Below are 142,067 nucleotides of genomic sequence, written 5' to 3'. Positions count from 1 at the left end.
CGCTAACCCTAATCCTAGACCCTAAATTTAGGCCCTAACCCTTACCCTAACCCTAATTGCACCCTAAACCTAACCCTAAAACTAAACCTACCCCTAAACCTTGGCCTAACCTTAACCCTAATCCTAACTCTAACATTTATTTCATCATAACCCTAACGCTAACCCTAATCCTAACTCTAACACTAATTTCACCATAACCCTAAACCTTACCCTAACCCTAATTGTACCCTAACTCTAAATCTAAACCTAGGCCCTAAACCTAAACCTAACCCTAACACTAATTTCACCCTAAACCTAAACCTTAGCCTAAACCTAACCCTAAGACCAGACCCTAACCCTAATTGTACCCTAACCCTAACACTAAATCTAACCCTAAAGCTAGGCACTAAGCCTAACCATAATCCTAACCCTAACACTAATTTCACCCTAACCCTAAACCTTAGCCTAACCCTAACCCTAACATAAATTTCACCCTAACCCTAAACCTTAGCCAAACCCTAACCCTAGGCCCTAACCCTAATTGCACCCTAACCCTAAACCTAACCCTAACGACGTTCTAACCCTAATCCTAGGCCCAAACCCTAATTGCGCCCTAACCCTAATTCTAAACCTAACCCTAACTGCACCCTAACCCTAACACTAATTGCACTTTAAGCCTAAACCTAACCCTAACTATTATCCTAATGGCACCCTAACCCTAACTCTAGACCTAATTGCGCCAAACCCTAACCCTAATTGCTGCCTAACCCTAACCATAGGCCCTAACTCTAACCCTAAGTGCACCCTAACCTTAACGGCGCCCTAACCCTAATTGCACCCTAACCATAAACCTAACCCTCACCCTAAACCTAGGCCCTTAACCTAACTCTAATCCTAACCCTGATTGCGCCCAAACCCTAACCCTGATTGCGCCCAAACCCTAACCCTGATTGCGCCCAAACCCTAACCCTGATTGCGCCCAAACCCTAACCCTGATTGCGCCCAAACCCTAACCCTAAACCTATACCCTAATTGCATCTTAACCCTAACCCTTACCCTAACCCTAGGCCCTAACCCTAATACTAAACCTACCCCTAACCCTGGGCCCTAACCCTAACCCTAATTGCACTGGTACCCTAAGCCTCACCCTAAACATAATGCTAAACCTAACCGTAACCCTAAACCTAACCCTAACTGCGCCCAAACCCTAACCCTTTCCCTAACCATAATGGCGCCCTAACCCTAACGGCACCCTAACCCTTAACCTAGGCCCTAACCCTAACCGTGCCCTAATCGTAACTGCGCCCAAACCCTAACTGCACCGTAAACCTAACCATAACCCTAACCCTAATTGCGCCCTAATCCTAACCCTAGGACCTAACCCTAACGGAACCCTAACCCTAATTGTGCCCTAACCTTAACCCTAATGGTGACCTAAGCCTGGCCCTAACCCTAAACCTAACTCTAACCCCAACTCTAACCATGGCCCTAACCCTAATCCTAAACCCCTAACCCAACCCTAACAGCCCTAACCCTTACACCCTAACCCTAACCCCAACCCTAACCTAACCCTAACTCTAACTAACCCCTTTTAAGAGTCGGTCAGAAGATCAGCATTGTCTCAACATTGTCATCAGGGATATGGACAGTGAGGTACCTGACAACGGCCTGCTTGGCCTTGCCGATCCCTGGAGAGGAATGTGGTGCCAAGGCTCCCAAATGCAGAGCTGTGTGGCACAGCGAGTGCTGTGCTGTTCTCCTGAGCACTGGCCCGTGCGGTGCAGGCAGTGCCGGGCTGTTCTGCAGTGCCGGAGCCATGCAGTACAGAGAGTGCTGCGCTATTGTTTGGTACCTGGGCCTCGCCAGAGCTGTTAGAGATAATCGCATAGCCACTGTCAAAAAAGATGGATCACAACTGTTGCCATAACATCGATGAAGAAATCCTGAACCTTAGACGAACTTTGCTTCATTATAATACCAAAACACCCCTCCTGCTGGAAGGCTGCCCGCTTCTACCCGGCTGACCACGCCTCGGACACCCCTCCCTGTGCATGTGCGATGGCCTCACTCAAGAAGGGCGGAGACCCCCGAGGCGGAGGTGGAGCAAGGTGTGTTACTGAGCATAAAAGGATGACTTCTGGACAATGAAAATTGGAAGCTTCCCTACCAAGGACCACGACGATAGACGATGCAGCATCAGCTGGACCCGGGACCGTTAGGGCATCGTGAGATCAGGGGTGGTAGCTATAACCTCTCTCTCCCCTCTCTCTCTAAAACTTTACTTTACTTTTCTCCTTTCTTTCACCCATATCTCTATCTCGTGCCACTTCACAGGCAACACAATAAAGTTTCACTGTTTTATTACTGCTATCCCCTTTGGTGTTGGTCACCTTCATTTTGCACTTTCGAGATCATAGCAAATGAACCATCATGAGTTCACCAAGTGGACCATGACACCCCTAACCCTAACGGCCCTAACCCTTAGGGGGACATGCCAAGAGCGTGGGGGGCGTGCCGAGAGCATTTCGGGGGAAGGAGTGGTGTGGAGAAAGAGCGCCAAGGCAGCCATGGGGAGCAGGGCGGGGGGATCAGGAAGGAGAGGAGGCAGCACAGAGGCATCTAGAAGAGAGGTGAGCAACAGGGGGCCAGACAGCAGGAGACGACTGCGGAAGAGAGAGAGACAGGCAGTAGGATGCTGGCCTGGAACCAACAAGAGTAACACAGAGAAGGACAGAGGTGGAGCATGAGAGAAGGCAGGAAGAGAGAACAAAAGAGATGAAGCCATCAACAGTGGAGACAGGGAGCAGCACAGAGGGTCTGAGAGAGGGCGAGGTGAACAGGGTGGAGGACGGGGACAGGGAGATACAGGAGCAGGGGAGGCATGAGCGAGATTACAGGATAGAGGCAGGAAGACAAGAAGGGAGGGAAATAGGAAAGCAGGGATATGGAGCAGCAGACAGGCATGGAGAGGATAAGAATGCCAGGGTCCAGGCCAGAGAAGTTGTGGGCAAAAGGAGACCCTGAAGCCGATCTGGACCAAGAATTGTAAAAGGAAGAAAACAGTGCTAGGCTACAGGAGAGAAACAGAGGATGACAAAAAGGAAGGAGAGGGAGCAGGACCAAGGCATCTAGAAAAAAAGAAAAAGGGAGAGCCTTGAAGAAGACACAAGAGGGAGTGGGAGCAGGAAAGAAAGAGAGCAGAGGTAAAGGGAAGAAAAAAAAAAAAAAAAAAAAAAATCACAGCAGCATGGGATAGAGAGGGGGCCAGGGGAGAGCCCAAAACATGCAAGAGGGGTCATGGACCCTCAGGGCCCTGTTGCCCACCGCAGCTGTCACTCTCAGCGCTGCCAGGAAAAATTTGCCAATTCAGACCCTTCTTTCTCCTTCTCTCCTCCCTCCCTCTTCTGGAGCTGCAGTCGCTCGGCTGTCCTCCACCTCAAAGAACACACGGGTGTCTCTCAGCTCTTACAAGACACGGCTTCTGCACACGCAGCCTCGCTCGCTCGTGCACTGCGCGGCCATACCACACTCTGGGTGACGCGTGCAGACCCTGGGCGCACGCTGGCGGTCTGGCCCTGCGAACCGTGCAGAGGGCTCCTTCCTCACCCAGAGAGGCAGGCTCTCTCTTCCTGCAGTGGAAAGCAGCTGCTGCCCACATGCCCTTGATTTTCTTCTTTCCCTTTCTCAGGCCTCTCCAGCTTCAGCTGTGGCAGCTCCTGTCCGCAGCCAGAAAACGTCCCAGGGGCCTGTCCCTTCTCACCTCTCTGCTGCGAGGAGCACAAGGGCAGGCAGAGACACCCCACACAGTTCTGAAGTGGGTCCAGTCAACAGCATCCCCAGGGAAGGAACAGGCAAGCACGGCCCCAGTGAGGCCTCTGGGAGAAGATGAAGCAACTGCTGTTATTACCACAGATTGCCCCTGGCCGGAGCCCTCCTTCCACAGGGGCTCCTGCAGAGGCACCAAGGGCCAGCTTGCCGCCATCCCCGCGGGGCTTGGGGGTGACCTGGGGCTACGGGACAGGCTTCAGGGTGAGGTGCTAGAGCTGGGGCCAGGACACGGTGCAGGCGAGGCCAGTACCAGCTCAAGGGGAGCTCTGGCAAGCTGGGGAGGCACCCAGCACCAACCCCCCGGGGACACCCATCTTCTTCCCCTCTGCCTTTGTCCCAGCTCTCGGGTAACTCCCTGCGGCTCCCCCAGCCCGGATCACCTCCAGCAGAGCGGAGGCCTGACACAGCAGGCGGTGTGAAGCTTCCTGCCCCACCACTGCTGTGTGGCCAGCGGGCAGGAGGGGCCCCCACACCTGCCAAAGGGGCTGGCTGGCCTCACTGGCGGCCTCGGCCCTCACCCACCACCAGGAATCACGCCCAGCAAGCCTCACGCTGCGGCAGCAGGAAGGCAGCTCTGGCGGTGCCGCACACCTGTGCGGGGCTGGCGCTGCAGTCCTGCCCTTTGCGCACCGAGCGCCCGCCGGCAGCGTGACGTGGGGTGGCGGCAGCATTTCCTTACCAGGAGGGGGCACCGAGCATGGCTTCACCCTCCACGGGCATCGGAGCATCGCACTGACGTTACTGGCGGGTGGCAGCGTGGGGCACGGGGGCACCTCTGTGTCACTTACCGGCAGCACCGTGTGGCATTTGCCAGGCAGCAGCAGTGAGCGCGGGTGGCTGAGCGGCAGTGCTGTTCCGCGGCTGCTGGGCGGCGCAGCGCTGCGCACACGCTCTTGAGGAACGGGCACGACGCTTGGTGGGGAGCAGCCGGAAGCCCCCAGGAAACCCCGTGAAAGTGGCAACAAAACTATCCCTTGCGCTGCGTCACAGGGGCCACAGCGGCAGCGAGGCCTGTGCTGTGCTACGGGCGCCCATGAGTAGTGCAGCTGCCTGGCAGCCATGTCTGCAGAACCTACAGCTCCTGGCATGCACTGGCCAACACAGCACGGCCACCTGCATGCCAAGTGCTGTAAGACAAGGCATCCCAGCGTGACTCAGGGAACCAACGTGGCTGGCCAGAAACTCCACACACCAGGACTACAGCTCCCACTGTGTCGTGAGAGGCATCTCTCCCTGCTTTCTGACCCTGCACAGACACCATTGCTCATCCCTCCCAACACACCCAGCAGCCCCACCAGGCACAGCCCTGGACAGCCTGACCCACAGTGTCCCCACCACCGGCTCCGGGCAGCCCCAGCCACCAGCTCCAACACTGAGCAGTAACGCCGAGCAGTGCCACCCTGCAGGGACCGCCATCCTCCCCACAAGCTCCTTCCCCAGGAGCTGCCAGTTGATTGCACAGCTCCACTCACCATCTCCCTCGGTGCAGCCACAGCCCAGCAATGCTCAGTAACTGCTCTGCTCCTCCCTTGGTTGACACCAACCCCTCTGATGGCTGCCCTGCTTTCAACAGCAGCACCCACCTCTCTTCACCCGGAGCAACCCCTTTACAGGGAGGGGCCGCTGCCATCAGCCTCACTGCCCACACCTGGGGCCCCTCCAGCCCCAGCCCACAGCTGGAGGCCATCACCCACCCCCACAGAGCATCATCACCCCTCCCAGCCCCTCACCTGGGGCAAAGGAAGCACAAAAGGCAGCCGGCAGCCAGCAAGTGTTTATTCAGTCACACACAGAACAAGTCCCAGAAGGGAGTGAGTCTGCTCCGGGGCTCGGGGCCCCTAATGCCACCCCTCAGGCAGCTCTGGTCGTCCCTGTCCCGTTTTCCCCCCTCCCCAGGCAGCGCCGACTCCCGCTGCCCTTTCCCCGGGCGGGCCCCGTTCCCTCAGGCGGCCGCTCCGCCCCTCCCAGCGGCGCGCGACTTTCCCACCCTTGGCGCGCGGCGGCTGCTCCCGCGCGCCCGCGAGACGCCCGCGGCAGGAGCCACGCGTCTCACCTCCTCCCCCTGCGGGGCTCGCACCCGTCGGCACCGAGTGCGGAAGAGAGAAACCGGTCCCTCCCGTAAAGCGAAACGGTGAAGGGACTCGGCTCCTCAGCCCTAACACCAAGCTCAGGGCCCGTCCCCATCCATGGGCTCGGGTGTCCTCATTGTCCCTCACCATCTCGCACTCGGGCTGCAGGGATTCATTGCTCGTGGCTCTTCTGCACGCTCATCTCCTGCTTTCCTATTTCTATGAGCAGACTGTGCTGGCGCTCGCACACGCTGCAGCTGGAGCTGTGCTCTCCCCGGTCACTGGAGCACCACTACAATTCCTTGTTGACTCTGCAGTTTGTGGACTCGCTCATGCAGCAGGAACAAAAGGAAAGACGCACTTAAAGCAGAGGGCCGATCGTCCTGTCCCCCCCCCCCGATAAAGAATCCCTCCCCCCTTTCCTGCAGCCCCTTTCAGCCCTGGGGGGCCGCTCTAAGGTCTCCCCGGAGCCTTCTCCAGCTGAACCCCGTAACTCTCAGCCTGTCCTCGCAGGGGGGGTGCTCCACTGTAGCGCACCTCTTCGCTGCAGTGGCCCGCGACCGACGACACACGCCCGCGGAAGGCTGCGGGCCGCTTTCCCCGCCCGCAGACCCCTCGCGGTATGGCGCTGTTACCGTAAACAGCGCAGCCGTCTGGGACGGCGCGGGCGGGCCCGGTCCGTGGGCCCGGTCGGGCGGCGCGATGCGATGGGGCAGCGGCCGGTGCCGCCGCGAACGGCTCTTCCCGCCCAGGGCCGCGCGGCCGGCAGCGGCGTCTCCACACGGCGCGGGGGAGGCGCGAGCGCACTCGCGCGCCTCGGCCGGTCCCGGCAGGCGCCGCGCCCCGCCCCGCTGCCAGGGAAGTGAGGTCACGCAGTATGGCGGCGCGGCGGCCGAGCGCCTGAGCGGCAGCTCCTGCGGGCAATCCGCGTCCATCCTTCCCGGGAGCTACGGCGACGGTGCTGCCGGTCTCGCTAGTATCGAGCGGCGGGACCAAAGCCGCGATGGCGTCAGGAAGCGCAGGACTGTGAGGCGGCAGACCGCGAGCTGACAGGGTGGGGTAGAGCGGCGGAACCGGGTCGCGGACGAACCGAGCTGCCGCCATGGAGCTGAGAGTTGGGAACCGGTACCGGCTGGGCCGGAAGATCGGGAGCGGCTCCTTCGGGGACATCTACCTGGGTAAGGAGGGTGGGTCGCTGGGTACGTTCCTGGCGGGTCTGGGGCCCTGTGGGGAACATCCCGGTCGGGCTGGGGTGGGCGCTGCTCGGTGCCGTGCCCGCTCCCAGCCCCTGGCGCCGTTGGGCTGGCGTAACCCCCGGGACCTCGTTTTACCCCGGCGGGAGCTCAGGCAGCGCTCCTGTCCAAAAAATGCCCTTTGGAATAAAGCACCTTGCTCGGGGTACAGCAGCAGCAATTTAGTATTTCGCTGGCATCATGTCCTAATTTCTACAGTGTAGAAATCGGGAATTCTGGCTTGTTTAGCTCCTTCTTCCCATTGTTGTCTTGTGACCTTGGGCATCGTTAATCTTCTCATCTGTAAAATGGGGATAAGGATGTAAATCCCCTTATTTTTGGGGAGGGAACCACCCAACAGAACCCACCACGTTCAGAAAAATGTTTTTTCAAAGAGAGGTGTCTCAGGGTTAGATGGCACTGCAGTGGACTAGAAAAAATTGCTGTCACAAGGATGTTTGTTTCTCCTGCGAGGCCTAAAGAAATTACACAACTAAGAATGACTAGTTTGCGGTTAAAAAAAAAAACTCAAATCTTTCAAAAAATCATCATAGTTTGGCCGTCCTGTTGCTTGAATGTTGCCCTAACATCTTAATGCATATATCTTATTCTGCTACTGTGATTTCTACGCAATTGTAAAATTTGCAGGATTAGCATTATCTTTGCCTGTCCGTTTATGTAGCTCTATCATAATGGCTCAGTGCTTCTAATTATGACAAGCAGTGGTGGGTACAAGTTTTGAAAGCAAGTATTTTTAAAATGTCACTACATTCTCCAAACTCTCAAACCATAAGAAGTGGGTTAAATCGAGAGAAATATAAATTTTGTATCCTGCCGTATAGAAACGGGTATCTTGGATTTCAAAAGTGTGGTAACTTAGAAAAGGAAGTCAAAAAGCAGGGGGAGGTGGAACTTGCAGGAGCTAAGGTATGTTAACTGCATATGCCTGGATGGTAAAAACAGCGTCACTGGGTAACGTACGTGATATGTTCTGCAGCGTACGCAGTGTGAGTGGTGTTTTTTCATCCTAGGCAGCAGTGCTTCATGTTGCAGCGCACAGCTGGCATTCCAAAATAATTTGTTAGCTAAAGCTGCTTGTTCACAGATAATGAAATACGGGTTATCCGTAATAGAGATCATATGCTTTATGAAAAATCCTGTTTTCTAGCTGAAGGCATGTGGTTGTCGAAAAGCAGAGAACATTATTCTTTCCCTGTAATGCTTGCATAAAAGATTGAAGACTATTGTGAGAAAGATGGTGGTAACGCCAGTGCCAAAGTCCTCATTAGCTACTACCGTTGGGATTTTGGTGTGGAGATTAAGACAGCAGTTAAAATCTGAAAAATCTTAGATGAATTGAGAAACACCTACTTTAGCATTTGACTACTGCTCAGGTAAATCGGTTCATATTGTATATATAGTATAAATTTAAAGTGAAAGTAAAATAAACATTTTTTTGTCACTTTTATCTTTATCTGTACAGCTCACACCTGTAAAGTTGCACAGAAATTGTTCTTTGTACTGCTGCCGTGCTGCATTTTGCACAAGAATTACTCATCCTCAGTTTTGACCTCTTCTTTTTATGTCTAAGAGGCCATCATGGATTTCCTTTTAGGGGTTGCTGCGAATGTCTTGCCCGAGCCAGTAACTAGCAGAGAATTATATGCCTGGAAGATCCAGCTAATGTCATGGGTTCCCTCTTTCCGGGGGAAATTACTGTCTTTCACGCACTGAAGCCTTTTGTAGACCTCCAGTTGGTTTACCTATCACATAAAACAGAGATCTGTGCTTTTTGTGATCATGATATGTGGTGGTTTGGGCTTTTTAAAAACAAGTTTCTACTTGGTTGTTCAAACTGCACAGTAGGATAAAAGTGCCTTAAAATAGCTTCTGAAATTCTTTTGGAAGCCATGAATATTATTTTTTTTTAAGTACACATGCCTTTTGATAGCTGTTAGTGAGTTTGTAGATTATCTCAATGTAGATTTCCAGCTTGGTTTTACACTTTGAAAAGGAAGATTTGGTCATTTTTGCCCATTTCCAGTCCCCCTATATTTTTTTTAATGTGGCTATAAGGGTGTTGAAGACATTCCAAGAGTAAAGGGGAGGGACCTTCTTTCTTTTAATCAGTTCTTTGGAATATGGAGCCAATGACTCTGTTTTTATTATCATAGTTCTTTCATATTCTTTCCTGTTCTTCCTCATACATCAAAATATGTCTTCTGGAATTTGGAATGGCCCCAGCTTTGTTTGCTTAGAATGGCATGGTCTGTCGGACAGGATTTTGAAGCGTAAGGCACTCGTAAATGAAGGAGTGCAGACAAAATAAAATGTAGGAATTTAGTGAAGCTGCATCTTTTAAAGTTACCCTCCAGAGGAAGATATGAAAGGAATGGATTCCCAGATATGCTGAATAGTATAAAATACAGACAATGGACCAGGAGGGGTGGGGAGGAGTCAGAGCAAGCACTTGTTTTGTTGTTCCATCCATGAGGTCAAATAAATAAGAGTCATGAAGGCATTGCAGTCACTATGTTTTCATGATTTTTGCATTAATGTATATATATATTTCTTAAGAATGAGTCTTGGGTTGTAAACTAGTTAAAATAATTTCCAAGGCTTTCCTTATGGTAGAGGATTTTGCAATTCCAAGTAATTGGGAATTTTGCCATTTAGAAGAAAATACTTTCACATCTCTAGACTCTTTTTTCACTTACAAATGGTGATTTCTCCTTATACTGCTTGTTAGTACTTTTTAATTGTTGGTTCTTCTCATAATACTGCTTCTCGCTACTTCTCAAATATGTTTTCCTTTAAAGGAAGCTAAGCTTATGGGTTGCAGAGTTATTTTAGAAATTTTGTCCCAGAGTTTAAGTGGGAACAAAAGCCCCTACTTGGGGACGAGCACTGAATTGCTTGGAAGAATTATTTCTGTTTTTCACCACTGGTTTTGCTGAACTCAGATATTTTAATTTCATTGTTTAAATATGAAATCACCTGTCTTGAAGGAGAGAGTTTATGCAGAAGCAGAGTTCAGCTAAGGATCTTGGCTATCTTAGGTGATAAAGACTTCTTGGGAGGAGCAACTATCCTAAGAAATTACCTACTAGGTCGAGACCATGATCAAGTAGTGGTTTAATACTGTATTGAGCAGAGTCTGATACCAGTAATACAAATCTTAGTCCTCCTGTGCAGTTTTTGCCCTAATGAAACAGAGAAATCTGCAGCTGTCTGTAAAGAGATGTGTTTTTTATCATACTCAAACAGCAATTTGTGTCTGTTTTGGATAGGAAAAGCTGAAGAACAAAACCCAAACCCAAGCAAATTAAAACCCCAAAACAACTGCATCTGTTGCTGATGAGATGCTGTCTTCAATCCACACTTTCCTGATCTTGACTGCTGCAGGATTGGGGAGAGCAGGTAGTGAATTTAGGAATAAGCAAGAAAGGTCCCAAGTTCTGTAGTTTAAAATCAAGTTTTTTTATTTGGGGTGGGAAGGTCAGTATTAGATCAGAAGATAATGCCTTCCTTGTATTATTGATCTGTCACATTTCTGGATTGATGTGCACTGTAACTCATTTAAAGTCCACCAAAACAATATATTCATAAATGGTGAAAACCTTAGATTACCGATTGAAGTTTCCCATTGCTGCTACTGCATGATGGCCAAAGTAGCCATCGGAGATCTTGCTACCTATTATGCCAGTTAAAAAGGAGTCATATGAGCCTTATTTTTCTTTGTGTCTTCCAGTTGTTAATGTTGAGGTATGCTTATTGTACCTAGAGTGAGCTTCAAGTGATTTGGTTTCTTAAAGTGCATTGTGAAATGCCTAATAAATATCAGCATTGGTGTTCACTTAGAACAACTCACTGTCCCAGCAACACTGCCTTAATATTCATGTGCATGCACACAAAAAGAGATTTTATTAACTTAATAAAAATTAAAACAGTCTTGTGTGAACTCAGATAATTCCATGCACCATTGCTTTCTTGTGAAGAGTTATGACCATTTTGAGGTGTGGGGTGTTAGCCTGTCTTTGTAGCCTTGGTTAGTCTGACTTTATAGACAAAAGGCTGTGAAGCACTGAAGTAGCTCCTTAATCTCAGGAACAAGGTTTTGCAGTTATAATAGGTGAATACATTAGCTCAGTACTGTGTAGTGGTAGAAGAAAAACAAATGGAAAAAACAGGTAAGCAGAAAAAATTATAATTGTGCATGTCTGTCTTAATTGCTTTGCGTGACTCTCAAAAGGCATTGTGGAACTGGAAAAGGTACAGATAAGTGAAATGGGGAATGATTAGGAGTTACTGAAAATACCTTCTATACAAATAATGACAAGAGGTTTTGAACTCTAGAAAGAGTTAAGGGAAAGCAAGGTAGGGTAGAAGTCTATGAAATCCTGAATATCATGGAGAAAGGGAGTAGCAGCTCCCTTTCTGTTTACTGTTTCTTTCCAAACAAAAACGCAGCTCTCAGTTTAAATGAGTGGGGGATCAGAGCAAACACTAGGTGATGTACTTCACGTGATCCTAAACCGGGAGGTAATGCAGAAAAGGGAAAGCCAAATTCTGCAAGTAGAGAGACTCAGTGATATGTCTAAAAAGTGTCACCTTTTGCCAATCCCTGTTTCCCTGTAGTTCCTAAGTTGCTTGGCTGTGAGAGTGCATATTTTCTTGACTCTTTCTTTTTAAGAATGACAGTTTTTCCCTATATACGTTGAAAGTTTGGAAGTGAACAGGTAAGCCAGTTTTCCAGTCATTTGATTCCTGAAACAAGAATTTAATGAGATTTTTTTTTAAAAGTTTTTGAGAGAACAGATTATTGATTCTAGATAACCTGCCTCCCAGTCGGATAAAATCATAAGGTGTCAGAATACATCTGGAGTATGTTGAGGCTTAGGGAGGTTGTAGTCTCTGTTTCCAAGGCATAATAGGAGGTGATCTGAATTCCTAGCATTTCTTAGGTTGGTAGGGATACATGCCACACCTGTAAACATCCATTCTGAGCACTTTCTCCACAAACTGGAAGTGGAAAGGTACCCCTTAGAAGATGCAGTTGTTAGGTTTTTTTGGAATGGAATAGCAGCAGTTTTGACTTCCTGTGCTACAGTGTCTAATAGTTGTCTCTTAAACTGCTAGTCTGTTGTAGAGAATTGGTAAGGCTTCAGAAGAGTTTCTAGGTAGTTGTGGATGAAAGTACTCAATAATCTCTGTATATTTACCATTGAGTAGTTTGTCGATATTTGTTTTGTTTCAGTCTTGGCAAAGAAAATGCATCTTAAAAAATATTTTGACCAGTGTTTTAAATTCTTCTGGTTTTAGGAACTGATATTGCTGCTGGAGAGGAGGTTGCAATTAAGTTGGAATGTGTGAAAACCAAACATCCTCAGCTCCACATCGAGAGTAAAATCTACAAAATGATGCAGGGTGGAGGCAAGCAAATTATTTTCCTTCTTCAGCGATTTAACTGGTTTTATGTCTTTGATGTATCTGCCACCTGAAAGTATTTAATGGTTAAGATCTCTTTTGACATAAAAGGAGAAGGTGAGAAAGATGACAGGGTAGGTAAAGAGGTACCTCAGCTCTTTTGTGAGCGATGTAGAGTAGCAGTTCCAAGTGCATGACTACTGAACTTCATGGTAACCATTAAGATCCTCCAGTGTTGCTCATGGTTCCATGATATTAAAATGTGAAAACCTTGAGCAATGTGGAACAAAGTTTGGTCCCATCTGGCAGTACACTGATTGACTTTTGTTTCTCATGGGTCAATGAAAGATGGTGACCACTGTTTAACCTGACTTGCTTATTATAGTAGCACAATTCTGAACTTAGTAAACTCAGGTTAATTTTTGTTGAATATGTTAGTATTCTTTCTTCTAAGTTAAAATTATTTCCTTGTGCTGGGAATTCTAAGACAAAATGGTGTTAGTAGTAGAGAACATGAGTGAAGCAAGTACTCTGCTACAGTAACTCATATATTTTGGAATTCTGCATATGTAAGATTCCCGTGCAGTTCTGGGATATAAACTCAGTGTGGTTAAGTTTTGCTTTTGTTTCACAGTACCTTTAATTCTTCCTCAGTTAGGCTGTACTTTTCATAAAGACTACATTCCACACTGTACCTCTAATGCAAAATACAGTAATCATACATCTGGAAACAGGTGATAATGTGTATTTGCATTTAGTTACTTTTAAATTCTTGCCTCATTCAGTTGCTGTTTGTGTGTAACCAGAGTAGCTTTCATAGAGGAAAATGCTTCCCTTATGGGCTTACTAAGGCTGTGATGGTGGGTTCTTTCTGAGGATGATTGCTGTGGAAGCAGGTGGTAGAAGGTTAAGTTTCCATCTGAATAAAGGTTTCTCTTTGAAGGGAATTCAGGAAAAAATAATGCATATCAAGTGAAGGCAAAAGTTTGAAATAGGTGAACTATATCATTTCACTTCCAAAATGCACAAAATTAGCTCAAAGTAATGGCATTTGGCATTCTGAATAAGGCTACCTATGTGCAGGTTTAATTCCAAACATTTGAGCAATTCTGCAGTTCAGTGTGAAATAACTTTCCTGAGTTTCTCAAGAAAGCAGGGCTGATTTGGGCTCTCTCAAGCTGAATGTATAACACTTCTCATAAACAATGCTGCTTTGGTAGAGATTCATCCAACAGCAAATGCAGTGAAACTAGAGGAAAGATGAGTATGAAGCAAGGGTGAAAGTTCATTGCAAATTGAAATGGAAGAGATATGTATTTTATAGTGATCTTGTAGGCTTTGAAACTAAGAAGTTAATTTCTAAGGCCTTCGGCAGTAATATTAGTGGTTTGTCAGTGTGTTTTCAGATTTCCATTTTGCTCCTTATTGCCATCTTGGAGACTATATGAGTATTAATACTTGTAAGATACTTAAGGTTCAAATCCAGCAAAAAGGTTAAAATACTTTTGAAGTTACAAGCAAAGCACAAAGACTAGGGTGTTTCTGGGGAAGAGGGAAAAAAAGGCTATTTTCAGACCTCTGTTGCCATAATTTTATATTGGTTCTGCTGTGAAATTACCAAACTTCTAACTTTGGAATGGCTGAAGCTAGCATAAAATACTAAGCTTCACTGTGAATACAAACATTCACAATAATGACCCTCCTAGAATTAATCTTAAGAGCCTTGATGATTTGTGTGTATGAACTGTATAAATCAAATTGTTATACTGAATAAACTCGTTTCCTCCTTTCTAGTGGGTATTCCCACAATAAAGTGGTGTGGAGCTGAAGGAGACTACAATGTAATGGTGATGGAGCTGTTGGGACCGAGTCTTGAAGATCTCTTCAATTTTTGTTCAAGGAAATTTAGTCTCAAGACAGTCCTATTACTTGCTGACCAAATGGTAGGAAACTGCTTTGTTGATCTTGATAGTGCAGTGTGTTGGGATATTGAAATTTCTTCAGAGATTATCACTATTTTATTTCTGTAATTTAGAGGTGAGTAGGCTGTATCATTAGAGAAAAGACTCAAAATAAGTCTGTTTCTGTAAATACCAAGTGTCCCATCAAAAGTAATTAGAGTCTTAATTTGATTTTTAAAAATTGAACCTGTGCTATTTGCAAACCAGGTGTTGCACTGCTCAAAGATGAAGAAATTCCCCCTAGGAAGTTTTTGGAAACAAATATAAAATAGACACAGAGAAAGAGCTGGACAGAAGGTTTTTATCTATTGTCATCTAAATTATGTTCTCTTTATGCCCTTATATTTTTAGAATTTAAAGTTTCTTTACCTCTTTTATCATTAAGACAGGGTTGCTAGTGTTTTTATACGGAAAAAAAGTGTATGCCCAGTTTCTTGACGATGGACTGTTTGGGTTTTTTTCTCTCTCTTTATTTAGATTAGTCGAATTGAGTATATTCACTCTAAGAACTTCATCCACCGAGATGTGAAGCCGGATAATTTCTTAATGGGTCTGGGGAAGAAAGGCAATCTTGTCTACATAATAGACTTTGGATTAGCGAAGAAGTATCGAGATGCTCGCACTCACCAACATATTCCATATCGTGAAAATAAAAACTTAACAGGAACTGCTCGTTATGCATCCATCAACACTCATCTTGGAATTGGTGAGCTGGGGAAAGCAATAAATAGAAATTGTAAAAGTGTCAATGCATATAATTTTAGTGCAAGTAGATGTTGCCTTAGGGAGGCATGGAAGACAGTCCCTATTTCTGGCAGCGTGCTTGGCCTTGTATCTCTTGTTTGGGTGGGATTTGGTTAGTTTGTAATTCTCAGGAATTAGCACATTTATTTTAATAACTGCAAGGGTGATAGACTTTTTATTGTACTGGATTAGTTTATCATAGGCACAGTAAGTCTCAGCTATCTCTTGTTTTTCTAAGGGTTTTTATGTCAGTCTTGTTGCACAGTCTTTTGTTTTCCCAGTACAAAATGAAACCTAATGAGTCCACTTTTTTATGCTGTTGTAGAGCAATCTCGCAGAGATGACTTGGAGTCCTTGGGCTATGTTCTGATGTATTTTAACCTGAGCTCCCTCCCCTGGCAGGGACTGAAAGCAGCAACAAAGAGGCAGAAATATGAACGTATCAGTGAAAAGAAAATGTCTACACCCATTGAGGTTTTGTGTAAAGGATATCCTTGTAAGTTACTCTTTTGTGGCACTAGGCCTGTGTGTTCACGTTTCAGTGGTATTTCTTTTTTCTTTACACTGAGTTCTACCAGTCTTTTTTCTTTCTTTTTTTTTTTTCCCTTTTCCCCCCACCCCCCACCATGATTGGGCACATCTGTGATAAAGGTACTGTGCTTTCAAGACTGCAATCTTTGTGTTTGTAGACCATTTCTAATTATCCCTTGTCTTAACTATTAGTAAACAATTGTTGGCGTGCCCTCAAGTCTAAGGGTAGCTTGGTACGTCTGATTTATTTGTGCTGTATTTTGTGTGTATGTGTCTGTGCTGGCTGGATAATTCTAACAGACAAATAGCTTTTTGAGAAACTACCCATTTCTTCATGTGTGTGGGTACTATTTCTTGGATGAATCCAGATTGTATAGTCAGATGCACCTCTTACTCACTGCAATTCACTTGAGAATTATCATTCTAGGTTCGTCAGTTTGGCCCGTTGATGGTCAGCATTTGTGAGAGGCATAGGAAACCCTCCTATACCCTAGCATTATGTCTCAAAGCTGTTCTCATTCTCAATTTGGTATTTATACCACAGCAATAACTAGGCATTTTTGAGCCCTGCAGAATGATACCTAAATCTGTTTTAAAACTTGCTGACGTTAGCTGCCACCACAGAATACTGTTGATCTTTCATGAAGAATTCTGTCTCTGTTTTTTCCACACTCTTGGCTTCAGCAGCTAGGTATGGTAATGAGAACTATAGTTTTTGTTAGAGTTGTATCAAAGTTTATTGGCTTCGATCTGTTTCAAATGCTGCTTCCCATATGTTCCTTTACATTCACTAACTAATTTTTTTTTTTTTCTCTGGGGTTAAGGCAGGGAAGGCTAATCAACTTTTCTTGTGGTGTTTGTTAGAATTTCTTTCTTAATGTAAATTATTAATACATTATCTCAGCCAGAAAGATTTGAACTCAAAAGTTGGTATTTGGGACACTGCTGTTATCTCTGGCACATTGAATTTAAAACAATGTTCTTTTTTTTTTCTGTTTAACTAATATTTCATGTGCCATATAAAAACAGGTGTTCAGACTATTGCAAATCTAAAATTGTAGCATGACTTGCATAGGAAATTAATATGGATCTCCTCATTTTTGCATGTTTTTTGTGGTAGCAGATGTGAATCTTTATGTGACTTAACAACGAATAGATGCTATTCCATGTACTGCAAGAAATTGCGTTTAAATATATTCAAAACAAAGAAAGGCCAAAAGAAATCTCTTTTCTTTGCTCAACTGTAGTTTTAAACCTGTCCTCCCCTCCCTCCTCCCCCAGCTGTTCAGTAAAGCACACTAATATTGGGTTCTCTCTGCTGTTGACAGATGAGATCTTTGCCTTCCCTATGATAGACAAATAATTTCCTTTTCAGGGTTGACTTGATAGATGGCTGTAGTGTTGTCTTCAGTAGATTTCTAGTATTAGGTCATTATTCTTTTTCTTAGGTTTAGGAGATGCCCTGTTGAGCTTGGGGTGGTTGGTTATTTTCTTTGTGATTCAGAATTAAGAAAAGCAAATGTGAAGCTGAAGGAAAAAACGGGCTTTCTTTTATTACAGCTGAATTTGCCACATACTTGAATTTCTGCCGTTCTTTGCGTTTTGATGACAAACCGGACTATTCCTATCTAAGACAATTATTTAGGAACCTCTTCCACCGACAAGGGTTCTCCTATGACTATGTGTTTGACTGGAACATGCTGAAATTTGTGAGTAGCTGACATAACTTTCTAAAACTTTTTTTTTTATACTCCATTGTCAGTTTTGAGTATCTTAACTGATCCTGTAAGATTGTCTTACCTTTTTCCTCCTGGAAGCTTTATTGTCTAGAAAGAAGGATCAGGAAATTAGGAGAGGCAGGAGATCCAGGAGCCATGAGATGAGGGTTGAAAGACAACTAAGTTGAAATTACAGGGTTTTAAATGTGTAAGCCTTCTGAGATACTTCCTTCAGGGCAGTCACCAGGCTAGGTTGTGAAATTATTATCTTCTCCCACCTTGATCTTCAGCACAGGTCATTTGCAACTGTTGAGAAGGTGTCCAGCTGCCGTAACAGTATGTGTATACATTTAACATCTTGAAGACTATCCCAGCAGCTGTATGAATGAAATTTATGGCAGTTCTCCAGAAATTTTACCAAAATAATTAATGCTCTATTAAGCTTCAGTTCACAGGTTATCCAGTTCTTTATTTTCAGTATTTTTATCTGAATCTGTAGTTGTAAGCTCAATAATCCCCCAGGTTGTTCACTAGTCTTGACCTATAGGGCGCAAGCAGAGCGGCTGAAGATGCTGAACGTGAAAGGCGAGAACGAGAGGAAAGATTGCGACATACACGAAATCCAGCTGTGCGTGGATTACCCTCCACTGCTTCTGGCAGGCTGAGAGGGACGCAAGATGTAGCTTCTCCTACTCCTCTTACCCCAACTTCACATGCTGGTAAGTTAGAAAATACCTGGATAGATGCATATTGTAGACTAATTTGGAGTTTGTTCCTGGTCATTGGAAATTCGAAATTAGAATTAGGATGCCTGAGTGATATAGGTCTCTGGACAGGGTCTGGGGGTTTTTCTTTGTGTTTTTTTCCCCCCGGCTTGCTTTTCGGTAGATTATGGGTAATTGTATACACTTACTACCTGCCACCTGCTACTTAAATTTCTGTGAATGTAAAACACAGACTTTGATTTCTCTTGTTGACTCTGTGGAAGTTTTATATGCAAACAGTGAGGGTCTGATTTTTCCAATGACCATGTTGTAATCCCGTTTCTCATTATGAGACTCTAATGTGTTTTTTCTTATAGCCAACACCTCTCCTCGGCCAGTGTCTGGTATGGAACGAGAAAGGAAAGTGAGTATGAGATTGCATCGTGGTGCCCCAGTCAATATCTCATCATCTGACTTAACAGGCCGACAAGATACCTCTCGCATGTCAACTTCTCAGGTAAAAGAAGATATCTTGTAATGGAAAAATGAGGGTAATTTGACAAAGTTAATTTGCTGAAAGAGCATACCAGCTAGTTGATGATTTTTACAGATGATAACACATAAATACTTGACATTTTAACTGAATGTTTGTGATGAAGCTGTAGACTACTGTAAAGAAAAAAAGACTTTTTTTTTTTACCTTGGCAGCAATAAGCATAAAATGCTCAAAGTGATACACAGTCATTTGTGTATGAGATGATGCAAAATCATCTGTTTTCAATGAGGAAGCAGAGTAAGTTAGAGGCAGTTGCGAGTTATGTTTCCAGATCAGTGGAGCAGAGATTATTGGTGCAGAATAAACAAGAAGTAGTTGGTGAAGAACAGAAAAGTGCAAAAGTGAGGACATGTTGTAGTGCAGTACTGTAATTCAGAGCAGATAAGAAGCCACATGTGTGGATAATGGATAGGTTGCAGAAGGCTCATCTGAAGAGGATGGCAGGAGGTTGAATGATAGAGTGATTCATAGCCATAGTCAACACTGAAATCATCCTCGTTGGTCACAGTGACTTAGCAAAGAGATTTTAGGAATGCGTCTTTTTAAGACTGACAAACAATGTTTAAATATATTTTTAACTGTTTATGCTATAGCTGAAACATTCCTTTTTCAGGGTATTCACACAGACTTGTTCCGAGTAGTGTGTGGCCTGGCTTTGTACAGCTTAACTTGAGTCTCACCCAGAGAATGGGGAATCACCTGTACTGCAGGCATAATGCAACACAACACGGAGAGTAGCCTGTTAGGACTGGTGCAGATGCCTAGGGGTTTTTCCATCACGCCTCAACACTGTCTTGGAGTTCTAACTGCATGATTTTTGCCATGGACTCATTTTATTCCTCGCTGACAGAGCATATTATTGATAAAAATTAGCTCCGTTCCTTTTGGCTTCATCATTTAATTGGCAGAATGAATTATTTTGGGTAGTAAGTGGTTTTATATTTAGAATCTAAAAGAGAACGCTCTTTTAGGTGGAGGCCAGGTAGGTATTTTTAATGAAGGCTGAGGGTGAACTGGTTTGGAGAAATAATTCTGCTGTAACAAAAGTGAAGTGGGATTTTCTGGGTTGGTTTTCAGTTTGAAGCAATTATTTCACCATGTAGCTGCAAATGTTTATGCTTGTGCAAGGAATGAACAGTTCGGGAGCAGGAAATGACTGGAGAAGAATAGGAGATGGGTAAGGTTTTCTCTGTTGGTGGCAGTTTTTAGCAGCTTAAATTGTTCACTGAACTACAATTATTGCCACCAGAATTTCTCACATTGAAATATTTTATGGCTAAAGATTGTAAGCAGCATGAAACCAAAGAGGGTAGAACTGTGCATTGTTACAGATCTTGTAAGTATGCATAAATGCCTGATAGAAGGGTATAAAGAAGGTGCAGCCAGACTCTTCTCAGCAGTATCCAGTGAATGGACGACAGACAGTGGGCACAAACTGAAATTTAAGAAATTCCATTTAGACATAAGAAAAAACTTTTTTACTGCAAGGGTGGGCAAGGACTGGAACAGGTTGCCCTAAGAGGATGTGGAGTCTCCCTCTTTCACATTATTCAGAACCCAGTTGGACATTGTATGGAGTGGTCTGCTCTAGTTCACTGCACTTTAGGTAGTGGGATTGGACTAGATGATCTCCAGGGGTTACTTCTGACCTTGGCTGTTCTTTGAGGCTGTGATGCTGAGTTCCCCCTGAACATGTACTCAAATGTAAAGATGTTTTCCAGGTACAGTGTGTATGCCCAGGGTTTATCTCTGGGATTCCAAGCAAATCTCAGATGTCTTGTCTCACTTACCAGTCAGATAAACAATTTATGGGAGTAATAGAAATAAGTGCAGTTATGTTACTTGACTATGCTAGAATAGAGTGTATCTGTCATTTTTTTGTCATGTTACTGCTATGTAGCTCAGTGTGCACGTGACACTCGTAAACATTTTAAGGTATGAGTAATCCAGTTGGGTTTGCAGATGCATTTTAGTTCTCATTGTAAAATGGGAATACCCTGAGATTGTGTAGGACTGTGGGTTTTTTTGAGTAGTCTTTGAATATCCAGATATATTAATTTGTGGTGTGGGCCAAGAGTAGAGTCTGACTTAATGACACATTTTAATACCTGCCCTTTTCAACACTGCTCCAAGTGTGGGATCACTCGGGTGACTTCTTTATAATCCCAGTAGCAGCCTAGTTGGGATCTTCTCTGTGTTTGTTAGAATTAATAATTCATCATCTGTTGTCTTCATTTAGTTCTTATCAAGGCAGTGAACCACTGCTGTTCTCCTCTCACGGTGGCTGAGTAACAGTGTGTGACTGTAGTATAATTTAAACAGCTTCCCATGGGCCTTTCAGGTTTGGAAGGCAAGAGAGATTGACTTAGACTTTACCTTGTAACTCTTCCCCTTGAGCTTGGTAGAGGAAATCCGCTTTTCATTTTTCCCAACTCTCTTACTCGGTAGCAGGCAAGGCGGCTCAAGTTGCAAGCTTTCATAGCTTATGCTCTTAACTGTCCTCATAACTTTAAAGTAGTTCTTCCATGATCAAAGTATATCCTTAGATGTTAACCAGATTAATAAAGCCATGTGTTTCCCATTATCTTTACATGTTGTTCTTAGTCAGGAAAACCTAAAGTATCCAACTTGCATGGCAAGGTTATTAAGGAGAATTTTGATGGGCTAGGTATAAGAATAGAGAAAATAGTCCATACCACTTCTTATCAGGAGAACAGTAAAGAACAGCAGTGATTTGTCCATGTTCATTCCAAGTGTGTTAATTTCCTTTGTTAAGACTTAAGTAAATATGCTATCGGTATTCCTTTTTCGGGAAACGTTTAGACCATACTCCTGGTAGAAAGCGGCTTTTAAAGTTTGCTATGCAGATCTACAGATGTCTTATGTTAAGAACTACATTTGTTAGATTTGTTATAAATAACAAATTTGGTTTGTTATTTTAATTTTTTTGGATGCTTTGGTTTGGCAAGGCAACCCTGCATCTGTAATCTCCACCTCTCATCATCTAGAGGAAGGACTACTGCTTGTTAAACTCTGGGCAGCGGAAATGTGCAGGGGTTACTCAAAGAACTAATGAAAGCTACTTACCTCTAAGTAGAGTTCTTAAAAGATGACTCCATGTTTTTAATCTTTCTTTTTTCCAAAATGAGTTCTAATCAGTTCAGTCTGAAACTGAAAACTAAGGCTGGGGATGTAGGTAATATGAACCAAAACTCTTTTATGGAAAATAGGTCTTAGAAAAATTTAACACTCATGGAAAAATGGTAATTGGTAAGGATAGCAGGATAGACGTCATGTGTATTCCGCACCTATTGTCTGCATAGTACCTAAATCATTCTCATTAGAAGGACTAACACTTTGTAACACTTAAAACAACTAGCGTGTATACAAAATGGTTTGTGAAGCTTAAGTGTTTCTAATGAAATTATATGAATTCTGTGACACATTATTCAGTACTTTTCTCGATTATTTGGAAGTGAATGCAACAACTAAAAACCTGAAAGTTGTGAGATGTTTGACAGCAGTAAACATTAGTGAGAGTTGAGCAGTCAGGTAAAGCCTGTTCAACTAAAATGTGTATTACTGCAGTACTCCTAAAACCTGATTAGGATGAAGGAGTGAATCCCATTGTCTTATATGTGGGAACTGTATCTGTGGTAAGCAACAACTGAGGAGGCTTTGAGCGTAATGTTGGAGAGGTTAGTGTGATGTTATAATTTCATCCTTGAATCTATGTATGATACAGTAACGAACAGAAATTGAGAGGTTATTTCATGTCATTAGTGAGACGGATGCTGGAATATTATGCTCAGTTCATTTCTCAGTATCTTCAATTGTTGGAAAACAGAGAAGAGCCATAAAAATTGAGCCTAGGGAAACATTGTGCAATGCAAGTGTTTCAGATTAGCATCATTCAGTTTGTCTGAAAGGTAAGAGATCATCTTGAATTAGTTGCTATAGCATTTTAGAGACAATGGCTTTAACAGGAACTGACATTTATGTGAAAAACATGAAGAACCTATTGCTTAAAATTAAAACCACACACATTTAAAGAAAAGCGAAAGAGAGATCTAAGTGAAGGCAGTTAGCCACTGACACAGCTTCTAAAAGAAGTAGATCATTTGCCCCCTTTGCATCAAAACTGAATTCATTTCTAGGTGGCGTATTTGGGTCTAAAGCAAGCCTAAATTACAGGTCTCTGCAGTGAAGAGCTGTGATCTGTGCTGAACAGAAAATCATACCAGCTGTTAACAAAGTCCTTCTGCTGTTAAGCTCTATGAGTGAATTTTTCACTAAGTCTCCTTTACATAGTCAGTCTTTTAAGAAACATAGTAGAAAAGTTAGTAAAGAAGGTCATGAGCATTCCAGTAAACACTGCTTTGAATCAGTTCTGTTGATCCACGTTGCACAGACTGCATCCCAAAAGCAGTGATCATCTCAACGAGTCTAGTTATGGGTGAGTAGCCTTCATTTCCTTTCACAGAAGGTTCGATCCAACTGCTCATGGTATACAGTAAGTTGTTTAATTTTTTTTCTTCCCGAATGTAGCATGTTCAGCACCCAGCAGTCAAAACTGCGTAATTCCTACTAGTAATAGAGGTTCTCTCCATAGTTGGACGAAAAGATTGGAATGCTGCACAAATAAATATTTGATAAAATCTCTTTGACAGGAGAAGTTCTTAGAAGACTGTAGCCAACACTGCCAATGACCAACTTAAGTGTTGTGCTGCTTCCCTGGGGGGAAAAGTGATATACTTCCAATGCCTGTGCATTTTCCATCTCCTCATGAGCAAATCTTTCTCCATATATCCATCTTAATAGGCATCATACTCTGCATTGTTCTTCTGACCCTGTCAGCTTTCTTTGAGGAATAATGCTTTGTTCCTTTTACGTATCTCTTAATAGATAGAAATGTCTTATAGAAGTCTGAAGTCAGAGCTCCTCAAAAGATACATTTGCTACTACAAGTTTAGGTTGAATATTTGTTAGACATCTTTATATATTGGGGCAGTGGAACTGTTACAAATTGCTGTCTTTTCCCCTACCTCAGAATAGCATTCCTTTCGAACACCATGGCAAGTAGCTGCTCGTCTCCTTTCGTTGGAAGGCAGCACTGGGTGAGTGCTTCTCATTAGACACCAAAACTTTGTATGGGATGGGGAAAAAAATCTTTGGAAACATCCAACTTTGCTTCTCCTCCTCACATTATCTCATAGTTGTACCTGTGCCTTCCGGTCAGATGCTTGATGGAGCATTGTTTTTTTCTCTAAGTTAAAAGTAAACATCCTCCCAAAAGTTGAATTATTGCTGCTGTTCCACTTGGACTCTCAAGCAGAATTGACAAAAATAATTAAAAGTTCCTAAAATTGTTCAAGCCTCAACAATAAAATAAAATAACCAAGTCTAAATTTTAGCTGTTTGAGAATTACATGTCTTTCCAGGGATGTTCATGCATCAGTGTGTCATCTGTTCAAAACCAGATCTGCTTCAGAATTGTAAAACCAAAATACTAGTATGAAGACTTAATTGACTGTATTACTCAAATGAGGCTCTGTCTTGTGAATGGAATGTCCTTATACAGCCATGCCCATTTTTCACTGTTTTATATTCTTTATTCCTTGTGAGCTGTCATTTAAAAAATATTCAGATCTATATTGAAAAAATGTTCACAGACTAATGAGAACAGTTTGAACATGAGCATCTTGGAGGTAGACAGACTTGGATTTGGGTTTTTAGAACTTCTTCCCACTGTTCAGTACAGTAGAAGTTTCTGCCTTTCTGTGTGCAGCTTTTGGCTTTTTAGTCTGTTCTGCTTTTGGCAATAACAGGTTTCATCAGGGAAATAACAAGTTTCAGTTGGAATCTGAACCTTGATGGCTGAAGGATGCTTTCTTAAGTATTTCAGGAGCTTCTTTGCTTTGCTTCTTATTAAAAAAAGGCTGTGAGATTTTTCTGTTCCTGAATAAATTCTGTTGTATAACTCCGTCTGCTGCCTCACTTTCTCTATAAAGCCTAAGCTTGCACTAATCCTGTATCTCTAGCTGGTGAAGAATCCTGTTATTCCTCTTCTGTTTTCTCCTCCCGCTTTGTGTGCTTGGCTGACTGTGCACAAGCTGCTTTGTAAACAGTTTGTAACGTTAAAGACTTTCAACTGTAAGTGGCAGCTTAACACTTTAAAGTCCAATTATCAGACCTTGATCAAAAATTTTTAAAATTGTAAAAAAAATTTTGAAAAGGCAAACCTAAAGCTTTGCATTGGAAAGCTTGTGCGTGTGAGGTATGTAGATTCTGGTCTGCCCGGGGTTTCATTGGTTGGCCTTTACCGTATGCCTTACTATTCGTAGCTGTTTACAACAAATTAATACAGAATAGTGATTCAGCTACTTAGACATTTCTCGCTTATTAAATTGCAGCGATGTGTGGTGGTTTTTCACTTTCACAGTGAAAGTGTTATTGAAATAATGTTACACTGTTACGTAAATAGGTCAAGCTATGGAAATTAATGAAGTGTCTTTTAACACAGTGTCCCATGAAAAGCCATTGAAAATAATTACATTTTTTCTAAACTTCTTAATGGGATTTCCCACCCACCCACCCCCAAACCTAATTATCCATTGAATCTATTTCTGCACATTGGTAGTGTTTTCATCTGGTTTGTTCTTTCTTCTGTGCATGTTTATGCTCTGTTTACTTTTCTTCAAAACATCCCCTCTGGCTGGAAAGGTGAATTTTCCATGTTAACTTCTAATAAAGGAGGAAAATACAGGGAACTTCGTGTAGCTACAGGTGGGTGCAAAACATTGTATAGTTCATTGGATTTTAAATTCACACACTTTTGGCAATGATTTATTTAGAAGTACATTGAGAGCCACTTGTATGTTAACTAGAAGGATATGTGCTGATGTTGTCTTGTTTTTTGGCTTTGGTAGATTCCTGCTCGGGTAACTACCAGTGTTCTCCAGTCTGCTGTGCACCGATGAAAATTATTTTGCCATGGAGGGCAGATAATGCATGGCTGATCTCCTATGTTACCAATGGCTTTACTAGCAAAAATACCCTAAACTAGAGCGGAAGCATTACAATTGGAGTTCTCCATGTGACTTAAAAGGCACTTGGAGGAACATGGACAGACTCCAGCAGCTGCCATTACAGGACGCTTTTGCCAGAAACCCAGTGACCTTAAGAGAACCCTGTGGTAACAGGGCTGGAAAAGAAAGATGGTTTACAGAGTTGACCGCCTGTTAATCAGATGGCCATTTCAGTTTTCCCTCCACAGGCGGCAGACTTTACCCCCTTTTTATTATTCTACTGTAACTATAAATCTTTTACTTGGTTTAAGAAAGTTTTTTGTATCATTTTGCTAAAATTATTGGCTTAATTCTCTGTAAAGAACTCTTTGCTTTTGTCTGATTTAAAAATGTAGTATATAAACAAACCTAAACTACAGACAATGACTCGCAATTTCTTGTTTAAAAAAATTAGTCTGGCAGGGAACATGTAAGTGAATCAAACCCATCTGACTTTATTTAAAATGTTTACTTATCTGTATGGTCCCATTCTGACTGAGACAGTTTTCTCATGAAATTTTTAAAACTGTTAGAATTTTACATTGCTGTTTGCTGTCTTCATTCACACTTAACATCTAACTTTCCATGTAACAAAAAGGAATTTTTAATTCTAGTTCTTTTTCATAAAGGAGGAAAGCTAAATACCATGCAGGAGAGTCTAAGTATAGTAGAGACGGTGATAATGGATTTCTTTCTTTGTAAAGAATATGAGGGTCAAAGTGGAAGACAGGCATTTGAGAGATTTAGAATTTGAAAGATTGTCCTATCTTTCTGCTTAGTTTGGGTAAATGGATAGTTTAAAACATTGGTTTTATTGGTAAAATTCTGTTGCCTTCACTCTGAGGCTGGTTAGCTTGGAGGGTATTGCAAGTGGAAAATACACATCGCTTCTGAATCTTCAGTGAATTTGAATGTTTCAGCATCTACATGTTTAAAAATAAATAAATAGATTCAGGCCTTCTGTTTCCTGCCAAGACTCAAAAAAGGAATTCTTCTTAAAAAACAAATAACAAACCAACCTATTCTTGCTGTGAGAATTTTTACAATTCGGGGGCATACCATATTTAATTCTCAACTGTATTGAACCTGAGTATGCTCAGAATCATTAGCTAGGAACAAACGACTCAACATGCTTAGGTTGTCCAAAAAACTGTTGCAGGTGCTGCTAACACCTGTTGGTTGTAGAATATGGGAGAGTCTTCATATTGTCTGTTACTCTCATAAAAGTAGGTATGCTGTCCTCTTAGTACTTGGAACATTATCAGAAGTACTGTTTATACTAGTATGACAGAAATAATGGGAAGTTCCATGTTGGAAATGAAAAGTATATACAGAGATTTTGTTTGAACAGTTAGCTGTTTTGAGAAATTCTTGCCTGCTTGAAAACAGATTTTTAAAAAAAAAAAAAAAAAAAGGCCTATTGGTCTTCAGAGTTTTATGAAGAGAAATTTTTATTGTTTTGGTGCTTACAAATTCGGATTTGCCCCTCTCAGAAGTCCACGTATTAAGTATTAGTCGCTCTTCTTTGGATGCTTTCAGAACATTAGCTACTTGCTTGTGTGTACTCTGGATCTTGACTGGGGAAAACCTGTGTTTGGGGAGAGTATAGTGGAAAAGCTTAAGAGTTTGATCCATGGATAAGTTTGCATAAGAGAATTATTTCCTCAGTTACTATAAACTTCAGTATTTTAGGCTTGTGCACTACCATTTGAACAGTTTTACACTTCACTGTGCTTTCCTTGTAAATATCTGTGGTTAATAATGTACTGTTAGAGGGACTCACAGAGGCAGCCTCTTATTCTCTCTGTATCTGGCACATTAGATTGCTGTACTATACTTAAAAGTTGACTGCAGACTTCTAGAATTGTACTCACTTGTGGGCAATTTTGTCCTTCATAATAGCTAAATGCCATCATGCAGAAAATAGACTGTCTGTATCTGTGTATTGGAAACCAGTATTTCAGAGCACTTCATTTGTACGATCACTGTATTTGTGTACTTTAACAATTGTGTAAATACATTCATAATAACTTCTATTCTTCTTTGGTGTAACTTACTTGCAATGAATCCCTACTCTTGGTGTAACTTCTTTCTTTCCTCCTTTTTTTAAAATTATTTTTTTAAAAAGGGGTTTCTGTACCTACAAAGAGTGCTGTCAGTTGCAAACATTTGTCGTGGTACTAAAACTTTCACTTGAAGCATTTTGGTAGTCCTGGTCAGAATGCAGCAGTTAGAGTATACAGGAAGAAAGGCTCTCGTTGCGTTGCTCACAGAAAGCATGTCCTTTTGTCTGTTTAAAGGTAAATGTTTTTTGTTTGCTATTGCTTCTTTTCCAGTAGTCTTTTTTACAAATGCTTTCTCTTACTAAGTAATACATTGTACTGATAGGAAGTATGGGAAGAGAATTGTTACTGAGACTTGATCAGTTACAGGAGCTAGGATAAAAGCAAGAAAAATATTGAGCTCTGCCCACAAGGCCTTGTATAATAAAAGTCCTGACTTTTGGTACATGATTGTCAAAAGTCTATTCATAACCTGAGGGCAAATAAACTTTCAAGAATCCTCTGTGTTTCTTATTAGCAGGCCTTTAAAAGTTGAAAGGATATTTAATTTGTCCTCACAGTTTTCATTTAGAAGTCGCTCTGTGCTTTTATGTGAAAAATACCAGCTGTGCTGCTGTTTTACATCATTGTGCTGGCTACAGAGTCCCCGAGTTCTTTGTGGTACAAGTACCTTGAAAATAATTGACAATAAATCCTAATCTTTAAGAGAAGATACTAAGTAAAAGCATTTAAGTAGTCCATATATTCCATGTCAACTTCATGAAAATACTCAAAATCTCCCTTGGAGGAAGTCATGTGGAACTTGAAGACCTCTCATCCTTCGTTCTCCAGTAGGGAAAAAAAACATAAGCACAACCATTTATTGTCATCATTTTCCCACATTCCAGGCCTCTGAGTGGCAGCTCCTCCATAAAATCTGTCAAAAGGCAACAGTTTCAGAAATCGAATTTCCCAACAAGAATCTTTACAAGGAATTTACAGATTTGTAAGCAGATCGTTGGCTAGAGTGTACATGTTCATTTCAAGAATATTTATTTTGTCTTTAGAAAAGAATAAAATAAAAAGGTATGTATTTTGTTCTTTAAATTTTGCTTTACAAAAGCAGCATTTCATGTGTACAAAATACTAAGTGAAAACAAACAATGCTGCTGTTTTTTAACAGTGCTGAGCCACCTGATCAGAAATCTAGATTTAATCCAGCTGTGAGGAAGTGTAATCAACCATTAACTTAATCCTACAGCAAAGTAGCTTCTAAAATTCACTGGGTAAGACAGGTTAATATTAAAAAGGTTTTGCTGTTAAAGAATGCAGTACTTCATTATTAAAAACAGTACTTCCCTCTGGTTCATTCAGGTGACAGTTATTGGCATTACATATATATGTCTGGATTTGAGTATGGACTATTTGTATTGTTCATTGGTTTTGTATCAGGAGAGTGCTCAGAGGCCTGATCTTCAGTAAGAATCTGTTTCACAACAAAATCCTACTAACTTTTATCAGCAAATACTTTCACAGGAGTAACACTGTAACTTTTCCTCAGATACTGGTGGTTTTTTTTCCTCCTTAATGTTATTAAGACTAGTATGCTTCAGTTCTTTTGATGAAACCATTGCATGCTGCAGGCAGAGGGACAACAGAAAATTAGATGAGATCTGTATGTACACAATCTACAAAAATATGCAGTCTACAAAAAAACCCCCATCTTTTTTTAAGATAGTGCTCTTTGTTAATCTCATTTTGGGAAAATTCTTGACTCAAAATGCATAGGTAAGATCTTGGTCTAAGAAATATAAGCATAATGGACAAATAGGAATGTGGAAAAAGAGGAAATTGTGTGTATCATTCTAAAGTGTTAAGCCCTAGTCTACTGTTTGCTGTGACCAGTCCAGGATACTTGGGGTGGGATGTGGAATGGGATAGGAATTCATTTGGTACATAGGAAGAAACTGTCTAGTCCTGATCTCACAAGTAGACAGAACATTTAGTTTAATTACAGTCCTCATCTTTGTTCAAAGCTGCAAGTGTTACAGGCACAAAGGCAATGTAGAGCTGCTTGTATTCCCCATAATCCTTAAGGAAAGGATAAGTCAGTTATTCACAGTATTTTGAGGTCATGTGCAGATTTTTTTCTTAGCAGACCCCAAACAGCAAATGTTTCTCTGCTCATGGCTGAGAAATTTTAAGTTTGTCCGATGTTGTCAGCCACCGGATCTTATGCCACATTTTTCAGCAAAACTGAATCATCTTTTGCTACTTAAAAAGTGTAAATACTAAAATCTAGATACGCTTCTTCATTGGAATCAGTTTTCTGGTGAAAGGCTTTAAACTGCTGAAACAGTAGTAGATGAAGAGTCAGAAGAGCAAGAGCTATCCTCCTTTCTTACTGCTCCGAAGCATTCATCTAGGGATAGTGGGGAAAGTTGCCCGCTGGAATGTTGCTGAGATGATGAAGCAAGTATTGAGATCATTCAAGGAACAAAGAACATATAATTAGAGGTAAGTAGCTTTTTACTCTGCCTCTGACTTTGCCTACTTTCTCAGACAAATGCAGGTCTGCTGATCTCGCAGGCTGTATCACTAACAAGAAAACTTTCAAGAGCCCTGACTTTTGTAGTAGATGCGCCTTTTTCCTACCTGCGCAAAGATGAGCTCTATTCCAGAAGCATTGATAAGCATGCTAAAAGAATGTATTCCAAAGCCATTACTTCTCATATGCAGTGCCTCTGCTGTGGTCAAAGTTGTTTACTCTTCAAATATTGGTGGGTCACCTTCCTTCAACAGGTCCAGCAGAAGGGGACGCCAGCTCTGCAACTCGGGTCATGCCTCTTTTCCCCCACGGCGAATGGCCCAACTCCTGTCTTTGAGACTCAGAGTACCAGAGGCAATCATAAACTCTTTGTTTTTCTATCACAAGGATGTGCTGACCGCACACTAATAAATTCTGTCGTTCATTCCTGTAGCAGCATATTGCTTAATCTGGCCAACAGGGTAGCAAAGTATTTGATTGCGCCTTAAGTCTTACCAATTTCACCCAAAAAATGGTGATCACATGTTTATTCACACAGGGGTTTTTATGTAAACTAGACCTATGATCTTTCCATTGTAAGTATACGGAGAACTTTGGAAGCTGAGCTTAGTGATATTTCTCCAAAATTCCTCAGCAGAGATACATAGAATTGGGTACAAATAGATGTGAGCCTTCTAGAGGCATGTATACAAAACGTAACTCATGTTACACTGAAGAGACTGTAATTTTGATTCACTTGCATATAGCCTTGAGATTATACCTTGAGGAGCCAGTCTTCGCTGGGGTACCATAGGATCCAAAAAACCTCACCACGTATGCATTTTTATACTATGTTTTCTTAGGAGCTTTCAAGTTCTAAAGAGCATCGCTTGATGATAGCTTGCTGGCAGGCCAGTACTCAGAATGCTTAGGACTACATACGTCATAGCAATTCATAAAACTTTACCTGCAAACAAAACCTGGAGCACTCTTCAGAGGACAAGAACAATAATTTCTACAGGGAATATCACAAAATTAATAGCTATTATTTTAAAATAGCTCATGCTTTAAAATAGTATTTACAGCAGGAGTCCATTTCCATTCTGAAACTGGCCAAACTATGAGTCATGGCAAAAGCAGTCCCCTTGCCCACATTAAAATCTGTCTGCCTGTCAGCTCGGTGTCACCACTTGCTGCCTTCTCTGTAAGCACTCTGCTTCTGTACAGCTATCTGAGCATGTGCAAATGAAGCTAAATTTCAAAATCTGGTTGTTAAAAGCTGTTTTTTCTATGCTTATTTTTTCACACCCACAGTTTTTGACAACCAAATAAATATTTATTCACTACATTTGCAACAGTTTACTAGAAAAGCAAAAAAAAAAAAAATCTAACTGTACACATAACATTAAAGTGCAGAACAGGAAACAAAAAGTCACCCCACTTGCACAAAACAGAATTGTACTCCCATAATCTTGAAGACAAGTGTGGTAGAGATGATGTCGGTCTACAGGCACATACAGAATTCAGTACTTAAGCTGCAACATGTAAGAGTTTGTGTTCTGAAAGCCCTCTAGCTATGATTGCCTACCAAACTGAAGCTTTTCTTTGGGGCATAATGAAGATTCATGCATGAGTGTATTTTGAAGTTTGCTTGGTTAGGGGAATGTTTGAATTTATTTTTTAGAGAATGATTTTACATTGTTTAACATGTTTGTTTGGATGGGATTTAATATTAACAAGCACAAGATCTGTCCAGTCCTTCACACCTTACCTCCATTACTGTCTCAAGTCTCACCTTAAGGGAACTAGCTACTTTAGCAGCAAGTACTGCTGAAGGCTTGCTGGAGAAAAATAAAATCTAGAGATTGTGACTTTAAACAGATCGCTGCATCACTTTAAGATTTTTAGTTCTGCTGAGAGCTAGGCTCCAAACAGCTACAAGATATTTTATTCAGAAATTTTAAAATTACATTTAAATTTAAAAACCAAACTGATCTTTGTATAAGAGGAGGAAAAAAATAGTTTTAACTCTGCGTTGCTCATTGTCTAGTAAACAGGCAAACCATCTGTTCTACTCTACTGGGTATTTTGCATGTTTGGTATAGATTGATACATACATATACAAATATATATATGTACACACATATACACCTCTATATATTCTCTGTGTGTTAGAGGCATTTATACACACACTGTCTCCTTGCATTAAGAAATTAAGGGCCTAAGATCCATTACATGATCAAACATACAATATATTAACCATAAGTCCTATAGTACACAATTTATAGAATGTACAAAGATCTAAAAAGCTTTTAATTATGCTACCCTGTACACTAAAACACCGTTTGTTATTTGCAGAGACATAATCTATGAACACTATCTTTCAACTGTTTTATAGTGCTATACTTGGAATTTTTGGACTTGTTTTTTTCTTTCCCTCATGGACTTCACAGATTCATGAACTATGTGTCTAAAGAAGTTACATTTGTTCCAATAGTGTGTGATGTAAGAGCAAATTATAATGTTGTCTTTGGGATGCTTGGCAATTCAGTTGTACAATTACCTGCCTTCCCTTTCCTCTTTTCTTTTTTTCAAATCACAAAATTTTAACCAGATGAAGGTTGAGCAAAGGTTCATCCAGATAATGTTGCACTGAACTGCTCTACTTGTGTCCCTGGGCACTTAGCATCTCTTTAGCAGTGGTCCATGACTCCCAACGGTGCACATCCTCAAAATACATGAAAGAGCACATCTCACAAACTGCTCTTAAGGAGATCGCAGTGGTGTTGAGCCTGAAGAAATACTTCACCAAAATACCTGGAGTTTAAAAGCAATTATTTGTGAATTTACAAAGGCAGAGTTAAATACAAAGCCAGGCTAGTCTTGCCAAGAGAAAGGGTTCCAATACAATCCTCCTCCCATATGTAACAGCTCAGCTGGTGTTCTAAGACCATGCGGGGAACCTAAGGACTTGCTGCTTGCTTGCTTTTTTTTTTTTTTTTTTTTTTTTTTTTAAAACATCTTGGGGTAGGGAAGAGGGAGGCCTATAAAATAGGAGCTCGGTTTAAAGGCCTTTGTTTTGTGGCCATGTCCATAGGAGCAGCTGGGTACATGCCTCAGCACAGCCTACCATACTGGCCCACAGTTGTCCAGGCTAGGGATCTGGCATGCGTGGAGATTTCCTTCCTATCAGTATAATCAAGCTCTTTCCAAGGAAATAAAGGCAGCCAAATGAAAAAAGGACTGGAGGGCTAGCACACACCCGGATATCATCCCTGAATGGGACAGAATGGAAGCAGGGAGCTTAACTGGCTCCAGAACTCAGAAGTATTCTCAAGCCTGCCAGTTTTGATGTTGCTGAGATCTGAATTAGGAGCTTCTCATCTCCGTTGGTGCATCTTGTAAATAATTAAAACAGTGGAAGATTTTATAGCCTGTGTGAAACTGCTTAGCTCATTAAATTCCAACCCTTATTTCTCACGCTGATAAAAGAGTCCTGTGATTTGACTTCTCTCATGCAATAAGCATCTCTCACAAATACAGCAATCCATTGGTAGGTCTGTGCTGAAAAGAGCACAAGAGCACTGGCAGTCATACTCGGACTAGTTCATCTTTGAGTCAAGTAAAAGAACTTGTACAGGCCAATGAGGCACTTCCTGTGAACACCAGATTTACTTTAGAAGGTGCCTTGTTGAAATGTGTTTTCCTTATCTTAGTAACACCCTCTTCTACCCCAATCACATAAAAATTGTAACATAACACTTCTTGTTTCCAGCTTAACCATAAAGGTATTATGTATGGAAAATGAAACATAGTCTGGAAAGTCAATAAGATAAGCCCAAATTTTTGAGATAATTTGCAGAATGTACAGAAACGTAAAATTGTGACAAAACCTGAGGTCAAAGGAATAACCGTTTAGTTTTGTGATAACAGTATAGCATTATCTAGCAAAGAAATCTGGTGATCAAAACCAGCAGTAAGACAAAAATGGCTATTTGAGAATCCCAGTTCACCTTCGGGAAGGTTTCTGGTTTTTCCTTTTTGAAACAGAACAGGGAACTCCAATCTGAAAGCTCTATCAGGCTTTCATGTATCTTCTGAAGCAGCTTCTGGGGACACCATAAACTGATCTGTGGATTCCATTTTCCTCTTGCCCTTTCCTGAGGTGACCTTCTGGAGCTAGCAGTGTTGTGTTCCAAGTACTGATTTAGACTTTAGCAAACCGGAGCTAAGTTCAGTTACTAAGCTCTTATAACTAGGTCATGCCAGTGCAATTCCTGCTACTAAATTAATAAAAAGTTATTAAACAGTTTATTCAGTGCAGCATCTCTTTTTAAAATCACTCAAAAAAACCCCCCATCACGATCCTACCTTTTAAATTTCTGTTCAAGGTTGTCGTAACAGTGCAAAACCATTTTGACGAAACTACCTGAATGGAAGCTGGTATCAGAAATAGTTCTGTTAGAGAATGGTTCATGGGTTTGGCACTTTGTTGGATTTACTGTACGTTCCTGTTAAAATGGTCGAGTATAAATAGCTAATGATTTTATTTTTTAAAGGGATACAGGGTTTTAATGGATATGGGTCTTTTAGTTTTCAGTTATTAAGTGGAATAATTTTGGCACCTGAAAGCCGGTATTCCTTTGTTGCCAACAAAACTGAATCTGTTACAATTAGTCTGTTTTGAAGACTGTTATGGCAGTCACAAAGCTCAGCTTTTTATACATGTATTGGAAAGGTGGGTTGCAGAACCATCATTTTATATAAAAGATTACATTTCTTGAGTGTGTTTGGGTGGGGAAAAAAATAAGCCTTTCTTTTACTTTACCTTCCTTTTCTATTCAGCATCCTCACAATGAATCTTTTCCCTTTCCACGTTTCTTCAAATTTTCTGTCACTGCCTTGTCTGAGGTGTTTCTGTTTCTTCTCCTACCCCCATAACAATGTCAGAGGACATTGAAAAGACTGGCCAGAGACTCCCTGTTGTTTGTGCAATGAGTAGCAAATCCAACCCCATTCTTGATGGGTCTTTATGCATTGCTGCCATAAATATGATCATCAATTCTATCATGTTTCCTCAATCAGCAAAAATGGCACCTTGAACTTCCATAGATTAAGTAGAAGGGTAGGGGAGTGGGTTAAATGAAGAAAACCAAAACAAATCAAAAACCAAACACAAAAACAAAATAAAAAAAGACCTTCCTGTGTTGCTAACATCGCATTTTAAAGATGACTAACATGATTGAAAATAGTCCAGTCCCTTCACAGGTCATCTGAAACTTACACTGTTTCTCTTATATACAAAATGGACACTCTTTCACAAGGTTCTGCTAAACTAGTATATGTCTTCTCCATGTTACTTGTAATATTTTTCAGTGCTGCAGGGAAACTACTGGAAACCTTGTATGTAAATGTAGTCTAACTTTGTTTACGGCCTGTCAGGATCAGTTCTGCTCATTTCCTCTTCTTTTAGTACCTCCTCGGACTACCACTTGTGTGATCTGCCGAGGACAATATCTGTAATGTGCCTTCTTTCCACATACAGTATTTTCAGAGGGTAATTACAAAGATTACAGGTTTAGACAAAACTCAGAAATAACATTTACATAAAACAAAGTAACAAATAATATCAAAATTAAATTAGGGCTGAGCCAATTAATCTAGAAAAAAAGGTAAGAAGTTCAAAAACCTAATGGAGACCTTTAAGTTCCTGAGTTTTTTCTCCATCTCAAACTCTTTTCCCCTTCACAAAGATCACAGAAAGGGAAATAAATTATATTTAGCTGCACAACACAGTGATTTCACCAATATTGTCTGAAAACATACAAATAATTCCACTTTTCTTAAAATATAGTCTTCCTATATCTCTTCCAACAGAGCAGCTTCTGGTGATGCATAACAAGACTCGTGTTTATAAAAGCTTTTTAGTTTACATAAAAAGTATAACCACAACGCTCCGCCTTTTACTGATAAAGCTAATTTTCCGATAAAAGGTTTTCTAGCTAATCAGCTTCCAGAGAGACCTGATGAGCTGACTGGCCTCCAGTTAATAAAGCAGATGGCCCAGCCCTAAACTAACTCTATTTCTAAAATAAATAGTGTTGAAAATCTTTCTTTTCTAAACACTGTGTTGGTTTTCTGTCATGCTCACACACACGTTTCTGGGTTAGTTACAACTTCGCCATTTTTTTCAGGCTCATCTTTCAGAAACTGCTCCACTTCAATAGAGTCCACCTTGGCATCCTCAGGAGTTTTGTCTTCAGATTTGTTTAATTCCTCTCTTTCTGCTGCTTCTTCTTTTGTATGTGGTTCTTCTGATTTTTTCTTAATGCAGAAGAAATTTCCCAAGGCCAATACAAGTGCTGAGGTGGTAACTTCAATTCCAGCAATAATAAAAACAAACATGTACCTCCCTGTTGCATCCAAGAGTTTTCCTGAAAAAGACAATATTTCAGGTAATTAACAAAAGTGATTATCTTGCAATGAATTTTTTTCAGCTTTTTTAAACATTTAAATGACTCCTGCTAGAAGCACCGTGACTATCTAAGCAAGTTTTTTGAAATAGCATTTTAACAAGTTTATAACAAAATACTTCTTAATTATTTCAATTCAGTTTAACATTCACTGACATCACATCCCAAAACACATACTCCCCTGCACACACAGAGTCATGCAATTCAACTGGAATAAAACCAGCCTAGCCTTCACGTGCAAGAGATGAGACAAGTGCCATGCCTTTCAGATCAAAACAGGTGCATCATGGCCAGGATCGGCATCATCAGCTTCCTCTCACTCCCAATCTCATTTCCTTTCCTACACAGGGTGTGCACTGTCTGCTTAAAATGCAAATCTTACTTAACAGTCAGTCTGTAGTAACTGACTGATTCTGATGCTTTAGTCAAGTTAAAATTTTTACAGGACTTAATGGAGGTGAAAGAAGTGCCTCTCCAAACCTGAAGGTCAGAGTAAGTCGTGCATAGTAGTCTTTTCTACACGAGGGGTTCTGTCACAGTAAAGATTCAGGATGCTTTTTCGTGTCTGATATAAACAGTACACATTTTATGGCAGTAAACTGTTGGGGGGGCAGGGGGGTGTTCAGTTCAGGGTCTGTAAAAGGTATGTTCTTTGATTAGTAATTAATTTACAATTTTGAATTCAAATTAATGAATCTGAATATACTGGCCCTTATTCTTGGTTGTGAGACATGCAACAGAATCAGTCTACCTTTCTTAAAACAGTCCAGTTCTGTAGTTCTTGTGAGATTTTTTTTTTTCTCCTTATGATGTTTCTTTCCTCCTCCAAATCTACCATGGGTATAGAGAATCTATCCTAGTACTTTCCAAAGAAAATTGACAGGTTTCTCCTGTCTCCAAATACTCCAAAGACGTCTGAACTTCACAGAAGTTATTCACTGTGTGTAAGGCTCATCTCATACAACATTAGCCATCTACTGATAAGAGGTGAAATGTAGGCTTTCAGTGGAGAAAGAGCAGCATCTCCATGTGGCAATTCAACCAGTCCTGAAATAGATCCAAGAAGGGAAACATTCATCCCACCCTGTCTTGGACTATTTCAGATTGTAACTGCAGAAAGTCGGTGAAGCATGTGCAACACTAGCACAACATGCACTTCTCGAGTGACTCATTTTGTCTTTTTCTCTGCTCCCTCACAAAATTTGTGTAAATGGATGCAATGCAAATGAGCTTGAATTCTGAACTACATGGAATACTTACCTGCTGATGGTGGACCAATTAGAACAGCCATAGCTTCTGCCAGGAGCACTAAACCGATAGCACTGGAAAACTTCTGAGTACCAACAATCGCCATGAGAACTTCAAACTGAAGAGCACCTACCATTCCATAAGAAATGCCAAAGAAAATGCAAAAGACCACCAGGCCACCATAATCAACAGACATAGAACCCATAAGATCTGTAAAGCCATTGAAAATCATAGCAAAACTGAAGAGGTAGACACAGCGTGGTCTAACCCACTTGAGACCAGCTACCATTCCACAAATAGGCCGAGCAAAGATATCAATGAATCCCAGAATAGTTAGAAGGAAAGCTGCTTTGGTGTCATGATACTTTAAATCCTTGGCATAACTCACAACAAAAACCGGGGGAACAAAGAGCCCAAGCACCATGATGGATGCTGCTAGCGTGTAGATTACAAAACCACCATCTTTAAACACACTGAAATCCAGAAGTTTTTTCTTCACTTTCTTCTCAGCTGGTTCTTTGGTAGCTTCAGACTTGTTGGATGGCTCCAAAGGTCTCATTAATGCCCCACATACACAGCAGTTCAGCAGCATCCCACCCAGTATAAGGAATCCTCCTCTCCAACCATACTCGTGTTGTAGTATCTGCCCCAACGGTGAGAGAGCGCAAAGAAACACTGGACTCCCAGCAGCAGATAGTCCATTGGCCAGGGGCCGGCGTTTGTCAAAGTAACGATTTAACATGATGAGTGAAGGCTGAAAGTTTAGTGCCAGACCCAAACCTGTAACAGAAGGTACATAAAAATTAATACTGGCCTACAATAACACTATTAAAAAGATTTCTAATTAGTTTTTCTGATTCATGACCTAAGAGAAAAGAATTATATTCCAAATAGATGAATTCTAAGATAACATTTTTAAAAGCATTTCACCTCCATCATATTCTTGTCCTCTGTGGTTACACTTCTCTGATTACATCAGTGGCTATTAAATGTACCAGGAAAAAAAAAAAAAAAAAAAAAAGACGACAAATTTAATTCCACATTTGTATGCCATCTTTATAAGAGCTCATCTGGATGATCCTGATGATTTAGATATTTATTAGTTACACAAAACTTCCACCTGAAGCTAAGACATTAGCTAACTCATTTTCAACAATGCGCACTACTTACCAGTAATCACACCTGCAGTTAGATAGATCTGAACGATGCTCGTGCAGAAGGAGGCTATCACCATCCCCATTGAGGCAAAAAGGCCACCCACCAGCATGACAGGGCGACAGCCAAAGCGATTGACACATACACTACAGAGTGGACCTAGGCAAGAAGAGCAAGTTACATTTGCTGAGATAAACCATTTTTTCAATTGATTTTATGTTAGTTTGCATTTCTTATTTGGTGGACTTGGCAGTGCTAGGTTTATGGTTGGGAGTCGATCTTAAAGGTCTCTTCCAACCTAAATGATCCTGTGATTCTTTCAGTACTTTGTCAGGCCAATCTCTAAGAGTGTTCTTCCCTCTATAGTCAAACATTTAGTCTTTTTCATCTTCAGAGTGCCATACAATTTTTCATCATCTTTAGTACCTAATGAGTTACAGAGATTTGATTTTGTATGCAAGCTGGATGTGCTTAAGTAATTTCTGGCTTTATGTGACTAATAGTCATTCTTTGGAATGCCTTACTTGCACCCAAGTAATGATATACAGTCACAATTCATGCTGTAAATGGCTGTATGATTTACAAACATCATCGTATGATGCAATACTGTTTCAGAAACAGAGAACTACCTACCTGTTCCATAAAGCATGGCCAACAGAATGGAGGAAATCCATGCAGTGTCACTATATCCAATGCCAAATTCACGGATAAGTTCTTTAAAGAAGACACTAACTGCCTTTGGAAAGGCATAGGAGAATCCTGTGATGATAAAACAGCCAAAAAGGACGGCCCAGCCCCAACCTCCATCAGGGGCTTTAACACCAGATGGACCATCATCAGCTACTACAGCTCCCATGATGAAGCTCAAGAGTATTCCCTAAGAAACAAAAAACAATTACAGTCTATAGACATTGAGATAGTTACCTAACCAAGATCATCTAACCAAAAAAGGCAGAAATTATACTACAGTTAAACTTACAAATAAGATATGGGACTATTTTAAATAGAAATCTTGAAGATGCAGTGCAATTTTAACTATTCCTTGTTTGGGTTTAGTCCTTACAAAGCTTGCAAAAAGTACATTAAAATGAGATGCACACAGCTCATCCCCTCACAGCTCTCTCAAAGTCAAAACTGGATTTCACCAAATCCCTGTTTCATAGAAAAACTGAAGCCATTACCACAGTTCAGGGATGTATTTGACTTTCATAAATATGTAAGTGCTGCATTAAAGTCTGCAGGATTTTTTTTTTTTTTTTTACAAGACCTTGTTCCGTGAAGCTCCTGGACTATTCACTTTAGGAGACCTGGATGCAAAGTCATGGTGCATCACAAGTATTCTGTGCAACAGTGGACACCCAGGCTTTTTGTTCCCTACTGGGGACAGCAGTACAGCCCTGATGCACTGATATCTTGAAATGATAGATCCCTTTGAGCTTCTGATGAGCTATCAGATTTTACGCATCAAGTAAGTACCTAAGCTAAACTGCAGTGAAAATCTGCATGGGCAGTTTTTGTGCGCGATGGGAGTTAGTAACTGCTGCAATGCTCAGTATCACTGTCTGCCTGAAGCAAACGCTTTCCACTGTTATTACATTATCAGTAAAATTTTGTAATACTTCGTTCGATCTTTCACATCTTCCGTATGCAGCCATAAGCACCTCTGCATAGAAAAAAAAATATTTTCTCCTGAGAATGTTATGTACTAGACAGTAATGCTGCAAAGTTTTAAAAGAGAGCGATGAGGCCTGGGGGGAGAAGACACTGAAAAGGCAGATAAAGTGTCCCAGTATGTGAAGAGTGCAGGGAGGTACTCCATCACAGCAATCAGGTTTTTGTAGGGTCTGCATATTATAGAAAATGTTAAAGTGAGCTTCAAACAAGTTACACATTAAATCTTACATGTATAAAAATTGACCATTTCTTTAATGCAATTGATTACTCCTACTGAGTCAACGTTTCTCTATGATAGTACCTAAAAGAGGAGTGCAACCACAGCTGCACATCAGAGAAGATGTTCACTGTTAAAGAATGCTTCTGCTTTCACCAGCATAGGTCTGCACAGTGCTTGTTGTGCACTGGGAATGACGTAGCTCCATTTCAGAACCAGACTGTACGGCACAACAATCTAGCTGATGCGGACTTGTCTAGATAACTGAGGACCAAATGCATGTTTGTTAATAGGCCTGTATGAATGTACTTACTATGGCATTTAAACCAGCACTCTCACTTCTTGGAAGAAACAACTTTATATACACGATGCAGAAATAAACCTGGCCATGACTGTAGCTGTTCTGTTACCCTGGGCTGTACAAGAAGGACAGTAAGCCTCATACTACTAGCTTCACCTCTTGTTTTCTGTAAATCAAATATAAACAGAAGACAATTTGTCTTATGATCACACAACTGGAATGTAAAATGGTTAAACATGAAGCAAAACAGAATACCTCAATGAAACTGGGTATCTAGGGGCCTGCTACTACAGATGGCTGATCTGCTGACTGCTGCAAGAGTATGTAAAAACACATAGATAGCTTGTTAGACTGGGCAATTTCTGCACCAGGCTTTGGGCCGCTAAATGGAAGTCTTAAGATGCATCTCTAGCAATTCTCCTGACACTTTTTCCCAGTACTGTATGATACACGGTATCAAGCATTCTTCAAAAAAGGATTTTTTTTTTTTAAAGGAATAGCCAGACAGCACAGAGTAGGTGCACAAAGTGTAATACTTTGTGACACTGGTAGCTCTGTAATATTAATGATGACAGGAAAATTGCTGATTCAAGTACCTCTGCTCAGGTGCATAAAGAACAGGTATAAGATGCAAAACTGAAGGAGTCCAAGGGGCAGGAGGCATCGCCGCTCCCACTGCTTCCCAGCTGTCAGACAGAACGTGTAATTTGGAGTGAATGTTTAAAACCTTGGAGGAAGGGTTGTGTAATTTTTATTCTTTTGTATTAACCATCTAGTGGCAACACAAAGTCAGTAATAATACATGGGCATGCTTTGTTGAGAAGTAGCAGCCGGCAGTTTCCGCAGGCTGGACGGAAGGAGGGCGGGCGGGGACGCTCCTGGGCCGATCCCGTAGCAAAGCTGTTCTGGGGACATCTCTGCAGCCCGCGGGGCCGGGCCGGTAACAGGCACCCAAGGCGCCTCCAGAGGCAGGTGTCTTGCGACCGACGGCCGTTAAAGCTACCTGACCGCGCGCTCGGTGCTCCCGGGGCAGGGCTGTCCAGGCTTCCCCGCGTTTCTCCGGGGACGCGGGAAGTGAACGCGGCACCGGCGCACCGAGCCCGCGGCGTGCGCGGCCCGGAGCGAGCCGCTCCCGCCCCACGAGCCGCGAAGGATCGCCGCTCGCCGGGCCCCGCCGGCGGTGGCCCCGGGGCAGGGCGCGCTCTCCGCGGCCCCGCGTGACCCCGCCACGGCGGCAGCGCGAGCCAGGCCAGCAGGGAGCGCGCGCCCGCGGCCGCCGCACCGCGACGTGCAGGACGTGACCGGGCGGGGGGCGGGGCGCGCCGCGCCTGACGTCACCGCCGCAGGGGCCGCCCCGCGCAGCGCCCGCGCCGCGCGGGGTCCGGCTCGCTCGGCGGCGGGAACGCGCCCTCTGTGCCCGGGACCGGCCGCCTCTGCGGTCCCGAAAACGGTTTTGCGTTGTGTTGGGCTAAAGGAGCGAGACCCGCAGGGGCGGGGGAACCTGGCCCGCTCCCGGCGCTTTCATAAAAATAAGCCTATGAGGAGACAGTAACATCCATTTACTCTTCTCTACGTCACGCGCGTTATCACGTTTGACTAAAAATCACCTTAAACCAACATGCCAGACCTTCAAACACCATCCTTTAACGGCTGGGCTGCATATGCACGCGCATACATCGATCTTGTTCACCCGGTTTAGCCCATCGGTAGTTCATGTTAGCACATCAAAGCCAGAAGGCCATTAACCACAACTAAATGAGCTCTGCCTCTGTAAAACCAGCAGATGTCCGCTCCCTTCATCCTGCTGCGCTGCCCTTACCAGGCTGGACTGTATTCACCTCCTTAAGAACTAAGAAGGAAGCAGTGGGGAAGTTCCCGTGTGAAAGGGGCATGCTAGGGCTACCGTTAGAAGAGGTGGGCTTGTAGTTGATTGCCCAGGCAACATTTTTTACTTAGAATTTCACTTCAGTACTGGGATACTGCCAAAGCCCGATACAACTACTGCAACAGTTGGCTTCGCTTTCTGCTTTTGCTAGCTCAGCCCTGTTCAGAGGCAGAGGATTACATTTAACTGGCTGCCGCTCAGCCTCAGTATCTCCGCGACAGACTCAATGGTATTGTTGGTATTTATTCCCGATTCCTCCTATCATGCCTGGGTTCTGGCTTTGGTAACGTGTAAATCAAAGGGAGCAAATGTAGTTAAACCTGTGGTGGTTCATGCTCCTGAGGTAATCCTCCTGTTGCCATGGAAACTAATACAGGATCAGTTAGAAGGAAATACTAGGTGATTGTAGGTAGCGCTGTGGGTGGTGTCTTTGGTGTGATGGTGCAGTGTACAGGAAAGGAGAGCATTTGTATTATGAAAAGGAGCAGCCAGAAACGTCAAGAACCTGGTTAGCCAATACCCTTACTGGCCCCGTAGCAGTAGTTTATGGTCAGCAGTATGGGTAGGAAGGACATTTGTGAGTACATAGGCTGACCTATATAGCTCGAGAACATCCTCTGAATTAATTTAACTATGACAGAAATCTACCCAACCTTGAATTTCTAGACTGAATAAATAACGGTTATCAAAAATAAAATGAACTTCCATGTAGGGAACCCAGTTCAGACTGGAATTCAGTCTGGAACCCAGGTTGAGAACTGTACAATTACCAAATGAGGAAGATGGTCTAAGCTGAGCAATGTAAAGATCCTCCTTCAGGTTCTTATCTGTGAAACGAAGGGAATAATCATTCTCTCTTCATAGGGTGCTGGGAGTATGGGTACGCTGAAAGCCATAGACTGCTCACTGTGTTAGTATGAGTCATAAACCTCCTGTATTTGCCCAAGGGTATTAAAATCTAAGCAGACTAAACAAAAGATGTATGTTATCCTTGGTTTTGAGTGAAGAATCCTAACACTAACCAACCCTACTGAAATTTTGCAGGAAATGACCCCTGCAAAAATAATTCTGTTTTAATATCCTCCAGGCCCTGATGATAGCCCTCTACGTATAAAACAAGTACCCTTTGCATTGACACCACTGACATCTGCCTATTCAGCATGACTTTAACTTCCTGATCCTCCAAAGCACTAAAGCATAGATCTTTAATTGGAATTTTATTTATTACAACTCATTCTTAGGTACTTCATACAAGCCATTTTGATGGGCCACTGGTATGACACCGTAGTGCATTTCTTGTGGCTTACCTGCTTAAATATCAGCCAACTGAAGCATACATTAATTTCCAAGGGCTGCTGCAAACTCCTGTTCCCTACAAAATCATCACCGGATTTACCAATGGCTGCCCTGACCTCCTGCCCTCCCTGCAAGGCCCCACAAGCAGCTTTTACTCTCCCGTTTTGGCCTCCTGTTTTACCAGAGGCAGTTCCGCTGCATCTGCCTTTCTTAAGGGTTTCCCAGCATTCATCATTTTCTCATCTCTCTCTCAAACCTCCTAGAATAAACCATATAGTAATTCTGTGCTGTCTGTAGCTGTAGGTGATGTTCCATACCAACATTTACTATTAATCAATCTCCAGTCCCCAGCTAGCCTCAAACCATTTTAGTGTTCACTGCCACAGCACAGGAAGTAACATACATCACAAGTTACTAGCAGACTGCAATGTCACAGTAAATTCACACTCCCATTTTATGTGTAGCAAATAATACTAACCAGTGTAGATTCTATTATCTGGGTATACAGGGGAAGTTGTGCATTTTGATATATATATTTATAATGAAAATGTTAGAATCCTGTTCTTTACATCACCTGGGAAAACAAGATTATATTCTTCGTTTAGTTTCTTGGGGTTTTTTATTTTTCCTTAATGTTACCAACAAGTACACCAGGCCATAAGCAAAAGAATAAGCCACAGATATGCATATGAACTCCACGTTTAAAGAAGTATTAATGTGGCTTTCTTCTTAATAAGAAAGAAACAGCTCTTTTAATCTTGAGGTAATTACTTGCATAAATATTGTCTTTAATTACAAATACATCAGTAACTAACAGTTCAATCTTCTCAGCTACCATCTTTGAAGCAAATGTACTACTTCTATAACAACAGCACTGTCAACCTCCCTAGTTTTGCATCTGTATTGTATGCCCAGCTTCTGGAGAAGTGGACTTATTTTTCTGAAGCCTATGGGGTTTTTTTACACCACATTCACCTACCCGAAGTGCATTAACGGCAGCATCACAGTGGCACCTTAAGACCAGACAGCACATGCCCTTTCTGTGTGCACAGAAAAAGTGACAAACATGCCTTCAGTTGCACTTGAATTATCTGGCTGCTTGCCGTATGCTTTCAGAAATAGAAGTTGTGGTATCCCAACTTCAGCTGAACACTTACAATTCATTCTTCATGTATCATGAAAACTAATTTCAGCCCTGCATCTATGGTAGCTTTGCAATGTGTCAGAGCCTTAGAAAAACAGAAATTCTTGCCAGTTGTTTATAGTAGTGTCCTTATTTTGTCTAGTATAAAACCAAAAAGTGACAGAGCTAGGTAAACACTAATTAAGGGTCCAGGCCTGTCACCAGCTGGACATACATGCTTAGTTTTGCAGAATACCATGGAACTACTCTGATACACAAAGTGCTCCCATGCATGTGCCCTGCATCTCAAGCTACGTTAGGACATGTAGCTGAATATGGGGGGGAAGATCTGCCTAAGAGGTGACATTTTACACCACCACTTTGGACAATGCATCTTCGTAACACGGTGGCACACACCAAGATACATGAACTCCCACTTCAGTCACAGTTTAAAACGTCATCTTAGTATTTTTGTAATTTACCTTGAATTATACTTTCGACTGAACCACAACAGGTGTACTACACTCACAGATTGTTTTACAGTTTTAAACTGATGACTGCCACACCCTCAACAATCTACCGCTCCCTCTGAAATAAACATTGCAAAACTGTACACGACCTCACCCTGTGCCGTCCTGGACTAAACGGTTTTCCAGCTGCTTCACCCAAACAGCACACAAACCCGCCGGCCAAGAGCGCCTCTGCACAACCGGTGCTAAGGGCCCGCGCCAGTGAGGAAGTGGCATCGCTACATTTCAGTCTCGCCCTTGCGCGCTTTTTCTTTCCTCCACAGAACCGTTGAGAGTGGGGCCAGCCCAAGACCTTTCCACGTGCATTACGAGCAGTAGCAAAAAAAGGCCCTTTCCCAGCAGATGCGGAGGGGCTGCGACGGCCCGGCGCGGGGGAGGAGCGGGGTCGGAGAAACAATGGTGGCGGTCGCGGGCGCCGCCGCCGGCCACGGCCGCCCGCGCGGCGCTCCGGGGCGGGCACGTTGCCCGCGCCGCCCGGGGCCCAGACGGCTTCCGCCGGGCGGCCGCGCGGTGCCGCGCCCGAGCGCCTCGGCGTCCTCCGAGCGCTCGCAGCAGCGAGTAACGGCGCTCGCGCCGGGGCTGCGGCGATGCCCTTCCGAGGGGACGGTCCCTCAGAGCGGGTCTGAGCCGCCGCCGCGGCGACAAAGGGAACTCCGGCATTACCCCCACCCCCCACCCCGGGGCTCGGCGCTGAGGGGAAAGGCGAGCGGCAGCGAAGGGATAGCGGACGCGGGGCTGGACGCGAAGACCCTCGTCGCCCAGCACCGGTCTGAGGGCAGCGACGGCGAGAACAAAGCCCGAGCTGGCGGGCGCCTCAGAACCCGCCAGTGGGGCACTGGACGTGTGCTGGGGCCGGCGGCACCGCGCGCCGGGGCGTGACTCGGCCGCCGAAGGGGGAAGCCGGGGGCAGCGTTCCCGCAGCCACCGGGTGGACCTCGGTCGCCAGCACCGCTCAGCGCCCGGACAGCGCTGCCCGGCCGACGGCGGTGGGGGCGCCGGGCGACCCGTACGGCAGCGCGGGAAGCGCGCCCACCCGATCCCACGCGCGGGGAGAAACGCAGCCGGCGCGGGGGCGCCCAGGGGGGTGAGGACCGGCCGTGCCGCGCCCTCCCACCCGCCGGCGCCCCGCGCAGCCTCCGGGCGAAGGGTGAAGCCGCGCTCGCCCAGAGCTTCGGCCGCGCTCGAGCGCGTTCGCCGGCCCAGGCAAACCCCGCGCCCCCCACGGCGACCGCCCCGGGCGCCCGCCAAGCGCTCCGCGGCGCCACGCGCGACGGCTCCGCCTCCGTACCTGAGTCACGTCCGCGCCTCAGCGCGAGGTGCCCGCGCTCCCGGTGCCCGCGCTCCCGCCGCCCGCCTGCCCCGTGCGCGCGGGCAGACCCGCCCAGCCCGTCTGCGTCCCGCCGGTGCGGAGCGCGGCGGCGGCTCAGCCACGCCCACGCTCGCGCCACCACGTGACTCCGTCCCGCCGCCACAGGTTGGCGCGCGCAGGGGCTGACCCTCCGCGTGCGACCCGGCCCCGCCGGCGCGCGGAGGCCTCGGGCCGGGCCGGGGCCGCGTCCTGCCCGCGGGGAGAGCGGCCCCGGCGGCTCCTGGCGCTGAGGCTGGCTCTTGTGCCGTCGCCTCTGTTCCCGGGAGCGATCACAGTTTCTCCGTTGTATGCTCACGTGAGAAAGAATTTGGTGAGCTTCCTTGCTGTTGGTTTTTTCCCTCTTGGTCGTTTTGATTGTGGTGGCGTGCATGCTGCGGGTGACTTACAGGCTTCCCTCCTCATCCTCCACTGAGGCAGCACCACCTGCGAACATGCCTGCTCCAGCATCTCTCCTGTTACATTCCAACAGAGCGAGCTTTCTGCACTCGTCTGCCGTGGCTCTACTGCTACTCATACAAATGTTGAATTATAAAGTTGGGTGTGTGTCGATACTGCTATTCTTTAGCACCCATTCAAGTTGTGATCGGCTTCTAAAGGGCAGTACAGAAAGCAGCACTCCTTAGGCTGCTCGAGGCTTAGGAAATTCAGGGGTAGGTGCTCTGCTCCAACCCAGTGTATAGGGATGATGGTCTCCCTGTGCTCTGCACTGGTGAGGCTCTGCACCCCTAATACTGCGTGCGGTTTTGAGCCCCTCCCTACGAGAAAGACACTGAGGTGCTGGAGTGTGTCCAAAGAAGAGAACGAGGCTGGTGAAGGGTCAAGAGTACAAGTCTCATGAGGAGCCGCTGAGGGAACTGAAGTCGTTTAGTCTGAAGAAAAGGAGGCTCAGGGGGGACCTTAATGCTCTCTACAACTACCTGAGAGGAGGTTGTAGTGAGGTGGGTGTCGATCTCTTATCCCATGTAACAAGTGATAAGATGAGAGGAAATGGACTCAAGTTGCACCACAGGAAGTTTAGACTGAATATTAGGCAATATTTCTTGCCTGAAAGGGTTATCAAGCACTGGCACAGGCTGCTCAGGGAAGTGGTTGAGTCACCATCCCTGGAGGTATATATAAGACGTGTAGATGTGGCACTTAGGGACATGGCTTAGTGGTGGACTCGGCAGTGTGAGGTGTATGATTGGATTCAATGTCCTTAAAGGTCTTTTTCAACTTAATGACTCTATGATTCCTACCACCTGTGTGGAGATACACAGGGGTGAACTTCAAACTAGAAGAGGATAGGTAGGATACAGTGTTGTCTTGTTGGTGTTGCACAGAACAGTAGCTTCCAATATTTTAGAAGCTACTTGCTGAAATCAGGTAATACAGAGGAAAAATCTGAAACTCTTGATGCTACAGAAGTTCTTTATTTTCCCTGCACATTACATTTGCTTTGGCTTTTGATTCAATGTTGCTATAGTACCCATTTGTACATGCTTAGGGATTCATTGCAGTAGTGTGCAAAGTTGAGCAAGGCAGGGTAGTTTGATTTGGGTAGATACCGTACAGCCAGTGAGACATATGTTGCTAATCTTAAAGATCAGTAAAACCAGTTTTGAGCTGTTCTACCATTACCCGAATTTAGGCCATTTGCTTACAGGCTAGCTGAAGGCAATTGCAGAAGAGCAAAAAGCACTGAATCTTGTGGAGCTTCTGAGGCAAGCAGTGCAGTGCCTGAGGCACAGAAAATTTGATGGAGTCTAGCTGCTGAAAACATTTTTACATGTCTTTATAGGTAATCTTAGTTCTCTCAGAAAAGGAAGTATGATCTCCACTGCCAGTCCCAAAGGACTGGAAAACTTACAGTTTTTGAGAGGGAGATAGTTTTATTTGCCATAACCCCACCCTCTGTAATTTCTTAAGGGGGACAGTTCCATCCTGCAAAATCATTTGATTTCTTACAGCACTTTATTTGAATTGCTACATCATAGAAATGTATACTCAGCAGTAGAATTTTTAATTCAAACCTTAAGAGATACATACTTTGTGAAGATATTTTCAGGATGGACAGAGGTACCTAGGAATGGAGAGGAGTAACAGTGAATGTGAAGTTTGGTAAAATGTCTAAACCATCAGTATCTTTTATAGCTATTCAAATGATATAAGAGGCTAGATAAGGAAAGAAGTATTAACCAAACATGTTAAAAAATCAAAAAAGAGGACTGGTGTGTCCTTCACATCTGTCAACATTGCCCCTACTAAAGCCTCCATCTCTCTGCCACCTAGTCAGCAGAGTGCAACACACGCTCTCTAGTTATCTTTCAGCTGTAGAACACTCACACCATTTAAGAGGTCAGTGGGTTTTTTTGTAGAGGCAGTAGAGTGTCACTGCAGTTGGTCTGTTTTTCAGAAGTGGATGTCCATAGGCACAGACCAGCTGCTGAGTAAACTGACTGGTGGTCTGTGGTCTCACTTTTGTAGCTGATTACTCCTATTGTTTTTGGAGAATGCATTTTCTGAAAGAGATGTGTTCATAGAGGGTGACGTGCCAGGGTAAGTGACAGCCCCCAACATCATCCCCCAGATCACTGGGTTTGATTCAGTATTCAACAAAGCAGTAGTGTAAGTGAGCAGAACACAGGGTTGCTGTGCTTGCAGAAGGCTGCACAGAGTCTGGATAACCTCATAAACACTTGGAACTGAGATGAAGGCACAAAACCTCTGTCTGTTAGGTGGAGTTACGTTGCATGTGTTCAAGCATTACATATGCTGCAGTACACTTTTGAGTAGAGGGAATATTCAAGTGCAGCAAGGAGAACTCAAAACACAGTGACTTAAGGCATCTAACTATGAAAAGAGCTTTTTGAAAAATTTTTCTTTACAGTTACAACTGAATTTTAAAATTTTCTGCATCTTTGTATTGTTTATCTGTAAGTATGCCACTTGTTACAGATGTTCTCAAAATGTTGTTGAACCCGTGAGGAATCATTAAATAGGCAATTTTTTCATCCAGAGTAGACTGTGAAGGTCTCAGTTTAGTTTCTCACTAAATGAGATTCTTAATAGGAAAGTATAATGCTGGATTCCACCAACCCTCCACTAAAAAGTCCTTCACTCCATAATTTCTTACTAGTTTCCAAATAAATAAGGATCCTGGTGTGTTCTTTATTTACATATTTCATTTGACTTCGTTATTTTTTATTTTGTGTCTTTGCACCAAGGAAGGCTAATTATGTCTACTGAATAGAAGGGGACATTGCTGGGTCATGGTCCAGCAGGACCCTCAACTTTCCAACTGGCTGGCCCTCAGGTGCATGATGTTATTCTTCACCAGGTGTAGGACTTTACATTTTCCTCTGTTGAGCTTTATGAGATTCCTAGGTTGTTTCCATTAAAAACAGAGTGATGTAGTGAATCTCTGTTTGCCATCCACAGCAGTAAAGACAGTCAGAGAATGCTAGAAATTTTTGCCTGATCAGGCTTCGAAAAAGGCAGAAATGGCTGGAATACTGTTGTTACGGAGTAACCCTAGAAAGAGGGTAGTTGACATAGGATAAAGCATCCTTGCTCCAGAACTTAGGGCTTCTGATGGCAAATGTCTTCCCTTGCACCTCCTGAACTTTAGAAATGCTTCTGTGTATCGTACAGAGACTTGGGTGGTTGCTGCTTGCTGTTCCAAATTCCAGCCATACTCTTTGCTTTCCTGCAGTTTGTAGGTGAGTGCCAAATATTACCTTAAAAGTGCCCGTAAACATTTATTCTTATTAAGCTTTTATAAATGTTTTGGTTTTAAGGCTGTTTTCTTATTTGCACTTGAATGGAGTCTGTTGTATCATTACACATTTTCACTGCAATGTTTTTAAGAATGTTAACAGTAACATTGAACGTTTCAAATGGTTTCATACACAACTTAACTGTGCACTGTGCAATGCACACACCTCTGCCTTTGATTCAAAAGGTAAATGTAGCAGATCATGTTGTACAAAGAACCCTTGTAAGATATTTATTGCAGAAAAGCCGGTAATATTCAAAGTTGAGGTTTCGGTAATTTTGAGTTTGTTTCTAAAGCAAGTATGAAAATAAGGTCTTTTTATATGACTCTCAAGATGCAGTTGAAGAACATGAACTGTACCTACAAAGTTGCATATAGTCTTCAAAAATATTAACCCATGGTTGTTGTACAGGTAGACATGGAAAAGAGAGACATGGAAATCAAATCCCTCTAGCCTGGATGAAACTGGAATTTAAATGTGTCATTTAGTTCCTAAATAACAGCACCCAAATTTCAGAATGGATCAGAAATGCCTCTGGAGTCCTTTGCAAGCTGTAAAGTAGGCCACTTTTATTTAGAAGATCATGTTTGTATACTGTATACCAAATACATTTCTCAGGGTTCTGGGGAAATAAGTTTATTCATTTGAAGGAAAGCTGCATTGGAAAAACAACTTTTCTGAATCACCTTTTAATTTTTATGTTTCATCAAAGCAGACTATGTCCATATTAATTTACTGAGTGTCTGCATGATATTTCCCATAAATCTGTTCCTCTGTCCAGGTAGGCATCTTTGGAGTGTGCCATGGCTCACATGTGGCCTGTGTCTAGGAACGACTTTTCCATAGAAACAAGAATGAGGGTGGCAGTTGTGTAATCCTGGGTCTTGTCTTGTTATGGGCCATGATGAGTTGGACACAGCCTTTGGGCATACTACTAGGCTCCAAAGCACTTCTGTAGCCAGGATATAGCCTGTTTTTCCTCTCTAAAATACAGCATTTTCAGAGGGTGGGTCCAAAATTTTCTTTCTTTCTTTGTGAAGCTGCTTCTACGTGTTGCTGTTTCACAGTACACTGATGGGGCCAAAGACTTGTATTCAGAAGCTCTGACTCTGAAGGTGGTTCAAAAGGTGGCTGAAATCTACCTTTAGCCTAAATCTACTGAACTCGCTAGTGTTTGGTAAGAACAGAAAATGTGTCTCTTCTAAATTCTTGTTCATTTTTGCTAAAAGGGAAAAAGGTTTCCTTTCATTTCCATCTATGGAACCAGGATATTTCCTTCATTTAGTTTAGGTATATACAGGTTTTCTACACTGATGGCAAAATCCATGTTGTGTAGACTGTAATCTTTTTGACTCACCATTAAGATTAAAATTTACCCTTTTCGGGCACTACTGAATCACTAGAAGCCGACAGTTAGTCATTTGAGGAACTGACATGCATTTAGCTACGTCACTAGGGACTGTCTGGAGGTACCTTGGAGAAAATGACAGCTAATTTGAAAGGAGCAGGGGAGGGTGAGGAAGGGTTGCAAGAGATAATGTAGTTGATAGGTTAGGCAGCTCTGGGGCAAGACGTAAGGAAAAGGAGTATGCCACCAGTCAGCCTGGTATATGGATTTAGACATTTGCCTACTATGTATTGATTCTGATGAGTGCTTTGAGAGGCCCACTGCAGAGTATAAATTATGCTGGGACTTGGACCATAATTTTTGTGTGCTCAGATCTGTAAAATCATTTGAGGCCAGACTTCACTGTGGTGTTTTAAACCGGAGGTGGTTCATATAAACAAATGAACTAAATCCCTTTAATAATTGCAGTATTGTGAAATTATGTGTAGATAGACTTCATGTAGCTAGATGAAACTCAGCTTTATTTCAAAAGTCAAAGTATTAATTCTGATTCTAGTGTTCAATAATAGTTACTGATTAAAATAAATCCCTCCTTTCTCTAGGTGACATGGGGTTAGGAGATACACTTCTCTGATGACCTAATGAAAGATATCTAAGAACTGCTGATAATATTCTATTTTCTTTAAATTAGTGCATTTCAGATATAATTCATGCAACATTCAGGTTTCTGAAAGGTAGCTCATCTGGCAAAGCTGTTTGGTAGTCCAGAAACATGAAAAAGTGAGACACCATTACAGGAAACTTGCCTCATGACTTCCAGACAAGCAAGTCATCTAGAGTGACTAAGGGAAAATGATGCTTTACATCCTGTTCATGTGGTACGTCCTCAGTCTCACGTAGACAGTGTAGTCTGGTTTAGTCGGCAGATACATTTTTTAATAATTAAATGCCTTGGTAGCGGAACTCCTTTATCTGTGCTGCACGACCTTGTGTTGCAGTTAGCCTCAGCTGCTTTTACAAGCTTTTTGAAGTTTTTCACATGATGCGGTGGGAGTTAAGAGGGGATGGGAAGTTTGTTCCCTGTTTGCTCCCATTCCAAACAGCTCTTCTTGAAAGGGGCCAAGACGCTCCTTCCTGATCTGCGCTAGGGACTAACTGTTTGATGCTATTTATAGGAAGACAGGTGAACAGGCAAGGGGAGTATGAAACAACTGTAGCAGTGTTTTGGGAGGCGGGGGTGTTATGGGAAGAGACCGGCGCTGCAGAGGAGTGCGCATATCCGGGGGGCTGCTGCATGTCACCGGCTCGGGTGGGACGGGGGAGGTGCGGCGGGACGGGCCGGGGGGCGGGGCCGGGGGACGCCCGCCCGGGGCTGGCGGCGGCCGCCGTTCCCATGGAAACGGGCCCGCCTCCCGGCCGCCCGCCGCCCTTCCCGAGGGACGCGGCCGGGCCGGGCCGGGGCTGCACGGCGTGCCGAGCTCGTCCTTCAGAGCTCTCGACGCGGCGCCCGTGCGTCTTGCGCCCTGTTCTCTCTCCGGGCCCGCTGTCTTTCTGCACCTTTCCTGCTACGAAGCGCGCTCAGTGCGCTGCCTCGGTGTCCCAAGCGTTATCTTCGGCTACCGTGAGCTCCTCTCCGCTGCCTTCCTCTGCCTTGGCCTCGGCTGCCTGCCATCTGCTCCTACGCCTCAGAGCATCCGACCCTCTGGGCCCTCCATGGGACTTCTCGCCTCTCCTCCTGGAACCTGCTTCCTGCTTGCTGGCCGTTCCACTGGCAGTGTTTTCTTTCACTCACGCTGGATTATGTCTCTCCCTCTCTGCACTTAAGGTGTACAAACCTCTAGTCCTGCAGGGTACTTGATCCCTGGCTTGCAGTAGCATTCCTTTCTTCCCTCCGTGTGTTGTCCCTTCCTGTCATCCCTGAGGATACTTGCTCTAGGGACTCAGTTTTGGTGTTTTTCATGGTGTGTTTCCCTCTATTTACATTCCTGGACACTCCAGAAGATGTATCCATTTGTCAGTCCCAGGGGAAATTGTTTCTTCCCACTATACCTTGTCTTTTACTTATGCAATCCCTTATGCCTCCTACTCTTGTCTGTCCTACATGATGCCAGAGCCTGGCATCAGGTTATCGTGTACCCCGCATCACAGCCCACCTCATACTTTGCCAGAGGTGTGCCCCTGCTCAGCACCTTACAGCCCGGGTTTCTGTGTTACAGGTCCTTACCCTATCCCCCCCTTCTGCTGTATTTTATCTGTTCTGATCAGACTGTATAATGCATGATGTGTATTTGCTGTTTTATATGTCTAACCTTACTTGTAAAGAGCAAACCAAGTGCTAGCAGTAAAGAAGGAGACAGCACACAAGTGACACTAGCTTGTATCACCGACTGTCATAATTTTTTTCTTGGAACTGTGTTGACATGATTTCCTCTTTTCTTTTTTGCAGCAGTGCTATGGCACAACTGCTTAACAGTGTAGCTGTGGCCTCTGCTAATTGCTTGTCTCATGACTTGCAGCACATAGTGAAACAGCTGTGCTAATACTCAGGTGGTCTTTGTCCGTTAATGCTTCGTCAAGGAAAACAGCTGTGGCTAGAGATACCTAATGTATGGGCTGTGTAGCATTTTCTTTCTCAACCTCTTTTCTGTAGTTTTGAAAGGAAGAGAAGCAATCCTGGTTTATTAGCTCTGCCAGTCTGTTATGCACATCTTATTCTTGATACAATAAGGATATGTTATAAGGATAGCAAGGAAGAGAGAAGCAAGTACCGTTTCTTTATACTTTGAACAAAATTTTAAAGCTTTATACCTCTGACAAATAGGGGTTGTATGGAAGTCTGAAGGTTCTCAAGTATTAGTCTGAAATCTTCTTCAGCATCACCTTGTTCTTCTTATTTGGTGACTGGCTCAAACATGGCACCTAACTTCTTGTTGTTGAAGTAGCATTTTAGTAGTAACAGCTGCAAAATCTCCACCTAATCAGATATGCCAGCCACATTCAGCTGGGTGTGATTTACAGCCAAGCCATCACTTTCCTTTGGTGAAGAGGCTGATAGAGTCTCATTAGGCCCTCACCTTTGGGCAGTAGGAGTACCTATCAGTCACTTCTTTCTGGATAAGCTTGAAGTAAGCGGTTGGATTGTAATGGGTATCTTTGCCGTTTAGGTTGTACGGGTAAGCCGTGCTTTTTTTAAGATGTTGTCATCATGTACAGGTTTACTGTTCTTCTTCTGGCTGTAAGATATCCCGGCAATTGGTGCGATTTATATTTAAAATTACACTGTTATTTCCATTATGGTCCTTATCAAAACTCACTTGCAATTATAAGTACTGCTGCTATCAAAGGCTAAAGGCTCCCTTCTTCCCTATTAAATTGCATTTCTAGGAAATACAGCTCTTTGATGGAAAGTAATATTTTAAAATTACAGGAAGGCTCCTTCAATCATATTTTTATACAAAATGAGTGATTCCTATGTTATATATAACCCAAATTCACCTCAGGATACCACTTTCAGTTTGCCAGTGCCATTAATTTAAGTGAGATGTATGGAGATAGGGAGGAGGGTTGTTTTTATAGGGAACTGTGTGGTGCCTTTTAATTTTAAGATAATTGTAGAGAGATTGTAAAAGAAGTATCATTTTTCTTAACCACCTCTTTCCAAGAGAAGTTGTGACTTCAGTTTGATGATTTCAAGGAAGTAATAGGCTGGAGCTGTGGTCTTGTTTTTGATTCCTTACACAAGGAATTAGACTCTTTTTTTTTTTTTAGACATTATTAGACTCTTGTCTAATAATGTATTGCTAATTTTAGCCAATGAAGCATACGCCAGGTTTTTAAAAAGCACTTGCAAAAGTGTTTTGTTACCTTAATGGGTATAGACTGAGCATAGTTTCTTTTAGTGCATTGAGTCCAGAAAGCATCTCAATAGGCTTTTTTTATCTTTAGTGTTTTTATGATTGAGGTGAAGGGGGAAAGGCAATCAGGTTTTTTTAATATTTTTAGCTGTGGTAGCCATCAGATGCATTTGTAGCAACAGTAGCTGAAAGGAAGATAAAGAAAGAACATACCTATCTTAGCCTTGCATATTACAGGCAAGGAGGCAGTACTGTTCATCAATACCCACAACAGTGACTGTGACAAAAAATACCTATTTCTGCTTACCCAAATGAAGAAGATACTACTTATACCATTTTCTACAAGGCAGCACGATTTGCCAATGAGACATAGAATATGAAGAGAAAACATAATTTTAATTGCCTTAGAAATAGATGTGAAATCTAGGCCAGCAGGGATGAAAGACCACCAGATCATTGTGTCCTCTAGCAGTGTTTGTTATTCAGTGTACCTGGGAAAAGCAAGTTTGATTTTTTTTGTTCTACTTGTCATGTCCAACGATCAGAAACTCATTTTTTAATCCCAGAGAATCAGAGTTGTGTAGTTTGTGAAGAAAAATGTTGTTTGAATTGTGGCATCCTTTAGCATAGAGGTACTGCATCATGTTTGCTGATCTGGAAATCTCTTTCATTTAAAGAGATTAAAGAGCCACTGTTTGAAAGGCGTGCTTGTCTGATTTGTTCTCTGCATCCCTGTGCTTATCCAGATGCGATTATCTGTAACCACTGACACAGAATAATACTGTACAGTGAGAGAAGCCGTATTGACTCCAGAGATTTGGGAAAAATCTCTGGAGAGATCTGAGCAGAAACTACCTTTTTTTTTTTTTTTTTTTTAAACAGTGTTTAGAAATAATGTTTTCTTCTTCTACAGAGTTTATCATTAGATATGAGGCAAATATGGAGAATAAACAATAGCAAGAGATGGAAGTGAAGCAGGTAAAGGGTTTTACCAGTAAAAGCACAACTGCTATGTTGTTTATTTTTCTTTTTAGTTTTAAAGATACAGTTAATATGTTACTGAAATAGAGGTGTTTTCTCATCCCTGTTGGCCTTTCTGAAAAGTAACTTCGAGGTGGATTTAACTGTGGACAGAACAGTAGCTTTGTAATCCCGTGAGTAATTGTGGGAGGACAAGAGAAAAGGGACACAGTAGTTGATATTATTGATATAAAAGAAGGCTGGACTGTGACTTGACTTGTCATAAATGTCTTCAAGAAAAGAGAAATATGCATGCAGCTTACAGTGACTAAATCTTTTTATGCCTCTATTTTCAATCTGTATAAAGAAAGGAGAAAATTATGTTTTCCCACCCCAAAATTTCATGTCATTTCATAACTAATTTGGAAAGTCTTACTCCTGGACAATGCAGTACTATAAGTAAAGGTAAATTCTGCTTCTAGAAGTGGCCAATGCCTGATGGTCCAGGAAAAACTTTGCAATTTAAATTTAAAATTCACTGGTAATTAATTATCAGCTATGCAGTAAATTGGGAGTGACGAGATACTTGATTTGTATTAGCTATCAGTCTTAACTGTCTTCTATCAGCTCCTGGTTCAGATTTATAGTAGTGTTTCACATGGAGAGAGAACTAAATGATCTCCTTCAGTGAGAAGGGAAAGAGCTACATGCAGTTTCTGTGTCAAAAGAAAATGCTGCAAGATGTCAAAAAGCAGCTCCAAGACATGCATGAACAATTTAACAAATTTAAATAAGATTTAGTCTATAACCTAAGAATTTTAGAAGAGAGAAAAAGTTAGAACACAATGATGTCACAGTCATTCATCTGAAAACATCTGAAAATGCTAAACAGGCAGAGATTAGTGATCTTAGAGTACAGCTGGGTAAAGTGGAGCACATGCTCATCAAGGAAAGAAAAAGACACAAACTTCATTATCGCTGTCGATGACATATTGAAGAATGTACATTAGAGCTGGAATGGTTTTGCAGGTGAGATGTGACTTCCTTAGAATAGTATGCAGGAAAAAAGAAATTTAGGACATATTTGGATTGGGATAAATCAGTAACATCATTCACAGATGTTAGCACTTTGAGCATGGAGATATGATTATCTGTTCTGACAGGAACACCTAGAACGTGAACAGAGTGAGGACTAAAAGAAGTTACTTGGGCTATTTTTACACCTCTTACATCTTGGTTTCCACAGTGACTTGTCTGATTTCTGGCAATGTTTTAGAGAAAAGGATAGTATTAAGTGAAAGTGAGGATGCTTTTAAACATACAGCATGTCCCTACATAAGGGTGCATGTTGGGGGGATGATATGACTGGGTGGAGATGGTATAATTATAAGGGAAACATAGTGTGGGGAGCAGAAAATGATTTGTCAGAAGGGAATGCTTTTTCCTCGGGTGCTGAAACACTTCTGGGAAATGAGATGAATCTGAAAGTGGTGTGATATGTCACCTGTGTGTTATATCAAGATGCACTTGTCTTCTGTGTATGTGAGGAGACAAATGATAATGGTATCAACCGTTTTCAATAATATATAATTAACAATAATAATATGTAACAATTAACCGTTGTCAATAATAGGGCTACTAGACATTAGTTGCTATACTGTGCTGTGGATTCCACACAAATGGTTCAGCCTTTCAACTATTTCAAGCCTTTGCGAGCTAATCATACGATAGGAGTTGGGTTTGTGCACTCTTAAATACATTTTTTCCCACCTTCTCTGGTAGACCTCTGTGAAGGAAAGAAGTCTTGTTGGGGCAAATCCAGTCACAGGACCAATATTTATGACTGATACAACCAATTAAAAGATACAGCCAATTAAAAGGTGAAGATAGCTGAAGCCATGCACATGTTTAGTTTGGCCATTCTCACTAATTTTTATTATTCTTTTTATGGACTTCTAAACCTTGGGGGGAGGGTAAATGCTTGTTTCTTGATATCTGTCACCCCCTTGCTCTTGTTTAATATAACTACTGTCTTCAGATATAGCAGCATCTTTGGGATTATTCTGTGTTTAAAATCATAACTGCTGTACAGTGTTCTGGGTCACGCTGCATTTATAACATAGAGATGGCTGAATAAGTTTTAAATACCTTTTTTTAGTTATTAGAAGTGATATGGAATTCCTTGAAGGCCATTAACTAATTGATAGTACTGTAGTTCTGGAGCATATGCAAATTTATTTAAAGCCAGTTCAAGAATTTTGTATAGAGCATATCCTTTGGGAATGGAAGGAGGAGTTTGAGTCTTTTACACCCAGTATTGCCTCTTTGCCAGGCTGGACTGGATACTGATCTCTGAGCAGTACAACAAATATTCTTCTGATCTGCCTTGCCCTGGAGAGTTGTGGGATGAACAAGGGATGTGTAAAAGTGCCTGTCTAGACTACACTGAGACAACAGTTCTGTTAGACTTCCTTTATGTGCACAAGTGTTGGCTATAGGATTCAGAGTAATTCAAGTGAAGTGTAAATTTAAAGGCAAAAATCTGGCAGAATATGAAAGTGAATATGCATTTAGGTGTTTGTGATTATCCAGTTCTAGTTTGTGGTTCTGTCTGCGTAGTTATTATATGATCAACCTTATCTAACCAAATGGAGTGGCCATTCAGCTACATAAAATAACTGTCATAGAGAGTTGAAATAATCATAAGGTTGCAGAACCGCACGGTATCAATCCAGGTCTGTTTGGCCATGTAACAGACTGCACCAAGCCTGTTGAATCTTGCAGGGAGGAATCCAAAGTTTGAAAAGGTTCAGTGTGTCGTTACAGAACTTAGTGGTCATGGTAGCAGTATCAGCTCTTCAAATTGGTTTGAAATGCTGGCCTTACTGGTATTCTTCCACTCACTGTATCTCAGAGAAACTTTACTGGGGGGAGGAGAGGAAAAGATACAAAGCTACTTCTATTTTTAAATGTATTTAAAAGATCGGATTTCTGATGGGCAACCCTTGTTTTGCAATTTCTTCTCATTAACAGAAATTAATGGGTGGAGGAGGAACTCATACTGAAGTGGAAGTATTTCACTACATTTCAGTGGATCCTCAATATTTTGTATGCAGCTAACTTTTGAAGTATAGTTTTGAGAAATGGCATATACTGTTATAATTGGTTTCAACTGACTTATGAGAAAAAATATTATGGTGACTGTTACTTTAGGAAATTATAGCATCTTGTATTTATAGAATCATAGATTGGTTTGAGTTGGAAGGGACCTTAAAGCCCACCCAGTGCCACCCCCTGCCCCGGGCAGGGCCACCTTCCACCAGCCCAGGTTGCCCAAAGCCCCGTCCAACCTGGCCTTGAACCCTGCCAGGGAGGGGGCAGCCACAGCTGCTCTGGGCAGCTTGTGCCAGGGCCTCACCCCCCTCCCAGGGGAGAATTTCCTCCTTAGATCTCATCTAAATCTCCCCTCTGTCAGTTTAAAATCATCACCCCTTGTCCTATCCCTCCCCTCCTGATGACGAGTCCCTCCCCCCTTTCCTGCAGCCCCTTTCAGCCCTGGGGGGCCGCTCTAAGGTCTCCCCGGAGCCTTCTCTCCTCCAGATGAACCCCCCAACTCTCCCAGCCTGTCCTCACAGGGGGTGCTCCAGCCCCCCAGCATCTCCGTGGCCTCCTCTGGCCCCGCTCCAGCAGGTCCGTGTCCTGCTGTTGGTGCCCCAGAGCTGGACCCAGCCCTGCAGGGGGGTCTCCCAGAGCAGAGCAGAGGGGGAGAATCCCCCCCTTGCCCTGTGCCCACCCTGCTCTGGGTGCAGCCCAGCACACGGGGGGGGCTTTCTGGGCTGTGAGCACAAGTTGCTGGCTCACAGGCAGTTTTCCATCTGCTAATACCCCCAAGTCCTTCTCCTGGAGGCTGCTCTCAATCCACTCATCACCTAGCCTGTATGTGTTACGTGTTACTGTTCAAAAACTTTTACATATATGTGCCTCATTAGGTCTCCAGAGATGTGCTTCAATGGAAATTTGTTTTATTTTTGTTTATAGCTCTAGGAACAGTCACGTAGATCAACAGCATGAGGAATATGTGAAACATCACATGGAGAGAAAAACCCAAGAACTGGAAGGAGAGCTTGCTTGTCAGAAACAGGTATAAGAATACAGAGAAGCAATGTTGTGTTGCTCTAGTGCCATCTAGCAATCCTCTTTTCAATTTTTTTTTTTAGTTAGAATTTAAAACTGCTGTAGTTGTATAAGCTTTTAAATTTTTTCCTTTTTTTGCTTAAATTGGTGAGATTTGTAATGATGGTTCAGAAAATTATGCACTACTTGTGTAGTAGCTATTGCTTGTCTGGAAGCTGCCCCTTGTAAGGAACTGTTAAGAATGTGTTTAGCAATCTGAGATTGTGTAAGATTATTTTGTGTAGACAGCACACTGCTAAATTTGTTAACCTTGAAACCACAGGAAAGGTCAGCATCTAGAAAGCAGAGGCAGCCTTAAGCAAGATGGGTAAATGTTACATTGTTTGTCGTACTCCTAATTACAAGTTGCTTCCCCCTCCCCCTTCTGACTCCTATATTGCTGTCATTTCATTGTAAAAACATAATCTTACTAACAGTGAAATCTGACCTTCAACTGTGATAGTTTAGGAGGGCATTACACCACCTCTATATTACGAATTTAAAGAACAAAACCTTCCTTCTTTGTTTTTGTACAAAATGTATTTGATATTAAAATGACTTTTAATTATTTACATATGAATGTGTTTAATTGTTAGAATTAGAATGATTCCTTTTTGGCCTGACAACCAAGCCAATATATAATGTAAATGGAAGTGGTGAAAGAGATTGTTAGGCAGTTACATATTGCACCCAACACCTGCCAGTCCACATCTCGCTGCCCTCAGTATAGTGGTCCTGCTGAAAGAACCTGTCATCCCAGAGTCTTTTACCTCCCCGAAGGCAGTTTATGAACCTACCCAAAGGAGTATGAGCACTTCTCACTTGAACAATAATAACTGGCTTGATTTAGAAATTGTGTTGCGTGGTTAAACTGTAATGATAAAGCTGGTTGACTGTTGTTCCGCAAGCATAAGGGCATTCCATCTAATACACACTATACCTTGTAACTTTTTTTTTCCTCCAGTGTGGTATCTCCATTGTTTATGACTTGCAACTAAAGAAGCATCTCTTACATGCTTGGCTTTGGGTCTCTTTGCAGTCATTTCCCTTAACCTAACAGATGATATTGCATCAATTAGCCAAAATCCCTTGTGACCTCATCCTCTTGTTTTCAAGTTTCAGTTGTGATTTATCAGTTGAACTTCTGGAAGTAGTAACTCAGAAAGACTTTTAATACAATCTAGGCACTTGAATGTCCACTCGCTGCAGCAGTTCAATTTCTGGAAAATCCATGGCTTCCTTATGAACAGTTTTTCATACATGTATAAAACATTGCTGTTGTGAAGAATGAGTTTCACGCTTCTTCAGTGGTGTCTTCACTGGTGTCTCTAATTTCTGTGCTTTGGACTCTGAATAACTTGCAATGTTACTTCAGAAGAATTTCACACCAGAAGCCAGGGGTATTTGTGGTATGCATCTCAATTTCATTCATAGTGACTGGGGTTTTTCCTACACAACCAGAAACTATATATAGGTCTTTGAAAGGCCTGTCTCATCCTTCTAAGGCTAGTAAGGAGGAGTTCGCTCTTCTAAAATTTGTATTCGCTGCATGTGCAGTCTTTGCTAATCATCATCCAACATTACTTTGGCTGATCCTCTTGTGCCTGTGTTCACTTGCTTCATGGTGGTATCTGATTGCTTAATAATTCAACAAACCAAGGTGTATAGATAGAGGGTGTGAAAAAAACCCTCACATTAAACCAGCTTATAACATTGGGCTATCAGAAAGAGGGCTTGTATGCCTAAAAGATAGCCAGCTTTTTCCAGCTGTGTTGATTTTTGTCCAATTAAAGGACTTCTGCCTACAGACTTTACTTTGACAAAGGCATATGAGGGTAGCAAAAGGTTGTGTGGCCATTATTGGTATCCACGTACTCCTGCATCTTGATTGACACAACTGGAGTTTAGTTTCTTGGTTTGTTTTCTTGCCCTGTCTTCGGCCTTCTTTAAAGGACACCACTGTATTAATGGACCTCAACCCACTTTGTATTACTGTGGTCTTGACTATAAAGATTGAACGACCAACTGCTGTTGGCTCTCATGAGACCCTACCTGCAGTACCTTGTTGAGCTCTGGAGCCCCTGACATAAGAAGGGTATGGACCTGTTGGAGCAACTCTAGAGGAGGCCACAAAAATGATCCAGGTGCTTGGAACACTTCCCTTATAAGAACAGGCTAAGATAGTTGGGGGGTTCAGCTGGAGAAGAGAAGGCTCCGGGGAGACCTTAGAGCGGCCTCCCAGGGCTGAAAGGGGCTGCAGGAACGGGGGAGGGACTCGTCATCACGGGGGGAGGGATGGGACGAGGGGTGACAGTTTTAAACTGAGAGAGGGGAGATTTAGATTAGACATAGGGAAGAAATTCTCCCCTGTGAGGGGGGTGAGGCCCTGGCACAGGCTGCCCAGAGAAGCTGTGGCTGCCCCCTCCCTGGCAGGGTTCAAGGCCAGGCTGGATGGGGCTTTGGGCAACCTGGGCTGGTGGAAGGTGGCCCTGCCTGGGGCAGGGGGTGGCACTGGATGGACTTTAAGGTCCCTCCCAACCCAAACCAATCTATGATTCTGTGACTCAGTATGAATAAAGGAACTACAACTGCATGTGTACTTATTAAATGTAAATTTGCACATACTGTTTACTCTGTGATATGCAGTATACTCTGATAGTACTTTAGAAGAAACCTTTAATCTTTGCAGTTTTCAGACTTGAGTGCTTGATTAGGTATCTCTAGTACTGCTTCAGCTTCTAATACTGTTTGCAGCTGTATCTAAATATAATAGCTCTCAGTAGGCCTCGTGTGCTAGATGCTATTATATCTTTTTCTTTCTTTACAAAACATATTGTCTATATTGAGTTATGCATTTTATATATATATATATAATTCGCACCTGAATTTGAGGTGGAAGTGTTAAGGGAAGGAGAGGTCACCTGCAGTCATTTCCCCCATGTATTAATGAAACCAGGAAGTCACTGAATAAAAAACCTGTGTAAAAGGAACTTTAGGCAGAGATAAGGATTAATGTTAATGTAGGTAATAGTTGTAGGAAGAGGCTACAAAATGGATATTTAGCAGTAATATGGGAGTAGAAATCTCAATAACAGCAGAGGTTGCAGGTTATGGAGAAGGTGTTTTTAAGTGCTTTGTTGACCTAATGCTTATATGGTAAAAAAATGTTACTTACAAATTTTAAAAAAACCCAAAACAACACAAACAAATAAAAGAATCACACAGACCCAAAAACCCCACCTCACAACTTTCTATAGTATTTTGTTTCTGGAGCTCTTAAAAAATAAGGTTATATCAGCCTCTCATTAGAATTCTTAAGTCTCATTCTTCTCCTTTTTGAGGTGAAGCTGCTGACCAGAGAACTGGAGGCACTCAAAGAGGGTGGAATACAAACAACAAAATCACTGCAAACAGCAGAAATGTTTGGTTTGAGACTGGAGAAAGAAAAGCAGTTCAATGATTTTGTTGCTGTGAAAGATGCTTGGTATTGTATAATTTTGTTTATAATTGAAATAAACTTCTTTTCACAGACTCTACAGTTCCACAACACTTTTAACTTACTCTTTTTCACATACTCTTAGTTCAGCAACATCTTGAGACGGGGTACGTGAATTAATTGATCTAGTAATATATATTGTTGCAGCAGCAGGAGGTAACCCTTTGTATGAAGTATTTGCTAAGTCGCATGGATTCCAGTTAATTCTGCTACATTCTTCCTACATGTAATCTGTCTCACTTCAAATAAAGTTTTACCTTAGAAGTTTTAATGGTTCAATGGTATCTTCTGCCTTTACTGCAAAAAGCAGTACCTCTTCCAAGCAGTAAATACAATGAAAAAGCTTAGTTCATTCCACTTCCAGAGTGTGTGGCTAGTTTTGGTGTATCATATTTCCACACTTGATTTGAATCCAGTAAGTCCAGTTATGTTCAGTCACAACTTTATACTTTCTCAAACAGCTACAGACAGATTGTGAATATAGTGACAGAAAACAACTCATTCATACAAGAGTATTATTGGGGTGTTTATCTTTTATGTTTTACTCATCACTAGTTCAAACTTAAGAAATAAGACTTCCTCATAGTTAATTATGGTTTCTTCTGGGGTTTTTTTAAATCCTTTATATTCAAAATGTTGGATATATTTTGAAAATTTATATGCAGGTCAATTTCAGAGGGTAAGAACATTATACAACTATTACTTGCATATCTGGTTTTTTATTTACTGTTAGATTTGAGTTTTCTGTAAGCACTATTTGGTGTTTTTTTCTAACTCACTTCTGTCTTATTTTAAACCTGATCTCTCCTTTGGTGTGAGTGCATGCTCAGGAAATTAATTTGTGAATGAAAACTAAATATTCAAGGAAGCATTTTTGCTCTGTGGATCCCCACAGTCTCTTAAATATTTGGGCCACTTGGGTGTAGATGTCTTTCAGTTGTTCAGTTACTGTGAAGAATATTTTCAGTATGGTAAAAGTGGATGCTGAATGGAGTGGTTTACCTGTTAAAAAAGCTTCTCTGAGTCATCTTTAAAAAAAAAAATCAATCAAAAAACCAAACAAAAAAACAATTTAATTTTTAGGGTCACCCAGATCCCATATTTAGGTGAAATACTGTTGTAGTTTGTGCTAATCAGAAACTTAAAGTTCTGTGATAAACTGGAGTTAAACTTTCTGCAGTGGTATAAGAGGGATTCAGCTCTGGTCCTACATACAACTAAATAGTGGCATTTTTAGTTGAGAAAAACAACCACAAAAGACCTTCCTGCAACCTGTTCCACTGACAAGTGGATATTGATTTCTGTTTCCACTGCTTCTGACAATGATTCTTTGAACTTGCTCAAACCAAACTGATAAGAAATTAAATCAACCATACTAAAAAATAATGTGCTTGTGTTGCTTGGAACTTCCCTTTATTCTGTCTCTCAACATCTTCCAGGCATGAAGAACTAGCTCATGCTGCCAAGGAAAAGGGTGCAGTGCCTGCTTCAGTGAAAGAAGCCCAAGTCAAACAATTTAAAAAGTTGAAGCAGCAGATAAGAGAACTGCAGATGAGACATAAAAGTCTGGAAATTGAGCTATGCAGAAGAGAATGGAGTCACAGTGCTTGTTTGAGAAAGAAAGATACTCTTACTAAAAAGTGAGTGACTTAATTTATCTTGTTTCGTAAGCTGTCATGAAACAAATTTAGAACATCATACTTGCCAGTTTTGTGCCCAACTTATTCATATGAAAAGCTCACAGTAATTCATGGTTAGACAGACACCACACCTGGAGTACTGTGTCCAGTTTTGGTCCCCACAATTGGAAAAAAGACATGGGTGGGCTGGAGAGGGCCACAAAGATGATCAAAGGGCTGGAGAGCCTGCCCTATGAAGAAACACTGTAGGAGTTGGGTCTTTTCTCTCTGGAGAAGGCTTGGGGGTCTTCGTCACAGTTTTCTAGTACATAAAAGGTGACTACAGAGAGGATGGAGTTTCTCTTTTCACAGGCAGCCACATGGAGAAGACAGGGGGCCGTGGGTACAAGTTGCACTGCAAGAGGCTTTGTCTCAATGTAAAAAACCTTTTTTTTTTACAGTGAAATCAATCACTGGAACAACTGCTCTAGGGACATGGTAGAGTCCTCATCACTAGACATTTTCAAGACACATTGGACAGGGTGTACTAGATAATCCCATCTAGGCTTGAAATGCTGGGGTTTCAACCTCAAGCCCCAAATTAAGGTTGCTATAGGGGTGATTCCCACAGCCCTTCACGAAGGGGTGGTGAGTTTCCCTTTTAAACTATCCTCTGGCCTTGCAGGGAGAGCCTGCAAGGTAAATGTGCCCCAGGTGTCCCGCATTAAGTAAGGAAAGGTCAGGTGTCCCATCTAGGGGATGAAAGCTGGCACCACTTGCAGGAAGAGTGGAGTGTCTGTCTGTGAGGTGGAGGCATTCTGCAGAGTTCCCTGTTGGGGAAGGACCTCCCGCCTCCCTGGGACTGGGCTGACTGGGCTCCAGTCAGGTCTGGCTTTTGTAAATGCGGGCTGTGTAGAGATTCAGTGTGTGGCTTCCTTGGTCTGATGTGTTTGGCTTGTTGACTCGGTTGTCTCCCGTCCCTTCTATGAGAGACCGCATTTCACCATTTATTCCATCCATCATTGGTCGTGCGGTGTCATTGTTGGGGTCAGTGGGATTGATGTTGATTATGTATAATCTGACTGACTTGTTTGTATCCCCAGCCCTCACCCGTGTACTGACCCTTTTGTATCAAATATAATTTGGTTATTGGTTCATCTTTATGTTGGCTGTGTCCTTTATGATAGGCCTGATAACTGGCAAAACAAGGCTTCCTTTCCCGTGAAAGGTTGGATCAGGTGATCTTTCCATCCTGCATTGTTTGATGTTCTATGTATATTACTGCAAGAAAACTTGTAGCAAAATTTCAATATATGCATATAGACATTAGTTTTATGATTGACATGATTAAAAAACACGTTCTCAAGGTTTAACAAGAAAATGGAGTCATGTGGAAAAGAAAGTATCTGGGAACTTAGAGAAGGAACAACACACTGGAAGAAGAATTTCTTTCATAGCCAGCCTGCAAAGAGGCGGCTGTCAGTCCAAGGCGGCCACTGGAAACTAAAGAATTGCTTAGGTGGCCTTCATTCTGTATGACTGGAAATGTGTGGTTTACAGTATGCATCTGGCTCATGAAAAAGTCCCTCTGATCTCCCTCTAATTAAAAAAAAAGTAATTAAACAGTTTTATATCCAAGATTGAATCACTTTTTTTTTGTCTTAGACAAGTATATATTAACAGGGGAGGGGAGTTGTTCTTGTACATGGACTTCAAGAAGAAATTGTAGTGCTAAAAACAGGCCGAGGTTCTAATCTGATTGAGATTTTTAAGGAGTCTGCCTCTCAAACGTTCCAGATTCAATCAGTGTGTGAACAGGAAGAGAAGTTGCAGGCAAAGTTGGCCAAATTCTAGAAAGATGCAGAATGGTAAAGACAACTAAGACTTTGTCTAAAGTGACATTTACAACCAATCTTAAGAGTGCCCTAAAGCCCTGACAGCTTTGTGTTTTATAAGCTCAACCATATGACAATTGAACCTGTCTTGAAAACCCTTAAATTGTGAATATGAGGTTTGTCTCATTTCATGCATCTCCTATCTCTTCTCTTCCAGCAGTGTGTTTTCAATGTACATATATGCATCAGCCTTTGAGCTTAGGAGTTTTATCTTGATAATCCAACAACTTTACATCCTAGCACTTTTGTATCTCATTTCTGTTATTAGCATATGGGAAATGTGCTGTGGATGGTATTGTCAAGAACACTATTGGTGTTGAAGAGCGGTTTATGCTGCTTGAGCTGAGATGACCTCCAAGGGTGATTCTGAATACCCATATAGATGGACTCTAGGAGACTACTGAGCTCTGAGCAATTAAAATGCTTTTGTCCAGCAAAATACTTAGAGGAGAATAGAATAAAATAGATAATTGGGATAACAGAACAAGGAAAGATGAGGGACAGCAAACAAGATGGGTACTTTAAAAAAAAAAAAAAAAAAAAAACAAACAAAAAACCACCCCACAAACAAAACCAAAAAAACCCCAAACAAATACAACAAAAAACCCCCCACACAAAATATTCTCAGTATTTATCCTTCTGAAATCAACAGCTTTGCTCTGTGTATCATAGGTGTAAACAACAACTGTCTCTAGCAGCTGAGCAAGAATGGGTTCTGGAACAGAGTAAAATGCAAGCAGAACTGGACTGGCAGCAGCCAGTCTGTGAGAATGCTGAGAGCAATCAGTATCGGAAATCAGAAGATCTAACACAAAGCCTGTCTTCAGCGAGAGAGCAGGTGAGAATTTCAAATTAACACTGTTGAGGAACCATCTGTTGCATAGAGAGCTATGTAGTTTTTCTGTCATGGTGTTTCTCAGGGGAAGCATGACTTCAGTCTTCTTTCAAAAATCTGTATAACAGTAATTCTGTATTGTGCACAGCAGTTCATCAAATATATTTGATCAGAGACCAGGTTAATTTTCATGGACTATCTCTAATAGCAGCTTTTGCTTCCTTGTAATGAAGTCAGCTTGAGAGATGCCACTGCTTTTCTCTTGGCATTGTAGCAGAAGAAGAAAGATCTTACTTAGAGCAGCCCCAGGCCAAAAAGAGTTTCAGATCACAGTACAGCATGAATTCTATCAAGGAAACAATATTAGTCTGGAAAACTGGGAGTGGTTTTGTATGGAAAAAAGTACATACAAAAAGTATGTACGACCTTCTATTTCTGAAAAATGAATTATGTGTTTATTGTTTAGAGACTATCAGACAATGGGCTAGCAATAATTCTCAATGACCGGTAGCCTGGTAAACTCACAGAACCAGAGGAAACACTTGTTAATGAAAGTGAGAATGCAGGCATTTACTCTGGTGTTTTATTTTATTACCATTTTCTTCCCAAAATGATTCATAGGCATCAATAGGTGTAGCATAGGAACACATCTGAGAGATTAATCAGCATTGTCCATTTTACATACAGAAGATGAGACAATGAAGTCAAATTATTTTTCCATGAAGGCCATTTTTGACAGAGCCAAAAGGAATATGCTTTAAGTCTCTGTCCTGTGATTTAAAATATATTTTTCTTTGATTTCCTTCTTTTTTCTTTTTTCTTTTTTTTTTAATCTCTACACCCTTTGCCCTTGAGCTACTGATGTCCTCTGCTTTCCCTCCCTTCCATCCCTCCTAAATTGAAGTTGATCTACATAAAACAGATTACAGGTTGCATGAAGTGAAGACTGTTCTTTCTGCTTGAACTGTTGAGAGAGAACAGACAATACAAACATCATTTATTCACAGTATTTTACCTGAAGGGGAGAAATGGGTTATTTCTAAATGTCTTGACTTGGATTAAGTCATTCTGAGATGACAACTTTATGTGGTTTGTTTCCACTGGACTTCTTATAAGCAGTTCATCTGCTTCATAAGTTTAATTCAAAATATAGACATATCTAGCCTGGAATACACATATCTTAGGTGTCACAGGCTTCATTATGGCTCTCATTCATTGCTCGCTGGCAAAAGGAGCAAGCCGGATGTAGGCAGCTTCTCCAAAACTGGACAATGTACTGTATTATCATGACACATCAGAATGGGAAGAATTAATTTCTGGAATGTTCCCGAGGCTCTGTGTTGGTTGCAATTCAGAGTAGATTTTAAAGCTGTAAAGTTAAAATTTTAAGACAGTGTTTCAAAATACTGATTTGCTAGCTGTTTAAAATAACGTCTTTTATTTTAGTATCACAAACGTGTTTTCCTTTTATTACTACTGATTAAAATATATTTGTAAAAAAACATTCAGAATCGCAAACATAATGCTGGTTTTAAGCCATGCTGAAGGATAATGCATTATGTGTAGAAAACTGTCTTTCGTAAAGGAATGAAAGTAAAGCGTGTGCTGCAGTGCACCCTAGTGGGCAGCTGCAGGTGCTCAACAGTGAGCAGTTAAAAGCGTATTATCAGAGCTTGATAAGAAAAAGCAGTGTTAAGCAAGCCTAGTGGCTTCTGAATGCAGAAAATGTTGCATTCAGAAAGATACTTCCTCAAAACAATTTTTATAATAAATTAGACAAACAGAGGCTGCTAGCAAAAACTTACTATAGAGCAAGTGGTTTTTCAGTTTCATTTCAAACTGGACTGATGTGCAAATTGATCATTCAAATACCAAGCGAATCAGGGTTGGGGAGTGGTGGTTCTTTCGCTGTTCACATTCACTGTTGTCTTCCATTGTGACTGACTGTTACTGTTGTTGCCAAGGCTTTGTTTCCATCGTCATGCTTTTCTTTCTGTTGCTAATATACTCTGTCTCTGTTTTGCACTTTTGACCTGTAGGATAAGTGGTACCCATCTCAGCAAAGCATTTTTGTCTCTGATTTATGTGAAGGGCCATTTCTTAAAAACAAATAAGCAACCAAAAAAACACCACCAAAAACACCACCACACACCACCAAAAACACCACCACACACCACCAAACAACAACAAAACAACGTCAGCACTGTAATATCCCAGTCCTTATATCACATTGGTCCTGCTAGAATTTTTTCCTGAAGATTGTACTGGAATTTCAAGTGGTGAGGAAATGTGTTTCCCAGTCAATGTCTGTATGTTTGGGCTTTGTTTGTCATGTCTGTTCTTCCTTTTTCTTCCCTTCCCCAAAGTTACAACTTTGGAAATTGAGGATGCACATGAGGGGAAGCATTTCCATATTTGTCCTTTTTCCTAAACATGTTGCTGACTATTGTCAAGAATTGGATTCTGGAGCTAGCAACGTTTGGTATAACAGAATAAAGCAGTCCTCAAAGTTTGTGATCTAGAACATTTCAAGTTCTTGTCCTGATTAGGCCATCACTGTATTCACAGGACTAGCTTTCCAAACTAAATCTCTAGGATCATCTTTAAGGCCGTATGCAGCCAATGAAGAAAACACTGAGCAATTCCCCTTCAAAAATTTAAGAAATAGAATGATTCTGGGATGTATTACTCTATAAGCAAGCTGCTCATATTTTACTAATATAATTTTTTTTTTTTTTACGGTAGTTAAAGCAGCTTTGGCAACCTGGGCTTTGTCAGCCTCTTCAGTTCTGGAAGTCCGTAAGAATGACACACGCTCATCAATTCATACGTCCACCAAGTGTAATTCCAAGGCCTTTGTGAAGACAGAGCTTCAATCCTTATCTGACAGATGTTCCTTCTGCATTGTTAGTTTATCTGTAATTAATGTGCAAAAGGAAGATATTGCTACTTATTTTAGACTTGAAGTGCTTAGAGGTTTTCTAAATGTTGTCCGTTGTCCAGGTTGTTTAGATGTAATCCATACATTCCTTCCTCTTTTCCAGTTTAGCAAAGGATGTCCAGCCTCTTTATGTTCTTGTGAACAAATGATCTCCAATGACACTTTCCAGAATTTCCAGGTCAGAAAGGGGACTGCACTTGAGCCAGTAAGTTCTTTAAGGAGATGGGTTATCTGTGCGTGGAAGAGAGAGATAGCACACTTCAAAGAACAACAGTGATAAGACAGAGCCACCTCTGTGGCCATCTCCCCTTCCTATCTGTGCCTCTTCCCCCATCTCAGGTTCTCATCACAGCACCTTTTTCCCTGGAAAATCCTCAGAATAACCAGATTTCTTTCTTTTCTTCCCATGGTTCTTTTTTCACAAGTCTGTTCATGGATTGAAAATATTAGGATCTGTGTTTGTAGTGCTGTGGAGAGAATATGTGTTGCTCATTCATGAAGGATTGTTCTACTTTTATTTTACAGATATTTCAGTATGATGATAAAAGTTTTTCGAGCAGTGATATTTCTACCTTGGAAATAAAAAAGCTGCAGGAGCAGAATGCCAACCTTCGGGCTGCTATTGCACAAATGAGGAGAGAAATGGAGAGTCTCAATGAGCAGATGTTGTCCTCTCTTCCTCTGAGAGAAAACAGACAGCTTGCAGAGCAAGGTAAAAATTCTTGCCACAAAACTCTGAATTCAGTTGAGGGAGTGTAGTGGTCATGGTGACAGCCTGTGAGGGCTACCCAGCCCACAGCTGTGTAAAGATCCTGACCATGGGGTTCTCAGGATTCCACAATACTTAAGCGCACAGAAGTCTGAGATTCTGAGAATTTCTCTATTACAGATTACTACAGAACTATTATTGGTAAAAACAAATAGACACACACACTGGAAGTCACTGCTAGATTACCACTCGGAAGAGCAAATGTTTATGTATATTGCAAGGGTAAAGCAAATATATTGTGAGTTATTACAGAATCCCAGCTAGTGAAGCAAGTATATAGGATCATAGAATGGTTTGGGTTGGAAGGGACCTTTAAAGATCACGTAGTCCAGCCCCTCTGCCATGGGCAGGGACATCTTTCACTAGATCAGATTGCTCCAAGCCCCATCTAACCTGGCCTTGAACGCTTCTAATGATGGAGCATGCACAACTTCCCTACACAACCTGTCGTAGTGTCTCACTACCCTCGTCATAAAATGTTTCTTCAGAGGAGAGGTACTCTAGCCCTCTGATCATTTTCATGGGCCCTTGCTTTCACAGGTCCATGTCTTTCTTACAAACCTTTACCTATGCACATGCCTATAAATATATTATGTGAGGTATTACTGGTATGACGCTCCCCAAACTGCTCCCAGAAGTGGGGCTAATTGAAATGGAAAAAAAAGTCTCACCTCAAAGATGATCCACATTACTGCGTCAGGAGTCGGGCAAGCGTCCCCAGTGAGGGTCTGGTCTGTTTGGGAGCTCATGTGCAGGGAGGATCTTGCAGAGAGGCTCATTTGGGGCAGGTCACGAGTTACTTTTTACACCTTTTTGGTGTAGATATATAAATGGGCATAGGACATCAGTTTCAGGTGTAGCTGTTGCCAGCTACTGTTTTCCTAGAAGTTCAGTTTGTTATCACAGTTTCTTTGTCCTGCACTCATCAAGCTTTCTTTATCCTGCCTACTATGGGTGAACCTAAGGAGAAACCCATCTTTGTTCGGATGTTTACCAGGTGGCCTTTGTGGTGGCTCCATCAGGAAGCTAAGAATTTTTAAAAGTCTCAGTATTAAAAATATATAATACTTTCAAATGCATCCATTTACCAGGTATTGTCACACATTAGTTGGGTGGGTTTTAGCATCTCTTAAAAACATTTCAGCATATAATGTCTTACACTTACATTTTTACTTTTTTTTCATTATCTTTCATGGGAAAGTCAAAGCTGATAAAAAAAAAAATCTGTGGAAGGTATGTCCCTTACAACTAGACACATTTTGTAGTAAATTTCTGAGAATTTGTTAAGTTCAGGTCTGATTGGCCTTTATGCAGGCCTGCTTAGAAAGAAAACTGGATTTTTTTTCTTTATAAACATTCTTGTGACTTCTGGAAGTCTGGAGAAAAGAGCAAGGGAATTTAACTTGGTAATGGAATAACCAGCTCTGCTTTGTTTTGGGTTTTTTTAAAAAAATATGCAAGGTATAACTTTTTCAAAGAAATTTTTTGCTTCTGTGGAATAAGTAGCCCTCTGTTTAGCACCTTTTACCAATTATATAAGTGCCAGTAGATCTCTGTGCCTCATCTGTGTAAACATTTCATTTCCAATTGCTTCAAACTATTGTAGCGCTACCATGCATTGTTTTCTGTATTTCAGAAAAAATAAGATGGGTTTGATGAAAGGTATTTTGTTGTACCAACTGTTTTGCTGTTGTTATGCTTCTCTGTTTTAATTTTGAGACTGGATGTGTGCATTACCAGTTTGCAGAATTAGTTTTAAACTGTGATTTGTACAGTAGCCTGAAATCATGAGCTAATTAACTGTGCAGGCATATTTAATAAATATAAGCATATTCTAACTTTGATAATAGTAAATCATTAATAACCAATTAAATCAAAATCTCTATTAATTTTAAATTTAAAAATTTAAGCATAGTTTTTTGTCACAGGCAGCTAAAGTTAGTCCACTGTTTTTTGAAGATGTCATAGTCCAATATGTAAAAGATTTACCACTGCTAGAGTTTAGCAGTGTCCAAGAGAAGCAATAATCTTTGTCAGCTGATAAATGTAAGTTTTCAGAACTGTATTACCTGTTTTCTTTATGGCTGAAATTCAACTTTATTCAACTAAAATAATCTTTCTTATATCCCTTTTAAAAACGTTTGGAAATAGTCTTCAATCACTAAAAGAGAGGATAATCTTAAATCTGAAATTTTTAAGACAATAGGAGAGTAACTTGGAGGTGCAGTTTTGGTTTCCAGAAAGTCATCTGTTCTTTCCCAACTTGTCCATATATAACAAAATGTTCAGATTCACATTTTTACTGGAACTAAAAGAAGAATTTTTCAGGATTAGCTTCCATTTATTGGTGATTTTTTTCAACTGTGAGTGAAAGAAGCTACTATGTCATAATTATTCTTGTTACGCTCAATATTGTCAGTTTCCCAGGAATGATTAAATAATGCAGTATTGGAAGAAAAAAAAGCTTCTCTGTGCTCCTTACCCATGAATTGACCTTTCTAACATGTCATCTCCAGTCACTTCTGTATTTTGTAGCCAACTGATATTTGCATGTTGTGAGACTGTACTATTTCTGATATTTCCTCATCTCTGTTTATAATGTATCTACTGAAGTGGTATGCATGTATGTTAATGAGACAAAATTCTGAAGCAGCTGTTGCTATGAAAGCCTAAACCCTGTATAAATACATATACATTCATATTATACTCCTCTTTTAGGTTCATTGTGCACAAACAAAATTGCAGCTGGAACCACTATTAGCAATATCAAAGTCAGCTCAACTAACTTGGATTGTATAGTAAACCCAGACACAAAAAAGGTATGAAGAGCTTTGAACCAGCATAAATATCTGTATGCGTGTGTGTGTTTAAATAAATTCATAGCATATTATTTTTGTTTGAATAAGTATTAATAAGTGAAGCAATATATGCTTACGTGGACAGTTAGTAATGGCTGTAAGTTAGATGAGAGCCAGCAATGATTTTTTCAACCAAACTTATGCTCATGCTTTCTAGGAAATAAATTTTGACTACTCATTCCCTGGCACAAGTCACTTCTGATCTTTCAAGCCTTCTTGATATTTTTTTTTTCCACTGACAAATTCTTAAACTGCTGTATATCACGTCTTCGAGTTTTCCATTGTAAATCCGTATTTTATCCTTTTTTTAAAATAGAAAAAAGTCTTTCAATATGCCCTGTAATAAGGTGAATAGAGATGAAACGGTAGATGCTGTGTCACTACGGAACTCTGGTGAGAAGGTCCTGTGAAGCCTTGGCTGGGATGTATCCACCAGTGGCGTCATGTGCTTGCTGGGGGGGTGCCTTCTCCCGGGAGAACCCTCGCCTCCGCCAAGGCCACGCCGGGGGGCTGCGCTGTCGGGGCCAGCGGCCGTGGCTGCCCTCCTGCCGGCCCCTGGGCCCCACGATGGGACGTCCGGCTGCGGTGGGCTCCCACGCGTGCCCCGCCGGGAACAACGCGGTATGAGCAGGAGAACCGACTGAGCATTGGCTCGGAGCTCTTGTCACCCACGAGGGAAAAACTCACTGGCTCTGGGAGCGTCTTTCCTCAGTTCTAGGGTTTACAAATGCCATTCCCGTTGTGTTATTTTAAAGGGTAGGAACAATATCAGCATTCAAATGTGATGGAGGCATCTCTCAGAAAATTAATGAATTATTTGAACGCTGAGACAGATAATCTAATACTGTGTAAGTCACTATATGTTCTCCCCTCCCATCTCCCAGCGATTTCACGGTGTGGTAGATGGAGCCTGAAGTAAGATAGGTTAAAATACAATTAAAAAATAAAGGGTTTCTAATTTTTGAATCATCTGTGAAATCTCTCAGTATCTGTTTCATGCTTTAATCTTACTGTTAAGGCTCACCAGTAACCATCTAAATTCAAGAAAATGAAAATAATACCCAGGTAATTAATAAGGATGAGAGGTGCTGATTATGTTAATAGGTAAGAGCTTTAAGAACTGAGCAGTATCAACATTCAGATAAAACTTTGGAGCTTTGGGAAACTTGTGTGAAAAGGTATACAACCCACCAGGTGCAGATCACAATTAATCTTAGAAGTATTATTTTGTTGAATATGGAAGGAAATTTGTTCATTCCTGCTGTCGAATTATATGTAGAAAATCATTGTGTGCCAGTATAGACAACACGGATAAATTTTTTTCTCTTTGGCCACTTCCAGAATTAAGTGAAAACTAATTTTATACCAACTGTTATTTTCTGTTGCAGAAAATGTTTTACAAACTACTGTCCAAGATGCATTCTTGTTTTCTTCACATTTCATTAAGTGGGGATAGAGCCTTAGAAGAAGAGTAGAGCGTGGCTTTGCTTCAGAGACAGTATGATAGGAACTGAACATTCTCTGTGCCAAAAATCAATCCTTTGCTTCCTGATGCTAAACTATAATTGAATGCTCAGGGCTGGATATGAGAACAAGAACATTTTTCAGGCAGCAATGTGCATCTTCAGTGTGAAATGCTGAATTACTTGTGCTTTATATGTATAGGCACGTAGTAAATAGCAGATGCGCAGGCCAAAACTTGAAGCGAACAAAATGCTGGAATTGTAGTTAATGCCATCTTCGCTGATGTTGAACTATCATTTCCTGTCTATTTCTGCTGCCTGCTTTATTTCTTCTTCCTTGGTGCATAAGAAGCCTTCTCAGGCATAGACTGGCAGTTGGAAACAGTCCTGAGAATATCTTACAAACAATGGGCAAAACTTCATTAGAATTCCCTACTGGATTTTAGAAGTGCTTATATTTTAACATTCTTCTACACTGTCTTTGTGCTTCTTAACATTTATTAATTGCATGCTAAGGATGTATTTAAGGCTATGATGAATTACAGGCAAAAATATTTCTGCCTCAGGGAGTTTAGAATCTTTTGAGCAATAATGGTGACTAAATGTGGGGGTGCAGATGTGAAGTCAATACAGAGAGCGATAGTTTTCTTTTTTCCAACCTCCAACAGAGGTTCTGGGGCCATAATCTCAAAATGATAAGACTCCAGAGCTAAAATGTAGCTAAAGAAAAAGAGGAAAGTTTATCGTGGAAACTAGTAAAATAGGCATGTAGACTTCTGTGTGTATGTATTTTTTTTCTTCTTTTCTCTTTGTATCAGCTCTGAGAAGAGTTTTGTCTCCCACCTTTTTTTAGTACCCGTCTTTTCCATGTTTTCTCTTTTGTATTGTAGAGTTTTACTCTAGACATGGATCTAAATGTAAAAAGATTTCTGAGTTCCACTCCTAACTCTACGGCTTACAGTCTTGTCACCTGGAAAAAAATCTTCTGGGTAATGCAGTTGAATGTTTTTATGAAAAGTTCAAGAAAAATAGAAGTTTAAGCAAATGGTATTCCTGTCCCAGCCGTGTGATGTACTTTTGCCTCTTGGTACAGTGAAGGTGGTACATAGAGTGACAACCAGTAGAATCATAATTGGTCATTGCCGTGACCTCTCTTTAGGTTAAGCCTCAGTGTGTTAATTTCACTATTCATGTGATGAGGGTAGAATGCAATAATTTGTGGCTGCTTACATTAATTGCACTGATATAAATTGCTTTATGTACGCCAAAGTGGTGTTCCTTTTTTTCACTTTGATGCCTGTCTGCATATTTTTCAATTCTAGTCTTGCACTAATTTCTCCACCTTTCTCCCCAACAGTGTTTGTGGACCTGTGTGCTTTCTGTGTATGTTCTTGAAGGCCTTCTCTTTTATGGTAAAGCTATCCAAAGAAATAAGAGAATGGGACTTGCATGCCACACTGAGGCAGTGGTGGTTGGGTTTTTTGTCAGTGTGGATAACACCTTTCAATGTGTATTCCTTGAATAACAGTGTTCAGGATGATTTAGTTGAAAACTGGTTGGAATCGCACAGTTAAAGTGTAGTGCACTGCTAGCTATTTTATATATGGAAGAGTAAATGTATAGACGAGCAAGAGTTTTGTAAAACAGTTTTAAAGTGTGCGATATATGTAGATACTTGTGGCAAAATGTGGTATTTATAAAGTCTGCAAGAAAGTGACTTATGAGTATTTAAATGGATATTGAAACATCTCCTCTGGTAAGGAGGCTGAAAAAGTAAGTATATAGCTCTTGAAAAACAAGGATGTGAACTTTTGGGCAAATACTTTAACATAATGTATATGTGCAAGTGGATTCAACTGGGTTTGCAGAGACAAAACCAATTGCAGAATCTTTACTTTTCACTCTGCAGCCTTTCTTTTTAAAACATCATTTTAAGTCATATCTACCCCATATGTGTGTATGCATGTGAAGATTACACAAACAAGGGTTTGTGGTAGCTTGCTATCTGCTGTGAAGTGTTTTTTTCCACATTTTATTTTAAGATTAACTGCTCTCTAGTTTACAGTTATATGGTGTTTATCCTATGTGTATTATTTTACACCTGTAGTTAACAATATTTGTGGGACTGTCCCAGGCTGTTATAGTTTGCCCTATATTGCTAACAAAATCTTGAAAATGGACCCTCAAAAACGGGCTGTAGATCAACTTTATGCTTTTTTTTCAACTGGCTTGTAATGTGTGTTTGTACAAACCTCTAAATCCACAGACCACAGTGTTCATTATAAGCGCTATCTGTTTTTTTTTCAGGGGCGAAAACCCAAAGTTCTTGAAGAAAAGGTGGTAGATCTTGGACAACAGTTACCTGACACAGATCCTGGTGTTGGTATTCAGTATGGTGTCAGCTGCCCTCTACAAGGAATGCAAAATAAACTGAAGGAAGCAGCAAGAAAAATCTCAATTCTGAGCCAAGAGAAGCAGCAACTGATTGAAATGGGAAACAGACTCAGGGCAGAACTCGGAATGGTATTAAAGGAAGGTAGGTTTATTGTACAGAATAGTGCTAGCTTACGTATTTAGAATAAAGCCTGGAAATTTTTCCAGTTCATCCTTTGAGCTGGAGAGAGCTAGGCTTTAATATGAAAGCAAAGTGCTGGACCTGACTGATTCTTAATCTGCATAATTTGTGTGAGACTGTGGTGGTAACTGTTGCAAGTAAGATTATCCTGTGGTAAGAGGTGCTAACAGAACAGTGGGAGTCTGTAGGCAGTAATTTTTTGTTGATGAACGTCTTAGATGAAGGATTCCCTGGTCCTTAAGTGTCAGCATGGGAACTGAAAGTTGAACTAAAATTTCTTTTAAGAACAGAAAAGAGATGGTTCATCTCTTAGAATAAAAACTAATGCTTTATGAAAGTGGAAGAGAAAGGAGAATAAGCTTACTATAGAGTAAACTTGAATCAGCAGCATATATACTGTAAGAAGATTTCACTGTGGACATTTAAGTTCCATGCAACAGTTGCTCTGGCCGTGAAGCAAAGGACGAAAACACGAGGCCCATTTCTGCATAGCACTGAATTCATCTGCAGTGAGAAGACTCGTGTTCTGTGGTTCATTTATATCCACTATAAACACTTGCTGGAAATGTAATATTGATGACAAAATAACAACAGAGAATGCCTTCCTCAGTATTTTCCCTCCTTTATAGGACTCTGGTATCCTGTTAGCTGTGAGCGCTGCACAGTTTGTATTGCCTCTGGTAGTCTTTTTCCAAGAGAGCTTGTCAAAAGAACACAGTGTCAGCTATCAGCTTTAAAGCATCTGCAGCACAGACTTACAACACAGGTAATGATATACTCTCTGAAATCTAGTGATAATAGCAGTTAAGCCAGTCCTTAAAATTCTGCATTTAAATGTCTTTTATTGTCTTTAGCTGAAATCATCCTTTGGGACCTTGGAAGATTTCATAAAATCATAGAATATCCCGAGCTGGAAGGGAGTCCTGACTTCACATACAGGGCATCCTAGAAGTTAAACCATGTATCTAAGATGATTGTGCAAATGCTTCTTGAACACCAGCAGGCTTGGAGCCATGACCACTCCCTGGGGAGCTTGTTCCAATGCTTGACCACCCTCTCAGGGAAGAACTTCTTCCTAATATCCAGTCTGAACTTCCCTTGTGGCAGCTTTAAGCCATTCCCCTGCATCTTATCACCAGAAACCAGAAAGAAGAGATCAGCACCTCTGTCTCTTCTCCCCCTTGTGAGAAAGTTGTAGAGAGCAATGAGGTCCTCCCTCAGTCTCCTCTTTTCTAAGCTGAACAAGCCAAGTATCCTCGGGCACCCCTCATAAGTCTTGCTCTCTAGTCCCATCTTTGTTGCCCTCCTTCGGCAACAAAATTCTAATATTTCTGTATCCTCATGTTATGGAGCCCGAAACTGCTCACAGTACTTGTGGGGCTACACCAGTGGTGAGTGTAGTGGGACATACAGTCCTTTTGACTGGTTAACTGCATTGTGCCTAAGGCACCCCAGGGTACGGTTGACCGTTTTGGCCACCAGAGCACACTGTTCACTCATACTGAACTTACCACCAACCAAACCCCCCAGCTCCCTTTCTGCAGGGCTGCGCTCCAGCCTCTTGTCCCCTAGTCTGTATGGACATCCAGGATTACACTGTCCCAGGTGCAGAATCCAGCATTTGCTCTTGTTAAATTTCATACAGTTGATGATTGCCAAGCACTCCAGTCTATTAAGATCTCTCTGTAAGATCTCTCTACCCTCAGGGGAGTCAACAAGTCCTCCTAATTTAGTATCATTGGCAAATTTACCTAGTGTGTACTCAACCCCTGTGTTCAGGTCATGGATAAAAACATCGAAGAGAACTAGCCCTAAAATTGACCCTTGGAGAACGCCACTAGTGACTGTTTGCCAGCCAGATGTTACCCTGTTTCCTTAAGGGGTTATATTTGGGACTTCAAAATTAACTTTTTTAAACATTATTTTCATCCAAGGAATTTCAGAAGCACTTGTGTTAATGCAGCATAAATGCAATCCTGAATTGCAAGTATGAGTTTCATAAAGCTTAGTTTTAAATAAGTAAGATAGGCCATTTGAAGGATTTGCAGTATGTTCCAGGATAAACTTGAAAATGATTAATCAGTGGGCATATTTCCAAATATCCACAGTGGTGGGATGTTAAATCACCCTTGTCAAAATTATTGTAATAGCATATGTTCTATATATGAAAGCAGGATGTATAATTAACCTGTCTCTTATATTTTGTAATTAAAATACTAGTTTTAATAGTTAAATTGCAGCTTTCATTAGAGACAAAAAAGGGTAAATCCTGGCTCCCCTAGTAGTTAGTGGCAGACCTCCCAGTGACTTCGATAGTGAGGATTTCACTATGTACTTTATTTAATTGATCAGCAGATTTGTTCCTGTGAGGATTGAGTCAGAGCAGCTGATTGTCGTTGTAGTTTTGAGGGCAGTAAACAATGTTCTTTCAGAAAGCGTGAGGTTGTTGCTCCAATGTATAAAACTCCAGTAGAATTATTAACCAAGTTCAGCTGGGAAAATACTTCCTTTGGGAACCCATCTGGGCAACTTGTTCCAGTGTTCGATCACCCTCCCTTGGGGTTTGGGGGTTTTTGTTTCCTCTTTATGCTTAAGCAGAATGTCCTGTACTTCACTTTCTGCCCATTGCTTCTTGTTCTTCCACTGTATACCACTGAGTCTGGCTCAGTCATCTTTATCTCCTCCCACCATCCCATCAGGTACTTAGACATGTTGAGAAGATCACTCCTGACTTACCGCTTCTGGAGGCTAAGCAAGGCCAGCTTCCCCCGTCCCTCCTCCCGCGTCACTGATCATCTTTGTGACTGTTTGCTGGACTTGCTCTGGTACGTCCGTGTCTGTCTTTCCCTGGGGAGACCAAAAGCGGACACAATACTCTAAATGTGGTTGCACCAGTGCCCGGTAGAGGGAAACAGTCACCTCCCCTGGCCTGCTGGCAGTGCTTTCCATGATGCAACCCAGGATGCTGTTGGCCAGAGGCCTCAAGGACACATTGCTGCCTCATGTTCACCTTGTAGTCCACCAGCTTTCCTGTTTCTTTTCTGCTGAGCTGCTTTCCAAGCAGTCACCCTCCAGTCTATTAGATTGAAACTTCTATCTCCTTTGCCTTTGGGGAAAAATCAGCTGAATTAAAGCTAATCTCCTCTGGAAGATCCTGTTTACTTTTAATTCTCTCTTTATGCATTCTTATTTCTCTTAATTGAAATCAAGAACAGATTGAGAGTGTTTTGTGGATTACTAAAGTTCATCCAGGAGATTAAAGTTCAGTGTTTCTCTTTTTACATACTAAGATCTCTGTGATAACATGAAACTACACAGGAGATAATCCTCTCATGTTGTCAGGTTGTACTAAAAAATCATAATTGTCAGTCATTTACTTGAAAATTTTACCATATGAACACATTCTAAAAAGTCTTAAAAGTTTTCACATCTAGACACATTCTAAAAAGATGGAATAACCACATACTCATTTTGTGCAGGCCATCCTGTGGGTTTTAACCTGGTTAGTTATCACTAATTTCTTCAGATGTTATCTGGTTGGCCTAGATGTATTATAAAGTATATGAACCATTTGACTAGACAGTTTGAATGGCAAAGGTGAGTTTCTTAAAAGAGCCAGTGGAAGTAAATTCTAATGAATATTTGGTTTTTCTTACAGTTAAGAATGGTGATAAAGAAAAAAACCCCATACTAACCTCTGTAGTTCCTTAGATTAGGTGCTACAAATCAGGTCAATGAAGGCTAAATGGCTCAGCTGGTACTAATTTAACCAGTTGTATGGCTGAGGATGACCCACTTTCCACTTGCAGTTTAGTTCTGCCGAAAATGGGTTTTTTCTCCTGTGAAGTGAAACAGCGCTGCAGATTAAGCCACATAATTATGCCCATGACAGATGTTAGCTGGATTAATTACAAAAGCTTCTGGGTCAGTAGATCTGAGAAAATAGTGTAAAAAGTTGAAGCGCAAAGATCATCCAGCAATTGAATTTGAGAACAAGTGTTGGGAGGGTCAAATTCAGTGTTCTGCTCTCAGGTCTTTAGGCAGACAGTTATCCAGCTTCTGTTCAGGATTGATGTTCTTTTGAATAAAGAATAGTAGTAAAAACAGGTAGTGCTTGTTTAGAGGCCTCACACATTGGAATATGAAAGGAAAGGGCTCTCCAAGCATCCAAAGCATCAGTATTTCAGCCGGGACAGGCATATATACATGTTTCTTGGCTAAGGTGAATCCATCAGGTTGAATCTATGGCGACATTTTGGAACATGTTCTAAAGAAACCTGGCAGGGAAGAGCCCTGTGTTTGGATGTCCTATCACAGGTGCTTGAATTTCTCTTAGCTTTTCCCTAGCAGAAGATACCCAACAGGAGGGGCACTCCTGTTTGATGGGGAAAGGTTGCCTGAAGTCCAAAAGGCTGTGCTGTTGGAGTCCATTAGAACCACATTTTTTACAATTTTTTTTCTACACCTCTTAGTTTTTCTTCTTTTACAACTCATCTTAGAACTTAGCTGACTCTTAAATTGAGACCAATGAATATTCATTGCTTATCCATCCTAGTCTTCCCTTGACTGTTTTTAATGAGCTAGGTACAGTGTTTGCTGTTTTTCTGACATCTCGTGTCTCCCATGTTCTTTTTAAAATCATTAAAGATTGTTCTTGCTTTTGTATGAATAAATAGATTTAAAAGACACAATGTGTCCATGGCTCTTGCAGAGGTAACATTTGGCGGTGAGTTTGCAGGTGGTGCTAAACTCCAGTAGTAGCCCAACCTCTTTAGCTCATGAGTTGCTTTGAGGTCATGGTTGAAGTGGCTGTCATTGAGGATCTTTCCAGCTCTAGAACCTGTGGGATCATCTGTGTTACTGATGGAATGTGTCCAGACTAGAAGGAGGAATAGCCCTTCTTATATCCAAGCTGTTCATCATCTTTAGTAGTCGCATTCCAGGCTGCTCTTTACCCAGAACGTACCCACTGAGGCTTCAGCGCCTGCACTGAGGCTGAGCTTCAGGTTGAGCTTGAAACACTGATATTCTAGTTTGGGTGGTTTTCTTCTAGGTAATCACTCTTACTAGCCAGCTATATTTGCTCCTGTGTTCAAGATCCTCATCCTTATGAAAAACTGAGATAATTTATTACTGTCATTTACTATATTACTATATACAGGAACTTCAGTGTCATTTTATATGATGGGCTCATATTTTATTTATTTGGTCTTAAATATATAGCAAAAGACTTCGATATTTATTTTTGTCTCCTTTGGCAGGGCTGAAGCGGTTTGCTTTTCATCAGATCTCATTTTAATTGCTACATATTGAAAGTTGGTGAAACTCTGTGGGGTCATTAGCTCTTTTTAGTCATGGACAAATTACTTTTCCATAGCTGCTTTATTTTATTTGGCTTTTTAGGACTTCTTTGGGAGTTTTTCTTCGTAATTTAATCATGGGAAAAGACAAAAATGAAGAATGACCCTAAAATATAAACTTGAGTAACAAGCAGGATGGTAGTAACAGCAGCAATCAATGTAGATTTTGAACAGATTTAGTAAGAGGTTTATTAGGAGGGTAGTGTAGCCCTGTTGATCTGAAGGGAGAATAATTTTATTTAATGTTATTTATAAGTGATTATTTTAAATCTAGCAGTATAACACCAAACTGAGCTATAAATGTATTATTTTTAGAGACCGTGAGTTATTTAATGTAATATTTCACATTAGGAACTGCAGTATGCAAAGCAACAGCATCTCTCAAGGATCTCTTCTCTAATTGCCTGCCCTAGCTTAAAGGAAGAAGAAGCTCCAGGCAGCTGTGGGAAAGAAACAGAATTACCATCCAGTGAGGTACAGTGCACTTTTATCATCAATTTAATTTGCCTTCAGCTGGATTTTTTCAGTTGCAATTGTACTCAACAGTAATCTCCTGGAAGACTTAAAAATGTGTATTTTTTTTAAGTTATGCATTGTTCCTGTACAAAATAGTATTTGTTAACACTTATAGAATCATAGATTGGTTGAGGTTGGAAGGGACCTTAAAGATCATCTAGTCCCACCCCCTGCCCCGGGCAGGGCCACCTTCCACCAGCCCAGGTTGCCCAAAGCCCTGTCCAACCTGGCCTTGAACCCTGCCAGGGAGGGGGCAGCCACAGCTTCTCTGGGCAGCTTGTGCCAGGGCCTCACCCCCCTCACAGGGGAGAATTTCCTCCTTAGATCTCATCTAAATCTCCCCTCTGTCTGTTTAAAACCATCACCCCTCACCCTATCCTTCCCCCCCAGTCAAGAGTCCCTTCCCCCTTTCCCGCAGCCCCTTTCAGCCCTGGGGGGCCGCTCTAAGGTCTCCCTGGAGCCTTCTCTCCTCCAGATGAACCCCCCAACTCTCCCAGCCTGTCCTCACAGGGGGTGCTCCAGCCCCCCCAGCATCTCCGTGGCCTCCTCTGGCCCCACTTGAGCAGGTCTGTGTCCTTCTGCTGTTGGTGCCCCAGAGCTGGACCCAGCCCTGCAGGGGGGTCTCCCAGAGCAGAGCAGAGGGGGAGAATCCCCCCCTCACCCTGTGCCCACCCTGCTCTGGGTGCAGCCCAGCACATGGGGGGCTTTCTGCCAGCGCCTATTGGTGGCTCACAGGCAGTTTTCCACTCCCCAGCCCCCCCAAGTCCTTCTCCTGGGGGCTGCTCTCCAGCCCCTCCTCGCCCAGCCTGGGTTTGTGCTGGGGATTGCCCTGGCCCACGGGCAGGACCTTGCCCTTGGCCTTGTTGAACTCCATGAGGTTTGCATGTCCCCCTCTCTCCAGCCTGTCCAGGCCCCTTGGGATGGCCCATCCCTGCCCTCAGTGTGTCCCCCCACCACCCAGCTCGATGTCAGCGGGGAACATGCTGAGGGTGCCCTGATCCCACCTTCCATGTTGCTGACAAATATGTTAAACAGCATTGATCCCAACACCCACCCCTGAGGAACGCCACTCATCACTGCTCTCCGCTCAATCATGGAGCAGTTGACCACAACTCTTTGAGTGAGACCATCCAGCCAATTTTTTATCCACCGAGTGGTCCCTCCATGAAATCCACGTCTCTCAGATTTAGAGACAAGGATGTCATGTGGGACAGTGTCAAATACTTTGCACAAATCCAGGCAGATGACATCAGTTGCTCTTCCCTTATCCACCAACACTGTAGCCCCATTGTTGAAGGCTACCAAATTTGTCAGGCACAATTTGCCCTTAGTGAAGCCATTTCCTGTCACAAATCACCTCCTTATTTTCCATGTGCTCAGTTTACAGGAGTATCTGCTCCATGATCTTTCCAGACACAGAGGTGAGACTGACTGGCCTGTAGTTCCCTGCATCTTAATAAACTAGGTCTTATTATAATAAACTTAATAAACCAGGGTTCCTCAATCACTTTAATGATGTTGTAATTTATCTTCTTGTACAATGTTTAAAAATTAAAAATAATAATTTTCTTTTGTCTTGCCTCTTGCTGAAAGCTTCTATCTTTCCAAGACCAAGATGCCACTATGAAATTTAATCAATTTTCAGATGTCTTTGATGTAAAAAGAACGTATCTCTGTAAATCTGTGTTTGAACTTGAACAGGTTCAGCTAGATTTCTCTATTGAAAATCATGGGACAGAGCAACAAAAAGCAGATACATCCTCAAAGATCATTCAAAGCCAGCCATTCAGGCAGAGTCCTAGTCAAACCCAACAGGTCCAGCTTTCTTCATCTAGAGCTCATCGTTTCTGCCAAAGTATTTGGCAAACTTTAGAAATGGGATCAAGCCCTTCCATTCTCAGTCTTCAAAAGAACACTGACCGAGGTAAGCATCCTTTGTAAAGCAGTCACAGTATTTGACTCTTCTGGAAGAATGGAAGTATAGTGGTGGATTCTGCCCCCTTCCACTGAATTTTTTACATGACTGCTACTGTTGTTACAGCCCTATAATCAGAATCTGAAGATTTAGTGACTTACTTGAAGGGAATTTCACTGTTGCCAGCACAAGTAAGAATTAAGAAGAATGCCTATATAGCTCTCTGGTTTTATTGCTGTTGTTGCAAATACTTCTCCCCTTTTATTAAATACTCCTGGAAAATGCAAATACCTTTCTGTTTTGACATAGTCTAAACCTTATCTGGGGCAGATATGTGAGACAGCACCCTGACCTTATATGTGAGACAGTATCAGGGTCAGGATGAGAGGAGAAGGTGAAACCTAGATCATAGACTGAACATTAATCGGTGCTATACTTCTACAAAAAGCACCACATGTTCTTGGAAATTTTAGCAGGAACACCGTTTGTAAGATGTGCAGTCAAGTGTAGCCTCTTCACGGGCAAATTGTAAGGGAACCTTTTAACGGTAGCCATGTGTTGAGCAATTGTGTTAATGCCCTTAAATTATATTACTGGAAGAACTTTCAGGATGGCTAATAATGGAGTATGTTCCCTGGAAGGATTGTAGACTCTTCTTTATTAAAACTCTTTATAAGCAGACAGACAAGCATTTCTCCAGAATTTCCAAGTAAAGGTGATTTTTAGTTTTGAATAAGAGGCATAGCATTCAAATACATTATTTCTTACAGTGCTGTGTGGCTGGTTTATTTTTTTGGTTTTGATATTACTATTTTTATCATCATCATTATTCCTGAGACCTGATGGCAACTGTGGAGCAATATGGCAGCCATTTAGCCTTTTCAAATGAGCTTTGTATTAGTAGTGACCTGTTACCATTCCATAGATACTCGTGTGCCATTAACCACATACCAGACTGTGAGAGTAAGAATGCAACCAGTGGGTTAAGGGAAGTGATTTATTCCCCTTTATGTGGTACATCTGGAGTCCAGATTTGGACCCTCTGGTACAAAGAATGGACAAACTGGCGTCCATTGGAGAGCCGCCAGGACGCTGGAACACGTTACACGAGAAGAGGTTTAGAGAGCTGGGTCGTTCGGTTTGGAAAACAGAGTCAATGGGTGGTCTGATTGCTGCTTTTTAACTAACCAGTGGAGAAGACAGAGCCAGACTCTTAGAGGTGCACAGTGAAAAGAAAAGAGGCAATGGACACAAGTTGTGTCAAGATCCAGTGTGAGCAGGGAGTGATAAGTACTGTGACATTTCACCCAGAGGTCCTTTCTAACCTACATTGCATCTGTTTTCAGACCAGGGTTTAGATCCAATGAACCACCTTTAGCAGCACACGAGGGGGAAAAAAAGTATTTAAAAGGGCTTTCAAAAAGAAGATTATAAGTGAATTTATTCACAAGAGCAGTGCATTACAGGGACAAAGTAATGTGCATTGACAGAGCTGTGGGACTGGAATGGACGTAGTGCTGACAGTCATGACTGATGAGCTTTTCTTGTGGGGCTGGGACTGAAATAGGAAGAGTATTTCAGGTCAGGCCTATATTGACAGGATAAGCAAAAGGATGTCTGCGAAACATTACTGGTAGTGCCATGCAGTTTCATGCTGCTGTATGTGTGATGCAACACCACTGGCAGCCTTACAAGGACATCAGTTTCTTAATATCTAGAAATTTCCAGCCACCATTGCAAAACTTACTGTAGATTTTTTAGGATCTAGAGAATAGCAAAAGGGAAAGATGATACTGCCAACGTGAAACAAATGAAACACTGATAAGGGGTGATGCTTTCCTGAGAACAACCTTAATTTGATATCTGCATCCAGATTTACCCTAAAACACTTGAGCGGACCTAAAAACTCTTTTATGTTGCTTAGCTTTCTCCTGCAGGAAACCATTCAAATGGTAACCTTAATTCTACTAGACAGAATTCTGCATTTCAGAAAACAAGACTGCGAAAGCAAAATTGTTCTTTTTTGGAAGAACATCGCCTCCGATCAGCATGTAATTTTCAAGGAGTTCTGCTTCTGATTTTTAGCAGAGGCTTGCATTATTTTTCATGCCTGAGTGATGGAAAATTAATTAAATCTTTCCCGTTTAAAACTACTCACTTGAATGCAATACATTCACCAAAACATGTGGTCACAGTGGATAGAAGCGTCATTAAGATGGAGTGACTCAGTATTGGGCTTTCAGATACAAGTGACACATAGACAAACTTGAAAGTTCAGTAACAAAGAATGATTTGCAACAAAACAAGCAAGTTTGCTTATTCATATTATTTTACAAGTGCACTTGTACAAATTTGTCACACCAGTAGCTGTGTTTTAGGGGTATTTCTGGTGAAACAAACAATTGTAGTGTGAGAATGATTTTCTGAACCTGTTGAACAGCTTCATTTTTTTCACGTAGAGAACAGCCTATTGGGACTTTAAATGGTTGACATGTCAAGTAAGCCCTGCAGTTTGCTGTATTTCCAGCACCTGACATAATTCGGTGTATTTTGGAGTGTTTATGACTGCATGTTAACGCTGAATTTCTGAAGTGGATTGTTACATACGTTATTCGTTTCACCATAGAATTCAGAACCTGTGGAAGCATCCAAGCAAGTCAGAAGGCTATGAGATATTTTAACTTTCTCTCTTCTTACTCTATCTACTGATTTTTAGTTTGTTCTATAGGAATGAGATGGATTTAATAACTTGTATGTTATTTCTGCAGGTAAGTAGAAAGAAGGGGCTTAGAAGGAACACAGGTTCTTTGTTCAGGTATTTTTATGCATTATTGAAAGAAAAAGATCCTGCTACAGGGGTAGAGAGGTACAAGCCATGATGATATTAAAAGCATGAGTGTTACACGCATTACTGTACTGGTAACTACTGTACGTTACTGTACTGGTAAGAAATATGCTTCTGTATTTCTTTCCTTTTAATATGCCCTGTCCCAAAGGTTGAGAGCAGGTGGGAGACTTTGGCTGGTGAGCCATCTCATATGCATCTTGACTGCTGATGACAGGCCATCCTCAACAGAAAGCTGCTTGTCAGAAGATTTGTATGCTTTCCTCTAAAAATCATGACACATGTGTACAACCATGTGATTAGCTTCTGTACGTGCTGCAAGGTTTCTCTGTCACCTGTGGGCTATAGGGCCTTTTTTCGTTTTAGAATAGATGTTAGGCAGGAGGAGGGTAAGCTTTGTAAAACATTTACAAAACTGGAATTTATTTTTCTTGAAGTAATTGATCTTAATAAAGTTTTTACTTGCTACTGGAGACACTTCCTAGTTTTTACAGCAAGAAAGGCAAACATCACCTATTAAAGTTCAGCTGTATGACCACATTTAGAGTGAAGCTAATACTGCGAAGGGTGCTTTGTGGTACCATGTGAAAAGCTCCTGATCAGCTCTATCTCCTTGGGTCAACAGAGGCTGGGATCAGTGCAGAGGGAGTAAGACCAGAAGGCAAGATGTATCTGCACTTAGAATGACCCACTAGTCACTTGTTTTATACATTTTTGGGGGAGATAAAACTTTGTATTTTCCATTCCAGAGGAAGTCTCCAGTTGTGGTGGGTGATCCCACTGTATTTTGAGAAACCCCACCTCCACAGATACTCAGAACCCTGTCCTGGGCCTATTAATTTGGGTTTACTTTGGAACCTAACAAATAATAAGATTGAGCTGCTTTGAAGCAAAGTAACTTTTCTGGTTTACTACTTGAACTTTGATAGGGGAGTTTCTTTAATTCTCATTGTTACTGTTACTTGCAAAGCTCTGTGGTCTGAAATTCTACACTTTATGGATCAAAAGTTATCTTAAGTGTTTCCACACTAAGCAGAATTTCAACAGCTTTGACATCACGGACAGTTCTAAGAGCAATCCATGTGGGTAAAAAGCTGGCCAAAGAAAGAATCTGGTAAAATATTAACAAACAGAAAGAGTGCTCTGGCTTCATTCCGGCTCCAATCAGAGAAAGACTCATGATTTCTTCTCTGCGTTACATAAAACTTCATCTTTGAAGTGTTTCACAAATATTAACTAATCCTCTAGTTACATTTTCTTCACTTAAATGTTCTCCTCCTGAATAGGAACTTGTTTGAGCTGGTGTTCCCTCAGAAGCAGTGTTAGCCATAAGCAAATAACTAGTGACAAGTTTCTTAAATGAAATTTTCCATCTGGAGAAATTTCAGTTTGCTCATACAAGTCTACCTGTATCTCTTCAGTTCTGAAAATAAATCGGTGAATATTAATTTCTGACTAGTTAACACACATCAAATAGAAGATATGTTAAGCATTTCGATACAGTATGAACATTTATGTCCGTTTTCAAAAGCAATTTAGGCTCTTAACTGTGATCTTACTAGCTCTTGTTGCCAAGGTCACATCTGAAACTAAGTTACAGGCTTGTAATGTAGGTGTACTTCTTCATTGTTTGTTTGTGAAAACCAAGCTGTTGCGTTTAAACTTTACTGCACAGTGCATATTCATGCTGATTTTATTCAAGGTCCTTCACACATGTGAACAGTCCCAAGCAGAACCAGTAACACATGAAGGTCCTTATTCAGTGTTCTCTAAGATATTTCACTTCAAATAACATTTCTAATTCTGGGGTATTTTCTATTTTGTAGAACTAGCCTTACAAGTTTGCAATTTCGTGGTTTTAAATTTCTGTGTTAACATGGATTTTTAATGGTCAAAAACTTGACAATAGCCATATAGACTGCTTGTGTTCTGTGTTGTCTAACTGAGCAGCCTTTACTAGCTAAAACGGTAGTGTCTCTGCTAATGTCGAGACAAGCACACAGAAGACTTCAGAGGAAGGGATGCACATGATGCGTTGGTGCCTGGTTACTTTGCCTTTGGATCTGCAGGCTTAGGGCCTCATGCATTTTTTCTGAAAGTCATCCCCTTGGTGGAATACAAACGACCCTTTGGAACAGAGTGTCTGTAAGCAGTGTTGTCTGTGTGCTATTATGGATCTGCTCATTGCTGTTATTTAGAGCACAAACAAGAGGTAATCTCATTCTGTGGCGGCTCCTGTTCGAGGAAAATAATCTTTGAAGCCGTATCCAGTACCTTTCAGACACTGCTGCCTGCACTGTCTTAAACTGTCGATGTGTGAAATTCTGCTTTATTATCTGCCACATGTGGCAGAGGTCTAGGGCACTATAATGATAAAAGTCCTTTCTTTGGGCAGGAAAATGCACCCAAAGGTCTTCCATGGGCTCAAGCATCCTCTGTCATACCTTCTGCATCTGTGGGAAACCACTAGGTGGCAAGCTAAACAGCGAATGCCGCATCAGCAGCAAGAGTCCACTGAGCTTTTGCCACCTGTAATAACAAATGCCACCAAGCTGACTAAGGGCAGAGATTGCGCACACATGAGTGAATAGCTGGTTCAGGCTAAGCCCGAACATAAAAATTATTTTGAAAAGTGTCACGTTTTGATGCTAGCCACAATGTCATGCTTTGCATAGAACTATAAACCCTCAATAGATTAATTCATTCCATAATTCAAGAATATTTTTTTTACTTCCATGTACAATTTTGTATGGAATTCCCATTGTGTTTTGTTGACTATGAAAATTTACCTCATTCTACTAATAACTTCTCTTTGTCAATTGGTGCACCTCTTATTTTTGCTCTGTGATGCAATAGTAGCTGGGACTGAAGCCTGTTACACTCAAAAAGTTCAAGTAATACAGGATGCTGTATGTGTGTTACCACAAGTATGACTACTTCTGCTGTCTGCTTTGTCTCTCCATAGAAAATCTAAAGTTCAGTGCCTTGAAAAATAAGGATTAACTGGCTGGAGCCAAACACCTGTAAATATTACCCATAGCTTACAATGAATACTGTGATTGACCAATTCCACTTGCATTACCTAATGAAGCCTGCGATAAGACTAAAGTTCAGCTAGTTGGAGATAGCGGTTTTCAGAGAATTGTGCTAGAAGCTGCAGAATGAACTTCAATTTGTATTAAGATCGGTCTCCCTGCTTCCCAACCAAAGGTGTTACTTTCTGAGTTAGTCCTCTAATACACACAGGTATTTTGGACACAAAATTAAGTTTTTCACGGTAAATGCCTTCCTCTGTGAGAGAAGATGAAAAAAATACCCAAAACATGATGGTAGTAGTGCAGCTTTGTCAAGCCCACAGAATTGCCTTCGAGCCCTTTGGATCATGCCTATCCAAACATGTTTTGCTGCAGCTTTTATAGCTGCTGGTGATTTCTTGAAACAGATCAAACTATTGCAGCCAACTACTTTATCACCATTTCACAATATGGGACCAGGTAGGTCTAACTTTGTATTGTGTTGTCCAGCATGTTGGTATTGCCTTGATTGATACAGCTGTTCTCTCACAATGGAGAGGGTAGACCTGTAAAATGTGATGTTTAAAAACAACAGATAGGTAGTGCTTGACTTGAACAATTACACCAACCTTCCAGCTGTCTTCCTCTCTCCTCTCTTAAACTGTCTGATATTAATGGAGTATGTACAGGTACAGATGAAGCAAGGACTGCGCAGAAGATGCCAATGTAATATACCATCAGCGTAGCAAGCCTAATGGACAGACCTGTGCTTCCTATGTACAGAAATGGCTCTGTTAGTATAAGACGTCAACCATTTGGCACTATGGCAGCAATATATTTAGAGAAGAAGAGTAAACCAGTTCTCTTCAACTATCCAGTCTCATAATCAAGTACAAACATAACTACAAAGTATTTTTCTTTTTTGAGCAGTGGAGTTTGAAGTTATGTGTTCAACTGAGCAACCTGAAGAATCTCAGCAAAATATCAAATCCAAGGATAAACTTGAAATGCCGGCTGCAGATTTGACAGTTAGAGGAACCAGGCTGGAAGTTCAGCAGAAGTTAAAATCCAGGAATTTATCTTGTGTTCATTCCGTGAAACCAAAAATCTCTTCTTATGTGGCAAAAATCCGCAACTATAATATTAAAGACTAATTTGTGTGTTGGCAGCAAGTTCTAGGTCCATACTTGATATTAACTTACTTTTAAATCTATAAATCAGATGTAAATATCTGCTTTGGTTTTTTATGTTGAGTTGGGATGTTTGCAGCCAAAAGAGAGAACAAATACCCCATTTCATACTGTGAACCCTAAAATAAAGGGTTAATCTGTGTACATTATGAGATTACAGTCTTTGCTGCTAATACTGATTTATTTTAATTATATATGTTAAATAGTGCTTGCATCATGGATTTAGAAATGCCCAGTTAGTACATATGTAAAGCCTAGTGCCTTTAGGCAGAACTCGCAGGTCTTTAGCAAATATTTTATTGAGAAACTGTAGATGTGATTTAAGCTTAGAAGTGGGATGCCTCAACCTACTTGTGTTCTTATAAATAACAGTGCAACCGTTAATCCTGTGCATCTATCTTTCTACCTGAAAGGGATTCCAAAAGATTACACCCGAATCTGTATTGTTTCTCATCTTCTGTAGCTCTTTCCACTTGTTCAGACAGCATGAGAGTATAGAATTAAACTTCTGTTGTCACACCAGTAATTATATTTTTCTTTAACAAGAGATTGTATGGAGTTTAAAGCAGTGGAAAACATGTTCATTAGCAACACTTAGAATCGTACAGGAACATTGTAAGAAATAAGTCTTAGAACAGATGAAACTAAAAGAAAACTTGAATGAGCTGTGATGTAATGAAGGTTATCTATATTGTTATGAACACGCCAGGACATTGAAACAAGTAATCAGTGTATTTTTGTAACATTTCTGGTAATGCTGAGCTGTCCTGGGATATTACAGTGATGAACTTTACTATAAGTATGGGAAATACACATGAAAAATGCAAGAAAATCCTTTTTTAGTGTGAGGATGGTGAAGCGCTGGAAGGGATTTCCCAGAGTGGTTATAGATCTCCATCTGTGGAGATACTCAAAACTCAACTGGACATTGTTCTAGGCAGCCTGTTCCAGGTAACCCTTCTTGATGGGTTGGACTGGGTGATCTCAAGACGTCCCTTCCAAGCTAAGCGATCCTGTGATTCTGTGAGTGGCATCACTGAAGTGAATAATACTTCTCAGTTGCTGCTAAAACCATATCAAATCTAAACAGGATTAATGAAGAAGAGAGCTACTTACCCATGAGTGCTTTTTTTTTCTGTAGAAGTGCTTTCCTGGTACTCTGCAAACAGCTGTTGTCTTTGGCATTGACAACATGGTAGTAATCATTTTGAGAATTTGAATAATTATTTTTCTACTCCCTGCTGAAAATGTTCTGCTTTAGTGCAAAGGTGTTACGATATTATAATCAGATGCTAAAGCTGCAATAAATTTCACTGAGATGCTACCAAGCCAATATGAGGCCCGAGAGACCTTGTGAGCTTCTTTCTAACTCATTCAATTACTTGAAAATCCTGTCACTGGATTCAACATTTAACATTGTTCATGAGCCGGAACAACATGATGCATTCCCTTGAACCAGGCCCTGAATGAGCTCTTTCTGTTGCTCAAAGCGTAGTGGTTTCTAACAAGTACAAGAATTTTGGCACAGATCACAGCAGTTACAGCTCTCACTGGTTATGTCTAGTACAAATGTGTAAATTCCGAAGTTTTTAATAGCTGTAGATTATGCCGATTTTTCTTTTTTTTATTTCCAATTCCCTGTTTCATTATGAACTCTGGAGATGTGCAGTGTTTCAGTGCAATGAAATTCTGTGCATTTACGGGTGTTAAAAGCAGTGTGCCCTTAGAAAAAGCAGTTTGTTCCATAATCTAACACTGCATCTGAGCCTGGAAAACATTACTCTTTATTCCTTGCATCATGGATATAAACTCATGGGCTGCAGATTTCAGAAACTGTGTTAGGTTTATTTCCAGGTTTTTAGGTTGTTTGCTTGATTAAGGGGTTGGGGGATGCATGTGTGTGTGTCCCCCAGTATGTCACCTGGCTTGCCTGGTCATGCAAACCTCTTGCCAAAAACGCAATTTTCATTTATTCAGTTTCTGTGAGAAACAGGTTTCCATAAAGCAACTGTAGGTTAGGGAAGATGGTAGTTGTAGATGGTTTTGTCATAGAGAAGAAGTCGTTCGATCATTGTACATTCATTTCAGAGTAACTGTAAGAACAAAGCATGGAAGTATGCTGAAAATTAACCAAGTATGCATAATAACGATATGTCACCTGAACATACCACTTGGGTCACGTGCGGGGAGGCTGCGCTGAGTGTGTGCTAAATGCAGGGGGGGAAATTCTCATGTATTTCTCTTACGACCAAAATATTTAGCCAATTGGTCATCGATTCTTGAAAACCAGATTGAGAAAATGGTGACAAGGTACTACTGTGGATGACGCTGAACTGTGCACAGAAAGGAGAGTCCGGAAAAGGTAAAACACTGAACTGCTGCTGTTACCAAAGGGTTACAGCACTGCTACGATGTTGAGGAATCTGTGGATAAAGTTATAAGTTCTGCCCGGAGAAGGTCCCGATCGATCAGGGCCGCGCAGCCCTGGCGGCAGCCAAAAGCCCGAATGCGAGCGGGGCCCCGAGCGACGCGTTTCCCGCCCGCGGCCCGGGGGGTCCCGGCACCGCGGCCGCTTTGTGCCGGAGCAGCGGCCGTGGAAGCCGCGGCGCAGGGCTCGGATTCGCTTCTCTGAGGCTTATACTGGCCCCGGGCCTGCGCGTTGCTTCGGCGTGAGGAGGACGAGCTGCAGAGAAGGGGGAGGAAAGGGGCCCGCGCGCGGAGCCGCCTCCGTCGCGCCCGTCCCCCGGCCGGGGGGGCGTACCGGGGGCGCGGCGGGGAGCGCGGCGGCCCGCCCCTCGCCCCCGGGCGCGCCCGGCTGCCGGCAGTGACGGCGGGGCGGCGGGCCCGAGCACGGGGCAGCGCATCCCCGCCGGCGTGCGCACTGCCCTGCGGTAACCCCGGGGCCGCGCTCCGCCGGGGTGAACGACCGGAGGGCGGCGGGGGCCGCTCCGCTTAGCTGCGCCGCGGCCCTGCCGCCGTCACCACATCGCCTCATCGCCTAGCAACGCCCCGCGGGCCCCGCGATTGGCGGGGCAGCGCCCCCGCCCACACGCTCCCGCCTCTGGATTGGGCGCCGGCCCGGCGCGGCGCGCCCGGCCCTGCCCCCCGTCCCTTTGTGCGCCGCGGGCGCGCGCGGCCGCTCCGCAGCCCGGCCTGGCGCGGCGCCCCGCCCCCCCCCGTGCGCGCCCGCGGGCGGCGGGACCGGGACGGCAACCGCCCCCCCCCCCCCCGGCCGAGCGGCCCCGCAGCGCCCGACACACACCGCCCCCTCCCGGCCCCCGTGCGGGGCGGGGCGCGAGAGCTTGGCCCGGTGCCGCGGGCGCGGGGGCCCGCCCCGGCCCGATTCGGGCCCCCTCCTCCCGCGGCGCGGCTCCGGCGGGCAGGGGCTGGCATCACCCCGGGGCCGGCTCGGGGCGGCCCTGCCCCGGCTCTCATTGGACTGCGGCGAGGAGTAAACTGTCAGCCCATGTGGCGTGGCCGCCGGAGGTGGCGACCGCTTAAATAGCGGTGGGAGCTAGAGGGAGACAGTGAGGGGAGCGCGGAGCCTCCGCCGCTCGGTACCGGCCGCCGTAGCGCCCGCCTGCCCTCCCCCCCCCCCCGCAGACCCGACCCGACCCGACCCGACCCGACCCGACCAGGCCCGGCCCGGCGCTGAGCTGACGCCCGAGTCTCCCCAGCGCGAAGCCTTCCGCCCCTGTGCAGGTACCGGCGAGAGAGCGGAGCCTCCGCGGGCCGCTGCGCCCGGCGGCCGCGCCGGGGAGGCTCCATCTTGCGCTCCGCGCCTCGCCGCGCGGGTGGTGGGGGTGCGCGGGCCCGGGCCGCCGACAGCCCGCGCCGCTTCCCCCGCCGCAGCCCCGCGCTCGGCGGCGCGGCGCGGGGGGAGGCCGAGCGGCTGCTTTGTGGCGCTGGCGCTCGGCCATCTTGGCGGCGGGCGGGGGCCGCGCTGCAGCCGCCTCGGCGGCCCCTCGGCCCGGCCCGGGCGCGCTCGGGGGTCGCGGCCGAGGGCGCCGCCGCCTGCGGGGCCTCTTGCGCCCGGAGCGCTCCCGGCGGGGGCCGCGCCCGGTGCGCAGCGAGCGGCGGCCGCCGCGGGGCTGGGCGGCCCCGGCGGCTGCGGTTGGGGCGCCGGGCGAGCCGCGCTGCGCTCTCGGAGGAGCCGTGGGCGAGCGGGGAAAGCGGAGGGAGCTCGTAGGGGAGGGGATGCGGTGCGCGCTGTGCCAAAGGTGCCTCCTCAGCAGGTACCGGGAAACCATCTCCAGGGCGCCGCGTATGCTGCTACACTTCTCTTTTCCGCTCCGATACAAACCAACCGCCTCCATGAAATAACTCGTTGATCGTACACCGCTCTGGATCTGATGATGTGGTTCTGTCAGGAATGTGATGATCATCTTCTGCTGGTTTTGCTCCGATTTGGTTTTTATTCCACGTTCCTTCCCTGGCACTGGGCCCTTTGAGATACCGAATGCGTATTTTCCTAGCTAAAAGCTGAAATGCTTAGACTGAGACAGGCGGCCTTAAAGCTGTCTGTGTTAACTTGGGTAGCCTTCAGAGAGCGGGGGGGGGGGGCCTTGGAGTGTGTCTTGCCTTAAAAATGAAAGGGAGGAAAAGCCTCAAGGCACATGAGCAAAGGTTCACCTTTTCCTGCAGCATCTGTGCTTCTTGAAACGAACTGAATAAAAATACACTGTGAAAGGCTGCGTTTCGTGGATGAATTCAGAGGATGAGGGCAGTTATGAACAGGTATTTTCCAAACATGATACAGTGATACTGGGGACTTCAGTTTTTGTACAAATCAGTTCTGACCCTTTGGGAATCCAGAGAGCTGTGTGGATTCCATGAGCAATATCTAACCTACTTTTCTCAAATAGCAGTTCTGAACCAGGTTCTGTTTCCTGCTAAATATGAGAAACATGCTACCGTTTTTCATTTGTCTTGTCAATGGGACAAATCCAGCCTTGAAATAGAAAGAGGCAGTTAAAGGTCTTTGTTAAATCGAAGCTGTGGCACACAGATTCGTGGTAGCCAAAGGCTTTAAAAAAATTAAAAGCAGGCTGTGCTTGCCTCTATTTTGTAAAGGGGTTTTTGGAGGCAAGCATTATAGCTCTTTACAACTGAAGTTCTTATGTAATGACAGTTTTAATTATGAATTTTAGAAATGATAGTCTGAGATTAGGAAACCTGGATTATGATACAGTCATACTGGAAAACTAAGCAAGCAATCCTTTTGTCAATATCTGTGCTGAAGGAGGCTATGAAGGAGTCATGGATGTTTCATTTTACAATAATGTGAGCTCCTAAAAGGTCTGGATTTGGACTGCCTAGAAACAGTAGCAGGATTCTGTCCCACCATGATGACAGCCATGAAAATAACAGTGAAATAAATATTACATTCCTGTCTCAGAAAGAGAACTGTGCATCAGACAAAACAAGATTTGGATTTTATTGCTTCTTTGCAAACAGTTTCTTCTTCCCTCCCTCTCCTTTTTCTCACTGAACATTAGGTGGGCATAGGTACAGCAGAATAAGAAAAGGATTCTCTTCAGGGGTTGGCAAAGCGGGTGTAAGTGGGAGAAGAAATCAAATTTTACCTTCATTTTTTTATTTTTCTTGTCTTTTTCTTTCCCCTTCTAAAAGCTTACAAGTTTAATGAACACAGAGATATTTTTGTAAGGAATCAGTAGATAAAATTATTGTTAAAAGAAAAAAAAAGTACAGCTGCCAGAAATGGTGGAAAACAATGATTAATACTTGTCTGGATTAATTTTTGGTGCTGGATTAATGAGGTACTCGAAAGCAGATGTTTTAAATGCAATGGAGAACAGTATTTCAACTTCAGAGTAACTTTCTTAGTAGTGTCAGGCTAACATGATACCGATAGGTATCCAAGACATGGAGAACAAGGTTAAGAAGGTATAACATGATTGGAGAAAGGAACTGACATCAACAAACAAACCAACCTTGTCAAATGGCGAATGTGGGAGGTAGATAACCAGAGCACAGGTATAAAGTGATGAAAGTTGTTACTAGTCAATAATATGAGAAGGGATTATTAGTTATTACCAGTCACAAACTGAATGAGTCAGCAATGCAACATCATTGCCAAAAAATATTGTGTAAATCCGGTGAGGTGGTAGTTTATGCTTAACTGAGGTGTCTATCGGACTGATGGGGGGGGGGGGGGTGTGTGTGAGTGTGTGTGTTTGCTTCTCCCCCCTCTCCCGTCAGTTAAAAATGCAAGCTGTCTGGGAAGAATTCACAGAATTCAATTAAAGCAAAACCGTGGGGTAAACAGAGAAAAAAGGATGTTACATGTCTGGTTGGATGCAGCAGAATGCACCCTTAAGAAATCAGAGAATCCTGTTTGTCCCTCTGTATTCTTTTTCTCCTTTTTTGACCTGTTGCTTTTGGTCACCTTGCTCCTCAAACGTAGTAGGAACAGTCTCTTATGTATGTTTGCATAGTACAATCCCCTTTAAAACAGCTGTAGAGATAATTTTTTTCTTGATCTGTTCTATGTTCCATGCTTCAAAATGCATCAATGTGCTGTGTACAGTCTAAAAATGCTCTACATAAAAAAATAAGTGTCTAATACAGTAAAACAATACAGTGCACCATTTGGGGGTATGGTCAATCAACTTTAAAATGGTCTACCTGCTTATTATCTGTCAAGGAAGACCAAAGGCATTGTTGGAATCGTAACATCTACTTTAATCACTGTTTAATCAGAGATGATTTAACATTCATGATTTTTCCTCTTCCCACTCTTGTTTTCCACAGCAAATCATCTGTGCTGTCCGCTGCTAAATGCGTAATTTGTATCTTGTCTTAGATGTAGGCATCTGGAGCTCTTCTCTGTGAAGTCAAAACCTTTTCAGTTCTTTGTATATAAAAATCCTTAAGTTGTGGCTCTTCTTACCCATTCACCCAGCTAAAATTAACTTCTTGGCTCTCGTTCTTCTACATTATGATTACTGCAGCTTTTTCTCCACCTTTGACACAGTCTTGCTCAACTACATTCATAACATGTTGGCAAAAATTGCTTTGCTGATAAATTCCATTACTTCACTGTCTCAGAACATTTTGACAAGACTGGCTGTACCTGGATGGAGTTTTTCTGATGCTCCAGGGTGACGGACGCTTCAGTCCCCTGAAATACAAATTATATCTCTCTCTCTAGAGATCATCGCCCAAAGAGCTGAGGCATAAAATGGAATCATAATCACATTAGCATCTTGTACGTCTCTTGTCTTATGCTTAGATTGTAAGCCTTGTGCCTCAGATCCATTCTTTCTCAGCCCCCAGCACAGAACTGCTGCAAGTAGAGCAGAGTTGTGGCCCTTGGTTGGGTTTTCCAGGTGTGGTGGTGATGCCAATAATAAAACCAAATTGCTAGATTTATGTGAGTGGGAAAACTGAGAGGCTTCTCTTCAGAGCAGAGTGGACCAGGCCTATTAATACCAAGTTCAGTTTTGGGGAATAGTTTCTCAGTAAGGGCCTTGCACATTTGGCCCTTAGTGTTTCCCTTTTAAAATGAACAACCAGAGCAGAATGGAACTTCTGTTGTCTGAGTGTTGAGCGTAAGACCGAGAAATCCAAGATGTCCTTTCGGGAGCACTTCTGTTTCTGCTCCCAGAAGGGGTGGACTGGATGAGGTAATCATCTCTGCTACCTCAGTATTGCATGTTGCGTAAGTACACAGTTACTCCACAGATCTGAATCAAGATAACTGCTGAAGGAAAGAAGGGTAAAAGAAATCAGGCAACCTCTGGTGTGTTCTGACCAGGCTACAGCTCAGTAACCAGAGCGAGGGCTTTGCTTTCCCTCTGTGCACCCCGACCTCCTCCAGCCACAGGAAGGTGTTAGGCCTGAGCAGTGTGTGGATGGAGGAGAGGCCTGTTTCTTGCTCAAAAGCGTAAGGAATCCTGAAAGAGGCCGCAAAACTGTGCCTAAATGAAATGTCCTGGGTAGGAAAAACAGCTATGAAGTGCTCATCTAAGAGTACCCACTAGTGCTGTTCTGTAGAGGAGATCATCAGGCACCAGCAGCACTTGAGCAAAGTGCCTGCATGGCACTATGGAGCATAATCTGTGATGGAGGTCAAACCTTCGGTCTTCCATAGGTCTCTCCTTCAAAGTTATTCCGGCAGACTGCTATCCATTTGAATACTCAGTTTTATTTGTGGTTTTTACTTGTTAAAATCCCACACATTAAAGGATATTTTGCCTCTACTTACCAGAGGATTATTTAAGGAAGTACTGTGAATGCTTACTACATCTTTTGTTCATTAAGCCACACTTTCATTTATTTTTATATAAATAACATGTGTTGGTTCACACACGCACCCCCCCCACCCTGCAACTTGCCTACTTAAGATCTACAAACTATAATTCGAACTTAACTGAAGCATCAGGTTAACTTGCCTTCTTTCTGGTTAGTTATTAATATATTTTTAGTGTAATAGAAAATAAATTAGCTGAGTGTGACTGTAACATGAGCTATCACTTGGTGCTGTGATCTGTCTAGATGGCCTGCCATGATACATTGTGCAGCATGATGTGCTCTTGTGGTGTTTGAGATTGGGGTCTTAGAATGCAAATTTGATGGGACATCAGCTAAGGCTTTTCATCCCATCTGGAATCCAGATCTGGTTTGCCAGCTCTTATTTTAAAGCACCATTCTCTGTTGTGTGTACTCAGTTCCCCATTCCAGTCCTCTAAAAGTGTGGCAGTGCAGGATCCAGTTGGGAAACACTTTATATGTAAAACTCACTTCTTGTTTTGGGTGTTTAAAATGATGCAAGGTTGTACTGTAATCTTTATGCTTTTGTGGGGGTTTTCTCCACTGTGTGTGTTGTGGATTTCTTGGTTGGTTGGTTTTGTGTTTATTTTGTGGGGCTTTGTTGGTTTGGTTTTTCTTCCCCTTCCAACAAACTTTCTGATTATTGATTCTTAAGTTAGCATTTAACTTTGGAATGATTGTAGAACTTGTTTTGCTACCTGTTAGGTTTGCCTTGTAATTATGTATTTTACTATATGAATTTCATAATTTCTCCACCCACCTCTGCTCCAGCATGTTAATCTTTCTCCTCTGCTGACTTCACAGAGGCTCTGCATTTAGTAGAGCTAGACCTGTTCCTTTTCTAGTTGTCATGTAGAAACTGGTGGTTCTCAGAGCCCGGCACTCCTTCAGGAACAGTTTTCTCATCCTCTTTGAGCCCACGGATCTTATGGTCCTTTTGATTAGTTGGGATGTCTGTTTTTTTTAGTAGAGACTCCATGGGCTGTTCCTGTGTGGGTGTTTCTCCTGCAAATGTGCTTGTTTGTCACAACATGCCAGGAAGTCAACAGAAACATATACTTTCCTTCTCTGTGTGAAATCTCACTGGTCTTACTGTTTTGTGGATCTCGGCAACAGGGAGAAGTTAAGAGATGGAGGACGTGGTGATTGCAGGCATAGCAGGAAAGCTGCCAGAATCAGAGAACTTACAAGAGTTTTGGGACAACCTGCTTAATGGAGTTGATATGGTCACAGAGGATGATCGGAGGTGGAAACCAGGTAAGTGCTTATTGTCTCTCCTCTTGGGGCACTGAGTTCTGAACATTTTAGAGGAATTATCCAATGGAAGGAAAGGATTTCTCAGATGCAAAACCCTGCCAGAACTTCTGAATTAACTTCTGATACATATATCTCCAAGAAATTCAGGAACATTTATGAAGGTCTTATGCAATCCATTTTATAATGTCATGTTCCATGCAGTAGTAGCTTATAAATAATATGTAGTTTACTTCCAAATATAAGAACACTCTGACAGAGCAGCTAGGCAGCATGGATCCTATACCTGCTGTTGATAGCTGTGGCAGTAAGGTGGGTCAACATTCTTCTCCGTTCAGGAGTAGCACAGGGACTCCAGTCCTGTGTTTATGGCTTTTTACGATGTTCTTTTCTTCTGATTGTCCTTCTGAAGTGTTTGGCACATGTGCATCCAATTCAAGCTAGTGATTTGCAGAAGTGAAAAGTAGCTTTTGTTTTTCTAACTGGTGACTGACTAGAACCACTGATTTGGACTCCGTTCATGCACTTGGTACAACTTGCAGAAGCAAAAAGTCTTAAACTAGATAGATGTCTCCTGCTGCCCAGTCTGGGAGAGTCTTAAAAATGGCAATTGTTTTTGTTAATGCAGCATTCTCATTTCCAAATGAGGTTCAGAGAGATGGGTAGGTAGATATTGATGCAGCACTCTGGGTACTGCAACAGGGAAGTGAGGTTTCATATGTCATCGAGAACTGACTGTGGTCATTCTGGGCTTTGTCTCAGCTGGTAGCTGTTTCAAAGCTGATATATTCTGTGACTCTGAATTTTTATTCTCAGGAATTTATGGACTGCCCAAGAGAAATGGAAAGCTCAAGGAGATAGGCAAATTTGATGCATCCTTTTTTGGGGTTCACCCCAAACAAGCTCATACAATGGATCCTCAACTTCGTATGCTGTTGGAGGTTTCTTATGAAGCTATTTTGGATGGAGGTAAGCAGCTGAATGACTGAAGAGGGAGAATTGTGCTGTATTGTCGGTGTGCAGCAGGTGCAGACATGAACCTGTGTGATGAGATCTCTACTAAGAGAAAGCCATCACATTAGAGAGGAGACCAAAGAACTGGTATGGGGGTTAGAACAAAGCTGTTATCTCTGGAAATCAAACTAGGAAATCTCTGCTGACTGCCAGCAAATCTCTGCCTGCATCATATGGTACAACCAGTATGACAGAAACACTTAGAACAGTCAACAGTTCTAGAGCTTTTGTATGTTTTGCTCTACCCTAATATTCCATAATAGATGCCTTCGTTAAAGGCATGTTTGTAGTGCAAAAGGAAGATGTCTTGGTTAGAATTCACATCCATGGTATACAAGAATGGTTGATGGCCTGATGTATTCCTATCTATTGGTCAGGCTTATGGAAAATTGGTGGTGTTTGATATGCTTCTGTAGAAGGTTTGCTCAGGAAGTGTGCTTTCAGAAATAGGAGCCTCTTTCCTCCATCATTACCAGTGTCCTGAGCTTTTGAGTGAGTTACCCACAGAACCAGAAAAGTTTGTTCCTCATGTTTCATGTCTGAACATAAAAAGCACATGGCAAAAAATTGGAACCGCCTCACTAGTACTGACTGATTAAAATTAACACTTGCTTCTCTGTTGGTGAGCCTGAGTCTGGAGGCTTGAATGTTCTGCTTGTCTCCATGATTCCTGAATCATGGAGAAGAAACAGCAGAGATTGCTGCAAGTTGAGCTTGCTTGTGTGGTTTTTTTAGAGCAGAATTGTTTCTCGTTCTGGCTGTTGGCTTTTGTGCTTAAGAATTTTCCTTTCTGTCTTGTACTCCAGATCTGGGCTTTGTGTGTGGCTAGAGATTGATGTTCCTATGCTTACCTGACATTTCAAGTGCTGTGATTTTTCTCCCTTTCAGTCTGCTCCTTTTCTCTGCACTGGAAGTCAGCTGTTAGCTTATCTGATCAGCATTTCATAGTCCATACACTCTCTTTACACAAGACTGTAGCAATGCCCAGCTAAGCTGAGAAGCTGTCTCCAGGCACAGTATGTCCTGGCCAAAAGCCTTTACCGAAGTTCTGATGGACTCTGCAGTAAGACTTGTAATGTCTGTAATTGAAACTTGAAATGTAACTATAGCTAAGGAAACAATGCTGCAGGCCTACCAGGAAGGGACAGTCAGTAGTATTTCATGAACTGGTGCCAGCGGCCCTGGTATCTCCTCAGTTCGCTGCTTGTTGTAAGTTTTTCTGCTCTAATCTACCTTCCAACATCCCTGCAGGTATTAATCCAGTCACCCTCCGTGGCACAGACATAGGTGTATGGGTTGGTGCCAGTGGGTCAGAAGCTGGTGAAGCCTTTAGTCAGGATCCAGAAGAGATTTCGGGATACAGTATGACTGGCTGCCAGCGTGCTATGTTTGCCAACAGGATTTCCTACTTTTTTGACTTGACAGGTAAGTGCCCCAAAACCTGTTGATGCTGATCAACAGTTGCAGTTTGAGCGTGATTGTACCGGAGTTTCTGTGGAGGAGTGGGGTGGATATAATGATGTATACCCTTTTTTGGGATAAGAAAGTAGCTTTCTTATGGAGAGAGGAGGCCTATGAGAAGCAGAAGTTATATTTGTGTGATAAGACTCATTGTAAGGCTTTAACTCAGTTGCAGTTGATGGGTGTAGCTGGCATTCATCTGAAAGAAGATGATGTCGAGAGGCGTCTTAAAAAGGCCTAGGTCCTTTCTGACCTCTAGACTGCTCTGTGGTAGGTATCAGGCTGTGTAGAAGTGAGCTAGTGCAGACACAGACTGACTAGAACAGTTGGATCTTTTAAGTAAAGTGGAAGAAGTGGGAGAGCCACCAAAATGATGTGATTGAAGACACAAACATGTCTTGAACCACATGTGGCATGGAAAAGAGTGGAGGAATGGGAATTGCTCTGAAAAGCAGCAAGGAACAGAGATGATGTCAAGAGTAGCACCAGGAAAGGGGAGGGATTTTTAGTGGTGAGAATGCGGAAATAGATGAGACCTGCCTGTGGAGCTACAGTAGCTCTTTTTGATGGAGGTGGAGACAGAATTTTTTAAAATACCCTTAAAGCCAAACCATTTGCAATTTTTTTCCACTTTTCTTATCCCTTGCTACATGATAAGCAGGCAGAGATGGTGATTCTCATCTCCCATTGTATCAGGATTACCTGTTATGTTGTGAAATAACTCTTATTTAACTTCTTTTTTTAAGTATGTTTCCCTTATGATTGCATCCTGTAGTCTTTGGAGAGCAACTCTACGAAATAAACAATAAAACCCAGCTTTTTCATTTTCCCCTTCTGTTCCCTAAGGACCAAGCATAACTATTGACACGGCCTGCTCCTCTAGTCTCGTCGCTCTGGAAAATGCTTATAAGGCAATTCGCTGTGGACAGTGCAGTGGAGCCCTAGTAGGAGGGGTCAACCTTTTGCTGAAACCCAACACTTCTGTACAGTTCATGAAACTGGGTATGCTTAGTCCTGATGGTGCCTGCAAGGCCTTTGATGCTTCAGGTAAGGCATTAGTACACACAATTGTCATGTTTTATAAGATAAACTTATTGTGGAGTCTGTGGCCAGATACTCTTTTAATGCAGCAAGAGCTGGCCTCATAGTTGTTCCTAGGTGCACTGTTTGGGATATACCCTGGACCTGATCTGTTTTGTGTGCTCCATCAAACCTGGAAAACTAACGGTGGGGAAGAAACTATATGGTTCATTCGCCAGCCATTGGGGAGAGGAAATAGCTGTCTCTTGGTGGAAACTTTCTATGTTTGATGAGCAGCAAGCCTTTCTAGGACTTTAAAAAAAAAAAAAGAAATGGATATGTCATAGTCTCAAAGCGTTCTGTTCTAAGTGGTAGCTCAGGAATGAACCCTATTGCATGTTGTTTTGCAACTTTTTTCAAGCAGAGCAGAATTAGTGACTTGTTCTTCTCTCTGTTCTCAGGAAATGGATATTGTCGCTCTGAAGCTGTTGTTGTTGTTCTTTTGACCAAGAGATCTATGGCTAAGCGGATCTATGCCACAATAGTCAATGCTGGAAGTAACACTGATGGCTTTAAGGATCAAGGTAGGCCTTGAGCCTCTGAAATGTGAGATACCTACAGAACTGTTCAGTCTAGAGTCTGTCGTCATAAATGGGCTGTTGAGGGGCTCTTCTTTAGAGGTGTGAAGGTTTTTTTATCGTTTGAGGGTTTTTTTTCCTTTTCCTGTTTTGGTAATGGAAAGTTCATGACCCTACTTTGTACAGTAGAAGCCACCACTTGTCTCATTCAACTTCTTTACAAAGTAACAGGAATGTCTTGTTGCTAGTTTAGCCTTCCTCAGGACATGTCTGCAGTAATTTCTGCACTGACAGTAGAAATATAGGTGGTGTTATGACTGTGAGGCTTTTTCCCTACTGCTGTCCCCCTTTTCCCTCTCTCACAGTTACGGGGACACTAAGTTTCACATGTTCTGCTTGATCTAGACATTTCCTAGCGTTCTGTTAACCAGTATCTTTCCACACTAGTCTGACTCATTGTTTTAGGTCCATTTCTGGTTCCTCTGCTCTTCCAATGAGCCTGAAAGACTTACTATATTTGGTGCTAAGGTCATTGGTGTAAATCCTGAAAAAGTCTCTCTTTGAGTTTTTTTAATCTGGTAGTGCCAAGCAGTTGAAAGGGTGCTAAAAATCAGAACAGAAAGCATCCGATAGGAGAGAGGAATTGATGGCAATTTTGGTCCTAGGTGTGACATTCCCATCTGGAGAGATGCAGCAGAAGCTGGTCAGCTCTTTGTACAGAGAATGTGGTATCACACCTGGAGAAGTGGAGTATCTTGAAGCTCATGGGACGGGCACCAAGGTCAGCATGGCCCTTTTGGGTTTAGAGCGTTTTCTTATCCCTTATTTTCTTCCCTTGGATCAGTTGCCACACTTTTTTCCAAAATTAACCATATTTCTCCCTTCTACCAGTTATTAGAATATGTACTGCCTCACCACTTCTGGATTTTGCCCAGACATCTTAATCATTCACATTTCTGTCCTGTGGTGTGTTTTGGAAGCACTAGCTAGTAGCCATTCTGATTCTCTTCCTACTAGGTTGGAGACCCACAGGAAGTAAATGGCATTGTAGAAGTCTTCTGTCAATGTGAGCGAGAGCCACTGTTGATTGGGTCAACCAAGTCAAACATGGGTCATCCAGAGCCTGCCTCTGGGCTTGCTGCTTTAGCCAAGGTAACGGGTAGCTTGAGAAGGAAAACTGGGGGAGGTGGGGAGCACAACAGTGTGTGGGTGTTTTCATGTTTGTTTGGTTTAAGGAAAATTTGCACTGATCCAGGATAAGATGTTCAGTGGTAATGAGAACTCAGGTGACTCTCATTAACTATCTACTACTTGTTTCACCTGCAAATACTTTTAAAAGCTCAGGTGGCTACTCTGCAAGTTGGACAGGAATACCTAGGCAGTCCTCTGCACACACACTTTAGTTCCTCCTTCCTACTGAATTCTACAGGAGCGTAACTCTGCTCAGAATAAAGGCTTTGGGATCACTTTATTGATTATCCTTACACTGGACCTTCCAATAGAATTCTGCTATAAGTCATTGAGGCGTGTACAAGGAGAGGGATTTAAATGTTTGGAGCAGTTGGAAATAACCAAAGATGAGTGGCAATGTGGGCTTTCAGTGCCAGAAGAGTAGCTGATCCTTCTGGCTGTTTGTCAGGGGTGTATGATCTCTTCCTCTTCTCTCTTATGTGGGCAAGAAGCCAGGCAAGTTCTTTGGGATGAGGCTACTAGTTTGAATAACTGGTTGTCTTAGCAACCAGCCTACTAACTACTGCTGTAGGCAGACAATCATCTATTGGCTCTGGCTGCTAAACTGCTTAGCAGAGAGCTAGCTAACGTTCACACTTGGTGGTAAGCCTATTACTGACAGCCTTAGAGCCACGCACATTGAAGTCACGTACACTCACTGCTAGAATTTTAGACTCTTTAAAGCATTTATTGTGACCTGAATACATACAACTTGCTGTGAATAGCCTCATCTGAAAATCTATCATTGAGACAGCAGTGTCTGTGTCTCTACAGAGGAAAGCTTTACTTTTTTTAGCAACTCTGTCTCTCAGACTGACACCTCCTTCATAGAAGAAATAACTGAGTCATAAAACAAACCTCTCCATCCATACTGTGTTTTACATTATAAACAGTTTTAGTGCAGTTCTGCTGTGATCTGCCAGGACAGGATCATAACTTTGAGGTACTGTTTCCACATCTGTGTTTCTTAGAGGATGCAGAACTGCAAAGACACAAGGGCCACAGTTTCTTTTTGAAGATTTCTCTGACACCGTGTTTTCTCACTCTTTTTCTTCAGTTTTCTCACTTAATTTTGTATTGGAGCTTACAGCTGCAGATGAGAGCCCATGGCACCCATCGTGCCTGCTAGAATATCTTCTTGCTATGCTTTTGTTAAGTTGTGTCAGGTCTCGTTCCCAGGTCTGGAAAGCACCTGAAGCTTTGGGAGGATATTGGAAGGTCTGTCTCTGTTCATGAGTCTTTGAAAGTTGGGCAGCACTTGGTATTTTAAGATTTGGAAGTTAATCAGAATAGTAGATCAGGAGCCCTTGACACCAAGCCAGAAACTACACCAAACGCACTGTCTGTTAGATGTTAACTGCCTTGGGAAGTCTGCAGTTTCTGTAAATGTTTTCTTTTGGAATTCCATAAAATGATTTTATATGTGAGATATCAGGTGGGAAAATACATCTCGAAAGTATCTGATTTCAGACTTGAAGAGAATCCATTAGTTATGTGCATAGGTAAGAAAGAAGCAAGGGTTTGCCAAGGTCACTTTAGTTAAATTCTGTTAAGGGAGGGGAAAACCCACCTGCACCTTTGAACTACTCAGCCTGTCTAATTGTTTGCTGTACAGCAGAGAGAAAGCTTCTTGGTGGCCCTGGTGTATGCTCACTGTACTGTGCTCTCAAACCCATACAGAAACTGTGGCAGACTTAAATGTACAAATATGTAAAGCAACAGCAAGTTCATAATGCATCGTATTATAGGTGTAGGACAGTGTGTATAAAAATAGTTAGACTGCAACTTCAAACATACTGACTGGAGTTGATAGGGCGTGTTTATGCTGGTTGTTCTCCCAGGTAGGCTGCCATGTCTGATAGTCAACTTTGAAGAACAGTTCCCAAACAGTATCTCTTTCTCTGACCATTTTAGGGTGATGAAGGAACTGCCAAACATACAGAGCACAGAGTGTTTTGCAGCTGACCTCGTAGTCTGTGATTTGCTGGACTTGTGCCACAGAGGAGTATGGGCTTTGTGTCATGGGCTGTTTGTAGAGATGCTGCTGAGAGAAGGGACCTCTTGTTTTTTTGGCACAGCTATTCTAACTCTCATGCTGTTCTGTACTTCCCTTTGGCTCTGCCAGTTCTGACCAGTCTGCTGTTCCTGCATTTTTCGGATCAAGAAGACAACAAATGGGTGTAAAGCAGCAAGAAAACTCCTTTACTGGTACTTTAGTTTGGCTCTTTTGCAGCAAAGGCAGAAATGAGAGCATTCATTGTGATAAGGAGGAGCATGTCTGGCGGCGTGTGACGAAGGGATGGGATCTGAAAGGGGAGAAAAAGATGTGATGTTTTCAGTAGCCATGCTGCTTTTCCACCAAGACTGCATGGCTTTTCAGTTAGAGAGGGTCTGGAAGCTAAACTTAAAGCTACCACCCTCACCCTCACTGACTTCCTGCATGGACTTAAAATTTGCCTAGGTGTGAAGTAGGTACGACCTCAGTGACATCAATAATGCTGTTCTCTGAAGTGTCTCTTTATCCAAAGGTCGAGAGCTGCTTTAGTGTATCATACGTGGTCATTTGTAGTAAAACAATAACAACAAATGAATGTTTTGCAATAGAAAATGTGGAGCACAGCACACTCTTTTTCCTTTCAGGTCATTCTCTCTCTGGAACATGGGCTGTGGGCTCCAAATCTTCATTTCAATACCCCAAATCCAGATATTCCTGCCTTACAAGATGGCTCTTTGGAGGTAGTTTGTAAACCGATGCCAGTGAAAGGTGGCCTTGTCAGCATCAACTCTTTTGGCTTTGGAGGTGCTAATGCTCATGTCATTCTGAGGCCAAATGAGAACAAACGCCAGCCTCTGGAGACTTGTAACATGCCACGACTGGTTCAAGTTTGTGGCAGAACCCAGGAAGCTGTGGAATTACTAATTCAAGAGAGCAGAAAACATGGAGAATGCAGCCCGTTTGTAAGCCTGCTCAGTGATATCTCTACAGTTCCTGTAACCTCCATGCCCTACAGGGGCTACACACTAGTCGGCACTGAGAGTGACATAAAAGAGGTTCAGCAAGTTCAAGCACCTGACCGACCGCTCTGGTACATCTGCTCAGGTCGGTGTGCGGCACCGGGTCCGGGCTTCTGTCTCCCTTGGTAGATCTGGGGCTTGAGCAATTGGCTTCTGTGCTCTAATGTTATTTTCCACTCTAGCATGAGGAAATACCTTGCAGCCCTGTGATATGTCTAGGAGACTCAGGTTTCCTGTATTTTGTCTGATCCTTCCAGCATTGGTGTCTTCTGATGATAGCAAAGTCCAGGAAAATAAAAAGCAGTGCCTCATTGAGAGGGTGTTAGAAACACACGTTGTTTTGCTCTTGGATACAATCCCTTCACTGCCAGAGCAAGTGTGGGATCTCTGCTCCTTTGATGGAACATTACTAAAGCTCACTTTCTCCTTGCCTGTCCTGCAGGCATGGGAACGCAGTGGAAAGGCATGGGCCTGAGCCTCATGAAGTTGGATTTGTTTCGCCGGTCTATACTGCGCTCAGACGAGGCTTTGAAGGACACGGGACTAAAGGTCTCAGACCTGCTTCTGCAGGCAGATGAGAACACTTTTGATGACACTGTCCATGCATTCGTTGGACTAGCTGCTATTCAGGTAAGACTCAGATGATTGGTAGAGGGGGTCATGGACCCAGTCCACATAAGCGTGCTCTGCTAGTGTGTCTGTCCAGGAACACTTTATGCCAATTAATGGAAGCTTGTTTTGTGTAATCAGCAAACGACAGCTGTTAGAAATATCTCTCTGATAGAAGGGGCTATGTTGCACCCTTGACAGTTTTGGGCTCTGCTGCTTGCAAGATGCTTGGACAAATATTGATCTAAACTGATTTGCATGTTGGGGGGTGGGGCAGTTCCTCCTTTTAAGAGACTAAGGAATGTCTTTTATGTAAACGTTTGTGCCAAGGAACAAGGAAGGTTCCGTTGAATGCCTTCTACGACTTGTTCTGCAGATTAACTAAATGATGCTGGATGAAGTCTTGTTTTCATCCTGAGGGTCAACATGGGGTTCATTGTCTGTTAATAAACTAGAGGCAGAACTTTTAAAATTATCTGGAAAGGTGGTCTTGCCTCTTTGTTCAGACATGCTCTGGGCAGCCTCCCGTTGTTGGAAATAGCTTCCTAATGGAAAGCTACATGGTGAAGAGGCCCAAACAGTACTGGAGTTGCCTCACAGCTCTTGGGACTGCTTTGAAATGAGGCTGGAGCTGCAGATGTGGGCGGAGAAAAAAAGCAGTGAAGCCAAAAAGAATGTCTACCAAAAAGCCCTTTTGTAATGTTCTCACTACTGCTGTGTGCCTTTGAGGTCTGACAGCATGCCAGAGTAATCACTAATCCTACTTTTCCTTGCAGATTGCCCAGATCGATATGCTGAAGGCTGCAGGTCTGCAACCTGATGGGATTTTGGGCCACTCAGTGGGAGAACTAGCTTGTGGCTATGCAGATAACTCCTTAAGTCATGAAGAAGCCATTCTTGCCGCTTATTGGCGGGGTCGATGCGTTAAAGAGGCCAAATTACCTGCAGGAGGAATGGCTGCTGTTGGTAGGTATACCTGTACCGAAGAGATCTCTGTGCTATGGCATTAGGATAAAATTGGGCTCCACTCTCTCTGGTGGAGACAATCATGTCTGTAAAATTTTGGCTACTGTTTCCTCTTCTCTTTCTTCTGATGTAGAACAGGTTATTAAATATTGAAGCTGATATAATGGTAGTGATCCCTGACCTGGAATACAGCAGAATTTTGCCAATCCATCCAAAGCTAAGTGGAAATGGAGAGATTTATTGACAGGTGACCAATGACAGAGGCCTGATAAGTAATACCCTTGAAAAGAGGGGTGAAAATCTAAGGCACTGGGGGTTTTGGCTCTTCATATAAATAGATTTTTAATGGTGGTTTTTTTTTTTAAGAGAGATATTTCTGATTGTCTGGAAGAGTACTGAGATGTGAAATCAGTAAGCTACTATTATGTAGTGGGCAACTGGCTAGTGGAATTAAATGCCGTTAGAACTTACTTGGGCCTAATAGCACTTAGGAAGAAGCTTTCTCCTGAGCAAGCTTTGCTTGGTGTTTCTGTAAGTTGTACAGTTTTGCCCACTATTGGGTGAAATTTTGAGCTTTGGACCCAGCAGTTTTAATTTGTGATGGGGCTTCATGGTGACTTACATGTTTGAAATTATTATTGGTAGCCTTGTTGTTCTTGTGTTTCTTACTGTTGGACACAGTGGTCAATTAAAACCCGAAACGCTTAAGAGGAAAGCTGTTGCAGATCTAATGCAGTATGCTTGGCTAGATCGCTTCTTATAATCCTAGACTTCTTACTTTTAACTAATGCTACAGAGGGCTACCTACTCAATTTAGGTTTTTTTCCTTGATATTAAATACGTGACACTTATCACAGAACTTGGAGTGCTGCATAATATGTTTCTTGTAATCTGATGTTGAGTTCGGGTTCTTCCTGTGACTTGTATTCATGTAATATATGACCAGGTGCTGCAAGTGTTAAACTAGTTTAAGCAGCTAGAGTTGTTGATTTCTATGGGTATTTTGTGGGTCTTGGTTTCTGTGAGTCAAGCTCACATGTTCTCTCCTGTTCTAGTTTGGATTGCTAAGGTCAAGGTGAGACAAAACAACCAATTCTGTAGCTTCTTTGACTCCATCCCTTAATGAGATGGTGCAAAGATTATCAGTCCTTTGTTCTTGTGCTCAATATCACAGTGATAAATGTTATATTAAAGCCCTGAAATAAATATCTTAACTTTTGCATAATCACTTTTGGGGAAAGGGGGGGGATGTCCATCTTTCTCTTCAGAATCCTTCCCAGTTTTACGAAATACTGAATTAAGCACAGTGATTGTGCAGTTGAGGTTTTCTCCCCTTAGGAGGCTTACTGCTGGAAACACTTGTGTTGTCCTGAGGTCGTCTTCCTTCTGCAGGTCTGACATGGGAGGAATGTAAGCAACACTGTCCCCCGAATGTGGTACCGGCCTGTCACAACTCCGAAGATACTGTCACTATTTCAGGGCCTCTGGTGAGCAAGGAACCGATACGGTGCTTACTAGAGTTGTGAGTGGGACCTATGAAGTTCTGGTTTGAAGAAAGTGTGAAGCTGCGTTAAAGCTCAGCTGCTTGCAAAGGGGAGCTTGGTTAAAGTGGTAGGAGGGGACATGGTGCTGTGTATAAACTTAAACACTCAAATGTTCTGTGAGAGGAAGCGATGTTAGTGCCTCAGTAAGCTGGTAATAAAAGATCTCTTGTGCTGAATATTCTTACAGCCACGGACATTATGAGTGATAAATGTAAGACTGAGAAGGGCAATAACCTCTCCCCAGATACGTCTCCCATCAAGTGGCAAGTGGTGAAGGGCATGGTGGGGCGAGTACAGTGACTCGGACAGATTCCAAATATGTTGTGAGCTTTTATTTTTGGTTCACTTATATTCCTCTTCTTAGGACTCTGTGAATGAGTTTGTAGCCAAACTGAAAAAGGACGGTGTGTTCGCAAAGGAGGTGCGCAGTGCCGGAGTTGCCTTTCACTCTCATTACATGGCATCTATCGCTCCAGTGCTGCTCAGTGCCCTGAGAAAGGTAACATTGCCAAACTATGGCTCGCCTGGCTTATGCTCAGGCCCCTGGGTTTGAGTACAGGTGGTGTTGAGTTTGGGGGGTTCCTTTCTTTAGGAGGAGAAGGAAATCTCATGAAGAGCATGTAGACCTCTCTGAGACCTAAGATGTGAAGTCTCATGGCCTCAAGCATAAGGATGCCCTGTGCAATCAAGCTGAGGAAAGTGGCCTGCGAAAAGGAGGGGCTGCTTGCTTTTGCCTGTCTTGTTGTTATATGTAACTCTTCCTCCCGTCCCTCTTCCTTGTCTGTCCGTAGGTCATTCCACACCCTAAACCTCGTTCAGCACGATGGATCAGTACATCTATCCCTGAATCCCAGTGGCAGAGTGATCTGGCTAGGAATTCCTCTGCAGAGTATCATGTGAACAACCTGGTGAGCCCAGTGCTGTTCCATGAAGGCCTGAAGCATGTTCCAGAGAATGCTGTTGTGGTCGAGATTGCTCCACATGCTCTTTTACAGGTATTGTGTTTGACTTTGTTGGTATGATACGCTGCTGCAGGAAGTTGAGGCTCTGAGGACTAGCTTCCCCACCCATTAATTCCAAGAACTATTTCTCCCTCCAGTACTTTTAGTCTCTCCCAGTTTTAACATCTTCTTAATGGATTTTTTTGTGGAGATTTTGGGGCCTTTTTTTTTTATTATTGGTTTGGCTTTTTGGGGGGGTGATATATGTTAATATTTTTTTTTAAATTAAATTCCCAACACACTACCACTTCCCCATCCAGACATTCACACTGTTGCCTTTACTCATCGCCATGCATTTCAGATAACTGATTTCATTGTTTGGATATAATGGAGAGTATGTGTCAAATTGGGGTGGGGGAGAAATGCAAGACTAATGCCTTCTCTGTGAAAAATCTGTTATCACCATCTGTACACTGAATTTGGTTTGAGGTTCTTGCCTTAGAAGGGGGTGGCTGGTAGTGGTGTTTTCCCCTCTTCTCCTAGACCAAGTAGTCTGAGGCCCCAGGAGCTTGCTTTCTTTGTAAACTTTTCCCTAATGATCAGATGATTATTGCTTTCTCCCCACCCTGTAAAAATTGATCTTTGTGGGATTAGCTCCATAGTAGAGGATGCAAAACATGAAGTACATTAGGATGCACTCGCTCCACAAGGTCAGTGCTCTGGTCATCTGCCTGTCCCTTGAGTCTCAAGGACTGGTCTTTTCTATGTGGTCTGTGGTGTGCAAGAGAAGGAAAGTCTTAAGAAGAATCAGTTACTTGTGAATCGAGATACAGTGTTTCTGAGTTCCAGCCCAGCATATTTATTATGTTGTGTTAGTCTTCTTTATGCTTTGAAAGTGACTGGAGGGGAGAATCAGAGCAGAGCTTTTAAATTAGGTGGATATTTTTCTCTATAAAAAGATTATATGCTTCATGTTAAAATCATTGTACAATTCTGTACTCCAGTGCAAGTGACTAAAGACTTCATCAGAAGACTTCTGGGTTTAAGAATGTTCTGGTTTTCTTTCCTCCCTTCCTTACCCCATTTAAAGACTGTGGGATCAAATTGAAGAGAAGACCCAAGTTGTGCCAGATGTTCAAGGCTGCATATTTTGGTTTTAATAGCTGTTGCTTGAAAAATGCTCTAGGATGCTTCAGACTAAAAAGGGCTGCTCCTGGGAGTAAGGGCCTAAGCTGGGGGTGTGGGGGGCATGAGCAGGAGGCTTGAGGGGGTGATCTTGCAGTTCTTGAAGCACAGCTTTCGATACCACTTGACAGTCTTCTCAGGAAAGGGACATCTGTGTTTTGGCAGAATTTCATTAATATTACGTAGGTGCTGCTTTACCAGATGTGTGACTTCGTGGGTTGCTGGAAGGGTATTGTGCTGCTCTTCCTCTTCCCTGTTGAAGTGGTGTGTGTTCTAGGACCTAGCATGGAACTCTTGGCACAGAAACGGAAGTAGTTTGAGATCTATAGAGAATAATTCAGAGACAAAGTAATAAGTAATGACTTCCACCAGTGATTTATGGACTCTACTTGACCAGGCTATCTTGAGGAGAACTTTGAAACCAACTTGCACCATTCTACCTTTGATGAAGAAAGACCATAAAAATAATTTGGAGTTCTTCCTAACACAGACTGGAAAGATTCATTTAACCGGGTAAGGAGACTAAGGGAGGAGGGTGAGAGGGGTGTCTGTTAGGAGAGAATTCAAGTCTCTTCTCTAGCGTGCACGACTTTGCAAGGATTGAAATACTCCTTCAACAGACCTGGAAAAAAATGGGGTTTACATCGGTACTTTTCATGTTTAACATGCTCCCTTACAGAGTGTTGCCTTGGGTTAGGGACTGCTTGGGCTGGGAAGGTGCCTTTTAAAGAGGAGTCCCGTTTTAGAAACCTAGGAACCTGGAACCAGCTCTTGGAAGTGAATTTTGCATCTTGTAGACTGTTAGGATTACAAATTTGGCTGCAGTAAGTGTTCATGGTACTCCTGGAGAAATCTCAGACATGGCGCCCAAGATCGATTGCTGTCTGAACTCAAAGTATTATGGTAAATTTTTTTACCCTCTTTTTTCTCCCCTGCCATCCTCCCCCATTGTCTTGATCCTTTCTGTCTTCCTAGGATAAATGTGCTTGGAAATAACTTGTTCCCACTTGTGAAATACCCTGTCCCAGTGGGAACACCCCTTATTTCTCCATACATCAAATGGGACCACAGCCAGGACTGGGACGTTCCAAAAGCTGAAGACTTCCCAGCAGGTTCCAAAGGCTCTTCGTCTGCTTCAGTCTACAATATTGGTGTGTTTGGGGTTTTTTGTTTGTCTCTTTCCTGCTTTACCTCTGCATTTCTTTTGTAAAACTAGGAAAAATATACTTAAAGCAGCATCCTTGAAGCCATTTTCTGAAGCTTAATGTTTGTTTTGGATTGAAAAAGACTGGTTTTGCTTCTGAAATGGGATGAAAGTATATGAACAGAGCAGGAAACTGTCTTGATTCATGTAGTTCTAAGAGCTGCCTATTGTCAGACAGGATAGTTGGGGAAACCACTAGAACCGCTTACAGCTGTTGAGGGGAAAAGACCTCTTCAATAGGGTGTTTTAATTTTATTTTTTTAAAAATCTGCTCTTAATTCTTTGGCAGATGTGGGTCCTGACTCTCCTGACCACTACTTGGTTGGTCACTGCATTGATGGCAGAGTCCTGTTCCCAGCAACAGGGTACCTAGTGCTAGCCTGGCGAACCCTGGCACGGTCTCTTGGCATGGCTATGGAGCAAGCAGCTGTTATCTTTGAAGAAGTCACAATTCATCAGGCAACTATCCTTCCCAAAAAGGGTGAGTGAGGAGTGCTGGTACAACTGCAAAACTGTGTGATGAAGATGAAGGGAGTGGGAGGAAAAAAATGCAAGGGGCAAGTGAGGAGGAACACGGGAGAAAGGATATAAAGAAGAGTGCAGCATGACTGAACAAAGTGAATTCATGCAGTCAAGTAGCACATCATGGTCATCTTTATTACATGTTGTGTGCGGTGAGCCTGGAGGTGGTGAAGGAGAAAGTTCTGTTTGAGGATGGTAGTCATGAATGACCTCACAGTCCTGACTTCCTCAATGTTTCTTTCAGGATCAGTACAGCTGGAAGTAAGACTCATGCCTGCTTCCCACTGCTTTGAGGTGTCAGGGAATGGCAATCTGTCTGTGAGCGGTAAGTGAAGGAAGTCTATGTGTATGCACAGTCCTACTAAAATCCATTATTTATGGACACTGATGATTCTTATTCCTGTTACTGTGCCCATCAGGGAAGATTTCACTCCTAGAAAACACTGCTCTGAAGAACTTCCATAACCAGCAAATTGACTTTCAGACTCAAGTAGACAGGAGCTCAAAGTCTGGCCTCTTGAAAGAAGATGTTTACCAAGAGCTGCATCTGCGTGGATATAATTATGGACCAACTTTCCAGGGCGTTCTGGAATGTAACAGTGAAGGTGAATTTAGTTTCTGTAGAAGAATGATGGGCATGGTTGCTGTAACGATGAATATTTGATCTTTTAAATCCATTTGTATTAACAGTCCACCTGACTCTCTTTTGTGTCGTAATTTAAAAAAATAAATTAAATTTAAATACAAAAAAACGGTGTGATACTAGAGAGTTCTGACAGAGCATTGGGAAAGCTTTTATCTCCAATGTAGTACTGGCTATTGAAGCTTACAGAGGAAGCTGGGTACATACAACAGACTTTGCATTTGATAATCAGTGACTTCTGGCATCTGCTGAATGGCAAAATCACAGTGAGGCTTCTCCTTCCTCTTCTGCAGCAACCACAGGAAAAGTTCTGTGGAATGGGAACTGGGTGACCTTCCTTGACACCCTGCTACACGTGATAATCTTAGGTGAGACTGGGCGCAGTCTGCGCTTACCCACCAGGATTCGCTCAGTGCGTATTGACCCAGTGCTGCATCAAGAGCAGGTGTGCCAATACCAGGACAATGTAGAAGGTATCGTCTTCTGTGTTTGGGCTTTTGCTGGTTGCTTTGACTTCTTGTGTGGATGAATGTATGAATTCCTAAGACATAGGGTGGACTTTGAGGGGCCCCTCTTAGTCCCCAAACTGTTCTGCAGCTCTGTAACAGTCTGACGTAGTACCATTCCTCTGAGCCCCTTGAATAAGATACTTGTAGTGTTTGATGCAAATTTATGTTTCTTTCCTGTCTTTCAGCTTTTGATGTTGTTGTGGACCACTGTCTTAATAGCCTTAAAGCAGGAGGTGTTCAGATCAGTGGTCTTCATGCTTCTGTGGCACCACGACGACAACAAGAACGGGTCCCTCCCACCCTGGAAAAATTCTGCTTTGTGCCCTACACTGAGACTGACTGTTTGTCTTCCAGTGTCCATCTTCATTCCTATCTGGAGCACTGCAAAGGTGGGATTGGTTTCTTGTTACACTAGGGGAATCTCCAGCCTGACAGAAATGTCTGAGAGCAGCTGTTCATACTGCTTCAGAACATCCGAGAAATAAAGTGTTGGTCTCTGTAGAAGGCTTCAGCAGGAGTCCTGTCTGTGTGCTTGCTAGAAGCTAAAAGCTGCTTCTGCCTGAGGTATCTCTAGAATGTAGGTAGGAGTAAAGCTGTGGAGAGGGGCATCTACCCTTCTATAGCAGCCGGTGCTCTGTCAGATGGCACAACCCCTTCTGCAAGCAGAGAGGCACTAATCATTATCTTTGAGGAGAAATCCAGCCTAGTTTCTTCAAACACTGATATGAGAGCCTAATTCCTTAAGTCTTTAATTGTTTTGGTTTTCCCTGTGATCTGCCAAGATGGGTAAGTTGACATGTCTGTTCCCATTTGGTTGTGGGCACAAGAGCATATCTGAGGAGGGAGGGAGGTTTAGTGAGGCACGCCAAAACAAAGTTTGCGTTTGCTGCAAGAATAGAATAAGAGCAGGTTAGTCTGTTGTGAAACTGGTAGCCTAGTACAGTGCTCTTTGGATGGGGAGACATCCACTCAGCTCATCACTTTAAGTGCCTTTTCATCAAAGGGAAAAAAATTACTATTTTTAAGTTTTTACTCTAGTAGTGAATTTTGGTATATCTTGAGACAGCAGTTTTGTCATTCTGTATTGGTAAAGTGTCTTCATGCTTATCCTTTGATTTTGCAATAGGTTTTAAAGATTTCTCCTTTTTTTTTTTTTTTTTTTTTTTGTTTCCTGCAGTGTCCAAAGTTTTTTACATATGCTGTAGTGGGATTTTTATTTTATTTTAATTTTGTAATACTGTTTTTGATCTCGATCAGGATGAACTATTTTCCATCAGGCTATAAAGCAGAAAAGCATTTTCGTATTTTTGTATATGCAGAAATTTACAATTTCGCCCCACAACTCCCTAAATCAGTCAGAAGTTTTCTGTTAGTTGCTGTCTTTCAGTCAGAGTCTTGCCATAGGTAATTCTGGCGGCTTAGACTGTCTTGCCACAAAGCCTACTTGTTTGGGGGCTGCAACTACTGCACAACACATAACCGTGAATGTGCAGGAGCATACGCTATATCTTTGTGTCTAGTCTGATGATACAAGATGCTATAATTTGTGATCCTGATCAGCTAGTATAGCAAATAAAGACAAAGAGGAAAAGAAAAATCTCTGGAAAATCTGACTCTTCATTTCCCCTTCTATTCCATAGGTCTGATCCAGAACTTGAAGGCGAAGGTGGCAGTGCATGGGGTCAAATTAGTCATCCCTGGACTAGAAGCTGTAGTGGCTGCCAGAGAGTCCTCACCTATACAGAAGGGCCTTCAGCATATCCTTGCTGAAATCTGCAATCTGGAACTGAACGGAAACCTCCATTCTGAGCTGCAACAGATCGTGACTCAAGAGAAAAGGCACTTCCAGCATGACCCTCTTCTCAATGGATTGCTAGATTCTTCAGAGTTGAAGACTTGCCTGGATGTGGTGTTGGAAAACATGACCAGTCACAGGATGAAGATAGTAGAGGTTAGTTGGAAGCCCGGGATGGCACCATAGCTAGTGTTTGTAGGCCTTCCAGTAACCTGATTGCACACTTCTGTTGTTAGAATTCTGGATATCCTTCATGTTTCAACTTGGTTTCCCTTTTTCCTTTCCATTCTTTTCTCACAGGCTCTTGCAGGAAGTGGACATCTTTTCTCTCGTGTCAAAAGTATTCTGAATACTCAGCCCCTGTTGCAGGTGGACTACATTGCCACTGACTGTGTCCTGGAAACTCTTTCACCTCATGAAACAGAGCTACAAGATGATGGAATTTCCTTCAGCCAGTGGGATCCATCTAGCCTTCCCTCTGGAAATGTGACCAGTGCTGACTTGGTGGTATACAACTGTTCAACAAGTGTTCTAGAGAACACCACCGAAATTCTCTCTAATCTGGCAGCTGCAGTAAAAGAAGGGGGGTTTGTTTTGCTGCACACCCTTCTTAAAGGAGAGACTCTTGGAGAAATTGTCGGTTTCCTTACAAGTCCAGATCTACAGCAGAAACACAGCTTCCTGAGTGAGGTAAGCCTCATGGAAGGACAAATACTTTCTCAGTGGATAGTCTGGAGTCTGCTGCTTGCAGATGCTCTTGTGATGAATGTTGAGTAGGCATCACTTACATTACTTTCCATTGAGGCCCTCTGCAGGACTGTCATAAACATTTCTTTAGAAGAGTAGTGAATTGCCACTCAATAGGTGGGGAGAGTAAACTCCAAGTTCAATCAGGAAAGCCTTGGAAAATTATTCATTGTCACTTGTATATCTGTATAATCTGTGTGAAAACACTAGCTAAGATAATTCTTTTATAGCTAAAATAATGTGCTGCATTGTTGGGTGGGGTACAGCTCTATCACAATAGGATCCTAAAATGCTTCACTATCAGAATATCTCTTTTCCTTCTGCTATCACTGCTGGGAGTGAGACTTTACAAACTGCTAATGTTCTTCTAACACTGAAGTGCTCCCAGAAAGGAAAATTTTTGTACTTTTATTTTGTTTTTCCTCCTTCCTTCCTCTTTTCCTTCCTCCCCACTTTATCCGATCCCGTAATGAGATATAGCAAAATAAGTCCTCAGAAGCATAGGCAGAGGGGAGGGTGTCTGCTTTATTTCTGCAAACCAGTGTGTCAGAACTAATGCCAGTGCTGGCGCAGGAGGAGGAGAGCAGCAGGGTACGGGCAGGCGCCGGGACGTGGCCTCCTCTTGGCAGCTGTTAGACCAAGCAGTAACGGGAAACTGCCCCTCTACAGAACGCAGGTGTTATTCCTGGTTTGAGGGGCTGTAGCCTCATAGCTCTTGTTTTACAATAAGAAGAGTGAGGTAGCTGGATTTTGAATTTTGCAATGACATGGATTCTAGCCCTTCGCTGTCTGCAAAGATTTTTCAAGGAGATCTGAGAAGAAAGGGTGAGTTCTTCAGCTTTGCATCTTGCCCAGCAAAGAGGGGGATAAAAAGAAGACTCTGAGATGCTACTGAAGCTGATGACTTAAAACCTAGATTTGTCATAATGTCGGTAGCCTTGGATAAGATACATGCAAGGTGAATGCACTTTCTCTAAAGAAGATGATGTGGTGCAAGCAAGACTGGGTAGGACTTGATATAGTTTTTAAAGTTTTCTAGATAGGGACACTGTCCTCGATATAAGGGGTCATACTGTAAAAACCTTCCGCTGTTTTGTGCCTGGCATATGAAAAGCAAATGGATGTTTTTCTAAGAGCCTGCAATCACCTTTATTTTGTTCAGGTAGTATATCCTTGATGTTTCTGGATATGCCACACATGCATTTTCATTCTTTTGTTTTTCTGAAATGATATTTCAATGTAACTTAAGTGTATAGGTGCCTTTTCCTTGCTAGTGGTTGGTTGCTTCTCCCCACCCCCCTGCAGCTGAAAGATTTGGATGAGTTGGTTTTTCATGTTTCCTCTGTCCTGCTTTAGTTTTTCTGTTGCAGACAGGGCTTACGTGACACAGACTGGTAACATCTAAACTCAGTCTTTCCAATTCTCCACCTCTGTTATTTTTCTGTGTTGCAATCTCTGTTTTTCTGTGGAGGTGTGCCTTACTGCAGTTCAAATACCCTATGGGATTTGACAGCATGGTCACTGGTTTTTATCTGGGTTTTTTTTTGTTTGGGTTTTTTCTTTTGCGGCCCTGGTAGTGTGATAAGACTAGTTCCCTAACCAGGGCTTTGAGATGGCTGTACTTCTGCTTTCTGAGAATCTTTTAGAGAAGAAGGAACTGTCTAGACATGGATAAAATACTGTTATGTGATTCAAATATTTGTTTGTACTGAGACAATACAGAACAGATGCCAAGATTTCAAGCTAAAGTGAGAAAGAGGTGGACGGTGCCTGTTGTTCCTGGTGAAGCTGTCTTTGAGGAGATTCGACATGAAGCATTGTATTTTTAATTGACTTTTGACTTTCCTGTTAATTGCTGTTCTACCTGGTTTGACAGGCACAGTGGGAAGGCGTATTCAGCAAAGCCTCACTGAATCTGGTTGCCATGAAGAAATCATTCTTTGGCTCAGTTATTTTCCTGTGTCGCCGGCAAGCCCCTGCCAAAACACCTGTTTTTCTGCCAGTAGATGAGACCCATTATAAGTGGGTTGAATCTTTAAAGGTGAGAATTTCTTTGTCCTGGATATCTGAATTTACAAATCATTACACTTTCTAAATGAAATATTTAGCAGTGTTAAAAGAAGTGTGTGTGTGTGTACGTGAGTTCCTTTTCTTAAAATAGAAGTTGTTCATCCCTGCCTTAAGGATACAACGGCTATTTCCTTTCCGTGGTTCCTAGTAACACAGTTTGGTGTTTGTCCTGCAGGAGGTCTTGGCTGACCGATCGGAGCAGCCTGTGTGGTTGACTGCCACCAGTTGTGGGAACTCGGGAATTCTGGGAATGGTGAACTGCCTCCGCCTCGAAGCAGAAGGCCACAGAATCAGGTATGTAAGCATGCCCTTGAGTCAGAGATGAGATGTTTTTGTGTTAGCTTCTTTTCAGGCCTGTAGTAAAAATGACAACTCTTGGCTTCTAGGTGTGTGTTCATTTCCAACTTGAACCCTTCATCAGCTGTCCCACCCACAAGTCTGTCTTCCCTGGAGATGCAGGAGATTGTTCAGAGAGACCTGGTGATGAATGTGTACCGTGATGGGAAGTGGGGCTCCTTCAGGCATCTCCCGTTGCAGCAAGGTAACTCATCTGAGGATCACTTGCAGGGCCTTGAGTCTGAATGGACTTGGAATAGAAAATGAGTAGCTGTTGTTCCTACAATTATTTTTTTAATGGATAATTTGGAATTTTTCTGTTCACTCTGAGCTGGAGCCAGGAGGAGGGATGAGCTGTTTAGGGTCTGGGTAGTATTGTAGGGTAAGAAAGGGCTTTCTAGAGAGCAAATGGAGGATACACAAGGAGTTTACTCATTCTGGAAAGTGTGTGCCTGTGTTAATGTGTATAAAGTTCTTATTGTTCCCTCTTCTGCAGCACAACCTCAGGAGTTGACAGAATATGCCTACGTAAACGTGTTGACTCGTGGAGACCTCTCATCTCTTCACTGGATTGTCTCCCCACTTCGACACTTCCACACAACTAACCCCAATGTTCAACTCTGCAAAGTCTATTATGCATCTCTCAACTTCCGGGACATTATGCTGGCCACAGGGAAGCTTTCTCCAGACGCTATCCCTGGTGAGTTAAAATTGCGCAAGAAGAAAATGTATTTATGTGTTATTGTTCTAGAACTTATTCACATAATCTCCTGAATGTTAGTTATGTACTGGCTAAAGTGCATATCAGGTTTTGTTTAGCAAAAAAGTATACTTTTGAAAAGGAAGTATAGTCCTGCTGCAGGACTGTGCACCAAAAACTTGTAAGTTCTACTTTCCACTGCAGTCCCATTTTTCATATGGCAAAATTAATAAACCTTGATGTAAGGAAACATTGCTAGTCCCATTGCCTAGATATCAAGTGTGAGGTGAGATGGGTAAGGTATATACCACGATGAGAATGTTGAAGTTTCATGCTGCTATGCTACTGGACCTGCTTTGCTTTTAGGGGAGAAAAATGCCAGGTGAAATAATCTCCTGTCTACAGAACAGAGATGGTAATATCTTGCTCATAGTGAGTTAAGAATTAATGTAACATCTATTAAATTGTTTTAAAGCTGTATTTAAAGGAGAGGGGGCAGAAGATGTAAAAAGTGTGTTTGGAGATTCTTATGGGCAACTTGACTAGAGTTGGGTTGCCCTTCATGACTGAGATGCCTAAATGGGTGTTTGCAAAAATCAAGGTTTCACAGCACATTTTTTTTCTAGCTTATGTATCATTCCTTTTCAGAGAGACACAATTGCCTGTGAAACAAGATGTTTCCATAAAATTTCAGATTAAAATCGAAAACTAAAGCAATATCAAGGATAAAGAGTAAGATTTGATGAGACCAAGTCCTTTTCTGCTACTCTTGTAGCAAGAAATTAACTGTGGTGGCTTATGAACTTTGCACGTAGTAGTTAAATCCCAGGCTCTTTCCGTCTCTGAGGTTCTAACTTTTAGGGACTACTGTTGTAGTAAATTCTTGACTAAAGGATTTTAGAAGAGAAATTTCCTTTGTAAAAGATTGTAACGTTCTTCCAGGTAACTGGGCTTTGCAGCAGTGCATGTTGGGCATGGAGTTCTCCGGACGGGACCTGGCTGGAAGAAGGGTGATGGGATTGCTGCCGGCAAAGGGGCTGGCTACAGTGGTAGACTGTGACAAGAGGTTTCTGTGGGAGGTGCCTAAGAACTGGTAGGTCAACTTCTGTTTTCTGGTTTGTGTATGTGGTTAAGATTTGTCTTCCTGCCTGAGGCTGATGACAACCCTGATCAGCCCAGACTACTGCACAGTGGGTAGATTCCCTCTGGGAAATAACATCAGAGCTATAGTATCCTGAGCAGCTGTAGGATCTGGCTTAGATTCCCTGCAGGAGTTGCACTAGTTTTTGTACAGTGTCTTGCACAAGGTTCTCATCTCTTGGGCTCTTAGCTCCACGTGTTTCAGCATACACTGGGATTTTGGTGTTAGTTATGTTACTGGTTAGTTACTGAAATACTTTTGCAGAAGGATGAGACTCTTGTCGGTGCTTGGCAGCTGTGGCAGTCTGCTGTACGCTTGAGAACTCTTTATACTTTCTGGTCTATCTCAGCAGTTTAACCTTTCCACTGGAGAAAAGCAAATTTCACTGGGAGAATCTAGTAGTCTTTTCCAAGGCTAAAGATACCTTCTCTCTTCCATTTTGTTTCTTAGGACTCTGGAAGAAGCAGCTTCAGTGCCCGTGGTTTATGCCACTGCTTATTATGCTTTGGTGGTTCGAGGTGGTATGAAGAAGGGTGAGAGTGTCCTTATTCACTCTGGCTCAGGAGGTGTAGGCCAAGCAGCCATTGCCATTGCCCTGAGCATGGGCTGCCGTGTCTTTGCTACTGTAGGTGAGTACTGAGGGCCCAGTGTTATGGGGGGGGAAAATAATTACATATATATCATAGAGAGAGGAAGTGTGTGTGCACACACATGTGTTTATTTATAAAAATACATATTTATGTATATACTTTTGTCCCCCAATATGATCTCCTGTAATTTTGATCTAGTTCCTAGACTGAGAATATGACACATGATAAATACAGCCACTGACTGTGTGCTTGAAAATTCCACAGCACAGACAAATTTGTCTACCTCTGTACACTATATAATCAAAAGTACAAAAGAAGATCAAGGCTTCTTCATTTTAAATTCAGTAATGTGATCAAATAATGTCTATGCATTGTAAGGCTTGGTCTGTTTCTGTTCTTGCACTAGCTCATAAATGAGCAGTAACAACTAGGCAGCCTTTGTCCTAAGGTTTGATACCTTGAGAGCCTGCGAGCTTTGAAGCAAGTGCTTGATGGCTGCTCAGACTTAAAGTCCTTGGAAAAAGATGTGCAGATGAAAGTGAGCTGTTTCAACATTAAAAAAAAAAAAAAAGTAAGAGCACTGGCATCATTCAACCTGTCCTCTACTTCAGGCTCCGCTGAGAAACGCGAGTATCTCCAAGCAAGATTCCCACAGCTGGATGCTAACAGCTTTGCTAGCTCCCGAAATACTACCTTTGAGCAACATATACTGCGAGTTACCAATGGAAAAGGTTAGTTCAAGCAATATTTTTCCTTCTTTTGTCAGCTATGCCACACTCTGCAGTTCCACTTTCTAAAGACAAAAAGAGTCACTAGAATAACAGGATAAGACTCTTAAGAGAGTTGAGTTTATTAAATAGTTGCTTCTCCTTTCATTGCAGGTGTCAACCTCGTGTTAAATTCCTTGGCAGAAGAGAAGCTCCAAGCCAGTCTGCGTTGTCTTGCACGACATGGGCGCTTTTTGGAAATAGGCAAATTTGATCTGTCTAACAACAGTCAGCTTGGTAAGATGGGGCATCAGGCAATATATCTCATTAGGTTTAAGCAAGCATGACAGTACAACATATATACTATCTTAACACAGACTAATCTTCAAATTTAGAAAAGCTTTTAGCTGGAATACTTGTTTCCCTTTTATCACTAACAATTTATGTGGTCTTTTCAACAAATGGCTTCTTGGAGAAGCAGGGCACTCCGTATTTTTCTGGAAGCCTGCATAAAACTTGCAAAATAAGTTTTTAATAACTGTTCCTCAGAGTCTTTAAAACCAGTATATGACAAGTTGCCTACAAAGTGTTTGGGCAGGAAGACAGTAAGAAGCAGCATTCACTTCACTATGGCATTCTTTACCACTGTGTCTGTTAGCTTGCAGGTTTCATAGATCTGGTGGACTTCTAAACTTTTTGGGATGTAACATATCCATTTGTAATGTCTGAGTGCACTGTAAACTTAGCAAATGAAGTTTGTAGCTGTACAAGCTGCAGGTTTGCTCTCTGTTCTGGGTAAACTTGATCATTTGCAGAGTGAAAGTAATTGGAATTGCTCAGATACCTACAGAGAATCTGATCCTGCAAGAACCTTAACTTGTTGTTTCACTAAGTATCTGTGCCATTTTTAACAGAATATGATAGTTCCAGTTAGAAGGGATCTGCAACCATCATCTAGTCGAATTGCCTGACTTCTTCAGGGCTGACCAAAAATTAAAGTGTATTATTTAAGGGCATTTTCCAAATGCCTCTTAAACACCAACGGGCAATGGTGCATCAGCCACCTCTCTAGGAGGTCTGTTCCAGTGTTTGACCGCCCTTTAGGTAAAGAAATGTTTCCTAATATCTAGTCTGAACCTCCCTGATGCAGCTTTGAGCCATTTCCACATGTCCTACCCCTGGATTCCAGGGAGCAGAGCTCAGCACCTCCCTTTCCATGTCCCCTCCTCAGGAAGCTGCAGGGAGCAATGAGGTTGCCCCTCAGCCCCCTTCTCTCCAGACTAGACAAACCTGAAGTCCTTAGCTGTGCCTTCCAGCCCTTCACCAGCTGCTCTGCCCCCTCCTCTGGATGCACTCAAGTACCTTCACATCCCTTTTAAATTGAGGGCCCCGACCTGCGCGGTGCCCCAGGTGAGGACGCTGCCCTCTCTCCTGCCTGGCCGTGCTGGGTTTGATGCCCCAGGATGCCGGTTGCCCTCCTCGCAGGGCTGCTCTCCAGCCACTCCTCCCAGTTTATGCTTGTATCTGGCATTACTCGCTCTCAGGTACATAATTCAATATTGGTTCTTGCTAAATTTCATGTCACTGACTGCCCAATGATCCAGTCTATCCACACCTCTCTGCAAGGCCTTGAAAGTCCCTTGAGAGAGTCAGCAGCACCTCCCAGTTTTTGATGGCACTTAGGCAAGATTAATCTGATTTCCTTTGGACTGGAAAACAGATTGGAATGTTGTAATGTGATGTGTTGGTGAAAAATGACAAGAATGTTCTCCTGTTGTAGAATGACTGCATATAGCAAGCTTATCAGACTGACCATATTATAACTTGCCCTCTTGATTCACTATTTTTGAGAGAGGAGTTTCTGTTAAACTGGTCTGAGAACAACCTAACTAATATAGCATTTAGAGAGTATATGCAGGGAGGAGTTTGGAAAATGTATAATTCTAGCAGCTAATGACTGCTTTACTCCTCAGTCTTGCACTGCTGACCTCTGCAAAAATGTTTCTGAAGCAGAAGATAGACTGTTCTGAAATGTCAGCAGTATCAGGTCATAACCCAGTTGCTTTTTCTAGGAATGGCTGTCTTCCTCAAGAACGTGGCATTTCATGGGATACTACTAGATGCAATCTTTGATGCGGGAAACCAGGAGTGGGAACTAGTATCAGAGTTGTTGAAGACAGGCATAAAAGATGGTGTAGTAAAGCCCCTGAGGAGCACAGTCTTCAACAAAGAAGAGGTAGAAGCTGCCTTCAGGTTCATGGCACAAGGAAAACATATTGGCAAAGTCATGATCAAGGTAATGAGATAACAACTTTGATTCTCTGATGCATCTGTCATCCTCTGTAGGTGGCTATATTGGATAATTTGGTCCAGTCCAGGTCGAAGCTGTATAGCTAGGACAGCCCAGGGTTAGTGTTTTTACTGCTGACACTGTAACAAATTTAACTGTCAGGTCTGTCACTCTGATTCCAAGAGATTCATTCCCATTGACTGGAGGAGCATAGCATGGAACGATAAGAAATGCATTGTGTAGCCAATCTTAACTACTTTTTTATTTTTTTTCACTTGTGGGGCAAAGGTCCAAGAAGAGGAAAAGGAACATCCTTTAGGAAAGTCTGAACCAGTTAAAATCTCTGCCATCTCCCGAACCTCCTGCCCATCTACCAAGTCTTACATCATCACAGGGGGCCTAGGAGGATTTGGGCTTGAGTTGGCACAGTGGCTGGTTGAGAGAGGAGCACAGAAGCTTATACTGACATCTCGTTCTGGCATACGAACTGGTAAGCAAAAATTGTAAAGGAAAGGTGAATGCGACTGCCTTTCAACAAACCTCGATTTGTAGTTTCTCTCTGTTTTTGTGTCGTAATGTCTTGATTTCTTTTCTCTCAAGTATGTATTTTCTCACTTCAAACAAGCTATTGTCCCCTTTATTCTAAAATAGGAAGTATCTTTTAACTTGACTCTTCTCCAACTACTTCCTCTTTTTTTTTATGCTTCCTATTTCTATCAACCCATTTTCTCCCTTACCCAGGATTTTTTGTGCAGCTTTACTTTTACCCCTCCACAAAGCCTGTATCTGGCTACCTCCCTGACTTGTCCAGCGGCTGGTGGATCACATGCCTCAAGGAAAGGCCTAAAAACTCCTTGATACTCTGTCCCTCAAGTTGTGTGTGTGGATATTTGCTCTTGGTCCTTCAGATAGCTCATCTGTAAAGATGTACCCTACTAACTGATAACATCAGTAAGCATTTTTACTCCGTTTAAGCTGGTAGATTACAATGGCAGCATTGAGATTTCTTATCAGTGGTAGTTTGTCATAACCAAACTTCTTTCTGTCTCTACAGATTTCTCCTTTCTATTGGCAAGTTCAAAATTGCACCACTTGTGCAAACACGGAGATCAAATACTTCTGAAGATCTAGCTGTGCTACTATAATCTGTTGTCTTGCACTAATGTGGCCGTTCTTTCCTGTCCCAGTACCCAAATTCCTGTTAATTTCCCTTCACTGTTACACTTTTTCTTCCTGCCACTGCCTTACCTTCTCCTGACTGTTCTCAACTTTGAACTATTTAGAATATTTCTGAAACAAGTGATTTCTATCTACTATTCAAGTTTTATCCAATTTTCTTCTTGTAGTTGAATCAGGAATTATTTAGCTGTTCAGTCCCTATCTAGTCAGAAAACTGTAAGGAGCAGGTTAACTAAAGCCTTCATTTTTTGTAGGTTACCAGGCTAAACGTGTTAGAGAGTGGAAGGCACTGGGGATCCAAGTGTTGGTATCTACCAGTGATATCGGAACACTAGAAGGAACACAGCTATTGATAGAAGAAGCTTTGCAGCTTGGCCCAGTTGGAGGCATCTTTAATTTGGCTGTGGTAAGTGACAGAAATGCTCAGGACCTGTAAGAGACAGCAGCCATTCAAGTGACTTTTTTTTTTATTGAGGGCAGTCAGGCTTCATAACAGTTTTTGATTGCTTCTCTGTGTTTCAAAGGACACTTTGCTTTGGCCTTACCTGGGGGCTAAAGGCTTATGGGTCTGGCCCCTTGACTTGGGAAGCAACAGTATGTGGCCAGTGAGCTCAGTTCTGGGATAAGACGAATCTTGCCCAAGAACCCTGAGGACAAGAAAAATCCCATACAGAACTTCCTAGCTGAAGGCTGCAGTGGCAGTACTGAAAAAAGCACTTACTGAAAGCCATGTCGTCCTTGTCGTATTTCAGCACATTCAGAATATGTCTGTACTGTAAAGTTACAAAAATGCATTGTGTAGTGATATTCTCTTATATCTCAAACCACATGGCAAATTTAAACTTAGAAACGGGAAACACTGAAACTGCCCCTTTTTTTAATTTTCCTTCTCTCTCCCCCTCTCCCGATAGGTCCTTAGAGATGGCATGATTGAAAATCAGACCCCAGAATTATTCTGGGAGGTCAACAAGCCCAAGTATTCAGGAACCCTTCATTTGGATTGGTAAGTGTCTGTAGCAGGGTCAAAGACAAACTGCTTTTATGGTCACAGAGCTGACCAAACTCGTGCTAGTGTTCTATGGTAACACATAGCAGGTTTTCCTGATGGCGTTTCTCTCTTCTGTGTTCCAAGGGTGACTCGTAAGAAATGTCCAGACCTGGACTATTTTGTTGTGTTCTCCTCTGTAAGCTGTGGAAGAGGAAATGCTGGGCAAAGTAATTACGGCTTTGCCAATTCTACCATGGAGCGTATCTGTGAGCAACGACATCATGATGGACTCCCAGGTAAGGTGACTTTACTCATGCAGAATAACCTATCTCACCAAATATCAGAGCAAAAACAGCTCGCCAGAAACTTGTGCACTTGTCTGGAGTGATAATGAATGTTGAATGCTGTTTCCTCTCAGCTGTTAACCTGAGTCGTTCATGTGTGAGTGAACAGTGACCATTTAACAGTACAAAGGAAATGCAGGCCTTTGCTTAGCTGGTTTTTAACTCTCTTTTGTTGCTGCCATGTGCATTGGTTAGTTGCCTAGTGTGTTCTTTCTTCTGACTTCTCCTCCAGGCCTGGCAATCCAGTGGGGAGCCATTGGTGATGTGGGTATCCTTCTGAAGACAATGGGAAACAGAGAGATTGTGGTTGGGGGAACCATTCCCCAGCAAATCAGCTCATGCCTGGAGGTGCTCGATACCTTCCTGAATCAACCTCATCCTGTCATGTCCAGTTTTGTCCTAGCAGAGAAAGTCTCTGTGAAAACTGAAGGAGGCAGCCAGCGGGATCTTGTAGAAGCTGTCGCTCACATCCTGGGTAAGTGCCCTCAGACAAGCCCTGCTGGGCAGTGTCTGTCATCTCAGTGCTTTTGGGAACCAGTGGTGCTGCTGTAGGTGTTCCTTCCGTTCAGTGTCTCCTGATACCCTGTGGTGTGGGTGTGGTGGTGGTGTTGGGACTGTTTGGGTTGGTTTTTTTTCTTTACAACGCTCCTCCTCTCCAATAATCAGTTTTTCTTCAGTGTGGGCTTTTCTCCCTTGGTGTGTTTACATGCACATGCACACATACTTGTGTCTTGGGTTTTGTTTAGCGTGGACTGGTGCCTTTCTCCAAATGGGGAATCAACAGGAAGAGCCCCCAGCAGCAAAATTCTGTGACAACACATAATAAGGCAAATACATGACTAACCCTGAGTACTATTCCAGCTTTCAAATGTTCACCTTGGGATGTCCCCATGCTGCAGAAAGTAGCTTTTGTGTACTTAGGGACTAATCAATAGAGTATTCTCTTACTAGCTTTGTCCATCATCCCATGTGAACATCTATTAACCACAGCTTAACGATGACCTGCTGTCTGTTCTGAACCTGCTTCCTTTTACCATTGGGTCCGCTGGTCTTGTGTTGAAAGTGAATCTCTGTCAACTCCTGCTATGTCCCACTTCAGTTGTCTCTTCTGCAAACAGAAGAGTGTACTGATTCTTGTTTTCTACCAGAAGAGGTACTGACAGTTTAGTGAGTATTATTTAAGGAATTGCATGCAGTAACTGACAGCAGATCTGACCTCAGAACAGTCATGTCTTTTAGAAGTCATAGGAAAGTGTCTGGGAAATTGTACCAGCTGTACGGTTAGTTTGGAAGGAGAGAGTGTGTGAGGACAAGAAAGGGAGAAGCTAGTAAGAAGCCTGATGGTGGGAAGGGTGACAACATGGGGAAGCACCAGGTGAAGGAGAGGAGGAAGAGCTGTAGATTCAAGTGTAATTATGAGAAGTCTTTTACAGGTAAGGAGAGGGTGAGGGACTTGAACAGTGTGAAAACTGAAGGGGAAGAGATGATAAAGACTAGAGGAATCACTGCCTCCTCCAATGTGATAGAGGTCAAGTGTTGCAGTCAACCATCATCAACACTGATAACTGTTTCATTTTATGTTGTAGCTGAGGATTAGTTGAGGTCTAGGACTGCAGTTTCAGTTAGAGCCTCCAGTATGTGAAATTCTTCTGGTTGACTGCTCTGAACTTGGCCTAGAGCTGAAGTGACAATGTTCACAGCTATTTAGCTGGGACTAACGTATCCCCTGTCACAAAGCTGTGCCCATTTAACACATACTCTAAAGACTAGGTCCTACATGACCAGATGTGGGTTGTAGAAGAGGTGACTTGTGAAAGCATTAGCTGATCCTGAAAGGTTCTCTGTAGCTGCAGTTTTTTCAGGTTTTAGGAGAAAGAAGGAAGCTGAGAAGACTGTTAGAGAGGCCTAAAGCTGAAGAGAAATTGGCCTTGTTCTTTCTCAGGTGTCCGTGACGTGAGCAGTCTGAATGCTGAGAGTTCGTTGGCAGACTTGGGCTTGGATTCCTTGATGGGTGTGGAAGTGCGCCAGACACTGGAGAGAGACTATGACATCATTATGACCATGAGAGAAATTCGACTCCTTACAATCAACAAACTGCGTGAACTTTCCTCCAAGTCCGGGACAGCAGAGGGTACATACAGTGTGCATAGTGTCTGGATTAGGGTTGCCACCAGTCACCTCAGCCCACACAATTCAGTTCCCAATCTGTTGCTTTCATCTCTAGTGACATGAGCCTCTATAAAATCGTGAAATAAGATCATGAAATAAGGTTATAGCTGAAGAGCTTTTAAGTGACAGACATATTACTGAAGTGCATTGACCACTGGGTCAGGCCCATCATTTCTGGGGGCCAGGGTGTAAGAAAGAGCATGAAAGCTGCTTTCGTGCTTGGCTAGTATCTGCCTGCATGAGTGCTCTTATGCAGCTGTATGCGGGATGTAATTTGAGGCCTTTTACCTGTCTGAGGAACATGCAGTGTAGTGTCATGCTTACTGTAAGCTACAAGCACATGCAGTTGCTGCAGAGCAGCTGACAATGGGAAGATCCCTGTGTCTGTGCCCTGATGAGTTAGTGAGCCAAGAGCTAATCTGGAGCAGCCCTGAAATTCTCCTTTAGGACTATGGCTACGTGACCAAGACTGATCCTGAATCTAACTGTGTTTGGTGTGCTTCCCTTCAAAGAGCTGAAGCCATCCCAACCCATGAAGACAGGCCCAGGTGAACCTCCAAAACTGGATTTGAACAACTTGTTGGTGAATCCAGAAGGGCCAACGGTCACCCGTCTCAATGATGTTCAGAGCACAGAGCGGCCTCTTTTCCTTGTTCACCCCATTGAAGGGTCCATTGCAGTTTTCTACACTCTTGCCTCCAGGCTCCATATGCCCTGCTATGGGCTCCAGTGCACAAAAGGTATTTCAGTTCTTCAGCATCTTGATTTTGTAATTTTCTGAATTTTAGTTGCCTTAGAGAGAGCTTTGTTTCTAGACTCTTAAACTTGGAGGATCAAGCTTCAGTACCCCTGTAGTCTGCATCGGGTAATAAGAGAAGTACTAAGTTAGATTGAAGAGTTTATGTATGGGGAAATGGGACGATTGGATGTTGCTGGAGTCCCTGCCAGCAGATAAGTGTGCAGGAGAAAAACAAGGCATGCTGTTCTGTTTGTCTTTGGAAAGCCAGAAACATTACTGTTCCTTGTCCAAAATTAAGTTTCTAACCCTAATTTGGAAACTTGTTTTCAAAATACCTGGATGTTTCCAGTAGGGTTGGGTCTCAGCTCATGAAAATGTAATTGTCTCTGCCAGCGTCTCTTCACCGAGTTGTCGTGTTTCTAACTCACTCCCATGTTCTAGCTGCTCCCTTGGACAGCATACAGAGCCTGGCAGCCTATTACATTGACTGTATGAAGCAGATACAACCTGAAGGACCTTACTGCATTGCTGGATATTCCTTCGGTGCCTGTGTAGCCTTTGAAATGTGCTCCCAGCTGCAAGCACAACAAATTGCTTCCCACGCTCTCAACAGTTTATTCCTCTTTGATGGGTCTCATTCCTTTGTGGCAGCATACACTCAGGTAAGAGACACGAAGAAAATCTTTTGTCTGGGAACCATCCTGTGTTATCAGGCTCATGTTCTGGGAGCTTACTATTCTAGGTGTGAGCCATGTGAAAAGCTGACAGGGGAGTTGGGAGACAGCTGTAGACAGTGGATCCTTAGGGATGTCTGAAGGATGGAAGCATATGGGGGGTGGTCTCCATTAACTGGCAAGGGCTAGGATACCAATGTTGCTCTTGCTATGATAAATCATAATAATTGTACATCTCCTGGAAGATCATGGAGCCTGCAAGACAAGATCTTCATGTGGGAACACAAGGAAACCTCGCTTAAGCTTTCCTTTCCATTTTCGTTGTACTTTCTAGAGGATACTAGGCACTTAGCAATTGCCACCTGTGGATTTGCTTTCTAATCTGACCTCAAGAGATTGTCGTCCCCCACTGCAAGCTTCAGCGCATCCTTTTTTTTTCTTTTTTCCCCTCCCTCCATTTTTCCCAGTTTGAAGCCCTTTGTTCTGTAACTGTTTTTATCTAGCATTCAGCATATCCCTCTCATGTTTGCATTTTATTCTTCTCTCTCTTCCAGAGCTACAGAGCCAAACTCACCCAAGGAAATGAGGCTGCATTGGAGACTGAAGCACTGTGTGCCTTTGTTCAGCAGTTTACAGGCATTGAATACAATAAGGTAATGTTTCTCTTTCTTTTTTTTTTTAATACCTCTTTATGTTGCCCAAGAGGGATGTGTTTTTTTTATTTAATGGAGATGGATTCTCAGATATTGAGACTAATAGAAAAAAAAAATGTTAATATTTCCAGCTGCTGGAGGTTCTTCTGCCCCTGAAAGATCTGGAGGCTCGTGTGAATGCTGCTGCAGACCTGATAACTCAGATTCATACAAATATCAATCGTGAAGCACTCAACTTTGCTGCTGCTTCCTTTTACCATAAACTGAAGGCTGCTGACAAGTATATACCAGAGTCCAAGTATCATGGGAATGTGACACTGATGCGGGCAAAGTCTCACAATGAATATGAAGAAGGTCTGGGTGGAGACTACAGACTCTCAGAGGTAAGTCTGAGGCCCACTGGTGACTGTTGAGGTTCTCCTGATACTTGGGGCAGCAAAAGAAAAGCATGGAAAATGATCCTTACTGAGGGAGAAGGGACAAAACCAACATGAAAGAAATTGTCATTCTGCAGCTATTGTGCTCTAATGAGAATTAAAAGTCCCCAAAAGCAAAAGAGTTGATTGGTTCCCGGTGTTTTCTCAGGGTAGTGAGGTCCAGCAGAATGTCTGGCCATCTATACTGGATAATTGTTTTCTCTAGCTGATTCTTGCAGCTCTTTAGATAATAAAGATGTTAAATGAGAGTAACTTCACAGAAGTAATTTTTGGTCTCCTCCTTTAACTGTAGACCCCTAAAGTTTGTCCATTGCATGAGGGCAGACTTTTAAAGACCACGTGTCAGCCTTCTGACAGCAGAGGCAGCTTTTTCTTAGTTAGCTTCTGTGGATCGCTTACAAGTTAGCATGTGGGTTTCTTGTGGGCCTGAAAAACTTGGGGTTTTGGCCTGCAGTCCAGATAAAGCCACTGTTCTTTAGCCCTTGTTCATGTAAAAGGGTTAAGTGTCTTACATTGTGGTACAGATACCAGGGTAAAGGAAGTGATTTTTCAGAATTAACCTTCCTGCTTCTAACTTACATCCATTATTGAGTCCAGGCCAACTTGTATGTTATTAAAGTTGCATAATGATCTTAAAGGAAGATTCATGGTGGTGGGAGAAGGATTAGGTGGAGGGGAGTGTTATCTGGTTTTCTTAAAGGCTTGGAAGTAGCTACTTTGTCATTCGTTCTTTGATATTGTAGGTACACTACTCTGTATCAGTTGGTTGGCTTCCTGCCCATCTTATATCTGAGTGGATCGCCTGCCAGGCTGTCCAACTATCGTGCTTTAAAACACTGGTTCCAAACCCTGCAGCTGATGTATGAAAATGTGTCAGAGTAAAACTGGTGCTGCTTTCAGCTGAGTTTGATAGAGACAGTGGTGTATAAACCATGAGTAACTTAGAAGACTGACAAAGCCAAAACAGCTAGATGGCCAGCTGATTGTAAATTCTGAATGTAAAGTTTTTCTTTTTCATATCTATGCAGGTATGCGATGGGAAAGTATCTGTCCATATTATTGAAGGGGATCACCGCACCTTATTGGAGGGAGATGGTGTTGAATCCATTATTGGGATCATCCACAGCTCACTGGCAGAGCCACGTGTCAGTGTCAGAGAGGGTTAAATTCTGCTTACTTACTGTAATGGTGAAGAAAATGCCAACAACATTCCTTGTTATGACAGACCCCAAGGAACTCTTCCTGTTGTTCAACATCTCATCTGCTCTGCTGCCAGAACTGGGGAGTCCAGCTGAACTTGATTGGTCTTTTTCTCTCTCTCTTTTGCTCATCTTTTCCTTTCCCAGCTTTCACGGGTTCTCTCTCCTCCTTCCCTTCCTATGCTTTGTTTTCCCCTAGTATCCCTGTCCTGTGTTACTCTAATGCTGTGACTTTGTCACTGTGCACTGCTATGAGGGTACCCCACCAATGGTTGCTTCCTATACCCTTGGCAGTATGAAAAACAAACCTAGGAGTAGGTTTCTTGTGCTCTATGTTGTTTTGTCTTAACAGTATTCCAAAGGGTATGTGATAGCACTTGTTGACCAAGCCCAGTGAGCAGGGAGAGGAGCTGCAGCTGATTTCGGAGATAGCTTTTGTCTGTGAAGAATCTGTCTGTAGTTAGGTCAGAAAGAGAATTCCATTGAGGCTTTTGTAACTATATTTTTTTAATTTCATATATTCTAAGTATTTATTGTGTCAAACCAGAAACTTCTTACTTGGTTTTAATTTATCGTGGGTTATAGGAGAAAGGAAACATCCCTTTCTGGAGGGGAAGGTTTATTTTACAGGGGGAAGTTGCCCATTTGTTAAACCAAAGTGTATCTTTGTAACAGTCTGGTTTTGTTTGTTTTGTTTTTTTCTTCTTCTCTTTGTTCCACTGCCCTGCCCAGAGAGGAAAAGGTAGAAGGGAGGGTTCTTGCCATCATCCACTCCTCTGAGGAGAGAGAGGGGTGTGGGAAGGGTGGATGGTTTGACAGATGCCACTGTACTGAACAACCTTAACTTGGGCGTGATTAAAAAACAGGCAGAGCTGTCCCTAGGCAGGTACTTTGTTTATGTTTGTGCAAGGTTCTGTATTCTGCTCTATCAGAACCTTGGTTAAAGCATTAAGACTATTGTTTACCTTATTCCCTTCCACCTCCAGTCTCACCACCCAACCAGACATTTGGAACAGGGGACGGGGAAATAGAATTCCTCAGTGATAACTGAACAAATCCTCCTGCTCCTGCTCTCCCATAACCAAAGCTCAGGCAAACATACAAGCATCTGCCCAAAGCCCCTGTATATTTTCCTTAGCGCAGGGCTTGCTTAAGCTTTGTATATTAACTTTCCTCTCAGTAATGAGACTGGAGATCCCACATAAGTTAACTAAGTAATCAGTTTGATGGTATGATTTTAAGATATAGTACATTTTTAAAGGAAACTTACATAAAATTCAATTAAAAAATTTCTTGCCTTTGCTATGCTGGATCTGTCCTTTCTGAAATCAGTAAATCCTTGCTACACTTATGATACAGAGGAGACCCCGGTAGCAACAAAACACAAACTAGGGAGGAGCTATTGTGCCTCTCAGAACTGCCGTAAAACCCCAGTTCTCTCCACCTCCATCCCCCATGACATATCCTGGTGCAGTACAGGAGCATTGCAGTGACAGCAATGGGTGGCTCTTCACTGCAGGTTCTGACCTAGTGTATTTTGCTTATACCACCCTCTGTTGATAGTGGCTGGGTTAACTGGTTTTAGTTTTATAAAGTATTTCTTTTGTGAAATCTGAAATAAAACCAACATAATGTCATCTTACAGCATTTCCAAAATAAGTCTTGTTCTTTTTCTTTCTTTTTTTTTTTTTTTAATGCTTTTTGGTCTGAAGAGTGTCTTTTTCTCTTTGGTTTTCCTAGTATTAAACAGAATTGATCACTGGTTGGCTTTTTGTCTTATTCTCTACCACCATTTCTTAATCCTGTATTTCATCTGGAATCTCTCATTTCTTGGTGTAAAGCAAAAACTGCTGCTGGCATATCTGATTTGGAGTCTGTAGAAGTAATATCAATAATAAAGAAGAATTATTATTCTGGAGCATGGCTTCTTGTTGCCATGATTTTGGTACCTTAGATGCAACCAAACCACACACCCACAAGATTGAAGTGGAAACTCTCAAATTCTAATTCTGGCTCCATTGTTGTGGTCTTGGACAAGCCATTAATGCTACTGCCTCAGTTTCCACATCTGTAAAATGGTACTAATAGCATCTACCTCAAGGTCATTGAGAGTGTTAGATAGGCAATGGGTAAAAACACTATTAAGTTGTAGGCATGATGACTAGGTGTTAGGTGGTGATGGAAGGGGGGGAGTGGGTAATGTGTGAGGGTGAGGTGCCTTACAGCTGCAAAGTCAGAGTGGCTATGTGAACTGGGCATGCATGGGACTTCAGTGTTAT

General features: G+C 42.5%; 4 protein-coding genes across 10 annotated transcripts; 3 read left to right on the top strand and 1 right to left on the bottom strand.

Annotated features, from left to right (window-relative positions):
* The first annotated feature begins 6,724 nt into the window (after positions 1-6,724).
* On the top strand, positions 6,725-27,852 carry CSNK1D (casein kinase 1 delta). Of its 4 annotated transcripts, XR_012634805.1 has the most exons (11): positions 6,725-7,054; positions 12,431-12,541; positions 14,330-14,478; positions 14,974-15,202; positions 15,566-15,736; positions 17,332-17,480; positions 18,037-18,208; positions 18,571-18,710; positions 23,800-23,866; positions 25,473-25,535; positions 25,679-25,713. XR_012634805.1 is itself a non-coding variant. In XM_074922456.1 (10 exons), exons 1-9 carry the CDS (start codon positions 6,979-6,981, stop codon positions 25,488-25,490), a joined length of 1,215 nt encoding a protein of 404 aa, XP_074778557.1. In that variant the 5' UTR covers positions 6,725-6,978; the 3' UTR covers positions 25,491-25,535; positions 25,679-27,852. The 4 variants fall into 4 exon arrangements, 3 of the variants coding, with proteins under 3 accessions (XP_074778557.1, XP_074778556.1, XP_074778555.1); XM_074922456.1 differs by lacking the exon at positions 23,800-23,866 and having other exon boundaries at positions 25,679-27,852; XM_074922455.1 differs by lacking the exon at positions 25,473-25,535 and having other exon boundaries at positions 25,679-27,852.
* Positions 27,853-32,764: 4,912 nt separating this feature from the next.
* SLC16A3 (solute carrier family 16 member 3) lies at positions 32,765-47,707 on the bottom strand. 2 transcript variants are annotated; one of them, XM_074922453.1, is made up of 6 exons: positions 47,576-47,701; positions 42,050-42,139; positions 39,895-40,138; positions 39,277-39,420; positions 38,119-38,886; positions 32,765-36,819 (listed from the first exon to the last, which is right to left on the bottom strand). In XM_074922453.1, the coding sequence occupies exons 3-6, from the start codon at positions 40,115-40,117 to the stop codon at positions 36,533-36,535; spliced, it is 1,422 nt and encodes a 473-aa protein (XP_074778554.1). In that variant the 5' UTR covers positions 40,118-40,138; positions 42,050-42,139; positions 47,576-47,701; the 3' UTR covers positions 32,765-36,532. The 2 variants fall into 2 exon arrangements, with proteins under 2 accessions (XP_074778554.1, XP_074778553.1); XM_074922452.1 differs by lacking the exon at positions 42,050-42,139 and having other exon boundaries at positions 47,576-47,707.
* Positions 47,708-54,207: 6,500 nt separating this feature from the next.
* Positions 54,208-96,302, top strand: CCDC57 (coiled-coil domain containing 57). 3 transcript variants are annotated; one of them, XM_074922041.1, is made up of 11 exons: positions 54,208-54,587; positions 61,615-61,717; positions 66,685-66,885; positions 69,432-69,597; positions 73,061-73,247; positions 76,023-76,123; positions 79,933-80,161; positions 80,830-80,966; positions 85,912-86,034; positions 87,778-88,000; positions 94,781-96,302. In XM_074922041.1, exons 3-11 carry the CDS (start codon positions 66,797-66,799, stop codon positions 95,002-95,004), a joined length of 1,479 nt encoding a protein of 492 aa, XP_074778142.1. In that variant the 5' UTR covers positions 54,208-54,587; positions 61,615-61,717; positions 66,685-66,796; the 3' UTR covers positions 95,005-96,302. The 3 variants fall into 3 exon arrangements, with proteins under 3 accessions (XP_074778142.1, XP_074778141.1, XP_074778143.1); XM_074922040.1 differs by lacking the exons at positions 54,208-54,587; positions 61,615-61,717 and adding an exon at positions 65,142-65,233; XM_074922042.1 differs by lacking the exons at positions 54,208-54,587; positions 61,615-61,717; positions 94,781-96,302 and adding an exon at positions 65,142-65,233 and having other exon boundaries at positions 85,974-86,034; positions 87,778-87,891.
* A 2,059-nt stretch (positions 96,303-98,361) lies between these two features.
* FASN (fatty acid synthase) lies at positions 98,362-141,552 on the top strand. Its single transcript, XM_074922457.1, has 43 exons — positions 98,362-98,742; positions 104,452-104,592; positions 105,406-105,558; positions 106,855-107,028; positions 107,911-108,111; positions 108,546-108,668; positions 109,328-109,443; positions 109,680-109,814; positions 112,533-112,992; positions 113,350-113,537; positions 114,293-114,482; positions 115,875-115,969; positions 116,391-116,525; positions 116,818-117,021; positions 118,550-118,665; positions 119,128-119,303; positions 119,646-119,837; positions 120,123-120,203; positions 120,298-120,483; positions 120,815-120,994; positions 121,216-121,419; positions 122,671-122,981; positions 123,126-123,515; positions 125,449-125,613; positions 125,818-125,936; positions 126,029-126,183; positions 126,475-126,678; positions 127,621-127,771; positions 128,270-128,448; positions 129,021-129,140; positions 129,291-129,413; positions 131,189-131,412; positions 131,695-131,896; positions 132,840-132,991; positions 133,497-133,588; positions 133,718-133,869; positions 134,150-134,392; positions 135,860-136,048; positions 136,599-136,826; positions 137,267-137,487; positions 138,054-138,152; positions 138,284-138,535; positions 139,618-141,552. The coding sequence occupies exons 2-43, from the start codon at positions 104,466-104,468 to the stop codon at positions 139,753-139,755; spliced, it is 7,545 nt and encodes a 2,514-aa protein (XP_074778558.1). The 5' UTR covers positions 98,362-98,742; positions 104,452-104,465; the 3' UTR covers positions 139,756-141,552.
* Positions 141,553-142,067: the final 515 nt, after the last annotated feature.

Source organism: Athene noctua, chromosome 18 (genome assembly GCF_965140245.1).
Source record: "Athene noctua chromosome 18, bAthNoc1.hap1.1, whole genome shotgun sequence".
NCBI lineage: Eukaryota > Metazoa > Chordata > Aves > Strigiformes > Strigidae > Athene > Athene noctua.
Note: the sequence above shows the minus strand (reverse complement) of the source record. Positions and strands in the feature narration are given on the sequence as shown.

Coding starts and splice junctions, on each gene's coding strand:
- SLC16A3 (XM_074922452.1), bottom strand. CDS start 40,117: ATGGGAGCTGTAGTAGCTGATGATGGTCCATCTGGTGTTAAAGCCCCT. Junction 39,421..39,894: donor GGCCATGCTTTATGGAACAG/GTAGGTAGTTCT, acceptor CTTCTTGCCTAG/GTCCACTCTGTAGTGTATGT. Junction 38,887..39,276: donor AACTGCAGGTGTGATTACTG/GTAAGTAGTGCG, acceptor CTTCTGTTACAG/GTTTGGGTCTGGCACTAAAC.
- FASN (XM_074922457.1), top strand. CDS start 104,466: ATGGAGGACGTGGTGATTGCAGGCATAGCAGGAAAGCTGCCAGAATCA. Junction 119,304..119,645: donor TGCTTCAGTCTACAATATTG/GTGTGTTTGGGG, acceptor ATTCTTTGGCAG/ATGTGGGTCCTGACTCTCCT. Junction 125,937..126,028: donor GCAGAAGGCCACAGAATCAG/GTATGTAAGCAT, acceptor CTTGGCTTCTAG/GTGTGTGTTCATTTCCAACT.
- CCDC57 (XM_074922040.1), top strand. CDS start 65,169: ATGTTTGGTTTGAGACTGGAGAAAGAAAAGCAGTTCAATGATTTTGTT. Junction 73,248..76,022: donor CAGACAGCTTGCAGAGCAAG/GTAAAAATTCTT, acceptor CTCCTCTTTTAG/GTTCATTGTGCACAAACAAA. Junction 88,001..94,780: donor TCAAAAGAACACTGACCGAG/GTAAGCATCCTT, acceptor TTTTTTGAGCAG/TGGAGTTTGAAGTTATGTGT.
- CSNK1D (XM_074922454.1), top strand. CDS start 6,979: ATGGAGCTGAGAGTTGGGAACCGGTACCGGCTGGGCCGGAAGATCGGG. Junction 7,055..12,430: donor CTTCGGGGACATCTACCTGG/GTAAGGAGGGTG, acceptor TTCTGGTTTTAG/GAACTGATATTGCTGCTGGA. Junction 15,737..17,331: donor TTTGTGTAAAGGATATCCTT/GTAAGTTACTCT, acceptor CTTTTATTACAG/CTGAATTTGCCACATACTTG.